The 116,302-nt window shown below is 31.7% G+C and overlaps 4 protein-coding genes and 2 pseudogenes across 18 annotated transcripts; 3 read left to right on the top strand and 3 right to left on the bottom strand.

Moving 5' to 3' along the window:
- Positions 1-4,738: 4,738 nt before the first annotated feature.
- LOC110613125 (protein GAMETE EXPRESSED 2) lies at positions 4,739-13,296 on the bottom strand. 13 transcript variants are annotated; one of them, XM_043956320.1, is made up of 18 exons: positions 13,119-13,296; positions 12,707-13,042; positions 12,197-12,322; positions 11,984-12,067; positions 11,155-11,481; positions 10,661-10,861; positions 10,510-10,580; positions 10,292-10,433; positions 8,940-9,245; positions 7,793-7,917; positions 7,466-7,683; positions 7,123-7,350; positions 6,519-6,748; positions 5,908-6,146; positions 5,630-5,786; positions 5,340-5,503; positions 5,149-5,243; positions 4,739-5,017 (listed from the first exon to the last, which is right to left on the bottom strand). In XM_043956320.1, the coding sequence occupies exons 1-18, from the start codon at positions 13,192-13,194 to the stop codon at positions 4,891-4,893; spliced, it is 3,252 nt and encodes a 1,083-aa protein (XP_043812255.1). In that variant the 5' UTR covers positions 13,195-13,296; the 3' UTR covers positions 4,739-4,890. The 13 variants fall into 13 exon arrangements, with proteins under 13 accessions (XP_043812255.1, XP_043812252.1, XP_043812253.1 ...); XM_043956317.1 differs by having other exon boundaries at positions 7,466-7,659; positions 11,984-12,322; XM_043956318.1 differs by having other exon boundaries at positions 10,510-10,613; positions 10,802-10,861; positions 11,984-12,322.
- A 23,859-nt stretch (positions 13,297-37,155) lies between these two features.
- LOC110613091 lies at positions 37,156-40,722 on the top strand (annotated as a pseudogene).
- An 8,425-nt stretch (positions 40,723-49,147) lies between these two features.
- LOC110612529 (rust resistance kinase Lr10) lies at positions 49,148-51,849 on the bottom strand. 2 transcript variants are annotated; one of them, XM_043956270.1, is made up of 5 exons: positions 51,728-51,849; positions 50,754-51,496; positions 50,634-50,660; positions 49,398-50,543; positions 49,148-49,210 (listed from the first exon to the last, which is right to left on the bottom strand). In XM_043956270.1, the coding sequence occupies exons 2-4, from the start codon at positions 51,451-51,453 to the stop codon at positions 49,432-49,434; spliced, it is 1,839 nt and encodes a 612-aa protein (XP_043812205.1). In that variant the 5' UTR covers positions 51,454-51,496; positions 51,728-51,849; the 3' UTR covers positions 49,148-49,210; positions 49,398-49,431. The 2 variants fall into 2 exon arrangements, with proteins under 2 accessions (XP_043812205.1, XP_043812204.1); XM_043956269.1 differs by lacking the exon at positions 49,148-49,210 and having other exon boundaries at positions 49,342-50,543.
- LOC110613050 (LEAF RUST 10 DISEASE-RESISTANCE LOCUS RECEPTOR-LIKE PROTEIN KINASE-like 2.4) lies at positions 51,659-55,018 on the top strand. 2 transcript variants are annotated; one of them, XM_043956267.1, is made up of 4 exons: positions 51,660-52,520; positions 53,081-53,143; positions 53,583-53,612; positions 53,733-55,018. In XM_043956267.1, exons 1-4 carry the CDS (start codon positions 51,743-51,745, stop codon positions 54,866-54,868), a joined length of 2,007 nt encoding a protein of 668 aa, XP_043812202.1. In that variant the 5' UTR covers positions 51,660-51,742; the 3' UTR covers positions 54,869-55,018. The 2 variants fall into 2 exon arrangements, with proteins under 2 accessions (XP_043812203.1, XP_043812202.1); XM_043956268.1 differs by lacking the exon at positions 53,081-53,143 and having other exon boundaries at positions 51,659-52,520.
- Positions 55,019-58,482: 3,464 nt separating this feature from the next.
- Positions 58,483-59,730, top strand: LOC122723437 (annotated as a pseudogene).
- Positions 59,731-75,657: 15,927 nt separating this feature from the next.
- LOC110612530 (protein GAMETE EXPRESSED 2) lies at positions 75,658-84,173 on the bottom strand. Its single transcript, XM_043955556.1, is given in 17 exon segments — positions 75,658-75,922; positions 76,220-76,383; positions 76,502-76,658; positions 76,796-77,034; positions 77,400-77,629; positions 78,004-78,231; positions 78,347-78,564; positions 78,674-78,798; positions 79,826-80,088; positions 80,090-80,129; positions 81,176-81,317; positions 81,394-81,464; positions 81,545-81,745; positions 82,040-82,366; positions 82,868-83,206; positions 83,592-83,927; positions 84,004-84,173. Coding segments are annotated over 17 exon segments (3,162 nt in total). The 5' UTR covers positions 84,080-84,173; the 3' UTR covers positions 75,658-75,916.
- Positions 84,174-116,302: the final 32,129 nt, after the last annotated feature.

Below are 116,302 nucleotides of genomic sequence, written 5' to 3'. Positions count from 1 at the left end.
AAATTCAAATTGATTAAATCGAACCGAATCAAATCGATTCAATTTAATTTGATTTCTGATCAAAATCAATTCGGTTTGATTTTTATAAATAATAAAATTTTAATTTTTAATTTATTTATTTCGGTTCAATTTTAAACCGAACCAACCAAATGATAACAGAATTGTTAAACTACTTTATTATACATTATATAAAAATATTTCATATCTTTATATTTGAGATATTTAAATCTTTTATTTACAGCAACTTTTATTAATTATAGAAAAATAAGACAAAATTAATTTAATAAACACTAAAATAATAATTGTAAAATGGATAAAATAAAATATAACTAATAAATAAAATATTATTAGATTTATTAAATTAAGATTTCATTTTAGACAAAATAATCAATTTTATTAATAATTAAATTTTAATTTCTCTAAACATGAATTATGAAAGGAATGGAAAAATGAAGAAACTTAGAAAAAAAATACAGAAAATGATTATTTTTTGCATATTGTAACCTTGGAATCTGTTATAGTAGGTTAAATTCACTTCTTTTTAAACAAAATTAAAGTGAAAATAATTTTATTGAAATAAATTAAAGTTTAGTGATAAAAATGAAATAAATTTTAAAATTTAGTGGATATAGATAAAATTATTAATAATTTTAAATAATTTTTAAAAATTAAAACATGAGAATTAAGATATTATATCAAATGTAATATTTTATTATTTTTTAGTCTAATTTTAATCACTTTAAATTCTTTAATTATTTTTTTCAAGCAAATTAATCAAATTATACAAGAATTTCTTAAATACAAATATCTATCAACTTTCTTTCTTTAATGCTTTATAAAATCCTTAGCTTCAATTATATTTTTTAATATTTTTTTAACACTTATATTTTTTATATTTTTTTCAACCACTAATTATATTTTTTTTAACACTTATATTCTTTTATTTTTCTTTTATAAATTTATAAATCTAAAATTTTAATATATAAACCCTTTCTATATATACATAATTTCCTCTGTGGAGAATACTAATGACATACTTACACCCAATAAATAACTATATAACAAATGCAACTTTTAAGGGAAAATTATTTATTATTTTATTTTAATAATATAATTTATTATATAATAATTATATTACAAAATTTTATTAATGATAAATTTTTTAATTAAATATAATTTTATTTTAATTGTTAGTATACGTATAAATAAAAATTTAATAGATTTTTCTTCATTATTTTTTCAATTAATTGACATATACTAATTAAATAAAATAAAAGTGACATGATTGAATTTCATATTTTGATTTTTTTTAAAAGTTAGTTTAAATTACTGTTTTGTTGCTGAATTTGATAGAGGGAGAGGATAACCAAAGCACCAAAGCACCAAAGCAAAAGGTAGGAAAAAAGAGGTGAACTAGGAAGCTACAAGTTTATATAGTTGTGCTCACTTAAAAGGAAACAAAGTCACTATTGAACATATGTTAAGATGAGAGGAAAGTATAAAAAAAGTGTTTTGTGATTTAATTTGTGTCAAAATAGTATTTGTAGTATCCGCATTAGCAAATAGAGGCAATTTTTAGATGCTGTAACAAATATTAATATAAAAATTATATATCTCGATATACTAATTTAATATAAATTAAATTACAGATTTTGAAATAAAAATGAATAAAACCACAAGATATCTTTTTATACTTTTTCTTTTTTAATTAACAATTATATTTTATTTATCACTTTAGTAATTCTTGATAGCATTAAAAAATTAATGCTATTTGCTAACGGTATTATACTATAAATATTATTTTAATACAGATTGAACTATAGATTACGAAGTGAAAATGAGTGAAATCGCATGATACTTTTTTTATAGAGATTGAACTATATTTTTTGCTACTTTGATACCCTGTGACCAATTTTAGTAAATATGACATAACTTGAGCTAGAGTTGTCTAAATAACGTGAAATTTGACTCATATGAAACTTGGGAGATAAACCTAAATGTTTGTAAAAGGCCATTTTGCCAAATTGTCTTTAACCTTGAACACTAAGGCTAAATTTTATGGGGAAATACCATGAATTGGGGCTGTAAAAGGAACATGAAAACTAAAGTCAAATGAGATATATTTTGAACAATTTGTATAAATTAAATTATAACTAAAGTAAAAATATCTAAATGATCTTATTCTTGAACCATTAGAACTCTGAGATATAGAAATAAAAATTCATAGAAGAGATATTAATCTAATTTTATATGGGTTTTAGTGTGTACAAATATAAAATAAACGTCAAATTTCTGGATATGAGTCACAAGACAGGTTGTATAAAAATATTCATAACATGACTGACAATATCCAAATAAAGAAATTCCAAAGCCAAATGAAACCTAAGAATAGATCTAAAGATTTTAAGAATAATCATGCTAAAAAATTCAAGAGAACGTTCTAAAAGCAGGATATAGTGCCAAAAAACCAAAACTGAGACTGAAATTTTTAATTGTGAACAGTTTGAGAATAATTAACTATAACCTGAGCTACAAAGCTCAAGATGTGATGATTTTTAATTCTTTAGGAAGCTGAGACGTGAAGGAATATTTTTCATAAAATAACAAGAATTGATTTAACACTTAATTTATCTAAAAGTAGGTTGCAAAATGAGACAGTAACCTACCTTCCATATGACTCTGTTGTATTGTTGAATTTGTATACTTATTTTGTTGATTTACAAATGGTGTGGACAATGTTGAAATATGCTTTTTCTACTTTCAAAAAAATATGTTATGATACGAAGATATGATAATATTTAAATTTTAAGTTATTATTAACAACACCATTATATTTCTTCTTTCTCTCCCCTCAAAAATCAACAATTGATATCAGTGCTATTTTATAAAGGCCTGTGAGAAATACAAGATGAGAAAAAATAGAGAAAAAAAAGAAAGAGATGGAACATCAGAAAATACCATAGGAAGAAAAATCAAGTTAGAAAACAATAAAGGTTCCTCCATGCCACAATAAGCATATGTCACAATAAATTAGTACCCCAATAAATCCAAGATAGCTACGTCAGAAAATGAAGAACTCCTCAAAAAATACAATATCAATGTTGATGCAGACGTTAATGCCCATGCCGATATACTAATATTGATGTCGACATATACCAATGTCGATGCTGTCAAAGTTGATGATATATTATGATATGAAAATAGGATAAAATTTAAATTTTAAGTTATTATATATGAGTTTAAATATGATTTAATAGATAATTTTGTTAAGATTTTCTGTTATATTTTTCCTACATATGTATCATGTTTTAACGAGTAAAATAACAAAATCATTATATAGCTTTTTCCTCTCCTCTCAAAAACCAACAAGTAACAATGTGATTTGCTATATGGACTATTTTATTCCTATAGTGAGAATCTATAAGTATAATTTTTTTAAAGTTGATTTTAAAGAGAACAAATGTAATGTTTGGTATGAATAAAAAGAATGCTCAATTTTTTAAAATCAAATATGGATAAAGTATAAGTGTGCCTAATACACATGATTTATTTGCAATTTAATAAGAGAGTTATTATATAAATTATTCATCAAGTTTAGTAGTAGGAGTCTAAAGTCAGCATAAGGGGATTTCATGCCATTTGTATTAGAGTACTGCGCTACAGTTTATATGGACTTGGGACTACAACGAGGTACCCTATAGATTAGCTCATAGGGCCACCATTGCAGTTATAGATTGACCTTCAGGTCCTACAGCTATATCACTTGGTGTCTTACAGCTTTTCTCTTTTATAATTGGTCAGTCCTACAGGAGCTGCTGAGTGGCTTGATTAAAAGAAATATTGAAAAATACGATAATAGTATTGTAAATTATGCGTCTTACTTTTAAACAATGAATATAGTTTGGTGGTTGTACAAAATGAAATTGAAAAAAATAAATTTCAAATGATTGGATTAAATTAGCAAAACTTATTTTCCTCACATAAGCTGTTGATAGATGAGTAGTTGAAGAGGGACGAATCAGTCTATCAGAGTCGCTACATAATTCAATACTTTTGAGTAGCCGTAGATGCTAATGGTGTTTGGCAGTCATTAAATTATTAAAAATATTATTTTCTAATTTTTAATTATATATATGAATTATATGTTAGTAATATAACATATCCTTAAATATTAATTACCCATGAATCTTTTAATCAAAATTATATAATTAATAATTATATATAAAATAATATAATATTTTTATTGTATATAATATATTTTAATATTAATACTACTATTATTTAAATGTTAATATCTTTAATTTTATTATTATTTTGATTTTATTTATTTATTATTTTAAAATAGATGTAAAAATATTATAATTTTATTTGTAAATATAAAATTTGAGCTGAAACTGAAACTATTGTTTGAATGTTAGTATTTTTATTTTTATTATTATTTTGATGTTATTTGTTATTATTTTAAAATAAAACGTAAAATTATTGTAATTTTATTTGTAAAAATAAAATTTTAGCTAAAATTAAACTAAAATTGAAATTTAAAAAAGCGAAAATAAGAATCGAAACTGAACTAAAACCGTACTTATATTGCAAAAAATTGAAGGTTTAGTTGCGATTTTGATTCTTACCAAGACCAGTTACAGAATGAGAATTGAACAACCCTAGTTTTGTTATATGAAAATTTTTCTTGAAGATAAAATTAGCCTTCAGTAAAAAGAATATCATTATTAACAGAGTTGGAAAAGAAGAAAAAAGCCATGTTCCAATTAAATCATCTTCTAAATACGCAAATCTTTGGATGCAAACACAGTTGTAATTGAATGAAATACCTTCTCAATTCCATTAATGTCCACATCAAATGGTTTAATTTTAGACAATAGATCAACTTGTTTACGAGCCCTTCTCAATAGCAAGTGGCATAAAATCAGGTAGAGCCTGTAGATGATGACCTTTAGTAGATTGAGAGGGGCTATGTATATCCTGGCCAGATTCTGCTAGTTCAGAGTGACGGCTAGAGCTGCACATTTGTAAAAAGCGCATGTTAGTGAAGCCAAAATATACAATGAAAAAAAAAAAACTCAAAACTTCTTTCTCTATCCTAGCTATGAACCCATTACCAAAATGTTTCTTTTGTCAAAAGCTAGTTACCGTTGTCGAAAGCTGGAAGTTCGATGGTAAATAGAAAGATATCGAGAACAACCACCAGTTAAGTCAGTTGTTTTCTCAGATAAATCAGCACTTGACTGCGTAAGATAATTCAACCAACATTGGAACTTAAGTGTAGTTCACGTTAAAATGCCTCAAATACACTTGAAAATCAATACATATGGTTCACTTACAGATTCCTTCTGAAAATTTCGCAGAGTAGACTGCTTAGAGTTTTGGAATTTGAAGCTGCTTCTTTCATTTACAAGAAGAATTGCACATTTACATGTGAAGAATAGAAGTACTACTCCAAAAGAGAGAACCATAAGAAATTCAATAATAACAACTGATCCAAGGGCTGCACCAGCATAATGAAAATTGATATGAGTTATAACTTAATATAGATGCACTTTGGCTAAAAAAAATTAAAAAATACAAGCAAGATATACATATATATATATATATATATATGATTGTTACTTACTGTGAACTGCCAATGAACTCATTGGCCTTTTTCGGATAAGATTCACAGTAGCCTTAACGTGCAATGGCATTGAGATATTGTCAGTACAATCAGAATAACAACCATAATTTCCCATATCATTTACTTTCAACGTCAAAACAGCACCATTTTCTCCACCCTATTCTCCAAAAAGATAAATAAGAAAAGAAAAATAAGTCCATGAACAGATGAATGGTTCATTTAAGCAGCCAGGAATTCATATTTCTTCTAAAACTTCCTGCAAATGAGCATATACTCACATGATATGAGAGTTGTTGCATGACAAGGTTGCAATCATTAATTGTCCCCCTAAATCTGATTCCATGAGCTTTGACCATAAAATGTTTTGAAATAGTAACATATGTCTGAAGAGGTTGCCACTGATAGTTATTAATTAGCTTCAGTTCAGTTGTATCTATAAGTTCAGCTGGTAGGCTGGTTATTAGAAATCCATCATTAACTTCAACAGAAAATGCGACTATAAAGAGAGACTTTTTGCCTGAAACATATAAACAAACAGAAATAAATTCCCCAGAAGACAAAACAAACAAGTCTACCTCATTTCAAGAACTAAAATGTCACCGTCTAAAAAAAAAAAAAAAACAGTGGATTTTTACTCAATTTTCATCTAGCTAATTTGATTTCATTAAGAATGAAAATTCATCATTATGGACCATTCAGTTGTCAATAGAAACACAGATTCAGATACGAATGGAATTCACTCAATTTGAAATTTATCATTTATGGTGTAAGCTACTTAAACTTCAAATGGGTAAATCTACATTTCAAAGAAGTACAATAAGATTTAATTTAATATAAAATTTTAACGTCCAACCAATTCCAATGTTAAAGAAAACATCCATATACATACCAGGGAAATTAAGAAGATCTGGATCTCCAACACAGAACTCAAACTCGTCCCTAGCTTTGTCAAAGATCAGCGACTTATCCTCCTTTCCCTTTAATATGATAAATTTGGGGACGTTAATAAATGGAGGATCATTGATAGATTGTACAAAAGCTGGAACTGCAATCTCATTTATCCCATTCTTGTTGTTGGCAGAAAAACGAACAGTATCATTGCCGCTGAAATTCACATTTCTGAATATGGTGGGAAAGAACGTTAATCACACATGATAAAGACCAGATCAAGAAAATATTAAGTTGAGAGAGATTTATGCCATGAAAATATCACAGATCATTGGTGCATATCTATGTCCTGCAAAGGAAATAAAGCCACAAAATGTGGTTATCATTGCTTCTCTTTTCTTGTTCTTACTTAACATGAATTGGGTGTTAGGTTCAAAAATCCCAAATCCTGCTACTAGTATTAACTAATATTTAACTGCTTTGTCCTCCCATTCAGTCATAGGGGAGGTGTTTCACTCCCTGATACAGCATTATCAGACAGGCAGTCATTGAACTACTGGTCCAGTGACTTCATGAATGTAAACAATAGGATAAGTAGATAGTACCCGAGATATTGAATTGACTGAAGTGCTAGATTCATCACATCTACACATCCCTCTAAGGTCAAACTCTTTGCTTCATCATCTTCTCTCTTAACTAAAAATTTCCCCCAAATTGGATCCCAAAATTGCATCAGCAGGGGCGATAAAAACAGAGTCCCAAAGTCTGCTCTAAGAGTGACAGAAATGTTCTCCATTGGATCAGAAGACCTAATCTCAAACCCTGAGAAACCACTGCAATGTGCAAGAATCATAACATTAGAAGAGCATACACCCAGTAATACATCAGCCATTTTGAAACTTCAAAATGCTGAGCATATTAATAAAGTTTAGTGATAAATTATGATACCCATATCTAGGGCTTATCATGTCCTCAGTTGCTTGCAGCTGACTTGGAAATGAAATAAACTGGGGCGGGATATTGAGGACATCAATGCTTACAGTAGCAAAAGCAAGATTGCCATTTACATCTGATATTGTATACATAAAAGAGTCATTCCCATAATAATTTTGATAGGGGGTGTATCTAAAGAACTGTCCATCCTGTAAAAGTGAACCACAATTTGGCTGAAAAATTACAATGTAAAACAGCAAGTCAATTTTCCAAAAAGCACTTCCAAGGAATAAATCAGTAATATAAGCATAACTTCAAAGGCAAACTGATTTTTTTTCTTACTTTCGAGAATTCAACAATGCTTGCATTATGTCCAGCAAAGTAGTCATTTGCTAAAACATCAAAAGCAATAGACTCATCCTCCCAAACAGATATTTTATCATCATAAGCCTTAGGAAAATATTCACCTGTAGAATATTGAAAGTAGCTATTTTAGAAATATCAAATATTTTCCATATAATGGAAATTAAATTAGTATTTAAAGAACCCATTATTAAGAAATGGTAAAAAAAAAAAAAAGAAAGAAAGCTTTTTGGTATCTCCACTTTGATAATCACAAATACATCACTGCCATGGAAAAAGTGCTGAAAAGTCTCATTGTCTCATTGAAAAAACTATATCTGTAAATTTTATCAATTTTGTTCAAAATGATAAATCACTTATTTCATAATTTTTAAAAAATAAACATAAAATATCTCACCAAATAACCTATACGTAATGGGGATCTTCTTACATGCAATTGGAAAAGGGAAAAAGAATAATACTATTTATAATACTTAGTCTTGATAATCTCCTTTATTTAAGTAATAAACCCCCTTTGGTCCTGTTTTTACTTTTTTACTTCATTCATAGAGACAGCCTCATAATTACGTTGTTGTATATATCATTCTTATAAGTCCATAATCTTAATACTTCTCTTTTTAGCAAAGTTGCTATTGCACTCACAAATTAGTGCAAATTAATTTGGCCATCTAATATATCATATTTTGTTGGATCAAACAAATATTCTAAAAAGAGTTGACCATCTTAATCTGAACCTAGCACAAGCTTTATGGCCCCTTATTGTCTTATGGTTTTCTTGAACAAATCAAATCATGCCATTTTTACTAGTTAGAAATCTAAGAATATCGGTTATATATCGTAAAATGGAATGGAATGTGAGGCAATCAAATAATCCATTGTATTATAGTTGCAACATTCCACTATGCTCTACAAGTATAGCCTTGGCTTTGGCATTTTTCTTAGAATTACAATAATAGTTTTCTATAAAACTTAACAAAGTTCCAACATCCTAAATTCACCATGCTATGAGGACAAATCAAGTTCATCTTGCTATACTAAATGTACCACCAAATCATAAAGCATTTAAATTAATGATAGTTTGTTTGTATTGACGAGATTAATATATATTGACATAGTTATAACTTACCACCATACACATTGACTCCAAAGGGGCAGGGCATGAGATGTAAGCCATCAAATGAAACACACATCTCATTGGTTCCAACATCCTTAGCCATATATTGACAAGTATATGACCCATCATTATTATCAACAAACATTTCTGTTGAAAAACCAGACCTATTTACAGCAATCTCTAGTTTTAGCAGTGACTGTTGGGACAAGACATGATTAGAAAATGAATCCATTAGTTGCACCCACATTTCATTTTCAATCAGCTTTGGCACCTTGGGAGAAAATTTCACAATTTTTGAAAGAGATACATCAACCTTACCTATGAAAAGCAAGAAAAAATTTAGTAAAAAATCAAGGGAGAAACTGCACGCAATTATATGGGGTAACCATTATTATAGATTAAACAATTAAAAAAAATAAAACAAGAAGGGGAAAAACAGAAGGTAACTACACCAGTGAAGCAGTAACTAGCAAGTAGCAACCATACATGCAAAATGAAACATTGAAATAAAAACTAATAATTTACCATCTTGAAGTTCAATTGTACACCTTTACTTTTCGTAAAAAAACAATATGAGATTAAAAAGAATTATATTATAAATGTAAAAGATTTTAAAAAAATATTGACAAGCTTACACTAAGGATGTAAGTTGATTAGATGGAAAGGGAAAAAAACACAAATTTTATGTCTTGAGTTCAAAAACCCTAGTGGGCAAGAATTCTATTTTCATTAGTAGAAAGAAACCTATTTTGAAACCAGAATGCCAGTGGTTTAGTTCCAAGTTAACCCAACCCAAACCACTTTTGAAAACTATGGATTGTATTGCAAGTGCAAAGTTAGCTTGAATACCAAATTTTTTTGAAAATTATTCTATTCCCATACTAATTAACAAAATGTGAAAAATCATACATTAGTCCAAACAGTTTGTTTCTTATCTGCATTTTAATATCTAAAACATTAAGTTGTGGATATTTGATTAACTATAAAAATAAAAGGAAACATTTTGTTCACAACCACTAAAGTGCAAATTGACCTTATTATTACACATTCAAAAACTCAATTCCACTTTCTAAAGCTTTAGTGCCTGCTTGACATTGTCGTTGCAGGGCTAAATTTTTAAGAAAGCCCCCAATTTTTAGATGTTATTGAAAAATCTGTTTCAAAATCTTGTTTTTTAGTTTTAGTGTTCCTATGGCTAAAAACATCAAATTTAATTTTAAATCATCTCTCAGTAATCTCTAATTGACATAAATTGATCACAATTTTGATTAAATGTATGCTTTCACCGTGGTACTAGTGACAGATGAAAGGAAGAAATGTAAATTAAAAGTGAGGCTAACCCAAAACATAAATATAAGACTAACCTGCTTTAACTTCCTTTCTGAATGATTGAACACCACTCAGTAAAATATTTCCACAAAATGCATATATTTCATATATCCCACTCTTCTCAGCAGTATAAATCACATGAAAAACACTGGCTGCAACTTCAAAGTGTCCAGCAGACTGAATCAAAGAGAAGAAGGAAAGAATGTCAGATTTCTCAACAATGGACTGAAAGAAATAATTAAGTACAACTTACAATGTTCATTGTAACATCAGATGGTGCTGGAGAAATTTCTGTCTGGCTGAGTTCTTGAGCAGGTCCATTTCCTGTGAAAGAGATGCATGCCTCCTTGTGAACCACTGTTAAAATTGTTCATCAAAAGGAAAGAAATTATAATATCAGATACCATTGATGATTGGAACAATGCTTGGCTGCACATAATAGGAATCATTTTCCCTTACAATCTGCACTTTAATGCTTCCTAGTTCAACGAAAGCAGGATATTGAAAAATGTCAAACAAATAGACTGAAAACTGTGAAATTTCACCAGCAATGGAATCATTTAAACCAGATCCGTTGACAGTGCTGGCTGATCCATCACAATAACCTGTTAAATTGAAACATAATTAATATTGTGATGATTTCAGAAAGAAATAGTTACATTATATATATAGGCAATAGCATCAAGCACTGCTTGTCACCTACTAGAATCAAAACTTAATTTGGCCTCCCTTCCAATGGCAACAGCCATAATCAATAACTAGTAGACCAAACATTTGTTGCATTCTAGAAGGGAAAAGGAAAAGAAATATTGAGGGAGTAGGGTAGATAAAAGCAAGAGCTCAACACTAACATCATTAGACTTTCCAAAAAAAAATAATTAGCAGATATGTTATACACCTATAAAGACAGTATAAGCAAACGGCATATTGGAGATGCTTCTATTATGCTCCAAATCAGATATAGTGAGCAAGAAGTTTCCCGGTTCTAATAGACTGAAAGAGAATAACTGTATTCCTGGAACCACATCTTCAAAGTGCAAATCTGCAACTGGTATAGTCAGATTTGTCTCTCTTTCAACAATATCAGCATCAAATTCATATAGTCCAGAAACAAGGTTCCCATACTGATCTTGTTGATGTATAAAAATTTCCATTTTGGAAAATATTTGCCAAGCATTTGTCTCAAACTTCCATTTTGGCAGGCAATTGGAAATGTCTAGAGGACCTGGAAAAAGACGGTTCTAAAGAGTCAAAAAGAAAAAGGGAATTACGTCATGCTTTTTACAAGAGAAAACTTAAATTCCATGTTAGCTCATGTCAAACAGCATCAACAGAAACATTTTCAACATGGGCTTGGGAGCTATTTTGTATCTGCATCACAATTTGGATATGACACTAATGAGTTTTCCCCTTTTTCCCCTTCTCTTCCCTTGTACAAATTAACCTTCACAGTCAAAGTTCACGTAGAAACTGATGATACAAAGTGAGAAAGCACCCCAATTCACAGAAATAATGCAACCGTCTGTGGCATGTTAACAAGAATGGACTTCAAGACAATGTTGAGTTGGTGCTGTGAGTTTGTAATACACCTCATCAATTTCAATATCTCAAGAAAGAAAACCTTGAGAAAGATTTACTGGTGAATTCATGAAAAAAATAACTCTTATTTACAAAAAGAATCCCTCTAATACAAGCTATGAACAAATGACTAGCTACAGCACAATCACCTGGATTCACTTTCAACGGAAGTGGAGAGCCATTCAAGGTTTGCTTTCCTCCTTTCACATGCAATAAAAGGTCTCCAGCTTTTTCTGCAATAAACTCAATGCTAATAATCCCAAGCTCATTCCAACCAACGTGAGTGATGTTTGGAACATTGGCAAGGGAACCATTCGCATAAAGCACACTAACTGTAAAATTATAGGAATTTAATTCTTCACCAGTTGAAGAAACATCATTCCCAAATGCATCTCTAGGAACAATGAAAATAGTAGCTCTTTCACCAGCTTCAAACTCATTTAAAAATCCCATCCATGACGCTATGCAGACAGATGGATAAATTTTCCCTTGAATCGGAAATAGCAACTTCAGTTAGTATGCATTTATGTATACTTGACATTATACAAGCCCTTGAACAATATATAACAGCAGATTATAAGATTTCACAAAGAGTTGATTTGCAGAGTATTATCATAATGAGCAAAAGCCAAGTGTTAAATTAATCAATAGCACTTCACCAACAATTTAACTTCCCTTAATCCAAAACAACTAGTAAAACCCAGATAGAGCACAAAGCCAAAATAAAAATGGAAGACAAAACAAAATCCTTCTGTCATAGATTGCAGGCTCAAATTGATTGCTAGGGAAAACATTTTTCCTCAAACAAGTTCTAACTTACATATCTAAATAAGCGAAAATAGAAGTTAAATGCTAAAGATTGCATTTAGGACCTGGCAGAGCTTCGTAATGGAGAGATGAATCAAATACTTTGAAAGGATCATCATTGATGAAGACATTAAAGACCCCAACTCTGATTGGAGCAAAAGTAATTCTCCAGGTACTGGTATCCCCTGCAGTATCCAGGAAAACCCCAGAAACGAAAGAACTATTTCCTTTCTTCCCATTCACTGTGAGTGTAGGATTGAAAGCATTCTTATCAAGTGAAGCATTTCCTTTACTGTCAAACTCTCCCAGTACTATGATCTTTATGGCTGCAGTATCCCCAGCTTGGAATGTGTTGTTGTCATTTAACCAACTGAAAGCGAAATTTGGAACTTTTGCTTTATCTGCCATAGATTACAGGATTTTTTCACGAATTTTTCAAACAAGTGATAATCAGAGAGGAAAGGTTTCCATGAGTACCTGAGGTTGAAGATTCAAATGCGGGGAAGAAGAGGGAAAAAAAACCCAAGATACGAATGAGATAACGAATTGCCATGATGGATCGTGAGAGAGAATACCTGAAACTTGCATTTGCACAGAAACTTTTGAAATTGAATGGAACGATTTGGGACCAGTTATCGACGGTTACCAACGGCTGAGTACGTGGGTTTTTTAAAATAAAAATTATTATTTAGTCCAAATCATTATTGAATCCCATAGCTTGAAAATATATTAACTAATCCATGTCTTTGGAAACTCTTAACTATTTTATCCTTATGTTTATTTGCGTCATTGTTAGTATTTGAAATGGCTAAGATGCTCTTATCACTCTTATCTGCAATTTCAGAACACAATTATCTATTTAATCCTTAAAATATTAAAATTATAATTACTCAATCCCTATAATTTTAAAATTATAACTACTTATTAATTATATAATTATAAAAGAAACTAAATAATTAATAATTTAAAAAATATAAATTAATTGATATATATTTAAAATAAAAAGATTAAATAAGTAATTATATTAAATTATATAAATTAAGAATGCGTTCATTTTTATTGTGATTTTCTATTTTTTATTTAATAAAAAATTTAAAAACATGTTCAGTGTTTTATTTTTATTTTTATTACTCATTAAAAAGTATTTTTAAAATTAAAAAAATGAAAAATTGAAACTACAAATATTATTTTTTTTTTATAAATTTTATCAAATCATTATATTTCTTTATAATTTTTATTAAATTATTATTAATAATTTTAAAATTTTATTTTTATCAATAAAATTTAATTTTTAATATATATTCATTCAATTAATTATATTTTTGTTTTACTATTATAAAAAAATTACTATTTAATTCTTATACTATGAAAAACTTATTAATTAGCTCATTAATTTTAAAAAATAGATTAAATACTATTTAAAATTTTAATAAATTTATTAATTAATTATTTTATTAATTTTAATTTTTAAATATTTTATTATTTAATTTTTATAATATAAAAAATTCATTAGTTGATATTTCAGTTAGGTAAAAATATTTGTTAATTATTTCCTTTATATTAACTGTATTTTAAATTTTTTATAAAATAAAATTTACTATTTAACCTATATAATATAATAAAATTCATTAGTTGATCTCTTAATTTTTAAAAATATATAATAAAAAATAATAAATTAAAAAAAATTTATAAAAAAAATATTTATTTTCTTTTGATCATACAGAGATATATAACTATATAATTATTATTTAATTCTTATATTATAAAAAAAATTATTAATTAATCTCTTTGTTTTAAAAAATAGAGTTATTCTTTTATTTTATTTTTTAAGGTTGCAGGAATGTTAAAGTTTAAATTATTTTTCTCACTTATATTTAGTGTATTTTTTTAAAATGAGAGATTATCTAATGAGCAATCACTTCAGCATATGTGGGGAGTAATAATTCATTCAGAAGTACAATTATAATATCATTAAGAGTATCAAGGAAATAACCTGCTTGGAGCTATTGAATAGAATTCTGCACCATTGAATCCCCAAAATTACTCCAATAATTTGGATAAAAAGCTGGGTTCATGCTATATGGGACATAAGTCTTATGTAGATGCATTTGAAAAATAGCATTTTTAAATTCTTATGCAGTAAAAGAAGCAGCAAACTTGGCATAGCCTCAGAAAAAACTTTTGAATCAATAACATGCAAAAAAGTATTATAGGAATCCATAGGATTGGAGAATAAACAATGAAAATAGTCAGCCACTACTTCTTTACCCATGCCCTGCTTATCTCAACACCATCGTTCTTCAGAATCCTAGAGTGTTTCATAAAATTTATTTGTCGTCTCACTGATACCTGAGCATGGAGAAAGGGTACTGTGATTACCCTCAAGCGAAAAATTTTTTGCCCATAACAATCTCCTCCTCAGCCAGAACCCTATGCAAATCCGGTTTCAACCCATACTCTACATAAGTTGAAGTCACTCTCGATTCGCTTACCCTCTATTTGGAATGAAAAATTGCGCAAGAATTCAATTTAATTGACTTTTTTTTAATAATTTTTTTAATTTTTAATTTAATTTTTTTTATTTTAAAAAAGAATTCTTATATGATTTTATAAAAATTTATTTAAATTCATTTTTTATAAAATAAATCCTGACAAATAGAGATTTAATTTCTTTCTGAAAAATACCTCTAATGGTTTTTTGCGAAAGTTGAAGCTGGTTTAAACTCAATTTTTATTTCTTTTAAACAAAATAATTTTAGTTTTCTTAATTTCTAACTTTAACAAATTAAAATTAATGTTAACTTCCTTTTTCTGACACACAAGGCTATATTAGCTAGGGTATATAAACTAAGATTATTTGTAAATTATAAATTATAAGGCTCTATATTTTATAACATTTTATAGCATGAAGTTCTTTTTATCAATATTATAGATGAAAGTTTAAAAATTTCTGATATTACAGTCATAAAAATATAAATTTACAATTTGAAATTAGAGAAATAAATATTTTTTTTATGAAAATTGAAAATATTTAAGATATAATTTCAGAATTTTAGATATTTATTTAAATATATTTTATCTAACATTTATAAAAGGAAAAATAACTCTTTAAACCCTTGAGTAATTAATCAAAATTTATATCCCTAAAATTATCCATTTAGACCCTTAAATTTTTAAAAATTACATTAAAAAGTCCAAAATCTTCAGGATAAAGCTTATAACATGATAGTCTATGTTCCAACAAAAAGTCTATGTTCCAAATAAAAATATTAAAGAGAGTAACAAATATCATGATAATCATTTAAGTCCGTTGAAAAAATAAGTTTAATATTATATTTTAATAATTAAATTTATAAATAAACTATGTTAATCTATATTATTATAAATGAATAAAATAATTTTATAAAATTTATAAAATAAATAAAGTATTATTTTAAAATTTTAAAAATTTAAAAATTTAAATTTATTAAACAATAGATTAAAAGATCATTTACATTCAATTAAAATTATAAATAATATATATCTTTCTTATTTTTTTATTAACTAAAAATCAAATTTTAATATGAGAATATCCTTTAAATATTTTTAAAACATCATTAATACGACTATTATAATAATATATATAATAAAAATAATAATGTGACTAAAATGAGAGTGCATTGCAATTGGTTAATTTATAAGAAAATAAAGTGAGGTAATTGGTATCTATGGCCGTCATTCTGATACTTAAATCAATAAATTGAAAAAAAAGATGAGTATAATGAGATATTTTAAACTTCAATGTAATTATATAAAAATCCGTACTTTAATTTATGTATTCACAAGTTTATATATTATAAGAAGATTGAGTTATTTATCAAAATTTTTAAAAATCTAAATAGCACCGGCTAGTAGATAAAGGAATCCCGTAATTATAGATATAGTGGGGATCTGCTGGATTGCGTTTTATAACAGTAACTTTCCATGGAGTCTCGCCTTGTAGCTAAGAGAGCGAGTCTTTGGCGAAGAGTCGAGATCTGCTGCGTCTGAGTCTCTTTTTCTATTGATCGAGTATCATCTGACAAGATTTTTGTATGTTGCGTATGAGTCTCTTTTTCATGGGATTGAGTATCATCTGACCAGACTCTTACATGTTGCATATGAGTCTCTTTTTCTATTGATGGGATTGATTATCATCTTACTAGACTTTTGTCACGTAATTCTATATTTAAGTGTCCGTTCATAAATGATTATTCCGCTCATAACTTATTTTAACCGATTATTATATTATATTAAATAAAATTAGTAATAAAATATATAAAAAGATTAAATGTAATTTTTTTTATATAAATATGGATTTAAATTATGTTGTAAATTAATTGAAATGTTGGCTTTTAAATGACTTTTTATCGTTAGCAATGCCTATATTTTCATGACTTTTATTAGCTTTATTAAGAAAATAGTTTCTTATAAAAATTAAAATTTCAATATATTTATATGGCTTTTATTATATATCTTACATATGTAATATTATTTATAATTAATAATAACATTTGTATATTTTAATAATACTTGTAAGTTTTTAAATGAGATATTAATATTAAAATTTGGTATTTAGTTAAGGAAAAAAGTAATTTAATTTATTTTTTTGTTTTTAAAGTGAATTATTCACTTAGACTTTTGTAACAAATTTTGAATTTAAGTATTTATAAATTTTTATTATATTTTATTGGCAAATAACCTCTTTAGATCCTTTAAAATTTTATCAAAATTTAAATACCGCTTAAATAAAACCATCAATTTAACCCTTTAAATTATTAAAAATGACCAAAAAAATCTAAAATCTAACCGTTAAATTTCCATAAAAAAATAAAACTCTTAATAAATATCATAATAATTATTTAAATTCTTAAATAAATAATTTTAATATTACATTTTAATAATTTAACTTATAAATAATTTATATTGGTATAAATGAATAGAATAATTTTATAAGATTTATAAAATAAATAAAATATTATTTAAAAGTTTTAGAAAAATTAACATTTAAATTTAAATAGCAAATTAAAAGATGTTTTACATCAATCAAAACCATAAAGGATTTTTTTTATTTTCTTATTAACTAAATAAATTTTAATATTAAAAAACCTCTTAAAAAATTTTAACATGTTTTTTTTAAAAAATCCAATTATTTCAATATGATGTATATATAATAAAGATAAGAAAAATAATAAAATATATTAAAAATTTAAATATAATTTTTTTTATATTTAATAGGATTTAAATAATATTATAAATTAATTGAGAAAATATTTAATAATTTTTTATTAGCTTTGAATGACTTTTAATAATTTTTATAGTTTCTATAGTTAAGTTTTATTTAGAAAATATTAATTAGCTTCTTATAAATTAATAAAAATTTTAAATGAGATATTAATATTATTTCAAAAAAAAATGAGATATTAATATTAAAATTGATATTTAATTAAAGAAAAATAAAAGGTAATTTGATTTTTTTAAAGTAAATCATTCTTTTATATTTTATAATAATTTTAAATTTAAATATTTATAAATTTATATGATTTATATTTATTTTATAAAATTATTATTTTTATTTATTAACAATATAAATATAAATAAGTATATTTATAAACTAGATACTAAAATTTAAAAATTAAATTTATTTATTCAATAAAGATTTTTTTTACTGTTAAATTATTTTTTAGGAGGTTAAATGTTTAATTTTTTTTTTTTAATTTTTAAACGAAGAATTAACAGTATTACGGATTAAATAGCTATTTTTAAAAAATTTAAATAGTTATTAAATAATTTATAATTAATTTTTCACAGTTTAAAAGGCTTTTTTTTTCTTTATTAAAATATAAAATTGATATTAAAAAGTCAATGTAAAACACATTAAGACATTTTTCTGAAAGTCAATCATTTTAGAAATTTGCTAGTACTTACCTATTAATATTATTACAAATAAAATATACACAACCAATAACCTTAAAATTTATACGATAATTTTGTAATTTGAAATTACTTATAACTAATAGCTTCTTAATCTTAGACTCAATTGGATGCTGCCACTTATTAGTCTGACTAACTTTGAAAATTTTTCAAGTAGAGAAATGGGTAATCCAGTAGAAACACGTAATATAATATTTAGAGTTAATTAGTTTTTACTTTAAAAAGTTTATTATTAGAAATAAATAATATATTATCGAAAAAGTACACTATTCATTTGTATTTTTGCATTTTAAGAACTAAAATAACTTTATTATATCTTAAAGTTTTAAACTTTCGCTATGGTATCAATTCGAAAATCTAGTGGCTAACGGTATTAGATATATTGATATGGCATGCCGACATTATCGCCACGTTTAACGTGATGTGCTGATGTCATTGTCATATGACATGAAATGCTGACATCATCACCATATTACCAATCTATCCCTTTATTATGTTAAGTATAAAAATTTAGAAGTACAAGTTTTTAAATCGTAAATAAAATAAATTTCAATTCTTAATGATAAAAATGTATAACTTTTAAAATGTATAAAAAATAAAATAAAATAGAGAAGAGAGAGGAGAGGAGAGAGAGATATGGTGAGATAGAGAGGGAGAAAGAGACCATTGCAAAAGAGAAAATATCTCTCTTTTCTATTGTACCTTTTTATCTTACTTTGTATTTTTTATCAAAATTCCTCATTTATTTTTATAGATAAATGTTAAGAGAAGATAATAAAGTAAAGTAGGTAGATAGATACAAGAGAAGAGAGAGAGAATTTTTTTTCCATTGCCCCCTTTTCTTTCTCTATCTCACTACTTTCTCTTGTCTCCCTTTCTCACTCTCTTCCTTATTTTCTTAACTTTTTTTTCCTACATTTTGAAAATTTCACACTTTTACCGTTAAGGATTGAACCTTTATTTTATTTGTAATTTAAGTGCTTGTACTTTTAAATTTTTGTATTTAGGTCATAAAAAAAAGTTAATGACATGACGATGACGTCAACATTCCATATCATATATGACAATGACGTCAGCATGCCATGTCAGACTGGTGATGATGTCGACATGCCACATCAGTATATCTAATACCATTAGGGACTAAATTCTTAAATTGCTAACTGTGCAAAAGTTCAGACTCTGAAATGAAATGCAACGAAAGTTACTTTAATCACTAAGGTGCAAAAATGCGAAAATATAGATAACTAAAGTGTACTTTTTCTTATATTATTTTAGAGATTAATATATTTTTCATTCAACTTAGTTTAATTCTACTCACCTCTTGTATATATACTTTGTACCGGAAATGCAGTTACTTCACTATGGGGCTTAATGATCTCTTAAGCCTAATCCTACATGGATGGATTTAAATGAGAGATCAAATATAAACTTTTATATTTCTAAAGCTACCCCAAGAAACCATAAACACAAAGCTCAAAACACATAGAAGAAATGCTCAAAAAGATTTGACAAGAGACTTTCAACAATCTAAAGTCCATGATCCAGATTCAAAACTTCAAGTTAAGCATCACATTAGGCTGCCAAAGGAGGTAGCTGAAAAATGTAAGTTCAGCCGCCGAATGGATTATCCCAAAATCCCACAGCTTGTTCTATGAATTAGCAGCCTCCAAAAACACTTGTAACCACAACATCTAGCAACCCAATCTGGCTGCCAACACTTCCACAAACTCACAGCAACTAAAAAGAGAGGAAAGGTCAACATGCATATAATAAAATCACATGTTCATAGGAAATCAAAGTGTTTAAACTAAAGAAAACCCATACTTCTAACACACAGGCAAAACATGAATTCTTTTAGGTATAGAACAGAAGATCCCATTCAAGTTTCCAGGTCATCACAAGAGAAAAACAACATGCAATTACTAGAATCCAAGTCAAAAAGATTTTTATCCTTCAAGTTTAAAATTAATAGCAATGCTACTTTAAATCCTTCACCCACACATTAATACCATGTATGAGCTACGAATAATAGTGAGTACAGAGATTGGAAATCTACTTTTTAGAGAAGTTTGTCTTCTAACAGCCAAAAGAAATGAAGAGAAGAGATGCTGAAGGCTTTAGCTTGAAGTTCAAGAGATTGGAATCTTAAATCTTCAAAAGCCAAGGAATTTATTTGAGAAAAAGTGCAGAAATAAATTAATGAAATCATAAGAATGTATTAGGGAGGTTGGAGCTCATCAAGAAACTTCTCTCTATTTTCGAGTTGAGCACTTTTATAGTTGGGTCGGTTAGACCATCTTTAGAAGCCAAAGACCCATCTTTAGCGTTTGAAAATTATTTTTGTTAAAACTTATTTTTTTTAACACTTTAGAAATTCATTTTAAATTCATTTATAAAAAACCATTTTATTCTTTTTTTAAAGATTTTTAATCTCAAGATTTTATATTTTAATGAAGATTTCATCGGAAATTTGAAATTTCGACGCCAGAATTTAGAAGGTATTACATTTGTTATTTTATTATATATTATTTTATTAATATAGTATGCAATGTAAATATAATAATAATGTTGAGTTTTATTATAATTATAATATTTTAAAGTAGTATTTTTAAAATTTGATAATACTTAATTAGTTCATAGATTTATTAATTTCATTCTATTGTATTATTCTATGAGTGTTTTCGTATTTTTAATTTTAATATCTTGAATTATGATTGATGATCCTAGATCCAAATAGAAAATAGGGTTTCTGTGCGTGGAAAAACTTAGCCTAGTTCACGCTTTCCTCTTTTCTTTCTTTTTCCCTTTTCCTCTATTCTTTCTTTTTCCCTTATCCTCTAGTGATACATAACTGCCGCCCTGCTACAGTGCTATCCGTGGCACGCAGAGTTGTACGTATGGACGTACCTGCGGCTATTTAATTCTCTTTCGGCGCTTATGCTGTTAGGACCGTGGTATAGTTAGGCCTGTTCCCCTACTTCCCTACCACGTTAGAGGGACTGGGCCTCTGGTCAGCCCGACCTGCTCGACTGGGGATAGGGCTGTGCGCTAATGGATCATTTTACATAGTGGGTTTTGGTATTGACTCTCATACAAAGACTCGACTACGACCCAAGTACTAGTGGCTCAGCAGTCATCAAGTGCCTCTTTACCTTTTCATTAGTTATTTCATAATTATAGTCAATGCTTTGTATGAAAAGTTTCCATGAAGTCGTGAGCTCAAGAACAGTATCGTTCTTCTCAAAGCAAAAAAGGTGAAACTCAGGTTGAGGATAGCCACAGTGGCGTGGTTGCTTGCCTCTGATTCGAAACGGAAACCAGACGGCTGGGCCGTAGCTCCCACATTTCGTTGTGTTGCAATCTTCAAATCATAATCCATGATCTGCAAGGAATACAATCAACCACAACAAGGAAGTCAAAGAAAGGCTCATTTCTTTTGAATTACTCTGCCATTACTTTCTACAATCTGTTTTTTAAAATTAGATATCCACAATCTTATTTGCTCGCTTTTGCTTCTTAGCTGAAGCCAGCAAAGAATATTTTCTTTTAATTTATAATCTTTTAAAAATGTTTGAATTATAAAATTAAATAAGTTTTAGTTAATATTAATTAAAATAATTATTAACATTAAATTTTGAGCTTTATTATCTAATAAAAAAATGATAATAATACAAATATAAATTTATAAATACATTTAAATATTTATGTCTAATAGGACTTAAATTAAATAGAGATTAGTACTGGAATTAAACTAAAGAGATTAAATTATTTTAAATATTTGTATTCTATTACTTATTTGAAAAACAAGAGAAGGAATGGTTTCTTGGCATTAAGATTTCCTTAAGTTTGAATAAATATGCACCAATTTAGAATAAAAAATTTAGAAAAATTCAAATTAAATAGCAAATTAATATATCATAAAATTGATTATAAAATTCAACAATAAACCTATTAAAAATAATATAATTTTATTAATAAATAATTATCAATTAATTAAATACAAATATGTAAGAATTGATGGATAATAGGCGGAGGACTTGATAACTTAGAATAGCGAGTTAAAATGATTTCTATTAAAATAGAATTAAAATTAAGTATTTTATTAAAATAAATTAAGAACAAGCAAAAGAAATAAAAGAATTCAAAATTGAATGATTATAAATGAAAATTATCTATTTTTCATATCACATTCTCCTTTATTCCCTTTTCTCATTCTAAGGGGATAAGCAGCATACGTAGTGACTTTTTGAGAGAAATCGCATATTTAAAAAGTCACAAGTACTAATTACAAGGAGATGGCCAATTTCTCTCTCACAATATAGATCTCTCACTATTGAAGGTGCTATACACGTCTTTTTTGAAGAAATTCTTTAAAAGAAATGCATTGATTTTTTTTAATAAAGTAGCCATCGACGATCAATATAAATTTATGTGAGAAATCAATCAAAAAAGAGAGACTTTTATTGGAGATACAAGTCTCTCTCTTCTTTTATTGAGTCTCTCATTTCATGTGGCATCACTAGAATCACAAGAGAGACTCAAATGGGTCTCTCTTTTATTGGAGACTATCTTACGTAGTTCTATCCTTTCAGCGGACACTTGACATAAAATATATATATATATATATATTTGTTTGAGGGATGATTTAGCTAAATTTCTTTTAGTTTTAATATGTTTACTTTAATTTTCTCATATAATTGCCTAAATGATAACAAATATATTTTTGACACTTGATTTTTTATTTTCATAGTTAAAATGTTTTTTCTTTTATTTTTTATTAATTTTGTTTAAAATAATTCATTTTATCAGAAATAATTTAAATAATTTTTTTAATTACGTATCATTTATATTTTCTTTTAAAGTGAATATTTTTAAATTAAAAAAAATAAATTACTAAAAACAATTTAATTGAATTTTTAGAGAATTATTAATTTCAAACAAGTGCATGTACTTGACTAGCTAACTGAGACGTAGACGGGTGTGGTGGTGAAGACTTGATGACTTCCTGCAAGTGATGAGTAATGGCAAGTTTGAAACGTCAATCTGGGCCAATTTACTCCATTATTACAATTATAGGGCTCCTAAACTGAATGAAAAATCTCAATTTAATTCAATTTATTAGTATCAACTATGCTATATAGGGATAAATAATTAGATCTCCGAGTAGGTTAGAATTTCATTTAATTAAAATAACTTTGAGCTTACTTAACAAATTATTTTTTTTGTAACTGAGAATTGAGATCGGGTAGTAGAATCTGAAAATTCTCATATTTACTCAGAACTACTTATCACCAGACTAAATCTATTAATACACTTAACAAATTATTATAAATTAAATTAAATAGATAACATAATTTATCAATCACATCTCAGATCAGTTAGAGACAAATATTTGTTTTTATCATATCTTATATATTATGCTTAACTCTTACCCTAAATTTACATGATCATGAATTTGCCTATCCAAATCAAGTAATTTAGTTAAATAGAACCATTGTTCAAAAATATCAAATATTTCATAGCATTAAACATATTCGACTGAAATTAATTTTGAGTTTGCCTAACAAGTTAATAAAAACCGAAATCTAATTTTATGCCATAATAATAGGTGATAAGTCATCATGTTCTTAACATTTACTTCAAATTTTAATTAGAGATTTTAATCCTAAGATTTCTATTAAAGTCTCATGCATAGGCATTATTATTGTATATCATACATATCACATACATAAACATACACCCCTAACATATCATCCTAATTGGATGATTATGAACATTTTAAAAACAATTCTCTGGAAACATAAAAGGGAACATGTCATTCTAGAAGCTCTCAAAAGGGTTTCTGTTAGAGAGGCACATGCTATCATAAGATATCCTTTTAGTATAATAATATTTATTTATTTATTTAACTAATTAAATAAATAAATTATAACTATAATCTAGAATTTTATTAAACGAGGTATATAAATCTTAGACAATTTTAATTAATTCATACTTAATTAATTATATCAAAATCATAATTCTTTCAAATTATAATTTTATTCCAATATCAATTTATATGTACTTAAATCATACTTAATTTAACTTTTGGTTTTATTTTCTCATGCAATTATTTATGGGTGTGACCCATCAGATTTCAAATATATTGACAACAAAATATAATTAACTAATTAATTAATTTGAAGGTCAATAATATAGTCTAGCAATATGTTAAAACTACCTAAATATTTGAAATGTCAAAAAGTGGTTTTACTTAAGTTTGACTTAACCTTTATATGGTTTGTAAGTGTAATTAATATCCTTCATCAGAAATATCCCGATTTAACATTTAATTTATGGAACGTGTCTGGGATATTCAATTATATTAGTCCTCATTTATTAATCATGACCTATTAAATGAAATTTCAAATCTCATTTGCTTATTTCATTCTACCTTGCAAAATGATTTAATGATTAATGCTAACAGAGGATAAATGAGACATTCTCTAATTTAACCTAGGGTAATGAAATCTATCTCAATCACATAAACACATTTATATAGTTTCTAATATATCTAATTCATTCTCATTTATTACTTATGAACTAAGTAATTTGTAAGATGAATCATAATATAAAAGTTCATATATAAAATTATTTATTGATTTCAAGTCAAAATATCACTTACACAACCATCACTTGAGTAATCCATATACACAGGTTATTTCCATATGGATTTCTCATGTTAGTCTGTTCAGTGCACTTATTTATGAAATAAACACTTACATATTAATTATATATATTTCATATATCTTATCTTATGAGATCAGTTTCTTCCTCTAAAAAAATAACATAATATGTACCCGTCTCAACAATTCTAATTATTGTCAAATCATAATAAGAATATCAACTAGGAATATTTGGAGATATTATAACTTAAATGCAAGTGAAATTTCACAATTATGATCACATTATAATTTGTTTTGCACATTAATATAAATTCATGAATTTTATCTTTACTCGAAATTCAATTAAATTAACATTAAAAATAAATAACAGTTTTTATAAAAACGTATTTAAATATTTAAAATACATGAATAATAATATCAAATTACAGGGCATATTACTAATAAGATTTCCTTAAATTTGAATAAATATGCACCAATTTGAAATAAAAAAATTTAGAAAAGTTCAAATTAAATAGCAAATTAATATATCATATAATTTATTATAAATTTAAGAATAAATTTATTAAAAATAATATAATCTTATTAATAAATAATTATTAATTAATTAAATACAAATAAGGTGAGAACCAAGGAATAATTGATAGAGGGCTTGATAACTTAGAAATCTGCTATAGCAAGTCACAATGATTTCTGTTGAAATAAAATTAAAATTAAGTGATTTTATCGAAATAAATTAAGATTGAGTGATAGAAACGAAAAGAACTCAAAATTGAATGATTATGAATGAAAATTTTATCTATTGTTCATATGACTTTTCTCCTTCGTTTCCTTTCCCATCCTAAGGGATAAGCAGTATTGGTGGTGAGTTCCTGAAAGAGATTGCATAAATGGATTAGTTTTCAACCGATGACTAATTATAAGGAGATGACCAATCTCTCGTAGTGTGGGTCTCTCGCTATTGGAGGTAGGCTACACACATCTTTCTTGGAGAGACATGTCTCTCTAAGAAAAATACGTTTATTTTTTATATCTAGATTTTTTTATAAAGTAGCTATTATCAATTAATATGGGTTCATATGAGAGATCAATCTAAGAAGAGAAACACTTGACTTAAGATATATATATATATATATATATATATAGTTTGTCATGGATCAAAATAAAAAATGAGTAAATTTTTTTAGGGATGATTTAGTTAAATTTCTTTTAATTTTAATTTGTTTACTTTTTTACATAGTAAAGCCATGAGGCCATATAACCCCATCAGCTTGCAAGTAATAACGAGCCTCCATAGAAGGCGTTTCCAGAATTTGCATCCCAAGAAAGCCTCCAATTGACGATTTCGCTAAGCAATCAGCCACAGAGTTAGCCTCGCGAAAGATGTTCTTGAAATAAACTTCCCGTGCATAACCCACCAAAGTCGTAATCTCATAAACTAGATTCCTAACTCGGCCTGCTCCATTTATGCTTTTATCAATTAATTGCATGGCCACCTGTGAATCAGTTTGAACCTGCACAAATTTTCATCCTCTATCTCACGCTGTCCGAAGGCCCAGAAGAATGCCCTAAAGCTCAGCTTCAATTGCTGTACAAGTACCCAAGGCAGATTGATAGCCAAGAATCCAATCACCATTACTATCTCTAAAAACCCCAGCACAACCCGCAGGTCCTGGATAACTCTTAGCTGTACCATCTGTATTTATAGCAATCCATCCCATAGCAGGAGGGGACCATGAAATGAAGGTGGTGGACGATCTAGAAATAGTATGGCCTACTCCTGAAGCATGTTTCCAAGCTTTAGTATTCTCAAGAGCCTGTAAAATAAAATGCTTGGACATAGGCGAGTTCTGCGCAGGACTCTCAAAGATCACCTTATTTCTTCTTTTTTATAAGTACTAGAGTCCTAAAGGAAAAATAATGTTCCATTGTTGTCCATCCATTTAGGTGTAGTTAGACTTTAAATTAGCAAAAATCCATTCAGTAGAGTCGACAATGGTGAAAAAATGGAAATAGAAACTAGAGGCATCAATACTAATCCAAAAATTATTCGCATCTCTACAATCCCTAAGTAAGTGGAAGATATCCTCCTGGCCAAGATTACATATAGAACAAATACCTTGAGAGGTGAAACCCCTTCTAATTCTTTCCGTATTTGTCATAATCTTCTTGTGGGCAACCTGCCAAAGAAACATAGATACTCTTTGAGGGATTTTAAGTGTCCAAATCATCTTCCATAGAGGATTTCCATGACCACTATTAATTCCATGGAGAGTATTATAAGCTGAGCGAACGGTAAAATTGCCCTTAGAACTCCACTTCCACGACAAGGAGTCAATATTTGCAGCAACATTAGAAAGGCAAATCGGCTGAATAAATTGCAAAATATTATCCGAAAGCAAATCTTTCAAAACATCCCAATTCCAACCTGTTAATGGAGACCAAAAATGCCGCACACTAACAGTAGCCATCGAGTCATCAACGGGAATCAAAGCAAATTGGGCAAGAGGCCCTATGAAAAGCCCGGAATCGAACCAAAAATTCGTAGAGGATCCATTTCTAACATCCACCATAAGACCATCCTTAATACTCCCATAACCTTTGCAAAAGGCTTTCCAGATATGAGATGAGGAGGCTGCAGCATTAGGGGTCCATTGGGATCTGCCCTGTAAGTATTTTTTAATGAAATACTTAGTCCAAAGGCAATCATCATTCTCCATAGTCCGCCAAGCCAATTTTCCCAAAAGAGCTTTATTCATAGTAGAAAAGTCACGAATCCCCAAGCCCCCATGATCTCTAGGACATTTTAAAATATCCCAAGCAACTAAGTGAACTTTAGGGGATTGATTACTACCTTGCCAAATGAAGTCTCTGCACACTTGTTCCATTTCCTTGCAAAGAGAAACTGGCAGCAAGTTAAATTGCATAGGGTATATAGGCAAAGAAGATAGCATAGATTTCACCAAAGTAGTATGACTCGCCATGGAAAAGGTTTTAGCCCTCCAACCCTCAAGTCTTTTTTTCATGCCGTCAAGAATATAGCGGAAAGTGCCCTTATTAATACATTCATGCATAGTGGGAACCCCCAAATAACTTTCCAAATCCTTCGTTAAAGTGAAACCGCAAAAGCTAGCCAGAGAAGTAGCCAAAGAGGTAGATACATTGAGAGAGACATAAAGGCTAGATTTTGTAATATTAACATTTTGCCCCGAAACAGCCGAGAAAACTTCCAAAATAGCCATAATATGTTGAAGCTGCTCCAAACTTGCTTCAGCGAATAAAACCATGTCATCGGCGAACATCATATGAGAGATAAGAGGGCCCCACCTAGATAGAGGAATCGGCTTCCAAAACCCATCCCAGACAGATTGTTGGATAAGACAAGCCAAATATTCAATACACATGACAAACAAGTACGGCGACAACCCATCACCTTGTCAAATACCCCTGAAAGGAAAAAACTTATCTGATCTAGAATCATTCCACAAAACAGACATGGAGGCAAAGGTGACACATTTTAAAATATTTTCAATCCAAGAATCTGAGAAACCATATTCCTTAAGGACCCACCCAATAAACTCCCAGTTGAGACAGTCATAAGCCTTTTCAAGGTCAATTAAACTCAAATATAATCAGTTGCATAATCTAAACTTGACCACGCGGTTGTCAAGGTTAGAATTAGGTTTCTCTAAGTCTTAAGGCAGTTAACAGTTGAAAAGTAAAAATTCCCCAGGACGTTCCTTGGCAACTTGTTAACTAGTGTTTGATTAGTGAACGTTTCCTAATCATACTAAAACTAAGGAGAAATTTGGATCGTGAGAAGCGTCTTCCACATCCTAAACTAATTTATTGAAATAAATAGGAATATCAAAAAGAGTCAATGATCAATTCTAAACAAACTGAAATAGATCCATGCTTCAACTAAAATCCTTCTCCTATTGAAATTCTCATCTATTTAAATTATTGCTTTCTCTTGCTATTTAGTTTTAATCATCAAAACAAAACCCCCTCCTTTTATTTGTTTTTATTTGTTTGTTATTTACTTGTCCAAATCATTATTAGGAAAATCCGTAGTGTCAAATCCGTAGTGTCAAATCCCTGTGGTTCGACCCTATTGCCACTATCTACAAATTTATTTGTTGATTGATTAATAGGTTTATTTTTGACGGCTTCGACAACCGCTATCAATTACTAAAAGAATTTTGATTCCAAAGGCGTAAATTCAAAGCCAAATTCTTAATAAATTTAAAGCATTACCAATAATCATCCCCAAATCTGCATGGTTCATCCATGCAAGCTGAAAACGAAAAGGACCCTCCATATGGTGCACATGTCTGTTCAAAGAAACCACCAGAGGACAATGATCCGAATGAAATTTGGCAGGATGAGTAACATAAGCATGTGGAAAACGAAATTGCCAATTAGGGGAGCAGAGGGCTCTATCAAGCCGAGCCCTTTGGAGGGAATGAGAAGACAGACCCCTGGACTAAGTAAAAGTCGAGCTTTCAAAACCCATATCCAGCAAACCATTATAAAAAATCCAATCCGAAAAAAGTTTCGCTCCTGAAATATTAAACGTACTGTATCCCTAAAGCTCAGATTGGAAAGGGACACAATTAAAATCACCCAAAGCCATCCATTCATCACTCAAATAAACATAGTCAAGCTTCAAGTCGGTCCACAAGATACGTCTGCATGGGCTATAGAGGCTAGCATAAATAAAGCATAGGTTCCAAAAAACACCAGACACAGGCAGAACTTTACAAGCAACAAACTGAGGATGAGATTCAATAAGCTGAATGCTGAAGTTATTTTCAGTCCAGAAAATCCAAATACCGCCACTGAAATCCAGAGATTCAACTCGAATCCAATTATCAAAACCCAACCTACCACAAATAGCATCTTCCTGAGTGCCACTCACCTTAGGCTCCATAATGCAGAAGATGACAGGTTTAAAGAGTCTCTTGTATTCCGAGAAAGCGCTTCGAAAGGTAGGGGAGGCGGCACCTTAATAGTTCCAAGAAATAACTATCATTAAAATAATAGTAGTAATGGTAAGAGAAAACCCCATTGGCAAAAAATCCAATCAAAACCAAAGACACGAAGACATCAATTGACCATCTCTCCCCCCAGACGAGAGGCTAAAGCATTACCCCCCTCAAGTGGGAGTCTCCAGAACAATGTCCATCTCTTGAATCACATTCGTTTCCAGGTTCTCGTCAATATTAGGAGCAGAGGGATGCGTAAATTAATTCTCCGCATTAGGAATGTCTAGGTTACCATTTGCATGAGTGTTGTCATGGTTAGAAAAAACACCTCGGTTGGTAATAGTACGAGAAATCAAAGCATTTTCTTTCCTCCAAAAACAAGGACATGTTCTGTCTCCTCCGCAGCTCTTTTAGGTTTAGGAACAGTAGCCACTTTATTCGAAACTAAAGAAGAATTGGTAAGAATAGAAGTAATATCTATCCCAGTATCTCCAGCATCAGGTCTCACTGGGTTTTTACTGGCAAATCTTTTAGTTTGCGGGCCACTAGAGGACGGCCCAGCTCGGGATGAGCCCTTATCAATAGTATTAGAGGGAGGTAGTCTTATGGGCTCAACAAGAGCTGGCTCATTAATCTCCAAAGCAGCATATCGATTAGAACTGTCCGTCAAAGGTTTTGTCCCTTTTTCCTTAGTAGAAAATTTCTCCTTAGAAGACTCCTTGTCGACTAGGACTTTGTTAGAGACTTTTTTGAAATTCCTCTTATCTTTTTTGACAAGCATCCAATCCCCATAATAATTGGCAATCATCGAATTATTAGGGATTGCTCTTCCCTTGTCCTTATCCAAATCAATCGGATCATTAGCATAGGCTTTCCCCGCAGGATTACCAGCACTGCAAGAGCCTCCCCTCGCCGAGCACTTCTCGGCTTCATGGCCATATCAACCGCAACCGAAACACACCAGGTGGACATGTCGGCGAAGCTTGAATTTGGCCACTAAGGGTTTTTCCATGTTAATCTCAATGCAAATCCTGGCGTAGTGTCCTTTACTCACCATACTTATATTTCGATCCACCTTAATAGGTTTTCCGAGCAAGCTCCCAATTCTCAAAAGGAACTCATCATTGCAGTATTCAATAGGTAAGCAAGGAATCCTGGCCCAGACTATAAGTCTGTAAGTCGTTCTAAAGCATTAGCAGCATACGGATCAAACTCAGGATGCCATCGCCATATTGTAAGATAGTGATTAGCAATCATCCAAGGTCCACCCAAAAGTGCATGATCATAGTCTTGCTTGCTAGTGAATTTTACTAAAAAAATAACCATTATTAAGAGCTATAACATTGAAATGAGACTTCGGACGTCAAAACTCAGAGATTCTTTTTGATAAATAAACATAACTAATCGAACGTCCCAAAAGTTTAAGAATCAAAGAGTTTCACCAAGGCTGTCTGAGCCTATTCTTTTCTTCTGGCGTTATTTTAACCCAGGAGCAAGTAGCATCCCCCTCATCATCAGATTCACATGATGCTTCACTCATTGCATCATCATCAAAACAAGCATCCCTAATCCCATATGTTGATTCAACAACGTGTCTTTGAAAGAAGATTTAGGGAGATCAGGCTTCTCCGGCTCCTTATCATCCCTCATTGTCCCACCATTCAAAACCTCTTGGTCCTCCACGTCTAGGTAGTTAACCGGAGCATCATCAGGCAACTCTTTACTTTTTTCCTTGTACTCCTGTCAATCAGATCCTCCTCCTCCATGGAGGTAGCATGGTTGCTATTGTCAAATGCGAGAGCATTTGCCATTCCCTTTTTTTTTTTTTTGAAAAATTTCAGAGTTATGACTTTAATTTGTTTACTTTGATTTCTCATCTAATTGCCTAAATGATAACAAATATATTTTTGATACTGAATTTTTTATTTTCATTATTAAGATGTTTTTTCGCTTTTATTTTTTATTAGTTTCATTTAAAATAATTTATTTTGTCAAAAAATAATTTAAATATTTTTTTAATTATATATGATTTATATTTTTTTGTACACAAATATCTTTACTTTTTTTTGAAATAAGAATTGAGGATTAGGGAATAAAACCTGATATTTTATTCAGATGCACTTACTATCAGATTAAGTCTGTGAGTGCAAATATCTTTACTTTATTAGTTTGTCAAATTAGGTAAATATTTAATAAATGTTAAAAGCAACTATGATAAATGAGTTTGATGACTTCTTCCGAGTAATGAGAGAGACTGCAAATTTGAAACGTCAAAGGTAGACCAGTTTGCAAAGTGATGAATGATGAAGAGCCACCCCTCCCAGCGAGAAATTTACTTCAATAATTTTTTATTTATTTATTTTTAGGTTATTAATGCATCATATTCATTTATTTTATCGGACAAATCGTCGACTCTTTGAAAATTCATTCACTTCCTTATCTTTTTCCTCCTTATTCAATTTATATTTATTGGGAAATTTTAATTCTTTTAATTTATAAAAATTTTTATTTAAAAATAAAAATTTATATATAGTTTATAAGAATTTAATTATATTTTTTTCTCAAAATTTTATTCTAATTAAAGAGGGAATGTTAATCCAATTTTAAGGTAAAAATAATAGTTAACATTTTATTATGTAATTTATAACCATTATATGTAGTTTTTGGAAATCTATTTTAATGGAATATTTCTTCAGTTTTGAATTAAAAATTTTATAAGAATTTAATTCAATTAATTTTTTTATTTAAAATAATTTTTCATAATTTTATTAAATTTTTTTATAAAATTATTTATAATAAACGGTCGGATTACAAATATATTTAGAATGAAATGACAAAAATTATAGGAATATTATAGATTGTTTGTATGAACATTTTCCCTTCATTTCCTTTTCTCATCCTAAGGAATAGCATTGTCGGTAGGTAGTGACTTTGTAAGAGAGACTGGTGTTTGAAAAGTCAAAGTGAGCTAATTTTCAATCCATGACTAATGACTTATGTTGAACTATCCCCATACTTGACTAAAAGAAAAAGAAGACGATAGAAATATATAATAAAATTTAGAGTTAATGATAAAAAAATTTTATTTTTTTATTATTTGTAATTAAATTTTATCTTTTTATATTTCATTAATTAAATTTATATTTTTATATTTATTTTAATTGCATTTAAATTTCAGAATTTTTACTAAAAATTAATTAAATTATCATATTATTTGATATATATTACCATGGCAGCAAAATTTATAATACAATTAGTTAAAATTTTAAAATTTATAGTTTAATTAATAAATTTTTAAAATTTAAAGTGTAATTATATATATTTTTTAAATATAGTGAGTTTTTTTATTATTTCTCTTAAAATTAAAATTATAATATTAAAAAATAATTTATATTATTATTATAAGTTTTTTAGTGTTATCAATAATTTATTGCATTAATTTATTCCAATTAATTTCAAATCAACCCACTTCTTAATTTTTTTTTAAAAAATTATTATAGTAATTTAAAAAAAAGTGTATTATCAACCACATATATAAATTGTGTTTCCTAATTTAAAATATAAAATTGGTTAAAATTATATTTCACATGATCTATTTTTAAAATATAAAATAATAAAATAATTTTTTTTAAGTGAAAATTGAGGATTGAGAGTCAATCCTCTCAGATTTACTCAGATGTACTTACCATCAGACTAATATAAAATAATAAAATAATTATGTACTTACCACTAGACTAAGCTGTGAATGCAAAATAATAACATAATTATAATTATTTTTAATATATTTTCTTAAATAGTAATTTTTTTACTTTCAATCTGTTATTAATTATACTTTTTTTTAAACTATAATAATAATCAGTGTGAATTTCAGAAAAAAAATAATTTAAAACGTGAGTTAATTCGAGGTACTCTAAAAAATAGAATTTTTATGTTATTAACTCTAAAATTTATGTAAAATTTAAACAGAACCAATTTATTTTTTTTTTTATATTGTAACAACCCTATATAAGATTTGTCAAAAAAATATTTAAGTTGAAATTAAAGATTTCAATTATTATAGAGTCATGTGAGTCCTTCCATGTAAAAAAAATGAGGTACTCTTATTTTTAAATATTTACAAATTTAATCTTATAGCAAGTGTATTTACATGAATTTGAAAATTTTGAGATAAATTTTAGTACTATGTATTTTCAGATGTTTAGTATCAGAGTCTAAACTTTTTTGTTACAAACGAGAATATATACTTTCTCTTTTCAATGTCACAAAAATAATTAACTAAACATATTAAGTTTCATTGGTGTAGCATGATGATATCATCTCCATTTAAACATGTAATGTTGATGTACCATGCATTTTATTATAATGTGGCATGCCACATCATCTTCATATGATATCACATCATCTAGGATGATGATGTGGATTTACAAGTAAGTTCCATATAATGATGCTAATTGTCATATGGTTTTTCAATGAAAAAAATTAAAATAAATATCCTCAATTACCTATAAAATAAAGTCCAAACCTTGAAGGTTAAATAAGATATAAACAAACTGGAAGAGTATGATAAAAAAACGATAAACAATCCTTTTAGAAATAATTACTGAAAAAATCTTATACTTTATAGTTTTTACAATTTTACTCTATACTTTAAAATAGTCAATTTATGTATGCATTTTTAAACTTTTATTAATTATACCCAACCATTAAAACTTTCATTAATTATTAATAAAAAATATTATGTAATTGCTAAATTATCACAATATAATATAAAAAATTTACTTAAGGATTACATAATAATTGATGTCATAATAGCTTATATAGAGAATCATGTAAAATGTCACATCATTCATAAAATTGATGTATATAGTATGTCATTCTATCATAAAAATAATATTATTATTTCACATCAACATCACATCATTAAATAGAGATAATGTCATCGTGCCACATTAACAAAATTGAATAACGTTAATTATTTGCGCTCAGATTACTTCAAAAAGAGAAAGTGCAGGTCCTCATTTGCAAGAAAAGAAAGTTTAGACTCTTGATATTAAATGCACGAAAATACATTGTACTAAAGTGTATTTTTTTCAAAAAATAATATGAAATACTTGCATTCTTAATCAGATGATAAATGTATTCCACTCAATTCGAGAGATTTAACGTTTTATTACTTTTAATCATATTATCCTTTTATAATTTTATTAAAAAAGATTAAAAATAAATAAAAATATATTTTTTCTCATTTAAAAAAATAAAAAAATAAATGAAATAAGTTTTGATATAATATAATATTATTTTTTTAATAATAAAATATTATCTTTTGAAATTTTTAGTTTTTAATTAACATAAAAATTAAAAAATATATAAAAATAGTAAATAATTTTTTAAATTTTAAAAATAAAATTTTATTATATAAAAAAGTATTTTTATTATGAAAAAATAATATTATATTAGACAAGTACTTATTTAGCCTTTGAATAAATATACAAGGACTTAATTGATAAAAAAATTTAAATTCATTTTATTTGATCATTAAATAGAAATACATGAATTTCATTGGACTTATATCTTTTTTTTTCATTTAAAGCTGTATTTTAAAAAAATTCACTAGTTATTTTTTTAATTTTAAAAATATATTAAATTTTTTAGGTTTCAAAAGTTTTAATAATTAATCTCTTCATTAATTTTAATCGTTAATATTATTAAAAAAATACAAACTCAATACAGAGAAATTAATTAGTTAATAATTTTCTTATAAAATTAAGAAATTAATTTAGCGGTTAAAATTAACGAAAAAATTATATAGTAGAATTTTAAAAAATCAGAAATATTTTAATATATTTTTTAAAATTGAGGAATGAGTTTTCTTATAATTTAGAAACTAAATAATAAATTTTTTTAAAATAATTATTAATAATAAATTTTTAATTTATTATTCTCTCTTACTTAATTTTAGTTGGGTGAAAATAAAATAAACCAACAAGTCAGATAAATAACCCACAATGTCTATGTTGTACTGATTTTTTTATATAACGTAGAATTAAAACATAAATGTTATTTCAAATCATTTATAATTTTAAAAAGAAAAATTTATTATTTAATTTTTATAATATAAAAAAATAAATATATAATTTCTTGATTTCAAAAAATATATTAATATCTCTATGAATTATTAAAAAATAAATTAATTAACGATTCGTAAATTTTAACAGTTAAATATTTCATTATGTAGCTTCTACATTATAAGAAAAAATTAATTAGATAATCTTTTAATTTTATAAAAATATTTATTAAATAATTATTTCATATGAAAAAATATTTTTAATATTTTTATAATATTTAATTTAACGGTTAAAATTTAATGAAAGAATTAATTAATAAATTTTTTTAAAATTATAAAAATATTTTAATATATTTTTTAAAAATTAAAAAATTAATTATTAAATTTTTTATATTATAAAAATTAAATAGTAATTTTTTATTTTAAAAATTATTTAGTAAAGGTAGAAAACAGTGATAATAATGAGTTTGATGACTTCTTGCAAGTAACGAGAGAGACTATAAATTTGAAACGTCAAAAGCGGACCAGTAATCGCAAGTGATGATTGATGAAGTGCCAATAATAATTTACTAATATCATCGATTATAATCTCAATAAAAATTTGGAAAATAATAAAAGTCTAAATCAATAAAAAAATTATTTATATAATTATTTTATAAAATTCACTTAAATTATATTTAAATTGAAAAAGGAAAAAACACATACACACTAAAACTTTCGAGTCACACCCTAATAATTAACCTTTAATCTTTTCGTAACAAGGAACAATGAAATATTAGGCTTAGCTTGTGATCCTCTTGGAAGAAATACTGAAAGACTAGGAATAGGATCGTCAAAGTCGCAAAGACGGAGACAGCGAAGCAGAAGCCGTAGGCCATGGACTGGCTAAGATGTAGACAGCAGTGATGGTGATAAGCTTATTGATGACTTCTTGCAAGTGTTTGAAATGTCAAAAAGGGACCATTTTGCAAGTGAATGGCACTGTGTCTGTGTGTCTACCAACAATAGATTAATGGCAATAGGCTATAGCCGCCTGATGAATTTTTCATGAAAAATCAACACAGACACTGTCATTCTCTGTCTACCTTGATTCCATGATTGGAGAAATTGTAATCTTTGTTTTCATGCTCATCTCCCAAACTTGCAACGGAAGGGATTCAAGTCACTGTGCAGCTTCATGTGGGAATAATCACAACATCAGTTACCCTTTTCGATTACAAACTGATCCTAAGAATTGCGGACACCATAGATATGAGCTTTCTTGTCAAAACAATTTGACGGTGTTAAATCTTAACGGTGGAAGATACTATGTTCAGTCCATCGATTACGATAACTTCACTATCCGACTAGTGGATGCCGGCGTCCATCCAGACAATTGCTCCTCCATTCCTCGTTTTCCATTTATATACGATCTGTCGAAAAGTTATTCCACTTATATATACCGATGGTCAGAATCAGAAGAATACAAAAGGGCGGATTTATCGCAGCAGATTATGTTCATAAAGTGTCAAAATCCAGTGAAGTCTCCTCCTTACGTGGAAACAGCTCCTTGTCTTAACTCATCTTATGTAAATATAGGAGACATGAAGGCAAACGATTTGATGGAGTTGTGCAGCGTGGAGATGCTTAGTTTGTTTCCATTATTTCCGGCAAAGAAGAACATGTCGTTTCTTGAAATTCACAGGCAACTTGCATTTGGGTTTCAGCTTTCCTGGCACAACATCCACTGTGGACAATGTGATGGTGGTTGCTATCTGGACAGCAGAAAACGGTTACGATGCATGTACCGGTGTAAGTAATGCTTTCATCCATTTTATCATTAATAATTGTTTACTTTCACACACAAATTTATTTGATTAATAAATTACTCTGATAGTCTTTTTCCTTTTCTTAATAATATATTCTTTCTCCGCCATTCTAATTATATCTATAATACAAAAATATAAAATATTTTTCATATTTTATTATGTTTGAAGCTTTAGAAAAATTCAGCACTGGAAAATATCTTTTCTAATAAAGATGACCTTAAAATTTTGAAAATCTAATTAATACTGAAAATTTAAATGCATAGTGTGGAATTTAGGTGCTGCAAATATTATTATTTTGTTACAGGATGACAAAATTTTCTTGTCTTTCCAACTATTTGTAGAATTGTTGTCCTCCAGGTTAAGCAATACTAGACTGAGTCGGCAATAGCTTCTCAATATTTTAACTTTATTCTAATAAAATTAATTTAAAGTGTAAGTAAATTCAATTACAGGCTAATTAAGTCTTTATTTATTTGTTAATAATTTTAATTCAAGTATTTTGTTTATTTTTTTTAGTACAAGAGACCTATATTTATTCGATAGAATATTTCTATCATTTTTTTCCTTTAAACACAAAATAGAAATGAAATCTCATTTCATTTTTTTTCCTCAATAAAAAATTTTGAGAAATGAAATCAATAAAAAATTTCGAGTTTGAGTCTTGCATACAGAAAACTTTTAAATCCAAGTGTTTTATCTTTTTAATGAGCATATTCAGCGTGAATTCAAATTAATTGAATCAATAATATAATTTTCAGATATCATATTGTTTTATATATATATATACGCACAAAATGTTCATGGAAAGAAACTAGAAGAGTTAGTAAGTAGTTATTACTCAATATTGCATTTGAATAAATATTATATTTCTATGATTATATATCTGATGCAATCAATAAGATATATGTATGATACTGATTTGTTTTCCTCTTAATTAATGAAGGGAACGATAACTTCTTGGATATGATCCTATGTAAGATCTCTGTCTCCGATCATATAATATGTAATCATGTTTAAATAATTGTTACTTGATTTAAGGGCAGCAACATTAGTAATTAAATTTCTCTACATTCACTTCATACAGGGTTACTTGGAAACACAGTTATTTGTCTTGGTAAGAACTCCTTCCATTAATCTATGAGGGGACAAAGTTACCTATTTATATGAAGAGACACCATGAAAATCTGCAACATATGAAACTTAGCTAACTTTATCTTACGTTTTTAGAAGCATATCTCTTATATTTCTTAGACAAAATTTTAAACCAATAACTAATTAATTAGTTTCTCTTTGTTGAATATGATCCCATAATTATATCCAGCAATGTGTTTGGTTGCAAGAGCTTTCTGTGGGGCTCCATGTGTGATTGCATTTCTTATTTATAAATGGAGAAGAAGGCATCTATCTGGGTATGAAACAATTGAAGAATTCCTCCAGAGTCACAATAACCTTATGCCAATAAGGTATTCTTATTCAGACATTCGAAAGATCACTAGAGGTTTCAAGGAAAAGTTGGGTGAAGGAGGCTTTGGTTTTGTGCATAAAGGAAAACTTCGTAGTGGTAAATTTGCAGCAATAAAGATGTTGGGTAAATCTAAAGCTAATGGACAAGATTTTATCAATGAGGTTGCTACAATTGGAAGGATCCACCATACCAACATAGTAAAATTAATTGGTTTTTGCGTTGAGGGATCAAAGCATGCTCTTGTATACGAATTTATGTCTAATGGGTCTCTTGATAATTATATTTTTTGTCAAGAAAGACCTATTTCTTTGAATTGGGAAAAGTTATATGAAATATCTCTTGGAGTGGCATGAGGCATTGAGTATCTACATCAAGGTTGCAATATGCAAATCCTTCATTTTGATATCAAGCCTCATAACATTCTTCTTGATGAAAATTTCACTCCAAAAATTTCTGATTTTGGGTTAGCTAAGCTTTATCCAACTAAGGGAAGCATTGCATCTCTTACAGCTGCAAGGGGAACAATTGGATACATGGCACCAGAGTTGTTCTACAAAAATATTGGGCGTGTTTCACATAAAGTAGATGTATACAGTTTTGGAATGTTGTTGTTGGAAATCGCAGGAAAAAGGAAAAACCTAAATGCATTGGCAGAAAATTTGAGTCAAGTTTACTATCCATTCTGGGTTTATGACCAACTCTCAAGTGGAAAGTTAATAATAGAAGACTCATCAGAGGAGGAGAATATATTAGCTAGGAAAATGATTATAACAGGATTATGGTGTATACAGATGCAACCTTCTAATCGTCCTTCAATGAACAAAGTACTAGACATGCTTGAAGGAGATCTCAAAAGCCTAAAATTGCCCCCAAGGCCTGTTCTATATCCTGTAGAATCAATGACTATAGATGAAGGAGAATCATCATCAACGTCAAGTGAAGTAAAATAGATATATAATATTGCTTGGTTGAAAGAGATGGTAAAATGTTCTGAAACTTCTTTTACCTTTATAAGTTGCTCTATAGAGTTAGTGATGACTTGATGATATGTTGTAATAATTCTATATGTTTAACTTGTTGGGTTTAATGTATAATAATGCATAATAATGCATTTGCATTTTGCTTCGGTATTTGTTGAGTTTGATTTTTCTTTGTGGATATTGCTCCTTAACCTGTAATCCAAGTCCTTAATCATGGTAGATCCCTTATAGGTCCTATCAAAATTATTGGTTAATATTTGATCGTTATACCTATAGCGATTATATTTATGTTCTTAGAAATTTTTGTATATAATTATTATATACACAATGGTTAATATTTTACTATATAATTATTTATATTAGTGATATGCGATTTAGATTTAGATTTAATTTGAATAATGTTTTGTTCGTAAGAAGAATATATAGCCACTAAAATTTCAAAGGTGGATAAAATTTCAAAAATCAAAGACATACATATATACACATATATGAATAACTGTTAGAATGCTTACTTATTGCAAATGATAAGAATATAATTTACTGCCATCAATAAGATTATAATCTTCTATATATATTTATTTCATATGTTTTATTTTCTCTAATCACTTATTTAAATTGAATTTTTTAAGTTAAATTAGATTTTCTAAGTTAAATTTTTTATTTTTCGCCACTGATAATATCCGTCGTCGTCAGTAAATAACACAATTTTCTCATATAGTTAAAAATTAATAAAGTGGGAAGCAAAATATAATCGTAAATTAATATTTGTTTAATAATTTTTAAGAAGTGCTAAAATAATGTAAAATTTTACTTATTTTTATTTTAGCTTTTATAGTCTAATTTTATCTAAATAGTACTTCATTATTTGCTTGTCTCATCAATATTTTCTTATGACATTTGAAAATCGTCATTATTTACTAATAATATGATATCGAAATATAAAAATTAAAGTACAAATATCTTGAAATGAAAAATCGATAAAATTAAAGAATTTTTTTTTTCATTTTCCTCCATAATTTAATAGCATTTCTCATAAAATTGCATTTGAAATTTTTAATATATTTTTTCCTCCATAATAATATAAATATGTAAACTATTTAATATGAAATTATGAAACAAATTGATAAATAAATTATTTATAATTTTTAAATTATATATATATTGAAGTTTGTTAATACGCAACATGATGATCTTTAATAGGAGCTGATAAAATTTTTTAATTACAATTGATATAATTTTTTAAGTTGATTAATATGCAAATAGCTCGTGATTTGTTTTTTAAAGAAAAAATTACTATTTAAATTTTAGTATAGAAAAATTAATTTTTTTAATTTTTAAAAATATATTAAAATACACATTTAATATTTTAAAAAATCTACTAATTAATCTTTTTATTAATTTTAATTATTAAGTATTTAAAAAAAATTAAAATACCATCAATACATAGAATTAATAATAGACTTTTTACAAAATTGAGAGACTAAATAATAAATTTTTTTAAATCATAGATACTAAGAATAGTAAAATGTTAGTAACTAAAACTTATAAAATGACTAATTAATAAATTTTTTAAAATTTCATAAATGTTTTAATATAATTTTAAACTGAGAGATTAACCAAATACTAAAATTTTTTAAAAAATATTAATTTGATGTATTTTGGAGGAACAAATAATATAAATTTGAAATAGCAGATATTTTTTTTATATATAATATAATTTTTTAATAAAAATTAATATAACTTTATATAAATGGCATATATTTTTGCACCTTTAAACTTTGTTAAAACAAATTGTATCATTTTGAACTTTAAACATGTTTTAAAACATATTTGAACTATCTAAAAGTGGAATTAATCTTTTGATCCTATTACCAAGTAATGTGAATTTTCTAAAATATTCTTAGATCACTTTGAATCCAGGAGAAGTTTTTTTGAATGTACAGAATTTATAAAGTTTTTATTACAAAATTTTTATATTGTGTATAACTTTTTTATTAGGAGATTGAGGTTCAAATCTGGGTCTACTAATACTGAACCAATTTATATTAGGTTACTATATATAACACTTTTACATTTTAATATACTATGAAGATTTTTTTTTTCCAAATGAAGTTTAGAGATATAAAAATGTATTTAAACATTTTGTATATAATTTAATTTTTAAGGGCTGATTATATAAGTTTTTTTTATAGCATTTGATATAATACAAATTTGAATATGAAAATTTCATAATTCTAAAATTATGCATAAAAAATTAAGATAAACACATATCGTAATATAGAGTTCCAAAGCATCCAATAAATTGAATGATCAAAGCGTATTACCTTATCGTTGTTTTGGACATAAGTAGCAATGCCTAATAAGAAGGCTTAACTAGCAACGACATAGTTAAAATTTATAATTTAGTCTTCACTAAATCTGATATTCAAGGTGATGTTAGCACATATTTGGTACTCTACTAACTCTAATTCCCAAAGTGAGCAATCCTACTAGAATTGTAGATTTTTTATTTATAGTGTAGTGTGATGTACAAAATATTGATAAAGGTTTTGGCTAACAGACATAAAAGAATTTTTCCTTGTGTTATAGATGAGAATTAAAATAATTTTGCTCTAGGTAGAAACATTACCAATAATATTATTATTACTAAAGAAATCATGCACGCATTTTGAAAAAGGTAAAACAAGTCTTTCTATTCTTGATGATGATTTTTTCTCTTATTTTCTTAAATGGGTCCCAAAACACGTGATCTTGAAATTGGGGTCTACAAAATAGAGAAAAAAAGATTAGGAGTCTACTGGGAATCCTCGGTGAAAACTCTCAAGTCAGATCTGAAAATTCAGAGTCAAAATTTTCATAGTAGAAGATGCAAGGAAGAGAAGGGAAAAGAAAAGACGAACAGAGAAGAAGAAGAGAGGAGGAGCCTTTTTCAAGGTCTTTGCTAAAAGAAAGAGGTGCCTCTCTCTTATCTTATCAAGTACTCTTTTTGGAGAAGTGCAAGAATACTCTATAACATATTCTTAGGCAGGGTCCATTTCTTAATTAAAATAATTTTATAATCTTTATATGTTATTAGATGCCTCCACTCTCTAATTCAATCAGTTGAATTAGACGATTAAATATAGATCGGACTAAGGAAGTAGACTCTATACTTATAAAAAGTGAGAATTCCAGTGAATTATTTTGCCCTTATTTTTGAAGGTCTTACTTTTAGATTTCTTAAATTTAAAGGGTTTATCTTGGAAGTCTTTCTTTTGAAAGACCTCATCTTAGGAGGTCTTATCTTAGGAAGGTTTTACCTTTGCGGTCTTCCATTTAGAAGACCTTACCTTAGGAGGTCTTATCTTGAGAGGTCTTACATTTGGAAGTTCTTATTTTTAGTGGTCTTCCCTTCAAAAGGTCTTACTTTTGGAGGTCTTACATTGGTGGTCTTTCATTTAGAAGGCCTTTCTTAGGAGGCCTTACCTTGGGAGCTGACCTCAGTGGTCTTTCCTTCCTATATGACATTAGTAGTCCGCCCTTCCAATCTGACCTTAGTGGTGTACCCTTGCAACATACACTTAGCTTTCTACCCTTCCGACTTGACTTGCCCTTCTAGCCTGCCTTTTGGACCTAACCTTAATGTTCTGCCCTTTCGAGTTAGTGGTCTACCATTCTAGACTTCCAAGTTAATGCTTTACCATTTTGGTCTGACCTTAGTGGTCTGCCATTTATAGTTAGTGGTTTTCCCTTTCTAAGACATTCTTTAGGGCATTTCTTCTTGAGACCTTCAACTTTGAGGTCTTCTATTCTTTTTCTTTTCCCTTTTTAGGATTAATTACACTTTAGTCCCTAAGTTATCCTATAATTAACGAATCAATCCCTATATTTTTAAAATCGAGTACTTAAATTCCTTTATTATTATTTTGTCTAAATGCACAGTCCCTTCATCCATTTCTCCATTAGTTCAAAGGTAAATGGTTGGTCAAATCTTTGAACATTATTTTTTGTTCCCACAATACTCTTATTACACCATAAAATGCATTTTTTCTTCCCATAGTTACCCTAAATCCATCTCTCACCTCTCTCTTTTTCCCTTGTTATCTCCTCTCTCTGCATAATTATTCTTCTAGTCTTGTGATGCTCACCTACTACCAACAATGGAAGCTTAATTTTTTAATCACAAACTCTCACTTTTAGAAAAGGAAGTGAAGCGACTTTTCCTCCTTGATGCCAAAAATTTTAATCACAATCTCTTCATCTCTATAACTCTCCATGCGCAACTTGTCCTCCTTCACCCATCAAATTTCACAAATTATCAATCTTACCCTTCCATGGAGTCTATAGAAACATCTTTGCTGGACCAATCAATGAAATCCTCACTCTTTTAATTTGCCAATGGTAAGTTGTTGCATAAAGGATTGTGGATTGTGAATTGGCTTCCTTAATGTGTGGGCATGGCAGGGAAGCAGTTTGGATGTTCATTTTCTTTATTTTTTTTTGCTCAGTTATTGGTCTCTATCATTGGATGGTGATTGCAATCTTGCTTAAATCTCTCATATTTTTCCCATAATTGTGGTTCTCAAATCGCTCTCGGAGTAGATAGTAGAGGGCTGTTGTGAGATTTGATGATGTAGTGGCTATGTGAGTTTGTGTGGTTGCAAGAGGTTAACATAGTTTATGCAGGTGAAAATAAAGAATTATTTAGGTGGATGTGAGTTTAGATTTTAATCACTATTACTGATATTGTTGGTTTTAGAATGATGAAGTGATCATTGCTGATGGTAACAGAATAAGGAAGAAGAAAATAAAATAGTATTTTCGTCATTTCATATTCAATTAATAGAGAGTTGACAAAATTATGGACGGAAGGACTTTAAGGTTGATAAATTGAAAACTCAGGGATTTAAGTGTTCGGTTTTAAAAATATAGGGACTGATCAATTAATTATACTAAAATTCAAAAACTTAAGTGTAATTTATCCTTTTCTTTTTTTTTTAATTTGAGCCATTACATTAGACTCTTTTAGACCCTAGACCTTCTATTTCATTTTTGTAAGACTTAATGGTCTTCCCTATAATATTGAGCTCTTCCATTATGCTCTTTTAGACCTGTTAGTTTTATGTTTTATTGAGCCATATGATGATGATACTCCCTAATTCAAGCATGAATTTTTATGTAATGACTTGAAGTAGTTAGTCTTATTTCTTTTTTTTTTTTTTTTGTTGTTTTTGGATGGTCTTTAGCTTTGAGGTTGTCCACAAGCTACACAATGCAGATTTATGCCCATAGGTCATCTTGCACTGTAGTTTTTTTTTTTGTACTGGAGACTTGTTGAGTATTAACTAGACGAGGTAGATTTATTATGCCTATAGGCTATCTTGCATCGTAGTTTTCTGCACAAATCTTAGCTCTATTGTCGAGCACTAACTAAATGATATAGATTTATATCCGCAGATTATCTTGCATCATAGTGTTTTTGTATTGAGCCTTGTTGAGCACTAACTAGGCTATACGTTTACGCCTGTGGACTATCTTGCATCATAGTTTTTTCTATGCGAGACCTTAGTCTTGTTATCAAGCACTGACTAGATAATGTAGATTTATGCCTAGAGATTATCTTGCATCGTTTCTTTTTTTTTTTTTTTTTTGTGCATAGTCTTATTGAGCGCTAATTATACAATATAGATTTATGCTCATAGACTATCTTACATATAGTTTTTCCTGCACGGAGCCTTGTTGAATGGTAATTAGATGATATAAATTTATACCCATAGGCTATCTTGCATCATAGTTTTCTCTATGTATAGCCTTAATCTTGTTCCTTCTTTGATAAGTATATTTTTATACCTCTTACTTTTAAATTCATTTGCACAATAAAATTTGTATAAAATATATGTGAAAATAACATATATTGTAAATTTAATAATATTTATCAATAAATAACTTATTATTTGAATGTTTATTATTGTATTTCAAAAGAATCCAATCATTGAATCTAACTAATAATACTTAATAATAGATTTCTCACAAATAATTTTTTTTCAAAGTTTTTCGATGTAATAAATATCTGATCCCTTTTTCAAGGATCACTTATGTTAATTTAATAATTAAAACATCCAGACTAAAGTATTAGAATGCATGTCCAGAAATATATTTACCCACAAACATTGAATTCTGTTCTAATCGAAATATAGAATTTGTAATTTTGAGCAAGGCTGAATATTAATTAAACATACTATTTGAAATAATAAAGTAACTCTAGAATAAATTTTAGGCTCTTATAATTGACCGTTTATGGAAGAGAAAATGAAACTTGAATTGAAATTTTAAATTTCATATATATAATTGTTAATTTTAGAAACTAACCTCTAAAATTAATTTAAGAAATTTTTTAGAAACTTATTGCATCAATGAGTTCTAGCTAGGAAAATTCTTTAAAGAGACGCTACAAACAAATTGAAATTAGTTCCAAATAGATTTTCTAGTAACTCATGGTGGCATGTTGATATTAAAGTTAAATAAATAAGTGGATAAAACTTAATTATGAGTTTTACAACATTGATTTTTTAATACTTTAATATTAGAGTTATATAATTTTTATTTATTTATTTAAATACTTAATTTTTATAAACGATTATAATTATATAATCGGCATATTTAGCAATTTATAAATATTAAAGTTTACTATATTAAATATTATTTAAAAGCGTTAAATCATTTTTATTTTTAAAATTTTCAATTTTAAATATAGAAAATGTATATACAACACAAATAAAATTTTCAGCATAGATGAAACTATATTTTATTAAATTAATATATTAAAAAATGTAATCATAAAAATTTAAATTTCTTGATTTAAAGCATAAATTATATGTTTTAAAATTATAAATTTTATTTTCACATTGAAATAAAATTTTATTTTAATTGTAAAATAAAATTTTAATTAAGTGAAGTTAAATACAAGTAGAATTAAGAAAACTCTTAAATTAATTTAAATAATAAAAAATAACATAATTTTAAACCCAATTCCACTTATTATAGACTTGTTCGACCAAGCTGAATTTCTCACAATAATAGTATTTAATCATTGAATTTTTATTTTTTAACTTTATCAAATTGAAAAAAATATATATATAATATGGGGAGATTTTCAATTACAGTCTTATACAGTAGAGATTAAATTATTGAATTTTAAAAATAAATGGAGATATGTATTAACTTTGATATATCTCATGAAGATAAAAGTAATTTTTTTAAATAATTAAAATAAATACTAAGACGTTAATAATCTAAATTAAATTTCTCAAACTAAAGTACATGGAAATGTAAATTTTTTGGAACTTTACAATACCCTTTTGCAATTTCTAATTGAATGGTATATGCTTCAATTTTATTAGAAATAAAATTAATTTTGCAACAATTATTTATAATGATATTAATTTTACTCAAAGGATGAAGGAACAATGTCTCTTTACAATTTAAATTATTTATTTAATTTAATTTAATATTTTTCTTAAAGCAACTTATTCAAATGATACATTCGATTCTATCTTTAATTGATTTCTTAGATAATAATTATATATCTACTTTCTTCAATGCTTTATTAAAGCCTTAGCTTCAATTATTGTGCATTTGCTTTACTTTAAGAACCCATTAAGGTAAAGCTCTCACTAAAGTAAACCTAAAATATTTTAGGTTGAATTCCTCTAATTCCCTATATAATAACTGCTGGAAAGCTATTGTTAGTGTTAAATAACAGGGATAATGAATTATTAAAATTAAAATAAAGATAATAAAAAAAATAATAATTTTATTATTATGAGTTGTTTTTTCTCACTTTAAAATGTAAAAAAATATATGAAATTTGAAGTTTAAATTTTTATTTATTTATTTATTTTGAAATATTCACTTCTATGAAATAATACTTTCTATTATATAGCAAATCAGTTGCTCTTAACTTTAAATGATAATAATAACATGATATAAAGAATTAGATCCTTATCTGCCTATATCTTTTATAGTGAAAAGAAAGGGTAAGCCCTAAATAATTTATAAATTATTGATACCTGCTGAATTGCACTAACAAATTTTTTAATCTAACTTTTACTTTGTTCAGCACTGAATGTAGAATGATTTCCCATGGCATCTTCTAAGTTAACAATCAAGATTTTATTTTAATTATTTATTCACCATTATTGTTAGGGACACATAACCCTTGTCTTTTATGATGAACTTTTTTTTTTTAATACATAATTCCCTTATTGGAGAATAAATAATTGAGCACATAACCCCTTTGTCCTTTTTAATTAGTTTTATTTATACATCATTTGCAATAAATAATTATCGATATAAATTTTGTGTTACTAATTAGCCCTATGTCACTATTCAATTGCAATAACAAAGAAATTTATAAAGATTTTTATGATGATAACATAATTACTTACAATTATTGCTCATAAATTACTAAATCAAAAACAAGTATTGAATACATCATTATTTAGATAAATGCATTATTTAGCTCTCATATTATGAATTAATATAATATTTATAATATTAGTTTTTCTATTTTAAAAAATATATTAAAATATTCATGTTATTTTAAAAAATTTATTAATTGGTCCATCAATTAATTTTAATTATTAAATACTATAAAAATATTTAAAATGTCCTCCAAACAGAATGATTAATTAATAGATTTTTTATAAATATGAGGCACTAATTAATTAATTTTTCTAAATTATAAATATTAAATAATAAAATATTTAATATTTAAAATTACAAAAATTAAATAGTAAAACATTTGATGTCTAAAATTAATGGAATAACTAACTAATATATTGTTAAAAAGTTAAGACATTTTAACAAATTATAGATCACATTGATTTCTAATTACTCCGTTTCTGATATGACATCCAATTCTTGATGAAGCCGTCTTTGAGATTTTTTTGAATTCATTCTTGCAGGAACTGCAGACCAAAAAGGATTAGGAGGTATTGGTAGATTATCTCCGTCCCCTTCCAATATACGAACTACAACATTCATGGAGGGTCGATCTGCTGGGTTCCACTGAATGCATTGCAGTCCCACAATTGCAAGTTTCTTTGCAATTTTAGTATCTCCCTCTTCCTCAATCTCAAATCTGAGGTCTTCTCCTCTTTCCAAAAGATTATAAATCCATTTTGGGAAGTATATTTGCTCATCGTTTTCCTCAGTTACACGAGCAATTTTCCTTCCTCCAACCATTTCTAACACTACAATTCCAAAACTATAAACATCTGACTTGTAGGAGACATTTTGAAAGTTCCTTGAGAATAGTTCAGGTGCCATGTACCCAGCAGTACCTCTAGCTGTTTTGATGGACACAACAATTTGATCCTTGGAACAAAACTTGGACAGGCCAAAATCGGTGATTTTCGGGGCGAAATCATGGTCGAGTAAGATGTTATGGGGCTTAATATCAAAGTGGAGGATTCTCCGTTCACATCCTTGATGAAGATATTCAATCCCTTTAGCTATGCCAAGAACAATATCTTGCAGCCTTTTCCAGCCAAGGAGATGCCTCTTGGAGTCGGCAGAAGATATGAATTTTTGTAATGAATTTGGCAAATATTCATATACTAGAGCTCGTCTAAACCCATCAGCACAAAATCCAATCAAGCGGATCACATTGACATGGTGGATTTTGCCTATTGCTTCCACTTCATTGACAAACTCCTCTCCATTTCCTTCGGAGTTGTTGAGGACCTTAACAGCTACCAGAATTTCATTAGATAGCTTTCCTCTGAACACAGTTCCGTAAGCTCCTTGTCCCAATTCAACTTTGAACTTGTTCGTCATCCTCTTAATGTCGGCATAGGAATATCTAGTAGGCTTAAAAGCTTTGTAGTCCTCCAAAAATTTTTCAATCTTGGACTGATATTCTCTTTCTGTTCTATTGAACCTATACCTGCGGTAGAGTAGAATCGCTGCTACTACAAGAAAAATTGAACCCAGAACTGCACCTGTATGTATAAAACATCCCTAGATAACAACACCCATCTTCCACATAATCATAGAAATAAATACAAAATTCAAAATACAATATACGCAACCTGTTGTTATGAACTTTGTTGCTGACCCTGCAAAAAGAACAGAGCTTTTTCAGTTTTGGCACTACATGGATCCAAAGGTTGGATGAGTATTAAGAGATAGATGAACAGAAAACAACGTACCTTTAGCTGGTTTGATGATGCCGTAGCATTCAGTTTCAGATCCCTTCAATCTGCAGTACTTGCCTTTTTCTTCACAATAACTACATTCCGGATAGTACCAACTGAATTGAAGAACATTTTCCTGAGAATAGAGACTATATTCTGAAGCCACTGAAATGTTTTGTAGCTTGGAGCAAGACAGCAGCAGCACTAAGTCTTGAATAGAAGATTGCGAAGTAATGGCATAAACATAATGATGAAGACTACTTAGGCAAGTGATTGGCTGGAGCGAATGTCCTTTCTTTGAAGAACAATTAAATAAGGTAAAACTAAAAATGTAATCCATCAACCTGAAAGGATAAATATCAGAGAGATTGGAACTAAGAAGAAGCCGTTTTGGAAGACAAACTCTATCAAAATCACTTGCATAAATCACTTGAGACTTGTAATCAATTGTTTGCACCAAGAGCTTCCATGAATTTGGCAACTCCATAACTGTATGGTTCTTCTCCGAGCACCGCAGATCAAACCCAACTTCAGGATAGCTACAGTGGGGTGGTTGTCTCCCTTTGATTCGGAACGGAAATCGGACAGGTGGGCCTTGTATCCCACATGTCGATGTACTGCACTGATGATCAAGGCCTGCTCCATGCTGTGCTAGGAATAAAATGGACGGCAAGAGGAACAAGCATACCACCATTTCATTTGAATTACTCATCATTGCTTTCTAAATTCTTCTTCTCACTCTCTCTTTACAATATACACTACAAACCAACTTAGTGGAACCATCATGTATTGTTTATTTATTTTTTTTTTTTTTTTTTTTTTTAATAAAAAGCTGAAGTGCAAATGTTTATTTAAAAAAAAAAAAACTTTTTTTCTTTTTCTTTACATTTATTGTAAATATTTGAGCCTTAATTATTAGAGAGTATGTACAGAGCGTAGTATACAATTTTTGAAATAAATAATCTTTTTTTTTTAAATGCCCACTACACCTTCTTGCTTGGTCCATGTATGGGAAGCCAATTGAGAACAGAAATATTTCTCTTTCTCTGAAGCAGGAAAACAAACACATGGTGTATCCATCTCTCTGCTCTCCCATGATCATAGAAAGTCTTATCTTTCTTTTCCTGCTTATCTCCCAAACAACCTGCAATTCTACAGAAATAAATGATCAGTGTGCAGCTTCTTCATGTGGAAATATCCATAACATTAGTTACCCTTTTCGATTACATACTGATCCAAAAAATTGCGGAGACCACAATTATGAGCTTGCTTGTGAAAATAATCTGACAGTGTTGAGTCTATTCGGAGGAAAATACTATGTTCAGGCCATCAACTACGATAACTTCACTATCCGACTGGTGGATGCCGGCGTCAATCAATATGATTGTTCCTCCATTCCTCGTTTTCCTTTTACTTTCGACAACTTAATTTTGGGAAATCATGGATACTTGGTTTCCGATTTAACGCGTATGATTTGTTTCATCAAGTGCCCAAGTCCAGTTCACTCTCCATCTTACTTGGACTATTCTGCTTGCATCAATGGAGGATCTGCCTTGAAGATGCATACTTATGCGATGATTATAGATGAATCGAATTGGATATCTGATTTGATGGATTTGTGCAGCTTGGAGATGATATCTTTGATTCCACATGAATTGGGCTTGGAAAACAAGAATAATATATCCTGCGTTGAAATTCACAGGCGACTTGCATTCGGGTTTCAGCTTTACTGGCACAGCAACAGCTCGGTAATCTTCCTGGACGTTGATAACCGCATCAGTGGTAAGTGGTTACTATTTAAAAAATCTAATATTTAGTCCCTATAATTTATTACTAATAATAATTTAGTCTATATATTTTGCACAACAAAATATCTTTTTAGAAAAATAATTTTTACATTTTTAAAATTTTCTAGCATTTGAGTATTCAAAAGAAATTTCTCTTTAAAAAAAAAATATTTCTGCATTTTAAAAGTTTTGTTAACAATTTTATACATAGACGTGTCAATATATTTTTTTAAAAAAATTAAAATTTAAAAAATAATTTTTAAAAAATATTTTTAAAATATAAATTATTTTTCCCAAATAAACAGTCTTATCTCACTTTTACTTCTCTCATATACTTATATCAATCAGTTTTACCATTAGTTTTTTTAAAAAAAATTAAATTACTATTTATCTTTAAATATTATATTTATGGATAGTTTTTTCCCAATTTTATAAGTAGCTATAATCTCATAATTTATATTCATTTATTTTTCATAGCCGATCACATAATTGGATTCATTGTAATTATTTTATTATTTTCTATTGACTCATAGTTTTGTATTGATTTTCATATAGGTATATGTACACTCTTCAATGAATTTATATATGGAATCAGTTTGATCATCGAAACAATCGAATGTAAGTTTTCTCCCCATTCATGTAATTGTAATTAAGTGGAGATTATATAATTTACCGCGTAAAGTTTACTTAAAAAATCAATTAACACTATGATTTTTTTCTGTTAACTTTTGATAATTGATTTTTATATTATTTAATCTTTAAATTTAATTCGTAAAATATCTCTCTTAAAAATTCAAGGCGTATGTAAGTCATGTAAGCATGTAATAAAAGCATATGTAAACTATTTAAGCGTATAAGAGTTGAATAGCTATATTTTATAAAATTTATGTATTAAATAATTATACTATTGTATTAAAAGTTAATAATAAAAAGATTAGGTTATTAACTAACTTTTTGTAAATGTAGAGACTAAATTATGTATTTAACTTAACTAATTAATTATTTATTTATTTTTAAGAATATAAACACTCATTAATTTTCTGTACATTTTCTGCAGCTGAGTACTCAACGATATTCACTGATATTGGTAAGAAACAAGAACTACTTTCTTTCAAAAATAGCTAAGTAACGCCTGCATTTCTTTGCCAACAAATTAAAGCAACTAAAGAATTTGTCTCTCTTCAATGCTTTCCAAAATTTCATGCAGGAATTTTTTGGTTTGTAAGAGCTTTACTAGGACTTCCATGTGTAATTGCTTTTCTTATATTCAAGTGGCGAAGGAAACATATGTCAGAATATAACACAATCGAAGAATTCCTACAGAGTCACAGTAACCTTATGCCGGTAAGATATTCCTACTCACAAATTAAGAAAATCACCGGAGGTTTGAAAGAAAAGTTAGGAGAAGGAGGCTTTGGTTCTGTATATAAAGGAAAGCTCCGTAGTGGCCAGTTTAGTGCAGTAAAGATATTGGATAAATCTAAAGCTAATGTACAAGATTTTATCAATGAAGTTGCTACTCTCGGGAAGATTCATCATGTTAATGTGGTTCAACTAATTGGTTTTTGTGCCGAGACATCAAAACAAGCTCTCGTATATGAATTCATGTCTAAAGGATCTCTTAGAAAATATATTGATCTTGAAGGATCCATTTCGATAAGTTGGGAAAAATTATTTGAGATATCTCTTGGAGTGGCTTATGGTATTGAATATCTACATCGAGGGTGTGATATGCAAATCCTTCATTTCGATATCAAACCTGACAACATTCTACTAGATGAAAATTTCATTCCAAAGATTTCTGATTTTGGGCTGGCAAAATTTTATCCAACCAAGGGGAGCATTGCATCTCTTACCGTCAAAGGGGGAACAGAAGGATATATGGCTCCAGAATTATTCTACAAGAATATGGGGGGTGTTTCATATAAAGCAGATGTGTATAGCTTTGGACAATTGGTGTTACAAATAGCAGACAGAGGAAAGAAAGAAAATAATAAAGTTATTGAAAGTTTAAGTGAAGTTTATAGTCCATATCGGCTTCATGACCAACTGTCTAGTGGAAATTTACCAATAGAAGACATAACAGAGGAAGAAAAAATAAAAGCAAGGAAAATGATTATAACAGGATTATGGTGCGTACAGTTTCAACCTTCTGATCGTCCTGCTATGAATAAAGTCATAGAGATGCTTGAAGGAGATTTAGAAAGCCTACAAGTACCTCCCAGACCTACTTTATTTCCTCTAGATTCTGTAAATACAAATTGGCGAGAATTATTATTAATGACAGATGATTTTACAGAATCGAGTAGATCGATTAAAAATCTAGATCAAGGGACACAATAGGGAAATATTATGCTTAGTTTTACATGGAAAAGCTAAGATACCACTCTTTGAAAGAGTAGACTTCCATTTTAAAAGGTGGAACACAAATGTTCTTCCTATTGTATCCTTTTAAGTTGCTATAAATACTAAAGTTAATTAATGACTTGATGATATTTTGTAATTGTCTTGCATAATGATAATACATTTGCATCACATTAATGGCTTTTTTCCTCAAAGATAAGAAATTTCATTAATCGAAGGCATTAAGCCCAAAGATTACATCCAAATAAGGTCTAAGGCCTACAAACCATAACAAAATAGGATTCTAGGGCCCATAAATAGAAGCCCAATATAAGAACAAATCCTAGAACTCTAACCTATAATACATGACCCATCCAACCTGGTTGGAAGCAAAGCACCGCCGCCTATAATTGTTGGAGAAGCTCATCATTGTTGGATTGAAACAAGATTGATGAGTAGCTCCCAAATCATAGTCCAAAAAAGACATGCAAACATATTGAGATACCAGGAAAACAACCCAAAAGCCAAACAAGAAAGAAGATAGAAAAATTCAACTCCACGGCAAGGAAATAAGCCTTCATCGAAACGATTGCAAGGGTATGAAGGCAAGTATAAAAAGAGAGGGGACACATCAGTCGAACCACCATGCACTGCATGGATTTACGAGTAGAGTTCTCTAGATCTGTTCAAAACACAAACAACAAGAAAAATAGAAAAGTAGAAAATGATCGAGTGGAGAGAAGTTTTTCTCCACCTGAAGGGATAGATAGAAACCTCCTACTAAGATAAAGAATCGACAAAAGCTCTCGAAAAAGACGAGGCTAAACCTCAGGAAACTCAAAACTCTCTCTTTAAAGGGAACTGCTTATTTCCATTAAGGGTTAAAACCACCGATTCACATTAATGACTTGATGATAGATTGAGAGGAGCTATGTATATAAAGCAGTTGTTTTCATTTATAATAAGAATTGCACGTTTACATGTGAAAAATAGCATTACTACAAAAGAGAGAGAACTGTATGAAATTCAATAATGACAGTTGAATCAACAGCTACATCCACGTTTTTCTTCATAAGAATATGAATTTTATTAATCATTCAGGAAAAACTTAATAGGTCATATACCACTAACCCAACTTTCAAAATTAACGATTAGAATCTAGATATTTGCATGCGAACCTAGATATTTGCATACTAAGTGAAAAATTTAGAGAATCTCAAACAACACCGTCTCCAACGCTACATCAAATTTTATTTTAGCGTTGGAGATGGTCTCCAACACAACACCAAAATCCAGCGGGATTTTGGTGTTATGCTACAGTGTCATGCTATATTTAGTGTGACACGGTAGCAGCGCTATTTAATTTTTTTTTTTATTTTTTTATTAATTTACAATATAGTCCAAAATTTTATAATCTTTTTCATAAAAATTCTTCCTTACTATTTGAATATTTAAAACTTTTTAAATAGGTCCTTATTTTTTCACTCTCGTAATATATTATATTTTTATTTTTTATAATTATAAAAATTTAATTTAAATTAATATATTCTCAATTATAAATAGTATTTATAATAAATTAATTTATTTATAATATATTATATAGAATAAGTTGAGTGACACATATATTATAATTGAACAATATATATTAATTGAAAATACAATCAGCAACAACACACTAAATATTTAATATTCTGGTAGGTCGGACTCGAATCCAATAATATCATTGAGATATTGACCATACACATTAGAGGCGGATGACAGTGGTGGTTGTTAATATTGAGCTCTTTTCTCTGATATTCAAATTTTTTCTTAGCGAAACATTTCATGAGCAATTGAATCAAAAATAAAATTTAAATCGAGCAGTAAAATTTTATTTTCTTCTTTAAATTCCTTTAAGTTCAAAGCTCTGCTTTTCATTAGCCTTCCCTTCTCCCTTTCTGCAGTTTCATTCGCCAACTATATCACAATCTTTTTATTATCAGCATGTAAGTATTTCAGAGCGGATGAAAAAGATTTATCAAGTTTTTTCTTCAATTTTGCTTTTTTGACATCAAAAGGTCGACTCGATGATGTATAATCTCCTGCAATATTTTCATTTAAATAAATTGAAAATGATGATAAGTTTGAAGATGATACCATAGGTGAGTCAAGAGTAAGATTGTCCGACTCTCATGACACATAAGAAGAGCTTTGATTTGGAACTATTTTTTTTAGAGCTACTATCTTTGAACTTCTCAGCATCCTTCATCATGCTCCAAACATGGTCAAATTTGAATCTCTTTTTGTTGCTTGGATCTTACATGAGTAAAGTTTTCGCTTGATTGAGCTGCATAATTCGGAAAATGTTAAGAAAAATTCTAAGATTTATATACAAAGTAATAACTAAATAAATACTCACCAGATCTTGCTTTGAAGCACCACTTCGGAAAATGTTAAGAAAAATTCTAAGATTTATATACAAAGTAATAACTAAATAAATACTCACCAGATCTTGCTTTGAAGCACCACTAGCATGTAAGTTTTCAACTTGTCGATGACAACCATTTAATTTTCTTATAGCTTTCTCAATAACTTGCATTTGACATTGTAAAGATCGTGGGTTGCAAAACTCCCGAAACTCATTTTTTGCAACTTCATATGCTTTTGCCACCCGACCCCTAAAATGTTGACTAGATTGTTGTTTACCTATAACTAGATCTTGTGAAACATATAGATAAATTCTGCATAATAGCATATCTTCATTGGTAGAATATCCTGCAGATCTTGGAGTCATAGTTTACAAAGTGATTAAATATTGAAGGGTATGGCCATTTTATGGTAAGTTGTAGATGTTAGCATTCCAGTATATATAAATCAGATAGAATCTTAAACAATAATTAAACCAACAGTATCCTAACAGATTTCATATTAAAATCGACCGTTGGATGGATTTTATCTCAATCTCCACCTTCGGATGTTATGCATCCCTATCTCCACATTTTTCAATAAAGTCAGATGGAATCTTAAACAATAATTAAACCGATAGTATTCTAATGGATTTCATCTCAATCTCCGCCTTCGGATAGTATACATCCCTGTCCCCACATTTTTTAATAAAGTCAAATGGAATTTTAAATAATAATTAAACCAACAGTATCCTGATAGATTTCATCTTAAAATCGACCGTTGGATAAATTTCATCTCAATCTCCACCTTCGGATAGTATGCATCGCTATCCCCACATTTTTTAATAAAGTCAGATGGAATCTTAAACAATAATTAAATCGACAGTATTCTGATAGATTTCATCTTAAAATTGACCGTTGAATGGATTTGATCTCAATCTCCACCTTCGAATACTACGCATCCCTATCCCCACATTTTTCAATAAAGTTAGATATAATTTTAAACAATAATTAAACCAACAGTATCCTGATAGATTTTATCTTAAAATCGACCGTTGGATGGATTTTATCTCAATCTCCACCTTTGGATAGTATGCATCCCTATCCCTACATTTTTCTATTAAATATTGTATTCTTCTAAGATATAAACATAACTTATATTTTCTAGTAACTCATTTTCTAGTTCCTCTTAAATTTGAATCAAAAAAATTCTACAGATCATTACTTAAAATGGATTTCTATGTTGGAGATACATCAAATAATGATGCTGAAAATTCATCATCTTCTTCAGATATTGATGATTTTATTTCAAATGATAATGAGTTTGAAGTGGAAACACAAGCAGTTAATCAACAATTTCTTAGAAATAAGATGGTTTTGCAGCAAATACAAGATCAACACCGAGTTTCTAGAGGTGGCTCTGCTCCAAGTCTTCTAGTAATCAATTGAGATTGTGAAGCGGCTGATCGTAATTTATTTCTAGATTATTTTTCAAATAATCCACGCTTCAATGATGTAATATTTCGTCGACGATATAGAATGTCTCGAAATTTGTTCCTTCGCATTGTCGATGCAATAAAAGTGCATGATACTTACTTTGAACAACAAAGAGATGCAGTAGGTAAAATTGGATTATCTACTCTTCAAAAAATCACAGATGTATTTCGAATGTTAGTGTATGGTTTGCCAGCAGATGCTACCGATAAATATGTGAAAATTGGGGAGTCCACTGCAATTGAAAGTATAAAGAGATTTTGTCGAGTTACCGTTCAGGTATTTGGTGAGCAATATCTGAGATCACCAACTGCTGAGGATGTTGCAAGACTTCTTTATATTGGTGAGCAACTTGGCTTTCCAGTAATGTTAGGTAGTCTCGATTGCATCCATTGAAAATGGAAAATTTGTATTACTGTATGGGCTGGCCAATATACAGGTCATAGTGGATTGCTAACAACCATTTTAGAAGTTGTAGCTGATTATGACTTTTGGATATGACATGCATATTTTCGAATGTCTGGCTCAAATAACGATATTAATATTTTGGAGTCATCACATTTATTTTTCGACCTTACTAAAGGTATTGCTCCTCCCGCTTATTATGTTATTCAAGGAAAAGAATATAATAGGAGTTATTATTTAGTTGATGGTATATATCAAAAATAGTCAATTATTGTGCAACTGCAAACTATTCGTGAACCACAAAATAGGAAGAAGAGGTATTTTGCAATGAAACAAGAATCATGTCAAAAAGATGTTGAACGTGCTTTCGGAGTGTTGCAATCACATTTTACAATAGTTGCAGGGCCATCATGTTTTTAGAAAAAAGAAGTATTGTATGATATATTAACTACATGTATTATCATGCATAATATGATAATCGAGGATGAACATGACCTTAGTACATCTATTGAAGACGGTAGAGAATTTTCAGCTCCAACTGTTGAAATGGTTGTCGATAAAACTATCCGATTTGAATAATTTTTTGCTCGACATAAAAAAATTAAGGATAAAGATGCTCATTTTACACTTCATAATGCATTAATTGAGCATTTGTGGGAGCAATATATGAATTCAAATGATCATCTAAATTAGTTTATATTTTTTATTGATAATATAATATGTATGAGTCTATTTTATTTTAAATTTTGCTAATTAATATTTAATTAATGTAGATTTATAATTAATGTTTAATTAATGTATTTTTTTTTATGAAATGGGGGACTGGAGATTGGGGGAGTAGAATCTGAGATCTCTCAGATTTATTCATATACATTTTACCACAAGATTAAATCTGTGAATGCAATTAATGTATTTTTATAATTAATATTTAATTAATACTTTTTAATAATTAATATATTTTTATTTACCTCTAATATGATTGAATATTTGAATATTGATTGAAAATATAAAATATATAAATATATGGGGTGAATATATAAAATGATATGAAATTTTTAAGCGAAGTAGATAAATAAAGTTAAAGTAAAAGAAATAATATAATATTAAGAGAAGCGAAGAATATAAATAAAATATTTTTTTATATTAAAAATTATATATAATGTTGAAAATAATATTATACTATTTTAATATTTTGCATTAAAATAATATAAGAAAATGGTATTTAGCGTTAGAAATAGTCTAAAAGATAAGATCTGAACGAGGAGAACAATAAAAATTAATATTATTGTTTTTGTTACTATATACTAAAATAATAAAACTACTCCTCTATTTCTGTCTTTTATTAATTTCATTTTTTCTATATTTATAGGTTAGTTAATAAAAAAAATTTAATTTTTATATTATTTTATATTTTAATATAAATATTTAAATTTTAATTAAATTGGTCCGACATTCATACGTAGGTATAATTTGGAGATAATTTTTTATCTACTTTAAATTATTTTAATGAAATCATTCAATTTTAATTTTATTTAAAAAAATTACCCTAACCTAGTGTAGCAGGTTTCCAAGTTATGAATCCTTTATTCATTTTATTTCTTCCGCACCTATTATATTTAATTAATTGATAAAATTATTTATTAATAAAATATTTATTTTTAATAATTTTTTATTATTAAATTCTACTATTAAATTATGTTATATACTTGCTATTTAATATGATTATTTAAATTTTAATTTAGAAATAAAAGAAAAAATTTTCAATATATAAAATAAGAGTTTAAAAAATTTATGTTGAATATAATGGTTTATTAAGATTTTTTAGTAAGATAATAGTAAAATATAAAAATCTAAATATAAAAATTAATTAATTTTAAAAATAAATTATTAAATATTTGATAGAAATAAAATTAATGAAAATTTTCATTATTGATTGTTGAATATTATAAATAATGCTAAGTAGTTATTTAATTGCACAGGTAATTAGATATAAATAAATATTATTTATTTTAAAAGAATAATGATTTTTAATTAATTTTTAGATAATTACATTTTCAACATAAATTATTAAATATTTTATACAGTATTCGGTTCAAATTAAAAAAATCGATCCAACTGAATTAATTTAAAATTTTAGTTTAATTTTTTATTTATTTCAGTTCGGTTCGATTTTTAATTTTTAAATTTTCAGTTATTTCAATTCGGTTCGATTTTAATAAAAAAACTAAAAAAATCAAACCGAATCTATTAGTGATAATATAATATTATTTTAAATAATATAGAGATTAGATCATATTAAAATTAAAATATTTCAATTAAATTTTAAAATACTAAAAATAAAGTGTAAAAATAAAAAATTTATTAAAAATTTAAACTGATCAAATCAAATTGAATTGAACCGAATCAGATCAATTCGGTTCGATTTAGTTTCTGAACAAAATCAATTCGGTTTGATTTTTATAAATACCAAAATTTTAATTTTCAATTTCTTCAATTCGGTTCAATTTTAAATCAAACCGACTGAGTGCTCACTCCTAATTTTAAATATAGACATTATTAAACAACTTTATTATACATTATAAAAAAATATTTCATATCTTTATATTTGAAATATTTAAATCTTTTATTTACAGAAACTTTTATTAATTATAGAAGAATAAATTAAAACCTTAAAAGTTAGTTTTCCTTTAAGTTCAATTTGACAAAATTAATTTAATAAACACTAAAATAATAATAGTAAAATGGGTAAAATAAAATATAACTAATAAATAAAATAGTATTAAATTTATTAAATTAAGATTTCATTTTAGACAAAATAATCAATTTTATTAATAATTAAATTTTAATTTCTCTAAACATGAATTATGAAAGGAATGGAAAAATGAAGAAACGCAGAAAAAAAATACAGAAAATGAATTTTTTTTTTTTTTTTGCATATTGTAACCTAGGAATATGTTAGAATAGGTTAAATTCACTTCTTTTGAAATAAAATTAAAGTGAAAATAATTTTATTGAAATAAATTAAAGTTTAGTGATAGAAATGAAATGAATTTTAAAATTTAGTGTATGTGAATAAAATTATTAATAATTTTAAATAATTTTAAAAAATTAAAACATGAGAATTAAGATATTATATCAAATGTAATATTTTATTATTTTTTAGTCTAATTTTAATCACTTTAAATTCTTTAATTATTTTCATTTTCATTAAAATAATTGTCAAAAAAGTTTTATTTATTCTATTCTGCCATATTAATTTACCTATTTTATTAAATATTTTTGCTAAAAATAATTCTTTTTTTCCAATATGATATATCTTGATTTTTATTTTTTTTTTATTTTTGAATCAGATGAATTTTATTTTTTAATCAACTATTAGCTGAATTTTAAAAATAGAAGAAATATTTTTATAATATCTACTTATAATGATAATATTACATTCAAGCAACTTAATCAAATTATGCAAGAATTTCTTAAATACAAAAAATCTATCAACTTTCTTTCTTTAATGCTTGAGCAATTTTTCAAATTATGTATATTTAAAAAAATAATTTTAAAATGATGCAGGATCCGTTTGTTCGGCAGTATGACTGCCGAACACACTGGATCATTACAGTGCGGAACAACAGCAAGTTCGACACTATGAGTGTCGAACTTTGCTGTTTTGTGTCTCGGGCAGATAATCTGCCCGAGGAGAAGCAGGCCAACATTCTTCGGCACTCTAAGTGCCGAAGATGTGAAAGGCTGCAGGCTTCCACGAGCCTGCAGGCCATGCATGCATGCACCTGCATGGTGCATGCATGCAATTATATAAAAAAAAATTATTATTTATTTTTTTATATTATAATAATAAATAATTTTATTTTATATTTAAATTTTTGTTAAAATTTTTTAATATATATTAAAAATTAATAATTTTAAAATAAATAATTTATATTATAATAATAATAAATTATTTATTATTAATTTTATTAATGTTTAAGTTTTTGTAAATAATTTTATTAGAAAATATATAATTTAATATTTTTAAAATAAATAATAATTATGAAAATAAAATGAAATATTTTTCTTATTAATATAATAATTTAATTTTTAAAAACATTTCATCCATTCTATTTATTTATTATTTTAAAATTATTATTTATTTTTTTAGATTATAATTTTATTATAATTTATTATAATTTGTTGTAATAAAACTATAAAATTATGATCGAATGTTTAGCAGATCAAAGAATGAAACAGCCCTTTCTGCTTATTATTTATTTTTTTAGATTATAATTTTATTATAATTTATTATAATTTGTTGTAATAAAAATTAAATAATAAATTTAAAATAATAAATAAATAGAACGGATAAAATATTTTTAAAAATTAAATTATTATATTAATAAAAAAATACTTCATTTTATTTTCATAGTTATTATTTATTTTAAAAATATTAAATTGTATATTTTCTAACAAAATTATTTACAAAAACTTAAACATCAATAAAATTAATAATAAATAATTTATTATTATTATAATATAAATTATTTATTTTAAAATTATTAATTTTTAATATATATTAAAAAATTTTAACAAAAATTTAAATATAAAGTAAAATTATTTATTATTATAATATAAAAAAATAAATAATAATTTTTTTTTATATAATTGCATGCATGCACCATGCAGGTGCATGCAGCTTTCACATATTCGGCACTTAGAGTGCCGAAGAATGTTGGCCTGCTTCTCTTCGGGCAGATAATTTGCCCGCGGCACAAATCAGCAAAGTTCGACACTCATAGTGTCGAACTTGCTGCTGTTCGACACTTTGAGTGTCGAACCAGCGTGTTCGACAGTATGACTGCCGAACAAGCTGGGTTGACACACAGGATCCGAAAATATTTTCGGATCCTACATCATTTTAAAATTATTTTTTTAAACATACATGATTTGAAAAATTGCTCTGCACCATGCAGGTGCATGCAGCTTTCACATCTTCGGCACTTAGAGTGCCGAAGAATGTTGGCCTGCTTCTCTTCGGGCAGATAATTTACCCGCGGCACAAATCAGCAAAGTTCGACACTCATAGTGTCGAACTTGCTGCTGTTCGACACTTTGAGTGTCGAACCAGCGTGTTCGACAGTATGACTGCCGAACAAGCTGGGTTGACACACATGATCCGAAAATATTTTCGGATCCTGCATCATTTTAAAATTATTTTTTTAAACATACATGATTTGAAAAATTGCTCTTAATGCTTTATTAAATCCTTAGCTTCAATTATATTTTTTTATATTTTTTATATTTTTTTCAACCACTAATTATATTTTTTTAATATTTATATCCTTTTATTTTTCTTTTATAAATTTATAAATCTAAATTTTAATATATAAATCCTTTCTATTGTCACATTTTATGATTTTTTATACTGTCTCATCGATCTGTTGCATTTGTAAATAATACTGCTAATTGTTGTGGTGTACTAAAAAATAAAACCAGTTTGTTAGTTTAAAAATAATTGATATTTTCTATTATTGATCTATTAAAAAAATATTGATTTATGTAAATTGTAATTTAGGGTAATCTTTAGTAATATTTATTCATATATTTTATTATTATTTTACATTTAACAGCTAATCTAATATTTATTTTATATCAAATACTCAGCTTTAATCGTTATATAAATAACTAATCACTAATAGTTATTATCTAACAGTTAACTGTTTATGAAATAATTAACATCTATTAAAACAACTAACACCTACTGCTTAACATTCAATCGATTCGATTCAAAATCGAACTGAACAAAACAAAAATAAAAATTTTAATATTTTTACTTCAATTCAAAATCGAACCGAACAAAATAAAAATAAAAATTTTAATATTTATAAAAATCAAACCGAATTAATTTTGATCAGAATTAAATCAAACTAAATCAGTATGATCTTATTCAATTTAGTTCGATTTCAATTTTTAATAATTTTTTTTATTTTTTATACTTTATTTTTAATATCTTAAATTTAATTGAAATATTTTAATTTTAATATGATTTAATCTCTATGTTATTAAAAATAATATACTATTATTACTAATAAGTTCGGTTCAATTTTTTAATTTTTTTAATTAAAATCAAATTAAAATAATTGAAATTTTTGAAATTAAAAATCAAACCGAAATGAATAAAAAACTAAATTAAAATTTTAAATTAATTTAATTCAATCGATTTTTTTAATTTAAACCGTATACTACTGACCCTACAATGGATATAACCAAAAATCTTTATATATATATATTTGTTAATAAATTTTATTTTAAATTAAAATTAAAAAAGAAAAAATAAATTATTTTACTAAAAAATATTTTTTATAGAAAATATTTTTCAACAAATTATTTTTTAAAAATAAATGAAACTTAAGTCTCAAATCATATTTTTTATTCTCCTTCCTTCAAAAATTACCAATGATATTATAACTAATTTTTTAAGAACATGTAATTTGAAATATATTTAAAATGAGAACAAATACTAAAAAATAGACTACCATTTAGTATCAGCAGGATGTGCCTAGGGTTTTTTTATATATAATTACATATGTTAATTATTCTTTTCATATTAAATTGATTCGCTAAAAAATAAAATATTTTCGATATTCACTCATAAAAATTGAATTTAAATAAAAAAAATTCAAACCATTCCAAAACTCGTTAGTAATAAAAATTAATTTTAATTACTTATTCACCAATATTTTTTTATAAAGAAAATAATAGCTAATGTTATTCACCAATATTGTTAGGGACACATAACCCCTTTGTCCTTTTATAAATAATTTTATTTATACATAATTTCCTCAGTGGAGAATACTAATGACATACTTACACCCAATAAATAATTATATAACAAATGCAACTTTTAAGGGAAAATTATTTATTATTTTATTTTAATAATATAATTTATTATATAATAATTATATTACATAATTTTACTAATGATAAAATTTTTAATTAAATGTAATTTTATTTTAATTGTTAGTATATGTATAAATAAAAATTTAATAGATTTTTCTTAATTATTTTTTCAATTAATTGACATATACTAATTAAATAAAAAAAAGAAAGTGACATGATTGAATTTCATATTTTGATTTTTTTAAAAGTTAATTTAAATTACTGTTTTGTTGCTGAAATTGATAGAGGGAGAGGATAACCAAAGCACCAAAGCTAAAGGATAGGAAAAAAGAGGTGAACTAGGAAGCTACAAGTTTATATAGTTTGTGCTCATTTAAAAGAAACAAGTCACTATTAAACATATGTTAAGATAAGAGGACAGTACAAAAAAGTGTTTTTTGAGTTTATCGATTTTTCATTTTAAGATATGTGATTTAATTTGTGTCAAAATAATATCCGTGATATCTGCGTCGTTAGTAAATAGTCGCAATTTTTAGATGCCGTAAAAAATATTGATATAAAAATTATATATTTTGAATAAAACCACAAGATATCTTTTTATACTTTTCCTTTTTAATTAATAACTATATTTTATTTATCACGTCAGCAATTCTTGACCGCGTTAGAAAATTAATGCTTTTTGCTAACGGTATTATACTACAAGTACTATTTTGACACAAATTGAACTATATACCACGAACGAAAATGAGTGAAATCATATGATATTTTTTTTATACTTTTCCCTTGAGTTAATGATAGTGCTACTTTGATACTCTGCGACCAATTTTAGTAAATATGACATAACTTGAGCTAGAATTATCTAAATTGTAATACCCAGCTAGAACCCGTCATCAGAATTCCAACTTTCCGGCGGAATCTCCGTTAGAATCCGGAAATCTCGAATGTCGAAACCTCCTAAAAGGGTAAAATAAGGTTTTCATAAAATGTTTTTACATGTTTTATGGTTTTAATGAAGAAAGAAAATTGAGTTTTGAAAGAAAAAGTCATGGAGGAAAAACCCAGGTTCGGCCGCCGAACAAGGGGCTGTTCCGGGAGCACTTTAGGCCTCCGAAGGTGTTCTTGTCAGCCACCTATAAAAGGCCCTCTGTCTGAAAATGGGTGAGTTTTCCTCTCCATTTTCAGGCATAGGTGAGTTTTTGCCCTTCCATGGTTGTTTTGGTTGATTTTATGTTTTTCTCCAAGATCTTTATGAGTTTTAACTTGTTTTTTAAGATTTCAAGCCAATATCGAAGTTTTAGAGCTTGGAGACTTCCGGAGACCCTTTTCTCCTCATCTCCGAGTTTGGATCACATCTTCTCTCGATCTTCAAGAGGTAAGTGTAGATCCTCATCTTTTATGATATTTTAATGAAGTTTTTAAGAGTTTTAATGTGTAAAATGGGTAGATCTATGTTTTAGGGTTTATGTTAGATTTATGTTAAATGTGATGTTATTGTAATACCCGGCTAGACTCCGGTATCGGAATTCCTACCGTCCGGTGGAATTTCGGATGTCGGGAACTTCTAGAAGGGTAAAGACATGTTTTACAAAATGTTTTCATGAATTTTAATGTTTTAAAGTATGAAACTAAATGAGTTTTTGCATGAAAATAGCATTGGAGGAAAACCCAGGTTCGGCCGCCGAAAGTCAAGTTCGGCCGCCGAACATGTATGCGTTTTGGAGGCACGTTAGGCCCCCGAAAGCATGAGTGAGGGCAGTCCAGGTTCGGCCGCCGAAAGTCAAGTTCGGCCGCCGAACATTACATGGATGCGGAGGCACATTTGGCCCCCGAACGTGGCCTGGCCAGCCACCTATAAAAGGGGCACTTAGCCGAAATGGGTGAGCTTTCTCCCATTTTCGGCCACAGCTAGCTTCCGACCTCCCTCTTCCAAATCTAGTGTTTTTCCTCCAAATCCCTACCATTCTTCTTGAGTTTTAAGCTTGCATTGAAGGTTTTGAACATTTAAACCAAGTTTTGGAGCTTTGGGAACTCAGGAGCTCATTTTCGTGGATCTCCAAGTTTAGGTCGTCTCTCTCTCGATCTTCAAGAGGTAAGAGCCGATCTTAAGCTCCTCATGTGTTTTAAAGAAGTTTTAAGAAGTTTTATGGGGTAGAAATGCATGTTTAAGTTAGTGGAGCTATGTTAGGTTTTATGTGATTTATGAACAATGTGGCATGTTTGAGTATGCTTGAAGTGTTGTAGTTGGGGTATTTGATGTTTTGAGGCCCCTAGGAGCTTGTATGCTTGATTTGGGTGAGATATATGCATGATTGGTGAGTTTGGAGGCGAAAATGCACAAAGGAGCCAAGTTTCTGCCCTTTGGCAGAAACCAGGTTTGGCAGCCGAAGGCACTTTCGGCCGCCGAACATGGCTGGGGAGGCAGGCCTTTCGGCTGCCGAAGTTGCCCCCGAAGAGAGACTTTCGTCTCTGTCTGGGACTTTCGGCCGCCGAAGGTGCCGCCGAACCTACCTGAGTTTCGTCTCTGTCCAGGACTTTCGGCCGCCGAAGGTGCCGCCGAAAGTGCCCTGTTCAGCCACTTCATGCATATCTCTATGTGATATTTTCAGGATGTTTTAGGGGGTTTTTGGGGAATATGTTAGAGTTATGTTTATGTATGTTTGGTCCCTCATTGGAGTCCACCTGTGTAGGTTCGGACCCGAGGAACCAAGGACCCCAGCAGTGAGCCAGCTGCTACAGAGTTTGTCAGAGTCAGCCAGAGGTGAGTGGAACTAAACTTAACCTTTTAAATTAAGAAATGAAATGCTTTTATCATGCTTCATGCATCATGATCATATTATAGGTTGTTTGCATTAGAATTCACGACTATGCCGCATTGTATTGTTGTGATAGATGATAGTGGATGGACATTAGGATGATTCATTAGCCTTCTATATACGAAGTCCTGTGGTGCCCATAATAGGGCCGGGCAATAACTCCGAGTACGAAGTCCTGTGGTGCCCATAATAGGGCCGGGCAATACGAAGTCCTGTGGTGCCCATAATAGGGCCGGGCATGGAGTTGAGGGATTTTTGAATCAGTCCATCCGTGGTGTGATTTATTTGTGCAGTGACGCATTTCATGATAGCATGTTTTAAACATTCTTTTTACAGTTCTACTCACTGGGCATCTAGCTCACCCCTCTCCCCTAACCCCCAGGTTTGCAGGTACGGGATAGATAGAGAAGACAAGACGAGAAAAAGTCATATGTATGTAATAGTTAGTTTGTGGACATGACAATTGTATTATGATGAAATGTAAAAATATTCAGGATGTTATGTAATGAGGTTATTGAGGATAGAGTTGTGCTTGACCATAATATATTGTTAATCCCTTTTGTATATACATGATCTTATGTTATGATGTTTATGTAAACTAACTCAACACAGGTTGTTTTGCCTTTAAGGCTTGATGAGATCCCACAGAGGGACTATGTTATGTATATGATCAGAGTATGCACAGGTTGAGTTAGTTGATGACAGTATGTATGAAGAAAAGTTTTAATTTTTATGCATGTTGTTGATCATGTATGGGATTATACAGGGTTACAGGTTATATGTCAGGCTTGCTACGGGTCCCGGCGGCCTTAAGTCGACCCGGATCCTAGCGCCGGTAGCGGTCCGATTTTCCGGGGCGTTACAGTTATGTTGATGTTTGTTGGGGGTTTAGGTTAGTTTTTACCCCCCCTTATGCTTGTGGGAGTGTGTATGCATGCTTTTAGTTGTTGGGTGTGAGGATTTGAGAGTTTTGGGGTTGGAAATGCTTGTGGCAGATTCAAACCTGCTGTTCGGAGGGAACCAGGTTCGGCCGTCGAAACAATGTTCGGCCGCCGAACCTGCCCCTGAAAGTGCCTGACTTTCGGATCTTCCGAAAGTGCCTGACTTTCGGATCTGGAAGGGACCTTCGGCCGCCGAACCTGCCGCTGAAAGTCCTCTGTCCAGCCCTTCCTTGGGTGTTTTATATGATTGTTTTAGGATGTTTTAAGGGGTTTTTGAGAAGATGTTTAGAGTCTTGTTAGAGCTTGTGTGGTCCCTCATCTAAGTCCACCTGTGTAGGATCGGACCAGAGAGACCCTAGAGGCCGGCAGTGAGTTAGCTGCTTCAGAGTTAGTCAAGCGTCAGCCAGAGGTGAATAGAACTAACTAATCAAATGTTTTAAGCATGCTCATGCATCATGGATACCATGTATATGTATTAGGCTATTTGCACTGGATTTCACGAATATGCTGCATTGCATAATTTGATGTTGGTGTGGATGGACAACAGAACGACCCATTAGCCCTCTAGATGTAATGTTATGTAATGGAAGACTAGGGTTGCCCATTCTACGCCCTTGGTACACAGCTTATGTATGTAAAGTAATCCTGAGGAGCTCCATCGAGGGCCGGGCATAGAGTAGAGGGATTTTTGGGTCAGTCCATTCGTGATGTGAATTGTTTGTGCTGTGATGCATTTCATGAAAGCATATGATTATTAAATTATTTTTACTGTTCTACTCACTAGGCTCTTATAGCTTACCCCCTCTCCCTAACCCCCAAGTTGCAGGGTTTGAGATAGCACAGGAAGTCAGCAAGGGTGAGATTTTTGTTGTTGTTGTAATATAATAGTGTGGACATGTAATATTCTTATGGTTATTAGAATTGTGTTTTGCCCTATTGGTTGTTGAAATCCCTGTTAACATGATCTCTATGTAATATTTTTATTGATGAGATATGAGAACCAAGCTTGATATATGTGTTGTTGACCACACTAGGGCATTTGATGAGGGCTCTAACATGGGTTATATGTTTACAGTTTATAAGGATTGCACAGGTCAAGCTTGAAATATAAAATGTTTTAAAGTAAAGTTTTTGAAATGTTCGTCATGTATGGGATTTTACCAGGTTTATAGGATGTATGTTAGGCTTGCTACGGGTCCCGACGACCTTAAGTCGATCTGGATCCTAGCGCCGGTAGCGGTCCGATTTCCGGATTGTTACATAAATAACTTGAAATTTGACTCATACGGAACTTGAGAGATAAATCTAAATGTTTGTAAAAGGCTATTTTGCCAAATTGTGTCGTTAACCTTGAACACTAAGGCTAAATTTTATGGGGAAATACCATGAATTGGGGCTGTAAAAGGAACATGAAAACTAAAGTCAATTGAGATATATTTTGAACAATTTGTATAAATTAATTTATAACTAAAGTGCAAATATCCAAATGAACTTATCTTTGAACCATTAGAACTTTGAGATATAGAAATAAAAATTCATAAAAGAGATATTAATCTAATTTTATATGGGTTTTAGTGTGTACAAAGATCGAATAAAATAAAATTTCTGGATATGAGTCACGGGACAGGTTGTACAAAAATATTTATAATATGACTAACAATTATCCAAATAAAGAAATTCCAATGCCAAATGAAACTTAAGAATAGATCTAAAAATTTTAAGAATAATGATGCTAAAAAATTCAAGATAACATTCTAAAAGCAGGATACATTGCCAGAAAACCAAAATTGAGACTGAAATTTTTAATTGTGAACAGTTTGAGAATAATTAACTATAACCTGAGTTACAAAGCTCAGGATGTGATGATTTTTAATTCTTTAGGAAGCTGAGACATGAAGGAATATTCTTCATAAAATGACAAGAATTTATTTAACATTTAATTTATCTAAAAGTAGGTTGCAAAATGAGATAGTAACCTACCTTCGATATGACAATACAATATGCTTCTTCTACTTTCAAAAAAATATGTTATGATATGAAGATACGATAATATTTAAATTTTAAATTATTATTTTATGAGTTTGGATATAATTTAATAGATAATTTTATTAAGATTTACTGTTATATATTTCCTATAGAATAAAATAATAACACCATTATATTTTTTCTTCCTCTCCCCTCAAAAATCAACAATTGATATCAGTGCTATTTCATAAAGGCCTGTGAGAAATACAAGATGAGAAAAAATAGAGAAAAAAAAGAGAAGATGGAACATCAGAAAATGCCATATGAAGAAAAATCAAGTTAGAAAAAGGAAAGGTTCCTCCATACCACAATAAGCCTATGTCACAATAAACCAATACCCCAATAAACCCAAGATAGCTATGTCAGAAGATTAAGAACTCCTAAAAAAATACAACATCAATGTTAATATGAACGTTAATGCCCATGCCGACATACCAATATTGATGTTGACATATACCAATGTCGATGCGGATGTCGATATACCAATGTTGATATCAATACTTATTGTCAATATCAATGTCATATCCATACTAAGAACCTAAGCATGTTCATAAAATACAAATAAAAAGAAAAGTGCTCATGAAGAGACCGACAACGTTACAAAACTAGGATAATCTACGATAAAAAATACAAAGAGTGTTGAAATATACTTTTTCTACTTTGAAAAAATATATTATGATACAAAAATAGGATAAAATTTAAATTTTAAGTTATTATTTATGAGTTTAGATATAGTGCAGTAGATAATTTTATTAAAATTTTCTGTTATATTTTTCCTACATATGTATCATATTTCAATGAATACATTAACAAAATCATTATATATCTTTTTTCCTCTCCTCTCAAAAACTAACAAGTAACAATTTGATTTGCTATATTGACTATTTTATTCCTATAGTGAGAATCTATAAGTGTAATTTTTAAAATTGGTTTTAAAGAGAACAAACGTAATATTTGGTATGAACAAAAAGAATGCTCAATTTTTAAAATCAAATATGGATAAAGTATAAGTGTGTCTAATACACATGATTTATTTGCAATTTAATAAGAGAGTTATTATATAAATTATTCATCACTTTTAGTAGTAGGAGTTTAAAGTTAGTATAAGGTTTTAGTAGTAGGAGTCTAAAGTTAGCATAAGAGGGATGTCATATCATTTGTATTAGAGTACTGAGCTACAGTTTATATGAACTTGGACTATGATGAGATACCCCACAGATTGGCTCATAGGGCCACCACTACAGTTAGAGATGAGCATTCGATCGGTTTTGGGGTGAGCATTAGTCAGTTCAAAATCGAATCGAACTGAATAAACCAAAAATCAAAATTTTGGTATTTATAAAAATCGAATCAATTTTGATTAGAAATCAAATCGAATTGAACAGGTCTGATCAGTTCGATTCGATCGATTTGAATTTTTAATAAATTTTTTATTTTTACACTTTATTTTTAATATTTTAAAATTTAATTAGAATATTTTAACTTTAATATGATCTAATATCTCTATATTATTGAAAATAATATATTATTATCACTAATCGGTTCGATTTTTCGTCATGGGCCTAGGCTTTGGCACTCAATTGGGACCAAGTGGCACTTGACTTGAACACTGTCAAGGCAAGTCAGCCGATGCATCTACACGTTAATCTGCACAACGAAGCATGTTGGTCAGCCGAGAGGCTAGAATGCTATTAAAGCGAGCAAGATAAATACGTATCAAACAAATATCAACATCCAACAAGCATAATGGCATAAGCAACCAAAGTATCACATGTAGGCACATATATTTTGATAGAAGGGCTACTCATTTCATTTCAGGAGCAAAACAATCATTACACAATTCGACACAAAGATCCTCACACCACTTGCAGACAGGGGGGAAACGCCTACAAGGAGTGGAGGCACAGCAAAGGGACTCGATAGGCCTACAGTGACCAGCTGGGCCCAGTCCTCACTGGTGGCCAACTAGTCACTCCCCCCTAAAGAGTTTTAGGAACAAGTTGAGCTGTGGCAGGAGGAGACATCAATATGTCTGAGGTGATACCCCACTTAATAATTATATGAAAATGAATTACAAGAAATTGACACGACTGTTTTGATACTACTATTTTATACTACTTTCTACCTATCTCGTTTTTAAGAAATCCCATGTTAGAAAAATTACATTTTAGTCCCTCAAGATTCTCGACCCTTAGCACCCTCCCCCACTTAAATGGTCGACGTCCTCGTCGACTGAGCTTGTAAGAACTCTTCAATCTTTTGCGAAAGTTGCTGGAGGTTCAACTCTTTCTCCCAACTAGTTTCTTCGATGCTTAGGCCTTTCCATTTGACAAGGTATTCTTTGTAAGGAGGACTTTGTGGTCTTCACAACTTGTTCCGCCAAGATTTCTTTAACGCCTTGATGCACTGGTGCTACTCGTGAAACGGCAGGTCTTGAGTGTTTGTTTGTGCTGTCGTTTGTCCTATTTTTAGGAATTTCCTTTTGAATTGAATCTTTGAGCTTGCCATGGTGAAAAATATATATTACTCATTAGAGAGAATAAATTGAAATATGTGTGAACAACTGAATATGGCTTATTTTAGCAATTGGTGTTGATTTGCCCAATTCATTGAGAAAGAAATTTAGCAAGCTCACATGAAATACTGGGTGAATCTTCATCCACTGTGGTGGTTCCACTTTATATACCACAGGCCCAACTATAGCAACGATTGGAATTGGCCCTTCATATTTGCGCACCAACCTTTGGTGTCGGTTGCGAAGGAATCGCAGTTGTTCTGGTAGTAGCTTGATCATCACTAAGTCTCCTACTGCAAACTCTTGAGACCTTCGATCAAAATCGAACCGAACCGAAATAACCCAAATTTTTAAAATTAAAAATTAATTAAATTGAAATGAATAAAAAATCAAATTAAATTTTCAAATTAATTTGTTTTGATCGATTTTTTCGATTTAAACCAAATATTGCTCACTTTTAACTACAGTTACAAATTAACCTTCAGGTCCTACAGCTATGTGACTTGGTGTTCTGCAACTATTCTCTTTTATGATTTGTCAGTCCTACTGAATTTATAAGAACTGAGTGGCTTGATTAAAAGAAATATTAAAAAATACGATAACGATATTGTAAACATTTATGAATATATGAATTTAGTTAATTAGAAAATCCTTACAATTCTAATTCTTTTTGTTATAAAATATGCTTTCATGTGTTTATCTTTATACCAAAAGTGAGCACTATAAGTTAGTAGCTTAACATGTGGGATTTCTTTTTCTCACATAGGTTGTTGATAGATGAGTAGTTGAAGAGGAACGAACCTACAATCAGTCAATCACAATCACTACATAATTCAATAGTTTTGAGTAGCCATAGGTGCTAATGGTGTTTGGCAGTAATTAGATTATTAATAATATTATTTTCTAATTTTTAATTATATATATGAATTATATGTTAGTAATATAACATATCCTTATATATTAATTACACAGGCATCTTTTAATCAAAATTATATAATTAATAATTATATATTAAATAATATAATATTTTCACTGTATATAATATATTTTAATATTAATACTATTATTTAAATGTTAATATTTTAAATTTTATTATTATTTTGATGTTATTTATTTCTATTGCTTAAAGTATTGAAACCATACCAAAATTTTATTTTAAATATGGTTTGTAAAAATCAAAAAATTGAAAGTTTAGTTTCGATTTTGATTCTTAGCGAGAACAGTTACAGAATGGAAATTGAACAACCCTCGTTTTGTTATATGAAAATTTTTCTTGAAGATAAAATTGGCTTTCAGTAAAAAGAATATCATTATTAACAGAGTTGGAAAAGAAGAAAATAGCCATATTCCAATTAAAGCATCTTCAAAATACGCAAACACAGTTGTAATTCAATGAAATACCTTCTCAATTCCATTAATGTCCACATCAAATGGTTTAATTTTAGACAATAGATCAACTTGTTTACGAGCCCTTCTCAATAGCAAGCGGCATAAAATCAGGTAGAGCCTGTAGATGATGACCTCTAGTAGATTGAGAGGGGCTATGTATATCCTGCCCAGATTCTGCTATTTCAAACTGACGGCTAGAGCTGGCATATTTGTAAAAAGCGCATGTTAGTGAAGCCAAAATATATAATGAAAAAAAAAAAAAAAACTCAAAACTTCTTTCTCTATCCTAGCTATGAATCCATTACCAAAATGTTTTTTTTGTCAAAAGCTAGTTACCGTTGTCGAAAGCTGGAAGTTCGATGGTAGATAGAAAGATATCGAGAAAAACAACCAGTTAAGTCAGATAAATCAGCACATTCAACCAACATTGGAACTTAAGTGTAGTTCACGTTAAAATGCCTCAAATACACTTGAAAATCAATACATGGTTCACTTACAGATTCCTTCTGAAAATTTCGCAGAGTAGACTGCTTAGAGTTTTGGAATTTGAAGCTGCTTCTTTCATTTACAAGAAGAATTGCACATTTACATGTGAAGAATAGAAGTACTACTCCAAAAGAGAGAACCATAAGAAATTCAATAATAACAACTGATCCAAGGGCTGCACCAGCATAATGGAAATTGATATGAGTTATAACTTAATATAGATGCACTTTGGCTAAAAAAAATAAAAAAATACAAGCAAGATATATACATATATATATATGATTGTTACTTACTGTGAACTGCCAATGAACTCATTGGCCTTTTTCGGATAAGATTCACAGTAGCCTTAACGTGCAATGGCATTGAGATATTGTCAGTACAATCAGCATAACAACCATAATTTCCCATATCATTTACTTTCAACGTCAAAACAGCACCATTTTCTCCACCCTATTCTCCAAAAAGATAAATAAGAAAAGAGAAATTAAGCCCATGTTAAAGCAGCCTTTTTCACAGTTTTAAACTGTATAAAGAAGCCAGGAATTCATACTTCTTCTAAAACTTCCTGCAAATGAGCATATACTCACATGATATGAGAGTTGTTGCATGACAAGGTTGCAATCATTAATTGTCCCCCGAAATCTGATTCCATGAGCTTTGACCATAAAATGTTTTGAAATAGTAACATATGTCTGAAGAGGTTGCCACTGATAGTTATTAATTAGCTTCAGTTCAGTTGTATCTATAAGTTCAGCTGGTAGGCTGGTTATTAGAAATCCATCATTAACTTCAACAGAAAATGCGACTATAAAGTGAGACTTTTTGCCTGAAACATATAAACAAACAGAAATAAATTCCCCAGAAGACATTTCAAATAAGTCTACCTCATTTCAAGAACTAAAATGTCACCATCTAAAAAAAAACAGTGGATTTTTACTCAATTTTCATCTAGCTAATTCGATTTCATTATAAATGAAAATTCATCATTATCGACCATTCAGTTGTCAATAGAAACACAGATTCAGATATGAATGGAATTCACGCAATTTGAAATTTATCATTTATGGTGTAAGCTACTTAAACTTCAAATGGGTAACTCTACATTTCAAAGAAGTACAATAAGATTTAATTTAATATAAAATTTTAACGTCCAACCAATTCCAATGTTAAAGAAAACATCCATATACATACCAGGGAAATTAAGAAGATCTGGATCTCCAACACAGAACTCAAACTTGTCCCTAGCTTTGTCAAAGATCAGCAACTTATCCTCCTTTCCCTTTAATATGATAAATTTGGGGACGTTAATAAATGGAGGATCATTGATAGATTGTACAAAAGCTGGAACTGCAATCTCATTTATCCCATTCTTGTTGTTGGCAGAAAAACGAACAGTATCATTGCCGCTGAAATTCACATTTCTGAATATGGTGGGAAAGAACGTTAATCACACATGATAAAGACCAGATCAAGAAAATATTAAGTTGAGAGAGATTTATGCCATGAAAATATCACAGATCATTGGTGCATATCTATGTCCTGCAAAGGAAATAAAGCCACAAAATGTGGTTATCATTGCTTCTCTTTTCTTGTTCTTACTTAACATGAATTGGGTGTTAGGTTCAAAAATCCCAAATCTTGCTACTAGTATTAACTAATATTTAACTGCTTTTTCCTCCCATTCAGTCATAGGGGAGGTGTTTCACTCCCTGATACAGCATTATCAGACAGGCAGTCATTGAACTACTGGTCCAGTGACTTCACGAATGTAAACAATAGGATAAGTAGATAGTACCCGAGATATTGAATTGACTGAAGTGCTAGATTCATCACATCTACACATCCCTCTAAGTTCAAACTCTTTGCTTCATCATCTTCTCTCTTAACTAAAAATTTCCCCCAAATTGGATCCCAAAATTGCATCAGCAGGGGCGATAAAAACAGAGTCCCAAAGTCTGCTCTAAGAGTGACAGAAATGTTCTCCATTGGATCAGAAGACCTAATCTCAAACCCTGAGAAACCACTGCAATGTGCAAGAATCATAACATTAGAAGAGCATACACCCAGTAATACATCAGCCATTTTGAAACTTCAAAATGCTGAGCATATTAATAAAGTTTAGTGATAAAGTATGATACCCATATCTAGGGCTTATCATGTCCTCAGTTGCTTGCAGCTGACTTGGAAATGAAATAAACTGGGGAGGGATATTGAGGACATCAATGCTTACAGTAGCAAAAGCAAGATTGCCATTTACATCTGATATTGTATACATAAAAGAGTCATTCCCATAATAATTTTGATAGGGGGTGTATCTAAAGAACTGTCCATCCTGTAAAAGTGAACCACAATTTGGCTGAAAAATTACAATGTAAAACAGCAAGTCAATTTTCCAAAAAGCACTTCCAAGGAATAAATCAGTAATATAAGCATAACTTCAAAGGCAAACTGATTTTTTTTCTTACTTTCGAGAATTCAACAATGCTTGCATTATGTCCAGCAAAGTAGTCATTTGCTAAAACATCAAAAGCAATAGACTCACCCTCCCAAACAGATATTTTATCATCATAAGCCTTAGGAAAATATTCACCTGTAGAATATTGAAAGTAGCTATTTTAGAAATATCAAATATTTTCCATATAATGGAAATTAAATTAGTATTTAAAGAACCCATTATTAAGAAATGGTAAAAAAAAAAAAAAAAAAAGAAAGAAAGCTTTTTGGTATCTCCACTTTGATAATCACAAATACATCACTGCCATGGAAAAAGTGCTGAAAAGTCTCATTGTCTCATTGAAAAAACTATATCTGTAAATTTTATCAATTTTGTTCAAAATGATAAATCACTTATTTCATAATTTTTAAAAAATAAACATAAAATATCTCACCAAATAACCTATACGTAATGGGGATCTTCTTACATGCAATTGGAAAAGGGAAAAAGAATAATACTATTTATAATACTTAGTCTTGATAATCTCCTTTATTTAAGTAATAAACCCCCTTTGGTCCTGTTTTTACTTTTTTACTTCATTCATAGAGACAGCCTCATAATTACGTTGTTGTATATATCATTCTTATAAGTCCATAATCTTAATACTTCTCTTTTTAGCAAAGTTGCTATTGCACTCACAAATTAGTGCAAATTAATTTGGCCATCTAATAGATCATATTTTGTTGGATCAAACAAATATTCTAAAAAGAGTTGACCATCTTAATCTGAACCTAGCACAAACTTTATGGCCCCTTATTGTCTTATGGTTTTCTTGAACAAATCAAATCATGCCATTTTTACTAGTTAGAAATCTAAGAATATCGGTTATATATCTTAAAATGGAATGGAATGTGAGGCAATCAAATAATCCATTGTATTATAGTTGCAACATTCCACTATGCTCTACAAGTATAGCCTTGGCTTTGGCATTTTTCTTAGAATTACAATAATAGTTTTCTATAAAACTTAACAAAGTTCAAACATCCTAAATTCACCATGCTATGAGGACAAATCAAGTTCATCTTGCTATACTAAATGTACCACCAAATCATAAAGCATTTAAATTAATGATAGTTTGTTTGTATTGACGAGATTAATATATATTGACATAGTTATAACTTACCACCATACACATTGACTCCAAAGGGGCAGGGCATGAGATGTAAGCCATCAAATGAAACACACATCTCATAGGTTCCAACATCCTTAGCCATATATTGACAAGTATATGACCCATCATTATTATCAACAAACATTTCTGTTGAAAAACCAGACCTATTTACAGCAATCTCTAGTTTTAGCAGTGACTGTTGGGACAAGACATGATTAGAAAATGAATCCATTAGTTGCACCCACATTTCATTTTCAATCAGCTTTGGCACCTTGGGAGAATTTCACAATTTTTGAAAGAGATACATCAACCTTACCTATGAAAAGCAAGAAAAAATTTAGTAAAAAATCAAGGGAGAAACTGCACGCAATTATATGGGGTAACCATTATTATAGATTAAACAATTAAAAAAAATAAAACAAGAAGGGGAAAAACAGAAGGTAACTACACCAGTGAAGTAGTAACTAGCAAATAGCAACCATACATGCAAAATGAAACATTGAAATAAAAACTAATAATTTACCATCTTGAAGTTCAATTGTACACCTTTGCTTTTCGGAAAAAAACAATATGAGATTAAAAAGAATTATATTATAAATGTAAAAGATTTTTAAAAAATATTGACAAGCTTACACTAAGGATGTAAGTTGATTAGATGGAAAGGGAAAAAAACACAAATTTTATGTCTTGAGTTCAAAAACCCTAGTGGGCAAGAATTCTATTTTCATTAGTAGAAAGAAACCTATTTTTAAACCAGAATGCCAGTGGTTTAGTTCCAAGTTAACCCAACCCAAACCACTTTTGAAAACTATGGATTGTATTGCAAGTGCAAAGTTAGCTTGAATACCAAATTTTTTTGAAAATTATTCTATTCCCATACTAATTAACAAAATGTGAAAAATCATACATTAGTCCAAACAGTTTGTTTCTTATCTGCATTTTAATATCTAAAACATTAAGTTGTGGATATTTGATTAACTATAAAAATAAAAGGAAACATTTTGTTCACAACCACTAAAGTGCAAATTGACCTTATTATTACACATTCAAAAACTCAATTCAATTTTCTAAAGCTTTAGTGCCTGCTTGACATTGTCGTTGCAGGGCTAAATTTTTAAGAAAGCCCCCAATTTTTAGATGTTATTGAAAAATCTGTTTCAAAATTTTGTTTTTTAGTTTTAGTGTTCTTAGGGCTAAAAACATCAAATTTAATTTTAAATCATCTCTCAGTAATCTCTAATTGACATAAATTGATCACAATTTTGATTAAATGTATGCATTCACCTTGGTACTAGTGACAGATGAAAGGAAGAAATGTAAATTAAAAGTGAGGCTAACCCAAAACATAAATATAAGACTAACCTGCTTTAACTTCCTTTCTGAATGATTGAACACCACTCAGTAAAATATTTCCACAAAATACATATATTTCATATATCCCACTCTTCTCAGCAGTATAAATCACATGAAAAACACTGGCTGCAACTTCAAAGTGTCCAGCAGACTGAATCAAAGAGAAGAAGGAAAGAATGTCAGATTTCTCAACAATGGACTGAAAGAAATAATTAAGTACAACTTACAATGTTCATTGTAACATCAGATGGTGCTGGAGAAATTTCTGTCTGGCTGAGTTCTTGAGCAGGTCCATTTCCTGTGAAAGAGATGCATGCCTCCTTGTGAACCACTGTTAAAATTGTTCATCAAAAGGAAAGAAATTATAATATCAGATACCATTGATGATTGGAACAATGCTTGGCTGCACATAATAGGAATCATTTTCCCTTACAATCTGCACTTTAATGCTTCCTAGTTCAACGAAAGCAGGATATTGAAAAATGTCAAACAAATAGACTGAAAACTGTGAAATTTCACCAGCAATGGAATCATTTAAACCAGATCCGTTGACAGTGCTGGCTGATCCATCACAATAACCTGTTAAATTGAAACATAATTAATATTGTGATGATTTCAGAAAGAAATAGTTACATTATATATATAGGCAATAGCATCAAGCACTGCTTGTCACCTACTAGAATCAAAACTTAATTTGGCCTCCCTGCCAATGGCAACAGCCATAATCAATAACTAGTAGACCAAACATTTGTTGCATTCTAGAAGGGAAAAGGAAAAGAAATATTGAGGGAGTAGGGCAGATAAAAGCAAGAGCTCAACACTAACATCATTAGACTTTCCAAAAAAAAAATAATTAGCAGATATGTTATACACCTATAAAGACAGTATAAGCAAACGGCATATTGGAGATGCTTCTATTATGCTCCAAATCAGATATAGTGAGCAAGAAGTTTCCCGGTTCTAATAGACTGAAAGAGAATAACTGTATTCCTGGAACCACATCTTCAAAGTGCAAATCTGCAACTGGTATAGTCAGATTTGTCTCTCTTTCAACAATATCAGCATCAAATTCATATAGTCCAGAAACAAGGTTCCCATACTGATCTTGTTGATGTATAAAAATTTCCATTTTGGAAAATATTTGCCAAGCATTTGTCTCAAACTTCCATTTTGGCAGGCAATTGGAAATGTCTAGAGGACCTGGAAAAAGACGGTTCTAAAGAGTCAAAAAGAAAAAGGGAATTACGTCATGCTTTTTACAAGAGAAAACTTAAATTCCATGTTAGCTCATGTCAAACAGCATCAACAGAAACATTTTCAACATGGGCTTGGGAGCTATTTTGTATCTGCATCACAATTTGGATATGACACTAATGAGTTTTCCCCTTTTCCCCTTCTCTTCCCTTGTACAAATTAACCTTCACAGTCAAAGTTCACGTAGAAACTGATGATACAAAGTGAGAAAGCACCCCAATTCACAGAAATAATGCAACCGTCTGTGGCATGTTAACAAGAATGGACTTCAAGACAATGTTGAGTTGGTACTGTGAGTTTGTAATACACCTCATCAATTTCAATATCTCAAGAAAGAAAACCTTGAGAAAGATTTACTGGTGAATTCATGAAAAAAATAACTCTTATTTACAAAAAGAATCCCTCTAATACAAGCTATGAACAAATGACTAGCTACAGCACAATCACCTGGATTCACTTTCAACGGAAGTGGAGAGCCATTCAAGGTTTGCTTTCCTCCTTTCACATGCAATAAAAGGTCTCCAGCTTTTTCTGCAATAAACTCAATGCTAATAATCCCAAGCTCATTCCAACCAACGTGAGTGATGTTTGGAACATTGGCAAGGGAACCATTCGCATAAAGCACACTAACTGTAAAATTATAGGAATTTAATTCTTCACCAGTTGAAGAAACATCATTCCCAAATGCATCTCTAGGAACAATGAAAATAGTAGCTCTTTCACCAGCTTCAAACTCATTTAAAAATCCCATCCATGACGCTATGCAGACAGATGGATAAATTTTCCCTTGAATCGGAAATAGCAACTTCAGTTAGTATGCATTTATGTATACTTGACATTATACAAGCCCTTGAACAATATATAACAGCAGATTATAAGATTTCACAAAGAGTTGATTTGCAGAGTATTATCATAATGAGCAAAAGCACAAGTGTTAAATTAATCAATAGCACTTCACCAACAATTTAACTTCCCTTAATCCAAAACAACTAGTAAAACCCAGATAGAGCACAAAGCCAAAATAAAAATGGAAGACAAAACAAAATCCTTCTGTCATAGATTGCAGGCTCAAATTGATTGCTAGGGAAAACATTTTTCCTCAAACAAGTTCTAACTTACATATCTAAATAAGCGAAAATAGAAGTTAAATGCTAAAGATTGCATTTAGGACCTGGCAGAGCTTCGTAATGGAGAGATGAATCAAATACTTTGAAAGGATCATCATTGATGAAGACATTAAAGACCCCAACTCTGATTGGAGCAAAAGTAATTCTCCAGGTACTGGTATCCCCTGCAGTATCCAGGAAAACCCCAGAAACGAAAGAACTATTTCCTTTCTTCCCATTCACTGTGAGTGTAGGATTGAAAGCATTCTTATCAAGTGAAGCATTTCCTTTACTGTCAAACTCTCCCAGTACTATGATCTTTATGGCTGCAGTATCCCCAGCTTGGAATGTGTTGTTGTCATTTAACCAACTGAAAGCGAAATTTGGAACTTTTGCTTTATCTGCCAGAGATTACAGGATTTTTTCACGAATTTTTCAAACAAGTGATAATCAGAGAGGAAAGATTTCCATGAGTACCTGAGGTTGAAGATTCAAATGCGGGGAAGAAGAGGGAAAAAAAACCCAAGATACGAATGAGATAACGAATTGCCATGATGGATCGTGAGAGAGAATACCTGAAACTTGCATTTGCACAGAAACTTTTGAAATTGATTGGAAGGATTTGGGACCAGTTATCGACGGTTACCAACGGTTGAGTACGTGGGTTTTTTAAAAGAAAAATTATTATTTAGTCCAAATCATTATTGAATCCCATAGCTTGAAAATATATTAACTAATCCATGTCTTTGAAACTCTTAACTATTTTATCCTTATTTTTATTTGCGTCATTGTTAGTATTTGAAATGGCTAAGATGCTCTTATCACTCTTATCTGCAATTTCAGAACACAATTATCTATTTAATCCTTAAAATATTAAAATTATAATTACTCAATCCCTATAATTTTAAAATTATAACTACTTATTAATTATATAATTATAAAAGAAAACTAAATAATTAATAATTTAAAAAATATAAATTAATTGATATATATTTAAAATAAAAAGATTAAATAAGTAATTATATTAAATTATATAAATTAAGAATGTGTTTATTTTTATTGTAATTTTCTATTTTTTTATTTGATAAAAAATTTGAAAACATGTTCAGTGTTTTATTTTTATTTTTATTACTCATTAAAAAGTATTTTTAAAATTAAAAAATCAAAAACTGAAACTACAAATATTAATTTTCTTATTATAAATTTTATCAAATCATTATATTTCTTTATAATTTTTATTAAATTATTATTAATAATTTTAAAATTTTATTTTCATCAATAAAATTTATTTTTTTAATATATATTCATGCAATTAATTTATAAAATATATTTTTATTTCATTATTGTAAGAAAAATTGACTATTTAATTTTTATACTAAGCAAAATTTATTAATTAGCTCATTAATTTAAAAAATAGATTAAATACTATTTAAAATTTTAATAAATTTATTAATTAATTATTTTATTAATTTTAATTTTTAAATATTTTATTTAATTTTTATAATATAAAAAAATTTATTAGTAGATCCTTCAATTATGTAAAAATATTCGTTAATTATTTCCTTTAGTTATGTAAAAATAATGATAGAATTTATGTGATTTAAGATATAACTGATTTAATCTGATTTAGAGATTACAAAGCTTATATAAGTTATAAAAATTTTAATAAACATAATTTAAATGTTAAAAAACATTTTCTATAAATAAAATTTAATCAAGAATTCTTCAATTGATTTAAATTTAAATAGACTAATAATGTAATTAAATAATTAAATTAAAAATATTTAAATATTAACAACTTGTAATTATTTTTTTTAAAAAAATATTTTAACTTAAAATAAAATTTTAATACAAATAATTGAAATATTAAGAGAAATTTTTTACCATAAAATTTAATCAACTATAATTTAAATATTAAGTGATTTCTTTGATCAATTTGAATTTAAATAAAAAAATTACTTAAAAAAGTTAAAAGATAATCAATTCTGTTAATAGCATATAAACACCATTTAATATGACGATATATATAATATTTTAAAAAGTCTATTAATTAATTTTTATATTAATTTTAATTATCAAGTATTTTATTATTTAGTTTTTATAATTTAAAAAATTTTAATAATTGATTATTTTAGAGTTTTTTTGCTATCCTTAATAATTAAAATTAACAAAAAGACTCATTAATAAAATTTTTAAAATATAAAAGATATTTTTAATATATTTTTTAAAATAAAAAGATCGATTAATAATTTTTTTATAATATAAAAATTAAATAATAAACTTTTTTAAAAATAATATATCATAGTAAAATATTTTAGAGATATGAGCAGAAGATAACATCATTTAGTGAGCAATTCTTATCAAAATCTGATTTATTTTGAATATAAGACACGAATATGTAGATTCTTCCCCAAATGGGCAAGCATTAACGCATGCAGAGCATCTTCCTCTTCCCTAAATCATGAATATAAGACATGAATATGTAGATTCTTCCCCAAATGAGCAAGCATTAACGCATTCGGAGCATCTTCCTCTTCCCCAAATTAGTCACTTGTAGCGTGGCCATTTGATCGGTTTGTTTAAATTTGAACTGAATAAATTAAAAATTAAAATTTTAATATTTATAAAAATTAAACTGAATTGATTTTCATAGAAATCAAATTGAATTGAATCGGTTTGATTCAATTTAGTTCGATTCGATTTGATCGGTTTAAACTTTTAATAAATTTTTTATTTTTTACACTTTATTTTTAGTATTTTAAAATTTAATTAAAATATTTTAATTTTAATATGATTTAATCTCTCTGTATTATTAAAAATAATATGCTATTATCACTAATCGGTTCGATTCACTTCGATTTTTTTAATTTTTTCTGACCAAAATTGAACTGAACTGAAATAACCGAAATTTTTGAAATTAAAAATATAATCGAACCGAAATAAATAAAAAATTAAATTGATTTTTCAAATTAATTCGATTTGATCGATTTTTTCGAATTGAACCAAATACTGCTAATCCTTAATTACAAAATACATCAATATCAATATCCTTCCTTCTAAATCAGTTTTTGAAGGCAAGGAACCCTAAGACCCTCCACAAAAAATTTTTAACTTTTGGCAGCACCTGGGGTCTCCACAAATGTTTCCAAATAAAAGGAGTTGAGGTAGCTTCATGTTCTCTAAGAGATTTAAGATGGTGCAGTACTCAGATTTATCAATATACCTCTCATACTTATTAAAATGTCAAATTCTCTTATTCTGGTTGGAGCTATTGAATAGAATTCTGCACCATTGAATCCCCTTTATTACTCCAATAATTTGGATAAAAAGCTGGGTTCATGCTATCTGGGACATAGTCTAGATGCATTTGAAAAATAGCATTTTTAAATTCTTATGCAGTAAAAGAAGCAGCAAACTTGGCATAGCCTCAGAAAAAACTTTTTGAATCAATAACATGCAAAAAAGTATTATAGGAACCCATAGGATCGGAGAATAAACAATGAAAATAGTCAGCCACTACTTTACCCATGCCCTCCTTATCTCAACACCATCGTTCCTCATAATCCTAGAGTGTTTCGATAAAATTTATTTGTCGTCTCACTGATGCCTGAGCATGGAAAAATGGGTACTGTGATCACCCTCCTTAAGCAAAAAATTCTTTGCCCATTGTTTCCAAACAATCTCCTCCTCTCCGGTTTCAACCCATACTCTACATAAGTTGAAATATCACAGCAAGGTCGCTCTCAATTCATTTATTCTCTATTTAGAATAAAAATTTCGCAAAAATTCAATTCAATTTTTAACAATACTCTTGTAAATAAAGGAAATTTAATTATTTTTAACTTAATTTTTTTATTTTAAAAGAGATTAAATTTAAAAAGGACTGATTAGACTCCATCGTCAGTTTTAACCAATATGATTTTACTAAAATGATATAAAAGGAACGATATTAAAATTTTTTAAAAATTAAAAAATGAGTTTCAAATATTAAAACAAATGCTATTTATAACAGAAAAAATTCTAATATATAAAATTATAAAAATATTTAAAAAAAATAATTGAAATACAAAATTAATTTTTTAAAAAATGAAATTTCTATATTAAACTTTGTGACAATCCTGCAGTTCTGATCACACTTTGAAAGTCGTATATCTTAAAATTTTCTTTTCGAAAAATTATTGAGGATCTCTATCGAACGTTGGCAGCAAAAATTAGATTCGGTCCAAATTTACCGTACATTTTATGACTAATTGTTTCGCATCAAAATTCTTATATGATTTTATAAGAATTTATTTAAATTTTTTTCATGTAAAATGAATTCCCGGAAATAAAGGCTTAAAATATTTCTAAAAAACACCTCTAATGGTTTTTTTTCAAAGTTGGATCCGGTTTAAACTCAATTTTTATTTCTTTTAAATAAAATAATTTTAGTTTTCTTAATTTCTAACAAACATTAATATTAACTTCCTTTTTCGACACACAAGGCTATATTAGCTAGGGTATATAAACTAAGATTATTTGTAAATTATAAATTATAAGGGTCTATATTTTATAACATTTTATGGTATAAAGTTTTTTTTATCAATATTATAGATGAAAATTTAAAAAATTCTGATATTACAGTCATAAAAATTTAAATTTACAATTTGAAATTAGAGAAATAAATATTTTTTATGAAAATTGAAAGCATTTAAGATATAATTTCAGAATTTTAGATATTTATTTAAATATATTTTATCTAACATTTATAAAAGGAAAAATACCTCTTTAAACCCTTGAGTAATTAATCAAAATTTATATCCTAAAATTATCCATTTAGATCCTTAAATTTTTAAAAATTACAAAGAGTCTAAAATCTTCAGGATAAAAAGCTTATAACTTGATAGTCTACGTTCCAACAAAAAGTCTATATTCAAAAAAAAATATTAAAAAGAATAACAAATATCATGATAATCATTTAAGTCTCTTGAAAAAAATAAGTTTAATATTATATTTTAATAATTAAATTTATAAATAAACTATATTAATCTATATTATTATAAATGGATACAATAATTTTACAAAATTCATAAAATAAATAAAATATTATTTAAAAATTTAAATTTATTAAACAATAGATTAAAAGATCATTTACATTCAATTAAAATTATAAATAATTTATATTTTTTATTTTTTCATTAATTAAAAATCAAATTTTAATCTCGTAATATCCTTTCAAAAATTTTAAAACATCATTAAAAACTGTACCAACTATTACAATAATATATGTAATAAAAATACTGATGTAAATGTATGTATTGCAATTGGTCAATCCGTAATAAAAATAAAGCGAGATAATTAGCGTTCGGCCACTTTGATATTCAAGTTAGTAAATTGAAGGGAAAAACAAGTGTAATGAGATATTTTAGACTCAAAAGTATTTTTGTAAAAATGCCTACCTTGATCTATATATTCATAAATTTTTATATTGTAACAAGTGGGTTAGTTATCAAATCTCCTGAAAATTTGAATAGCGTTGAAAAATCTAAATAGTACCGGTTAGTAGATAAAAGGATCCATAATTATAGATTTAGTGGAATTTGCTGGATTGCGTTTTATAACAGTAACTTCCCGTAGAGTTTCATCTTTTAGTTAAGAGAGCGAGTTTTTTGCGGAAGCCGAGACCTGTTGCGTCTGAGTCTCTTTCTATTGATGGAATCGAGTATCATTTTATTAGACTTTTGCTACATAATTTTATTTTTTAGTGTCCGCTCATGACTTATTTTAAACAATTATTATATTATATTAAATAAAATTAGTAATAAAAGATATAAAAAGATTAAATGTAATTTTTTATATAAATATGAATTTAAATTATGTTGTAAATTAATTGAAATGTTGGCTTTTAAATGACTTTTTATTGTTAGCAATGCCTATATTTTCATGACTTTTATTAGCTTTATTAAGAAAATATAAAATAGTTTCTTATAAAAATTAAATTTGCAATATATTTATATGGTTTTTATTATATATCTTACATATGTAATATTGTTTATAATTAATAATAACATTTATATATTTTAATAATACTTTTAAATTTTTAAATGAGATATTAAGATTAAAATTTGGTATTTAGTTAAGGAAAAAAAAGAAATTTAATTTATTTTTTTATTTTTAAAGTGAATTATTCACTTAGACTTTGGTAACAAATTTTGAATTTAAGTATTTATAAATTTTTATGATATTTTATTAGCAAATGGCCTCTTTATATAAAAAGTCATTTAAATCCCGATTAAATAAAATCATCAACTTAACCCTTAAACTATAAAAAATGACAAAAAAAAATTTAAAATTTAACACCGTTAAATCTACATAAAAAAAAAATAAAATCCTTAATAAATATCATAATAATCATTTAAACCCTTGAATAAATAATTTTAATATTACATTTTTTTTAAAAAAAAAAGAGGGATAGAGCCCTTATTTTATTAATCTAGGCCATGAAAACTCCAACCTATCAGCATCCAGTAAAAATTTAATAGTAACAGGAGGCAATTGATGAATTTTCAAATTAAAATCATCACCAATGGTTAAATTAGTCAAACGATCCGCTACCGCATTTGCTTTCCTATAAATTTTTACCATCTTGACTTTCCAGCTTCTATTGATAAGATCACAGCAATTTCTCACCAAATTAGCAACTCTAAAAACTCTTCCACCTCTATCTGCAAGTAAAATATACACAACCAATAACCTTAAAATTTATACCATAATTTTGTAATTTAAAATTACTTATAACAAATTGCTTCTTAATCTCAGAGTCAATTTGCTTTCAAAAAAAGAAAAATCTTAGAGTCAATTGGATGCTGCCACTTATTAGTCCGACTAACTTGAAAAGTAGAGAAATAGGTAATCCGGGTAGAAACATATAATATAATATTTAGAGGTTAATTAGTTTTTAGTATTTAAAAAGTTTATTATTAAAAATAAATAATATATTAAATTTCAGTTATTTGTATTTTCATATTTTTGCACTTTAAGAACTAAAATAATTTTCATTGCATTTCAAAAGCTGAATTTTTATCACGTTAGCAATTTGAAGATTTAGTGGTTAACAACATTAGACATTAGATATGTTGGTATGACATACTGACGTCATCGTCACGTCTATTACTAATATCTCCCTTTATGATTTAAGTATAAAAATTTAAAAATACAAGTTCTTACATTGTAAATAAAATAAAATTTCAACTCTTAATAATAAAAATATATAACTTTCAAAATGCATGAAAAAATAATAAAATAGAGAAGAGAGCGAGAGAGAAAGAGAGGGAGAGGAGAGAGAGAGATATGGTGAGATGGAGAGGGAGAAAGAGAGAATTGTAAAAGAGAAAATATCTCTCTCTTCTCATATACTTCTCTATCTTACTTTGTATTTTTTATTAAAATTCTTCATTTATTCATATAGATACATGTTAGAAGAAGATAATTGAATAGAAATATTGTAAGAATAGTTAGAGAAAAAAACTATACAAAAATAAAAGAGAGAATTTTTTGCCCTTTTCCCTTCTCCCTCTCTATCTCACTACTTTCTCTTCTCCCGCTCTCTCTCTCTCTTCCTTATTTCTTTTTTATTTTTTTTATGCATTTTGAAAATTACATACTTTTACCATTAAGGATTAAAACTTTATTTTATTTGTAATTTAAGTACATATACTTTTAAACTTTTGCACTTAGATCATAAAGAGAAAAGTTGATGACATGGCGATGACGTTAACATTCCACATCAGACGTGACAATGACGTCAGCATGCCATGTCAGACGTGGCGATGATGTCGATATGCCACATCAGTATATCTAATACCGTTAGCTACTAAATCTTTAAATTGTTAACGGTACAAAAGTTTAAACCCTGAAATGCAACGAAAGTTACTTTAATCACTAAAGTACAAAAGTGCGAAAACATAAATAACTAAGGTGAACTTTTTTCTATGTTATTTTAGAGATTAATAAATTTTTCCTTCAATTTAGTTTAATTCTACTCATATCTTATATACATACTTTGTACTGAAATGCAATTACCTCACTACGAGTTTTGATGGTCTCTTAAACCTGATCCTACATAGACGGCTTCAAATGATGGATTAAAAATAAACTTTTATATTTTTAAAGCTACCCCAAGAAACATATAAACACAAAGCTTAAAACATATAGAAGAAGTGCTCGAAAAGATTGGATAAGGGACTTGCAACAATCTAAAGTCCATGGTCCAAATTTGAAACTTCAAGTTAGGCAGCACATTAGGCTGCCAAAGGAGGTAGCTGAAAAATGCAAGTTCAGTGGGCGAATGAAGCTTCAACAATCCAACTTGGATTACCCCAAAATCCCACAGCTTGATCTATAAATTAGCAGCCTCCAAAAACACTTGTAGCCACAACATCTAGCAACCCAAACTGGCTGCCAACACTTCCACAAACTCACAGCAACTGAAAAGAGAGGAAAGGTCAACATGCATATAATAAAATCACATGTTCATAGGAAATCAAAGTGTTTAAACGAAAGAAAACCCATACTTCTAACACACATGCAGAACATGAATTCTCTTAGGTATAGAACAGAAGATCCCATTCAAGTTTTCAGCTCATCACAAGAGAAAAACAACATGCAATTACTAGAATCCAAGTCAAAAAGATTTTTATCCTTCAAGTTTAAAATTAATAGCAATGCTACTTTAAATCCTTCACCTACACATTAATACCATGTATGAGCTACGAATAATAGTGAGTACAAAGATCGGAAACCTACTTTTTAGAGAAGTTTGTCTCCTAACAGCCCAAAGGAACGAAGAGAAGAGATGCTTGAAGGCTTTAGCTTGAAGTTCAAGAGATTGGAAGCTTAAATCTTCAAAAGCCAAGGAATTTATTTGAGAAAAAGTGAAGAAATAAATTAATGAAATCATAAGAATGTCTTAGGGAGGTTGGAGCTCATCTCTTTTCGAGTTGAGCACTTTTATAGTTGGGTCTGTTAGACCATCTTTGGAGGCCAAAGACCCATCTTTAGCGATTGAAAATTATTTTTGTTAAAACTTATTTTTTTAACACTTTAGAAATTCATTTCAAATTCATTTATAAAAAACCATTTTATTCTTTTATTTTTAAGATTTTTAATCCCGAGATTTTATATTTTAATGAAGATTTCATCAGAAATTTGGAATTCCAGCACCAGAATTTAGGCGGTATTACATTTGTTATTTTATTATCTATTATTTTATTAATATAATATGCAATGTAAATAAAATAATAATGTTGAGTTTTATTATAATTATAATATTTTAAAGTAGTATTTTTAAAATTTGATAATACTTAATTAGTTCATAGATTTATTAATTTCATTTTATTGTATTATTCTATGAGTGTTTTCGTATTTTAAATTTTAATATCTTGAATTATGATTCATGATTTGAGATCCAAAGAGAAAATAGGATTTTTGTGTGTGTATAAAAACTTAGCTTGAATGGTTCATGCTTTCTTCTTTTCTTCCTTTTTCCCTTATCATTTAGTGATGCATAACCGCCGCCCTGCTACAGTGTTACCTATCACTGACACGCAAAGTCGTACGTTAATTTCCTTTCGGCGTTCGTGCTGCTAGGGCTGTGGTATAGTTGGACCTGTTCTCCTACTTTCCTAATATGTCAGAAGGGCTGGGTCCCTTTTGAGGAAACCTGGGCCCCGGTCAGCCCGACCTGCTCGACTGGGGATAGGGTTGTGCACTAATGGGTCATTTTATATAGCTCAATAGTCATCAAGTACCTTTTTACCTGCTCATTAGTTATTTCATGATTATAGTCAATGTTTTGAAAAGCTTCCATGAAGTCGTGAGCTCAAGAACAGTATCGGTCTTCTCAGAGCAAGAAAGGTGAAACTCAGGTTGAGGATGGCGTGGTTGCCTGCCTCTGAGTCGAAACGGAAACCGGACGGCTAGGCCGCAACTCCCAAATCTCGTTGTGTTGCAATCTTCAAAACATAATCCATGATTTGCAAGGAATACAATCAACCACAACAAGGAAGTCAAAGAAACGTTCATTTCTTTTGAATTACTCTGCCATTGCTTTCTATAATCTGTTTTTTGAAATTAGATGTCCACAATCTTATTTGCTCGCTTTTGCTTCTTAGCTAAAGCCAGAAAAGAATATTTTCTTTTAATTTATAATCTTTTAAAAATGTTTGAATTATAAAATTAAATAAGTTTTAGTTAATATTAATTAAAATAATTATTAATATTAAATTTTGAGCTTTATTATCTAATAAAAAAAATGATAATAATACAAATATAAATTTATAAATACATTTAAGTATTCATGTCTAATAAGACTTAAATAAATAATACTATAACAGAAGTTAACTTATTTCTCGGACAAAGATTAGTACCAGAATCAAACTAAATAGATTTTATTGCTTACTATAAAATTAAATATTTGTATTCTATTACTTATTAATAAATAATTATCAATTAATTAAATACGAATATGTAAGAATTGATGGATAATAGGTGAAGGGCTTGATAACTTAGAATAGCGAGTTAAAATGATTTCTATTAAAATAAATTAAAATTAAGTATTTTATTAAAATAAATTAAGATTGAGCAACAGAAATAAAAAAAAAAAAATTCAAAATTGAATGACTATAGGTGCAAATTATCTATTGTTCATATGACCTTCCTGTTCATTCCCTTTTCTCATTCTAAGGGATAAACAGTGTTGGTAGTGACTTTTTGAGAGAAATCGCATGTTTGAAAAGTCATGATGACTAATTATAAGGAGATGGCCAATTTCTCTCTCACTATTGAAGGGATGCTACACACGTCTTCCTTGAAGAAACTCTTTAAAAAAATGCATTGATTTTTTTTTATAAAATAGCCATCAACAATCAATGTGAAATCAATCCAAAAAGAGAGACTTCTATTTGAGATACAAGTCTCTCTTTTTTTTTCATTTAGTTTCTCATCTCATGTTTTTTTTTTTTCATTTAGTTTCTCATCTCATGTGGCATCACTATAATCACAAGAGAGATTCAAATGGGTCTCTCCTTTATTGGAGACTATCTTATATAGTTCTATCCCTTTCAGTGGGCACTTACATAAAATATATATATATATAAATTTGTTTGAGGGATGATTTAGATAAATTTCTTTTAGTTTTAATATGTTTACTTTAATTTTCTCATCTAATTGTCTAAATAATAAGAGAGATATTTTTTACACTTTTTATTTTTATAGTTAAAATGTTTTTTCTTTTATTTTTTTATTAGTTTTGTTTAAAATAATTTATTTTATCAGAAATTTAAATATTTTTTTTAATTATGTATGATTTATACTTTCTTTTAAAGTGAAATATTTTTAAATTAAAAAAATTAAATTACTAAAATCAATTTAATTGAATTCTTAGAGAATTATTAATTTCAAACAAGTGCATGTACTTAACTAGCTAACTGAGACGTAGACGGGTGTAGTGGTGAACACTTGATGACTTCCTGCAAGTGATGAGTAATGGCAAGTTTGAAACGTCAAAGTGGGCCAATTTACTCCATTATTACATTTAGGGCTCCCAAACTGAATTAAAAAACTCACAACTTTAAATAAATCTCAATTTAATTAATCTTTAATTGAATAAAAGAGTTTAATCTCTAAGAGTCATAATAAAATTGTAAAAAATAAGAGAAGAAGGAGAAAAAGAATTCGGTCAAGAAAAACCAAAAAAGAGAAAGAGGAGGTAATCAAAAGAGATAATTTTCTACTTCTAGAACGGTCTTTATATAGGCTTTTTTCAAATAAAAAGATAATTGTTAGACCTAGATGTTTTAATTCTTGTTTTGATAACTAATAAATAATTGGTATACTACTAATTATTCTTAAAAGTGTTTGCGTTGAGCTTGTAGGTCCTTTATTAAAATAAATGAAATCGCTTCAGTTTCAAGAATAGAAAGTGTTAAATTTGGAAGCATACCACAAAAAAGGGATCAAAATGTAATTTTTATTTTTTCTTTTAATATTAAAAGTTTATAAATATGGCCAAGTTTTAAGTAATTGACTTTGAGGGACCAAAATGAAAATTTTCAAAATGAGTGATTTTGAAATTATTTTTATCAAAATAAAAGATCTCAAAATATAGGTTGCAAGAATTCAAACGGATTGAAAAATGGAGTTTCATAGCCTAGGTTACGATTTTTCAAAGATTTAATGAAATATTTTTGTGCCTCCTAAAGTCAAATATTCGGTTTCCAAAAGTCAAGGATAGAGGCAAAAGTCTCAAATGTTCGACCGTCGAATATGGACTTTAGGCCGCCGAAAGTCTATTTTTAATATGCCCCTTAAAGTGAAACTTTCGGCTTCCGAAAGAGAAGGAACAGAAGCAAAAGTCCAAAATATTTGATCGCCGAACATGGACTTTAGGCCGCCGAAAGTATGTTTTCAATATGCCCCTTAAAGTGAAACTTTCGGCTTTCGAAAGAGAAGGGACAAAGGCAAAAGTAAAAAATGTTCGGCCGCCGAACATAGACTTTAGGCCGCGGAAAGTCTATTTTCAAGAAGTTGTTCTTCACCTTCAAAAGTTCGGCCGCCAAACTTTAACCTTAGGCTGCCGAACCTAAGTTTTTCTGAGCACGACATAACGATTATTTCTGTACACAAACGACTCTATTTGCATTTAATGCATCCCCAACGGCCATATTTATGTTAGAACTATAAATATAATGTGTTTTTGATCCGGAAGTAGTTACAACAACCATTCAAGCATACAATTATTGAGATTAAAGCCTTTTTCACTCTCTCTCTCTCAAAACATTGAGTCATAACATTAATTTCTTGAAAGTTTGCCTTGAGTTGTAATTGGTTTGTGTTTTAAGATTGAATGAAGATTGTTGAGTGAATTTATTATAGTGGGTGTGATTTTGAGCAAAGGATTGCTATTGTGACAAAAAGAAAATTGTAAAGAGTAAGGGTTTTGCTTTAGAATTGTAAAGAGTTTTAATCTTCACCCAAAAAAGATTTGATAGTGGAGTTGAACTCTCAAGGAGGGTCTTGAGGAGAGAAAGTAGGCTTGAAATGGATGAACCTCTATAAATCATTGTGTTGATTATTCTCTTCTTTCCTTATTTCTTTTTAATTTCTGCTTTTACCTTTTAAACATTTTTTATAACTCAATTCACCCCAGTTGGGTTGCTTCAAGGGACAATAATAATTATTCACAATTTTTTAAAAAAAAGTAAAATAAATCTATTACTCTAATAACTCTTATCCTGATCCTGATCTGATTGTGTTTGCATCTGATGACCGCTGGATTTTTCCACCCCGGTCAGGGGCCAAGCCCACGATAATGGCTCGTCATCCGAAAGCCCACATATCCTCTGCACTAACAGGTCAGGCCCATTCGAGCCTTGATACCGGGCCCCCTCTGAATTTCTCAACCAGGCCGGCCCAGCCTTCACAGCTCCTCGGGTCGATCCCCTTTGGGCTCAGTTTTATTCCTATCTTCCGGCCCAGCCCGGAACCAGAAGGAAGACCCCTCTACCTTCCTTGTGGACCCATCTACACCCGCACAGAGGGAATCAGAGGCCGTTACGCATGGGGTAGAGATCTGATTCCCTCGTACTTCCGTATCAACGTAGCAGGGACAGGTGGTCCAATGATATACGTTCTGTTAACACGTCACTAGCAGACAAAAGAAAACATATAAAAGGAGAAATACTCTCCTCTAGCGAGAGAGCTTTTCCAGTTTTACGGAACCCATTGTAAACCCTATTTTCTAGATCTCAGATCATCAATTGGCGCCGTCTGTGGGAACCGAAGGAGATCTTTTCATCACCGGAGTTCCACTCTTAACAAAACCCACTGAGATCCACGATGGCTAATCATAATGAAAGCAACCTTAACATCCCAAATGACCTGAGCTCTGCCCAAGAGGGGCAACAGTTCTCTTTTTCTAGTCCTACAACACTAAATAACCAAACACCTATTCCTCTCAATCCCTCGCCAAACTTGGCAGGGAATGCTCCCACTGCTACCTTATCTAACCAGGACCTTCAAACCATGGCCCTCCAACTACAGAACACCACCCACTGGTTGGGGCAAATAATGCAACAAAGGGGCCTCAGCACCCCGATGAATACACTCCCAGTGGTAGAAGAACCCCAAACCAATGAGCCCCAACCTGCCCTTGACCACCTTCAAACCAGCAGCCGCGGTACCGGGGAAAGAGGGAGAAGAGCCGGGGTAGAGGAAGAACCAGAGGCCCGAGTCCATGGAAGGAGGGTGAGGGAGATGATAGAGAATGATGAGGCTGATAACTATTCCGCCGGGACAACCAGGTGGACGAGAAGTGAAGCAGAGGAGGAGGAATACCGCCTAGAGAAGAAATCCAGGCTGGAAGATGAGAATGTGGACCAAAAGCTGCAGAAGTTGAGAGAGCAGCTCCTGGCCGAGCTGGGAAAGAAGGATCAGAGCCCAACCCTCCTGCCTACTTCTTCACCCTTCTCGAAGTGGGTGCAGCAGGAGACTGTTCCTAAGAAGTTTATGATGCCATCGATGGCGGCTTATGATGGAGCTGGAAATCCCCGAGAGCATGTCCTCAACTACAAGACTTTCATGGAGCTGCAGACTCTGTCAGATGCCTTGATGTGCAAGGCATTCCCAATGACGCTCTCGGGGCCAGCAAGGGCGTGGTTTAATAACCTTGAGGCTGGAAGTATCAGCAGTTTTGGAGATCTGGCCACTCGCTTCATCAGTCGGTTTATTGCCGGAGTGCCCGTAGAAAGGAAGACGAGCTACCTGGAGACAATCAGGCAGAGAAGAGACGAATCGCTTGGGGAGTATGTCGCTCGTTTCAATACGGAGGCCCTGCAGATTCCCGAGCTCGATGAGGGAAGGGCGGTGGAGGCCATGCAAAAGGGGACGACCTCTGCTGAGTTCTTCGGCTCATTAAGCAGGAAGCCTCCGACCTCACTGGCCGAGCTGATGAAGAGGGCTGAGAAGTATATAAGGCAGGATGACGCCTTAGTGACAAGCCGATTCGCCAAGGGAGTGGCAGGTTGTAACGACCCGAAAATCGGACCGCTACCGGCGCTAGGATCCGGGTCGACTTAAGGCCGCCGGGACCCGTAGCAAGCCAAACATATATCCTGGAAACCTGTTTAATCCCATACATGATCAAGAAAATACATAAAAATTTAAAACCTTTCTTTCAAATATCCAACTCAACCTGAACATATACTATACATAGTCATAATCATAATTATGATCCCTCTGTGGGACCTCAACAATGCCTCAAAGGGCAAAATACATCATGAGATGAGTTGGCTTCCATAACATTATAAAACATTTTGATCATGTAATAAAAGGGATACCTCAATACATAATGTCAAGCACAATATCTAATCCTCAATATCATTACACATAACATAACTATAATATACTGAAATCTCTTACATTACATCATAATACAACTGTCATGTCCACAAACTAACTATTACATATACACTTCATATCTCTGGCTAACCTCCTGGTCTACCCTGTACCTGCACATCTGGGGATAGGGGAGAGGGGTGAGCTACAAAGCCCAGTGAGCAGAATAGAGAAAACATATATTAAAATTTCATGTCATTATGTAATGCAACACATCACAATAAATCACATCTCGGATGGTATTGTCACCTATAGTCCTCTACATAGTCCAACTGTGCCGGGACGTAGAATGGGTACAACCGGTCTTTCTCTTAACATAACATATCATACAGTCCAACTGTGCCAGGGACGTAGAATGGGTACAACCTGGACTTCCTCTTACATCGTGCCAGGGACGTAGAATGGGTACAACCTGGACTTCCATACCATATCTCATGCCGTAGCATCATCATATCATATGAGGACTAAGGATCATCCAATGACCAATCCACATCAACATCATAAATGCAATGCAACATATTCGTGAACACTAATGCAAACAACCTACTATATCTCATGGCATTCATGATGCATGGATCATGCTCAAATTTCATATTTCATTTATTTTAAAACTTAAGGTTTATTCCACTCACCTCTGGTTAGCTCTGACAAACTCTGTAGCAGCTGGCTCACTGCTGGGGTCCTCGGTTCCTCGGGTCCGAACCTACACAGGTGGACTCCAATGAGGGACCAAACATACATAAACATAACTCTAATATACTCCCCAAAAACCCCCTAAAACATCATGAAATAATCATAGAAATACATGCATGAAATGGCTGAACAGGGCACTTTCGGCGGCAGGTTCGGCGGCCGAAAGTCCCTCCAGAGCCGAAAGTCAGGCAGGTTCGGCGGCACCTTCGGCGGCCGAAACTCCCAGACAGAGACAAAACTCATGCATGTTCGGCGGCACCTTCGGCGGCCGAAAGTCCCAGACAGAGACGAAAGTCTCCTTTCGGGGGCAACTTCGGCAGCCGAAAGGCCTGCCTCACCAGCCATGTTCGGCGGCCGAAAGCTCCTTCGGCTGCCGAACCTGGTTTCTGCCAAAGGGCAGAAACTTTGGCTCCTCAATGCACATTTGTCTCCCAACTCTCAAATCATGCATAAACTTAACCAAAACATGCAAAAATACATACAATGGTTCCTAGGGGCCTCAAACTAACTTGAACCCCAACTACAACACACAAGGACAACACAAATCAACATACATTGTTCATCACTCATCAAAACCCATAAACTCATCAACAAGTCTAAACATGCATCTCTACTCATAAAACAACCTAATGCTTGTTTAAAACACATAACAAGGGTGGATCCGAGCTTACCTCTTGAAGAAACGAGAGGAAAGGCGATCCTAGCTTGGAGATGGAGAGATTGAGCTCTTTGAACCTCCAAGTACCCAAAACTTGCTCTTTACTCACAGATCTTCAAAACAGAAGTTAAAACCCGTGAAAACCATGGAAGATCTAAGGAAAACACTCAAGATCGAGGGAGAGGTGGCGGAGACTCACCTTGGCCGACAACGGGGAAGAAAAAGCTCGCCCGTGCGGACCTAAGGGACCCTTTTATAGGTGGCTGGCCAGGCCACGTTCGGGGGCCGAATGTGCCTCCGCATCCATGCAAATGTTCGGCGGCCGAACATGAGGTTCGGCGGCCGAACCTTGACTCCCCTCACTCATGCTTTCGGGGGCCTAACGTGCCTCCAAAACGCATGCATGTTCGGCGGCCGAACTTGACTTTCGGCGGCCGAACCTGGGTTTTCCTCCAAAGACTTTTCATGCAAAAGCTCTTTTAAAAACATACTTAAAACCATTAAGAACATGAAAACACATCATAAAAACATACTTTTACCCTTCTAGAGGTTTCCGACATCCGGGATTCCACCGGACGGTAGGAATTCCGATACCGGAGTCTAGCCGGGTATTACATTCTCCCCCCCTTAAGAACATTCGTCCCCGAATGTTCCTCACTAGCACACATAGCATGGCAAAGAACATAACGTACATACAAGGCACATAAACACACAGGGATCTAACCTTAAAAGAGATGAGGGTACTGCTGGAGCATAGACTCCCGTGTCTCCCAAGTGCATTCTTCCAAGTTGTGGTGGTTCCACAGGACTTTCACCATTGGGATTTCCTTGTTTCTTAACTTCTGATCTGGGTGTCTATGATCCGTACTGGCTGTTCAACATAGGTGAGATCCTCTTGGACCTCCACATCAGGCTCACTAAGAACCTTGCTCGGATCTGACACGAACTTCCTCAACATAGAAACATGGAAAACCGGATGGATTCTTTCCATTGAAGCAGGTAAATCCAGCTTGTACGATACATTCCCAATCCTTTGCAGGACTTCAAAGGGTCCGATGTACCGTGGAGCCAGCTTACCTTTCCTTCCAAAGCGAACCACTCCCTTCATCGGAGACACCTTAAGCAACACCAGATCCCCCTCCTGAAACTCTAACTGTCTCCTGCGGACGTCTGCATAGCTCTTCTGTCTGCTCTGAGCAGTTTTGATTCTTTCTCTGATTATGGGTACCACCCTGCTGGTGATCTCTACTAACTCAGGCCCTGCCAAGGCCTTTTCTCCAACTTCCTCCCAGCAAACAGGTGATCTGCACTTCCTCCCATACAAAGCTTCATATGGAGCCATCCCGATGCTAGCATGATGGCTGTTGTTGTAGGCAAACTCCACCAAAGGTAGATGCTGCCTCCAAGAACCGCCAAAGTCCAGCACACACATTCTGAGCATATCTTCAATAGTCTGGATGGTCCTTTCTGACTGTCCATCAGTCTGGGGGTGAAAGGCAGTACTGAAATCCAATCTAGTACCCATGGCATTCTGCAGACTCCGCCAAAACCTGGAGGTGAACTGGGGCCCTCTATCTGACACTATAGAAACAGGAACCCCATGCAGTCTAACGATCTCGTCCACATACACCTGCGCCAACTTGTCCACAGAGTAGCCACTCCTGACAGGGATGAAGTGAGCAGATTTGGTGAGTCTGTCCACAATCACCCATATGGAGTCTAATCTGTTGGACGTCGCCGGTAACCCCACTACGAAGTCCATAGCTATATTTTCCCATTTCCATTCTGGAATAGGTAGCGGGTTAAGCATTCCAGCCGGCTTCTGATGTTCCAGCTTCACCCTCTGACATACTTCGCAGGCTGACACAAACTGTGCCACTTCTTTCTTCATAGCTGGCCACCAATAAACCTTCTTTAGATCTTGATACATCTTGGTGGCTCTGGGGTGAATGCTGTATCTTGCATTATGAGCCTCTCTCATAATGTCTCCTTTTAGCCCAATGTCATCTGGTACACATAATCGACTCCCATAGCGGAGGATCCCCTTATTGTCGAATCTGAACTCGCTGTCTTTGCCCGACTGGACAGTCCTGGCAATCTTTACTAACTCTGGGTCCTCATGCTGTTTCTGAGCCACCTGCTCCAGAAACACGGGTGTCACTTTCATCTGAGCAACCAAGGCACCTGTACCAGATAACTCCAACTGTAAACCTTCCTCAACAAGCTTGTAGAACTCCTTCACCACTGGCCTCCTCTCTGCCGATATGTGGGATAAATTGCCTAGTGACTTCCGGCTTAGGGCGTCTGCCACAACATTCGCCTTACCCGGATGGTACTGAATTTTACAATCGTAGTCACTCAGCAGCTCCACCCATCTCCTTTGTCTCAGATTCAGATCTCTTTGACTCAAGATGTACTGCAGGCTCTTATGATCTGTAAAGATCTCACATTTTACCCCATAGAGGTAGTGCCTCCACATCTTGAGTGCAAAGATTACTGCTGCCATCTCAAGGTCATGTGTGGGGTAATTCAACTCATGCTTCTTCAGCTGCCTAGAAGCATAAGCGATCACCCTCTCATTCTGCATCAGTACACAACCCAGTCCCACACGGGACGCATCACAAAAGACTGTAAAGTCCTCTCCACTAGATGGCAGAGCTAAAACTGGTGCTGAAGTCAACCTCTTCTTGAGCTCTTCGAAACTCTCCTCACACTGGTCGGTCCACAGAAATTTCTGATTCTTCCTGGTTAGTCTGGTTAGAGGAGCTGCTATCTTTGAGAAGTCCTGAACGAACCTCCTGTAGTAACCTGCCAAACCCAAGAAACTCCTGATCTCTGTTACTGAAGTGGGTCTAGGCCAGTTAGCCACAGTTTCTGTCTTCTTGGGATCTACCTCAATACCATTCTCTGACACTACATGCCCCAAGAATGAAATGCTCCTCAGCCAGAACTCACATTTAGAGAACTTGGCATACAAGCCATGTTCCCTCAAAGTCTGCAAGACCAACCGCAGATGATGGGCATGCTCCTCTGCATTCCTGGAATACACTAAGATATCATCTATAAAGACAATAACAAAGTGATCCAGGTACTGGCTAAACACTCTGTTCATGAGATCCATGAATGCTGCAGGGGCGTTAGTTAACCCGAACGGCATTACAAGGAACTCAAAATGCCCATATCTGGTCCTGAAAGCTGTCTTCGGTATGTCTTCTTCTCTTATCCTCAGCTGGTGGTACCCTGATCTCAGATCTATCTTGGAGAAACAACCTGCTCCGGCTAGCTGGTCGAATAGATCATCGATCCTTGGCAGAGGGTACCTATTCTTGGTAGTGACTTTGTTCAACTGCCTGTAGTCGATACAAAGCCTAAGGGATCCATCCTTCTTCCTCACAAACAAGACCGGAGCACCCCAAGGTGAGGTACTCTGTCGGATGAAACCCTTTTCTACCAGCTCTTGCAATTGCTCTTTCAACTCCTTTAACTCGGCTGGAGCCATCCTGTAGGGAGGGATAGAGATCGGTCTAGTTCCAGGCACCAACTCTATCTCGAACTCTATCTCCCTAGCAGGTGGTAATCCTGGAAGCTCATCAGGAAAGACATCCTGAAACTCTCTGACAACTGGCACCGAGGTCGGCTCCCTGACCTGACTGTCTAGCTCTCTCACATGAGCTAAGTACCCCTGACATCCCTTCCTAAGCAACCTACGAGCCTGAAGAGCTGATATCAGACCTCTAGGTGTGCCCCTCTTGTCTCCTCTGAAGACGACCTCTGACCCGTTCTGATCTCTGAACCTGACTACCTTGTCCCTGCAGTCCAAGGTAGCACCATGGGTAGATAGCCAATCCATCCCTAGAATGACGTCAAAGTCTGTCAAATCTAGAACCACAAGGTCGGCGGAGAGGCATCTTCCCTCAACAAAAACTGGACTGTACTGGCAGACTGACACTGCCACCGACGGGTCACACTTGGGTCCACTGACCCATAGGGGACACTCTAACCCAGAGACTATCAGACCCAACCTCTCAACGGCTCTCGGAGCAATAAATGAATGAGATGCACCTGGGTCCATTAATGCATACACATCAGAACACCCAATGACGAGATTACCTGACACCACGGTGTTGGATGTGTTAGCCTCCTGCTGAGTCATGGTGAAGATCCTGGCTGGAGCTGATGGACCTTCACCTCGGGAACCAGAAGAAGAGGCTGCCCCTCTCCCTCTACCTCTGCCACTGCCCTGAGCCATGGCTGGAACTGCTGGCTGTGCCACACTACCAGAAGCTGTCTGCTGGGGCTGGCCCATGAAAGGCGCTCTAGGACAATCCCGAGCCATGTGTCCCTCCTGTCCACATCTGAAACATGTGTTAGTCCCAGCTCGACACACTCCCCTGTGTGGTCTTCCACATCTCTGGCATTCTGTACCATCTGAGCCTGAGCTCGAGCCACCGCCAAATCCCAGACCGGATTTCAACTTGTTCCAAAACTTATTCTTCTTCGGCTTCCTGGTGGTGTTATCCCACCTCTTCTTTCCTGAGCTCTGAGAAGAGAAACCTGGTCCTCCTCTGCCTGGGGTCTTAACCCCTGAAGACTGGGTCACTGACTGCCTCACTGACCCCTCAACTATAGCACTTGCCTCCATTCTGCGAGCCATATCCACCACAGTGTGGAAACTTTCTCTCTCAGCTGACTGAACTAACGAGGAGTACCTGGAATGCAGCTTCATAACATATTTCTTGGCTTTCTTCGTATCTGAATCTAGAGCTTGCCCTGAAAAAGGCAATAGCTCCAAGAATTTATCCGTGAACTCCTCTACACTCATGTGCTCTGACTGCCTCAGTTGCTCAAACTCAATCATCTTCAGTTCTCTAGAACTGTCTGGAAAAGCCCATCCAGCGAACTCATTCGCAAATTCTTCCCATGTCATACCGTCTAGTCTCGGGTCCACATAACATTTAAACCATTCCCGTGCCTTCTTGCACTTTAAAGTGAACCCTGCCATCTGAATGGCCCTGCTGTCACTTGCCCCTAGCTCATCAGTTATTGTCTTCACCACTCTCAGATACTCAAAGGGGTCATCCCCTGATTTGTATTTGGGAGCATCTAGCTTGAGGTAATTTGTCATCTTTACCTTGCTCCCATCAGCTGAGCTAGGTCTAGGAGGTTGAGTAACCGGGGCTGCTGGTTCTGTAGGTGGTGGAGGTGGAGGTGCAGCATTCCCCGAGGTGGGGTTTGCCGGGTTTGGATAGAAAGGTGAGGGCGGATAAGCTGGATACTGTGTGTAAGGTGGATAGAAAGGTGGATAAGGCATGTAGGTAGGGTAGGGGTGAAAACTGGAGAAATCCGATGTACCTCCCATCGGATACCCTGAACCCTGTGGGAAGGGTGGATAATGGGGTGGAAAACCATACCCCGAGGCCTGAACGCCTCCCTGAGACTCCCCTGTCCCTTCTTCCTGCATACTCACATCCAGGTTCCCATCCCTCCTCTGATCCTCTTCCGTAACCTCCCTCACATCTGAAGAACTTCCTCCTCTATCAGTCCCCCTTCTGCTAGCATCAAAAGACCTTCTAGGGTCCCTTGACACTCTTTCCCTGTTGGCTCTACAAGACATTGCCCTAGGCAATGTGGGAGGACGGGCGCTCGTGCCCTCATCCTCTGGTGGCACTCCAGTCAATCTTGCCGATCGACGAGTTCCTCTCATCCTGTTTTCTGAAAAACAGTACACATCAAGCAAGCATTAGCATCATATGGTTCATGTGGGCACACATGAACCCTCATCACATAAACATCACATAGCATAGCATATCATTAATGCACATGCACAAAATCATGGCATTTCACATCATCATGTAAGACAGGACTCCACATCCTAGCCTAGTGGACATGACCTTTCCTATTGTGCTTGACCTTCTATAACCTCTATGAGCCCGACACTCTAGGTCCGATCCTATGAACCTAGGGCTCTGATACCATTCTGTAACGACCCGAAAATCGGACCGCTACCGGCGCTAGGATCCGGGTCGACTTAAGGCCGCCGGGACCCGTAGCAAGCCAAACATATATCCTGGAAACCTGTTTAATCCCATACATGATCAAGAAAATACATAAAAATTTAAAACCTTTCTTTCAAATATCCAACTCAACCTGAACATATACTATACATAGTCATAATCATAATTATGATCCCTCTGTGGGACCTCAACAATGCCTCAAAGGGCAAAATACATCATGAGATGAGTTGGCTTCCATAACATTATAAAACATTTTGATCATGTAATAAAAGGGATACCTCAATACATAATGTCAAGCACAATATCTAATCCTCAATATCATTACACATAACATAACTATAATATACTGAAATCTCTTACATTACATCATAATACAACTGTCATGTCCACAAACTAACTATTACATATACACTTCATATCTCTGGCTAACCTCCTGGTCTACCCTGTACCTGCACATCTGGGGATAGGGGAGAGGGGTGAGCTACAAAGCCCAGTGAGCAGAATAGAGAAAACATATATTAAAATTTCATGTCATTATGTAATGCAACACATCACAATAAATCACATCTCGGATGGTATTGTCACCTATAGTCCTCTACATAGTCCAACTGTGCCGGGACGTAGAATGGGTACAACCGGTCTTTCTCTTAACATAACATATCATACAGTCCAACTGTGCCAGGGACGTAGAATGGGTACAACCTGGACTTCCTCTTACATCGTGCCAGGGACGTAGAATGGGTACAACCTGGACTTCCATACCATATCTCATGCCGTAGCATCATCATATCATATGAGGACTAAGGATCATCCAATGACCAATCCACATCAACATCATAAATGCAATGCAACATATTCGTGAACACTAATGCAAACAACCTACTATATCTCATGGCATTCATGATGCATGGATCATGCTCAAATTTCATATTTCATTTATTTTAAAACTTAAGGTTTATTCCACTCACCTCTGGTTAGCTCTGACAAACTCTGTAGCAGCTGGCTCACTGCTGGGGTCCTCGGTTCCTCGGGTCCGAACCTACACAGGTGGACTCCAATGAGGGACCAAACATACATAAACATAACTCTAATATACTCCCCAAAAACCCCCTAAAACATCATGAAATAATCATAGAAATACATGCATGAAATGGCTGAACAGGGCACTTTCGGCGGCAGGTTCGGCGGCCGAAAGTCCCTCCAGAGCCGAAAGTCAGGCAGGTTCGGCGGCACCTTCGGCGGCCGAAACTCCCAGACAGAGACAAAACTCATGCATGTTCGGCGGCACCTTCGGCGGCCGAAAGTCCTAGACAGAGACGAAAGTCTCCTTTCGGGGGCAACTTCGGCAGCCGAAAGGCCTGCCTCACCAGCCATGTTCGGCGGCCGAAAGCTCCTTCGGCTGCCGAACCTGGTTTCTGCCAAAGGGCAGAAACTTTGGCTCCTCAATGCACATTTGTCTCCCAACTCTCAAATCATGCATAAACTTAACCAAAACATGCAAAAATACATACAATGGTTCCTAGGGGCCTCAAACTAACTTGAACCCCAACTACAACACACAAGGACAACACAAATCAACATACATTGTTCATCACTCATCAAAACCCATAAACTCATCAACAAGTCTAAACATGCATCTCTACTCATAAAACAACCTAATGCTTGTTTAAAACACATAACAAGGGTGGATCCGAGCTTACCTCTTGAAGAAACGAGAGGAAAGGCGATCCTAGCTTGGAGATGGAGAGATTGAGCTCTTTGAACCTCCAAGTACCCAAAACTTGCTCTTTACTCACAGATCTTCAAAACAGAAGTTAAAACCCGTGAAAACCATGGAAGATCTAAGGAAAACACTCAAGATCGAGGGAGAGGTGGCGGAGACTCACCTTGGCCGACAACGGGGAAGAAAAAGCTCGCCCGTGCGGACTTAAGGGACCCTTTTATAGGTGGCTGGCCAGGCCACGTTCGGGGGCCGAATGTGCCTCCGCATCCATGCAAATGTTCGGCGGCCAAACATGAGGTTCGGCGGCCGAACCTTGACTCCCCTCACTCATGCTTTCGGGGGCCTAACGTGCCTCCAAAACGCATGCATGTTCGGCGGCCGAACTTGACTTTCGGCGGCCGAACCTGGGTTTTCCTCCAAAGACTTTTCATGCAAAAGCTCTTTTAAAAACATACTTAAAACCATTAAGAACATGAAAACACATCATAAAAACATACTTTTACCCTTCTAGAGGTTTTCGACATCCGGGATTCCACCGGACGGTAGGAATTTCGATACCGGAGTCTAGCCGGGTATTACACAGGTAAGGAGAAAGCCCCGGAGGAAAGGAGGCTGGAGAAGCACGAGAAGAAACATGACAAAAGGCTTGAGCCTTACAGACAGCCCTGGGAGTGAAGGGACCAAAGACCTCTCCCCCCTCGAGTCTCAGAACAGAAGCCACTCCCTTCGTGGGTTCCAAAGAAGCCGACCCCACTTAATGCCTCTAGAGCCGAAGTGCTCATGGCTGTCCAAGACAAGGAATTCTTACAGTGGCCCAGACCTCTGAGAACGGAAGCCGACCAGCGAAATCCTGACAAATACTGTCAGTTCCATCGTACTCATGGCCACGACACCAATAACTGCTTCCAGTTGATCACAGAAATAGAGAGGCTGATAAAAAGAGGGCACCTGAAGAACTTCATGAAGAAACCGGAAGGACAGAGACCCCAGCCCAATCCGGCAGTCCAAGCGCCGAGGAGAACGGGATCCAACCCCGTAAATGATGGGTCCGGTGGGACCATCAATATGATTGTAGGAGACACAGGGGGTCGGATGAGCCGAAGGGGGAAAAAGAGGAGTAGAGAGGGAGAAAACAGCAGTGTTGAGGTCATGCAGGTCGTCGAACACTCTTCAACGGCCATCACTTTCTCTTCAGAGGACGCTCAGGGTGTTCAGATGCCTCATGACGATGCCCTTGTCATTGAAGCTGTCATTCACAACTACCGGGTAAAGAAGATCTTGGTGGATGACGGGAGCAAGGTGAATCTGCTGCCTTACCGAGTCTTCCAGCAGATGGGAATTCCCGAAGAGCAACTGGTTCGGGACTAGGCCCCGATTAAAGGGATTGGAGGAACACCAGTGACGGTAGAAGGGAAGGTAAAGCTAGCCCTTACTTTGGGAGAAGCACCAAGGACTCGCACCCATTATGCGATGTTCCTAGTGGCTAAACTCCCCCTGAGCTACAACGCGATCCTGGGAAGACTTGCGCTGTTTGACTTTGAGGCTGTCACCAGTATCAGATATCTGGCAATGAAGTTTCCAACAGAGGCAGGGGTGGAAATAGTTCGGGGAAGCCAGGAGGAAGCAAGAGCGGTATACCTAGCTACGGTAGCAGAGCCGAGCTCAACAGAAGATAGGCTGGATTCAGAAGTCCTGGAAGTCCGAGACGAGAGAACAGAGGCCAGGACAGAGCCGGTGGGGGAACTGGAGATTTTTCCCTTATCAAAAGCAGAAACAGATAAAGTCTTTAGTGTCAACGCCGGCCTCACCAAAGAACAGAAGACCGAGGTCATGGCCTTGATCCGAAGTCACGCGTCAAGCTTCGCCTGAAAGCCTTCGGACATGCCCGAAATTGATCCCGAGGTGATGACCCATAAGTTGAACGTCCTCCCCGAAGCCAGGCCGGTTGTAATACCCGGCTCGAGTCCGGCATCGGAATTTCTGTAGTTCGGTGGAATCTCGGGTGTCGGAACCCTCGAGAAGGGTAATACATAAGTTTTCATGTGTGTGTTTTAAGAGTTTTGAATGTTTTAAAGTGTTAAAGGAAATGAGTTTTGAAAGAAAAGCAATAAGGGAGAAATGCAAAGGTTCGGCCGCCGAAGGTCACTTTCGGCCGCCGAACATTACATGGTTTCGGCTTCACGTTCGGCTGCCGAAGGTGGTCTGGCCAGCCACCTATTTAAGGGCCAAGGGTCGGTGGAAGGAGGATATTTCTCCTCCACTTGCAGCCAAAGGTGAACCAAAACCTTCTCACGTTGACTTTGATGACTTTCCATGATTTTCACCAAATCTTTCCAAGTTTTTAAGAGTTTTGGTGATTTTTGAAGGTTTTAAGCAAAAAGAGCAAAGTTTGAAGCTTGGAGCTTTGAGAAGGGATTTCTCCATATCTCCACGTTAGGATCCTTCATCCTCAAGTTATTTAAGAGGTAAGTGAAGATCCTGAGCTTCTTTGATAAGTTTTGAAGGTTTTATGAAGTTTGTATGGGTAGTATGCATGTTTAGGTTTAGGTGAGGTTTTTGGTGATGTTTGGTGTTCAAGCATGTTTAAGTGTTATGTGCTATGTTTGTTTGAGGTTTAGGAGAGTTTTGAACCTCTTTATGCATGATATATGGTCTGTGCTAGTTGGGAGTAGTTGATATGCATGTTGGGTAAATTTTGGGGTGAGTTTGCATGAAATAGAGCAGGGTTCTGCCCTTCGGGCAAAACCAGGTTCGACCGCCGAACCCCTTGTGGAGGCAGTTTCGGCTGCCAAAGCTTGCCCCCGAAAGCTAGGCTTTCGGTTTAGAAAGGGACTTTCGGCCACCGAAAGAGGGAGTTCGGCCGCCGAAAGTGTGTGAGTTTCGTCTCTGGACGAGACCTTCGGCCGCCGAAGGTGCCGCCGAACATGCATGAGTTTCGTCTCTGGAGAGGGGTTTCGGCCGCCGAACCTGCCGCCGAAAGTGCCCTGTCCAGCCTTCTTTTGCATGCTTTATGTGATCTTTTGAGGATGTCTTAGGGGGTTTCTTGGGGAGTTATCAGAGATGTTTTGAGTAAGTTTGGTCCCTCATTTTAAGTCCACCTGTGTAGGCTCGGACCAAAGGAACCCAGGAGATCAGCAGAGATAGTTGTCCAGTGGTTGTTCCGAGTCTGTCAAAGGTGAGTAGAAATGGATTTAAACTTTCATTTAATTCCGAAAGCACGTTCATGCATCATGATCATATATAGTAGGTTGATTGCACTAGTTCACGAATATGCTGCATTGCATTATTCTATGATTGATAAGATCAAGAGCAATCCGTGAGAGGAAGGACGCTTGCATGAACTCTCTAGGGAAGGACGCTTGCGTGAACCCAATACGGATAGTATCCAGTAACGTGAGATGATTGTGTTATGATGCATTCCATGAGAGCATGTTTTATTGTCTACTCACTGGGCTAGTTTAGCTCATCCCTCTCCCCTCATCCCAGTTTTGCAGGTTTTAGTCTTCAGAGTTCAGAGAGTGAGCTTAGCAGGGTATAGAAGAAATGAAGGATATGTAATAGTTAGAGTGGACATGTAATTTTAAAGAGATAGTTAATGTTGTGTAGTGTATAGAATTGTGCTTGACTCTTGCAAGAGTTGTGATACTTTTGTATATACATGATCCGTTTATGAAAATGATTTTATTACATATGTATGAAAACCAGGCTTGCCACAGATGAGTTTAGCCCGCCTAGAGCAAAGATGAGAGCTCTAGCAGGGGTTTATAGTACAGATGTTAGTGCATGCACAGGTTAAGCCGTGGTACAGAGAAAGAATTTTAATTTTTACAGAAAATGTATGATCATGTATGAGTTTTTACAGGTACACAGAGTTCACAGTAGGCTTACTACGGGTCCCGGCGGCCTTAAGCCGATCTGGATCCTAGTGCCGGTAATAGTCCGGTTTTCGGGCTGTTACAGAGTGTTATCAGAGCACAAGGTTCGTATGGTCGGACCTATAGAGAAAGATGGGCTCAGAGAGGTTTAAGTTGGTCAAGCACAATAGGAAAACATGTCCACTAGGATAGGAGGTTAGGCCTATCTATTTGATGATGATGTGAAATGCCATGAGTTATGCATGAGCATTGTATTATATGTTATGTATGTTTGAGGTTCATGTATTCTCACATGGCCTATATGTTGCTGATGAGCTATGTGTATGCTATTTTTCAAAAAGTTAAGATGCGAGGAACTCGTCGATCCGCGAGATTGACTGGAGTCCCACCTGTAAGTGAGGGTACAGCTGCTCGTCCACCTGCCTTGCCAAGGGCAAGATCTCACAGGTCAAGCAAGGAAGGAACGTCACGAGACCCGAGAAGGTCTTCTGACGAGAGCAGAAGAGGAGTAAGCAGAGGGGGAAGGTCAGTAGAGGAGAGAGGTGTGATGGAGGGTGATCAGCGTAGAGATGGAAGCATGGGTGTCGGAAGGTCAGAAGAAGGTATGGAGGAGTCCCAGGGAGGCGTACAGGCCTCGGGGTTTGGCTATCCACCCTTTCCACAGGGCCCGGGGTATCCGATGGGAGGCACGTCGGATTACTCTAGCTTTGCCCCATATCCACCCTATATGCCTTACATGCCTTATCCTTCCTTTTATCCACCATATCCTATGTATCCACCCCAACCTTTCCATCCAAGTCCAGCACAGCCGGAAGTAAGAGAAGCAGTACCTCCACCACCACCACCTGAACCAGTCGCCCCTGTTGTGGAAGCACAACAACCCAATTCTTCAGGGGGAAGTAAGGTGAAGATGACAGAATACTTGAAGTTGGATGCTCCTAAATTCAATACGGGAGATGATCCCTTTGAGTATCTTGGTGCAGTCAGAATGATAGCGAGTGAGTTGGGAGTTGATGATCATAGGGCCATCGAGATGGCAGGGTTCACCTTAAAGTGCAAGAAAGCCAGAGAATGGTTCAAGAACTATGTGGACCCCAGGATAGACAGTATGACATGGGAAGAGTTCGCCAATGAATTTGCAGGGTGGGCTTTTCCTGACAGTTCCAGAGAAATGAAGATGGTGGAATTCGAACAGTTGAGACAGACGGAGGGAATGAGTGTAGATGAGTACACTGACAAGTTTTTGGATTTGTTCCAATATGTGGGACAAGCATACGACACCGACAAGAAGAAAGCGAAGAGATATGCCATGAGATTACACCTCAGGTATTCTTCTCTAATCCTGGCAGCTGATAAAGAGAGTTTTCACTCAATTGTTGATGCAGCGAGAATGATGGAGGCTAGTGCCAGTTTCCAAGGGACAGTTAGGCAGCCGGTGGCACAGTCCTCAGGTTCTAAAGTTCCTGGTGCAGCTGCTTCAGGGGATAGGAGAGGAGAGAAGGGTAAAGGGAAAAAGAGCAGATTCTGGGGCAGAATGAAATCCAGTTTAGGAATGGGTAGAGGCTCAGGTTCTGGCGCTGATAGACCAGTATGTCCAAACTGTGGAAGGCAGCATGGAGGAGTCTGTTTGAAGGGATCTACAGCCTGCTACAGATGTGGGCAGGAAGGGCATATGACAAAGCAGTGTCCTAGCATGACCTCTATGGCATCATCTCAGCAAATGACATCTGGAAGTGTGGCACAGCCAGCCGCTCCAGCTATACCCCAGAGCAGTGGTAGAGGAAGAGGGAGAGGGTCAGCCTCTTCTTCAGCAGGTTCCCGAGGTGCAGGTCCGTCAGCTCTAGCACGGATTTTCACCATGACTCAACAGGAGGCAGACACTTCGAACACAGTGGTGTCAGGTAATCTCATCATTGGGTGTTCAGAGGTGTATGCTTTGATGGACCCCGGTGCTTCTCACTCTTTCATTTCTTCTAGAGCAGCAGAGAGGTTGGGCCTGATGGTGTCCGAGTTAGAGTGTCCTCTTTGGGTCAGTGGACCCAAATGTGATCCATCTTTGGCAGAGTCAGTCTGTCGGTTCAGTCCAGTGTGCATAGAGGGTAGATACCTTCCAGTTGACCTGGTGGTTCTAGAGTTGACAGATTTTGATGTCATTCTAGGGATGGATTGGTTATCTACGTATGATGCTACTCTGAATTGTAGAGACAAGGTAGTGAGTTTCAGAGATCAGAATGGATCAGAGTGTGTCTTCAGAGGAGATAGGAGAGGGACACCTAAGGGGTTGATATCAGCCCTTCAGGCTCATAGGTTGTTGAGGAGAGGTTGTCAGGGGTTCCTAGCTCATATGAGAGAGTTAGACAAGTAGGTTAGGGAACCATCCTCAGTACCAGTTGTTAGAGAGTTCCCAGATGTGTTTCCTGAAGAGCTTCCAGGACTACCACCTGATAGGGAAATAGAGTTCGAGATCGAATTGATGCCTGGTACCAGACCGATCTCTATTCCTCCCTACAGGATGGCACCAGCAGAGCTGAAAGAGCTAAAAGAGCAGTTACAGGACTTGGTAGACAAGCGGTTCATCCGCCCGAGTACCTCACCCTGGGGTGCTCCAGTACTGTTTGTCAGGAAGAAGGATGGATCTCTTCGACTTTGTATTGACTACAGGCAGTTGAACAAAGTCACTATCAAGAATAAGTATCCTCTACCCAGGATCGATGATCTATTCGACCAGCTAGCAGGAGCAGGTTGTTTCTCAAAGATAGATCTGAGATCCGGATACCACCAGTTGAAGATCAGGGAAGGAGATGTAGCGAAGACCGCTTTCAGGACCAGATATGGGCATTATGAGTTCCTAGTAATGCCGTTCGGGTTAACTAACGCCCCTGCAGCATTCATGGATCTCATGAACAGGGTGTTCAGGGAGTACCTGGATAGCTTTGTGATCGTCTTTATTGATGATATCTTAGTGTACTCCAGGAATGCAGAGGAGCATGCCCAGCATCTGCGGATAGTGCTGCAGACCTTGAGAGAGCATGGCTTGTATGCTAAGTTCTCCAAGTGCGAGTTCTGGCTCAGGAGCATTTCCTTTTTGGGACACGTAGTATCAGAGGAAGGAATAGCAGTAGATCCCAAGAAGGTAGAGGCAGTAGCCAATTGGCCTACACCCACTACAGTGACAGAGATCAAGAGTTTTCTGGGTTTGGCAGGCTACTATCGGAGGTTTGTTCAAGACTTTTCGAAGATAGCTGCTCCTATGACCAGACTGACCAGAAAGAATCAGAAGTTCGTATGGTCAGAGGAATGTGATGAGAGTTTTGAAGAGTTGAAGAGACGGTTGACTTCAGCACCGGTGTTAGCTCTGCCGATCAGTGATGAAGATTTCACAGTGTTCTGTGATGCATCCCGAGTGGGATTAGGTTGTGTGTTAATGCAGAATGACAGAGTGATAGCTTATGCTTCTAGACAGCTGAAGAAGCACGAGCTAAACTACCCGACACACGATCTAGAGATGACAGCTGTTATCTTTGCACTTAAGATGTGGAGGCATTACCTCTATGGGGTAAAGTGTGAGATCTACACAGATCATAAGAGCCTGCAGCACATCTTAAGCCAGAGAGAGCTAAACTTGAGGCAGAGACAGTGGGTAGAATTGCTCAGTGATTACGATTGCAAAATCCAGTATCATCTGGGTAAGGCTAATGTTGTAGCTGATGCCTTAAGCCGGAAGTCACTTGGCAGTTTATCCCACATTGCAGTAGAGAGAAGGCCGGTGGTGAAGGACTTCTACAAGCTCGTAGATGAAGGGCTACAGTTGCAGTTATCTGGTACAGGTGCTTTGATTGCACAGATGAGAGTTACACCTGTGTTTCTAGAGCAAGTGGCTCTGAAACAGCACGAGGATCCTGAATTAGTGAAGATTGCCAGGACTGTTCAGTCTGGCAACAGTACTGAGTTCAGATTTGACAGTGAGGGGATTCTTCGGCACGGGAAGAGGTTATGTGTACCAGATGACAGCAGTTTGAAGGAAGACATTATGAGAGAAGCTCATAATGCGAGGTATAGCGTTCACCCTGGAGCCACCAAGATGTATCAAGATCTGAGAAGGGTGTATTTGTAACGACCCCAAAATGGACCGTCACCGGCGCTAGGATTCAGGTCGGCTTAAGGCCGCCAGAACCCGTAGCAAGCCTGCTATACTCTCTGTGTACCTGTACAACTCATACATGATCATACATTTTCTGTGAAAATAAAACTCTTTTCTGAACCAAGGCTTAACCTGTGCATGCACTATCTCTGTACTCTGTACTCATGTACTCTGTACTCTGTATCCCTGACTAGAGCTTGCTCTAGGTGGGTTAACTCATACCTGTTAAGCCTGGTTTTC

Source organism: Manihot esculenta, chromosome 4, assembly GCF_001659605.2.
Source record: "Manihot esculenta cultivar AM560-2 chromosome 4, M.esculenta_v8, whole genome shotgun sequence".
NCBI classification, from domain to species: domain Eukaryota; kingdom Viridiplantae; phylum Streptophyta; class Magnoliopsida; order Malpighiales; family Euphorbiaceae; genus Manihot; species Manihot esculenta.
Note: the sequence above shows the minus strand (reverse complement) of the source record. Positions and strands in the feature narration are given on the sequence as shown.

Bases quoted from the DNA above. Each gene is read 5' to 3' on its own strand.
- LOC110613125 (XM_043956316.1), bottom strand. From the start codon at position 13,194: ATGGCAATTCGTTATCTCATTCGTATCTTGGGTTTTTTTTCCCTCTTC. The intron at 6,147-6,518 runs GTATGTATATGG...TATATGTTTCAG, and splicing joins AGATCTTCTTAATTTCCCTG to GCAAAAAGTCTCTCTTTATA. The intron at 5,018-5,148 runs GTAACTAGCTTT...ACAAATGTGCAG, and splicing joins ACTTCCAGCTTTCGACAACG to CTCTAGCCGTCACTCTGAAC.
- LOC110613050 (XM_043956267.1), top strand. From the start codon at position 51,743: ATGTATGGGAAGCCAATTGAGAACAGAAATATTTCTCTTTCTCTGAAG. The intron at 52,521-53,080 runs GTAAGTGGTTAC...ATTTTCATATAG, and splicing joins CGTTGATAACCGCATCAGTG to GTATATGTACACTCTTCAAT. The intron at 53,613-53,732 runs GTAAGAAACAAG...AATTTCATGCAG, and splicing joins AACGATATTCACTGATATTG to GAATTTTTTGGTTTGTAAGA.
- LOC110612529 (XM_043956270.1), bottom strand. From the start codon at position 51,453: ATGATGAGTAATTCAAATGAAATGGTGGTATGCTTGTTCCTCTTGCCG. The intron at 50,661-50,753 runs GTACGTTGTTTT...TTCTTTTTGCAG, and splicing joins CATCATCAAACCAGCTAAAG to GGTCAGCAACAAAGTTCATA. The intron at 50,544-50,633 runs GTTGCGTATATT...TTATACATACAG, and splicing joins AACAAAGTTCATAACAACAG to GTGCAGTTCTGGGTTCAATT.